This window comes from Ahaetulla prasina, chromosome 1, assembly GCF_028640845.1.
Source record: "Ahaetulla prasina isolate Xishuangbanna chromosome 1, ASM2864084v1, whole genome shotgun sequence".
NCBI classification, from domain to species: domain Eukaryota; kingdom Metazoa; phylum Chordata; class Lepidosauria; order Squamata; family Colubridae; genus Ahaetulla; species Ahaetulla prasina.
Genome location: NC_080539.1, coordinates 322,339,464 through 322,479,341, shown reverse-complemented (window position 1 = coordinate 322,479,341; position 139,878 = coordinate 322,339,464). Strand labels below are relative to the sequence as shown.

Genomic DNA, 139,878 nt, shown 5'->3' with positions numbered 1-139,878 from the left:
CCTTGGCCATGGCACAATATTCGCCAAACTGGATATGGCACAAGCATACCAGTAGCTCCTGGTGGATAATGCCATAGCTGAGGCACCAACCATCATCATCCACCAGGGAGCTTTTAAATGCTGTCGTCTCCAATTTGGTGTAAGTGTAGCTCCCGGCATTTTTCAGGGGCTGATGGAACAACTGCTGCATGGTTTGCCCAGCGTTGTTCCATACTTTGATAATGTGCTAATCTCAGCCAGCACCCAGGCAGAATTTATATAAAGGCTGAGGGCCGTTTTACTCCTTTTCAAACGGGCCGGCCTCAAATTAAAAAAACAAAAATGTAGAATAGGGGTGCCTAAAGTAGAATTTCTAAGCTACTTCATTGACTCCACAGGCATCCACCCAATGCTAGCCAAAGTGGCTGCAAAAAAAATGCACCAACTCCGACCAATAAGACCGAGCTACAGGCTTTTTTAGGTCTATTAAACCTCTACAGCGATTTCTTGCCTCACAAAGCCTCAGTGGCAGAGCCACTTCACAGGCTCTTGGACAAGAAGACCCCCTGGGTCTGGGGCAAACATGAAGCTGCAGTATTTTCCGCTGTTAAGCACCTCCTGACATCTGAGGCTGTCCTGGTACAATACAATGACAGCCTTCCCCTCACTCTAGTGGCAGACACCTCGCCTTTTGGCATAGGAGCAGTCCTCAGTCATAATCTGCCCAACGGGATTGAAGCTCCCATAGTCCTCTATTCAAGAACTCTCTCTTCCACTGAACACAATTATAGCCAAATCGACAAGGAGGCCCTGTCAGCTGTCGCTGCCATTAAACGTTTCCACAATTGCCTCTATGGCTGTTTCCCCCCCCTTGTAACAGACCATAAGCCTCTGCTGGGGCTTTTGGTGGGTAACAAACAAACACCCCAAATTTTGTCCCCATGCATGTCCAGGTGGACTGAATTCCTGGCAGCCTATTCCTACCAACTCATTTACCGCCCAGATAAACTATCCAACACCGATGCCCTTAGCTGTTGCCCGCTGCCAGCCACAGTACTAAATCCCTCCCCACCCCTGCAGTCCTCCTCATTGAATCTCTTAAACTCCTTCTAACAGGGGCTGAAATAGCAGCTTATTCTGCTAAGGATTGCCTTCTCCTTAAAGTTTTGGACTGGGTGCGAAGGGGGTGGGCGTAAGGCAAATAACCTCGGAATTTAAGCCATACCAGGTCAGACAGCACGAGCTGTCCATGCAGCGAGGATGCCTGCTATGGGGCAATAGGGTAATGGTACCACCTAAACTACAAAGGCAAATCATGGAAAGCCTTCATGAGCTCACCCTGGCAGGATGAAGGCTTTAGAACGCAGCTGCGTATGGTGGCCAAAGTTTTACCAGACAGTCACAGAATGGGTTGCTGGGTGCCAGTCATGCCAACTGTCCCGTCTAGCTGCCCCAGTCGCTCCTGTCAGAGAGTGGGAGATTCCCAAAGCTCCATGGTCCCGGATCCATGTGGACTTTGCAGGACCTTTCCTTGGGCATCCACCACCACTTTCATGGTGGTGGTGGATGCCTACTCAAAATGGGTAGAGATAATGCTAATGGCATCCACCATGTCTAGTGCTGTCATTCGAGTCCTACAGAAATTATTTGCCACACACAGATTGCCAGACATGCTGGTCTCTGACAATGGACAGCAGTTAACATCGGCACCATTCCAAATGTATCTGGCAGAGCATAGGATATGCCATGCCCAGGTAGCTACCTTTTGTCCAGCTAGCAATGGTCTGGCCGAATGAGCGGTAAGGTCAGCCAAGGAGATCCTGGCAAGGTTTGGGCTGGGAGACTGGCAGGAGAAAGTGGCACGATACCTCATGGCCCAACATGTAATGCCATGCCCTTCCACCAACACGACCTCGACCCTCTCCAGACTCAAACAGCCGCCAGAACTTTAACATGGGGGATCAGGTCTATGTCCAGAACTATGGGAGTGAACCAAGGTGGCTTCCAGGACTTATAATTCAAATTACAGGGCCCTGTTCCTACAGGATCGAACTTCACGACAGGAGAGTCTGGTGACACCCCATCAACCAACTACGCAGCCTGCCTACCGTCACCCAAAGAGAAACAGCCAACAATAAAGAATTAAACACTGACCCAAACCCAAACATTGAACTGTTTATCCCTTCCATCGACGCGCCATCAGCACCCAACTTAGCTGAAGAACCAGGCCTTCAGTCGAAATTGGTCTCCGATGCTGAAGTTCCAGAAAAGTCACCGGGAGTTCCACAGGCTGAGCAAACACCTCCCACTCCATCAGAAGCTGCCCCTGGACTGTGTACGTCTGTGCGAAAGCACCGGTGCCCTGCATATCTGGACGACTAACCAAATAACTAACCAAATAGGAACCATCAAATAACTAATTAGAACAATTTCCCAACAATATTAGGGTATGATGGGATACAATACAATATGATACCAAGACATGATAAATGATCTTTAGCTTCTGCTGCACACTTGAAAAAGTCAGTTCATTGTTGGATCATTATCACTCTGGGTGCTTTATCTGAACTGCAAAAATTCAGATGTCCAGTAGGAGACAACAGAAACCTGCACAACCTTTTGCTTCCATCCAGAAAAATGCAGCCCAGATTCTGTAGTCCTACTGTTGCTATTGAGATCTGTCTGATCATTTAAACTTAGCTTGTGTCTAGAGCCATTTTTAGTTGGTAAATGAGTTACCAAATGAATGGTTAATTGCTCCAATTCAGAACTGGGGCAAATTGAAAGAGACCAATGTTGTCTATTCCTGAAGTTCCTGAAATGAAAACTGTTTTAAAGCTAACAGCGGTTATATAATTTTTAAAAAAAGGCTTTTTATCATTTCTCTTTAGTCAGAAATTGTGAAGTTGCAACAGATGCCAACATCATTTATTGCTGTTTTCTGAGACTGGACACTAATAACAAATGTACTTTCAGTTCTTAAATAATCCCTAATGCTCTTTGCAAGGCACAAGTGACGTGCTCCTTCCAAAGATTTAGTTTAGTTTAGTTTAGTTTTATTATATTTTTATACTGCCCTTCTCCCGAAGGACTCAGGGCGGTTCACAGCCAGAATAAAATAATAACAATATACAGATAAAAAGAAATTTAAAAACTTATTATATAGTTGGCCAATTCTAAAACAATTATAACAGTTAAAACCCCTTAAAATTTGTATCAAAAATTAAAATTCAAACCCTTAAAATATCAAGATATAAAATTCCTAAGCCAGTTCCGCGCAAGTAAATAAATACGTCTTCAGCTCGCGGCGAAGGTCAGGCAGTTGTCGCAAACTAGGGGGAAGTTCGTTCCAGAGGGTAGGGCCCCCCACAGAGAAGGACCTTCCCCTGGGGGCCGCCAGCCGACATTGCTTGGCGGACGGCACCCTGAGAAGTCCCTCTCTGTGTGAGCGTACTGGTCGGTGGGAGGTGTGTGATGGCAGGAGGCGGTCCCGTAAGTACCCTGGCCCTAAACCATGGAGTGCTTTAAAGGTAATAACCAGAACCTTAAAGTGCACCCGAAAGACCACAGGCAGCCAGTGCAGCCTGCGCAGGAGTGCAGGAGGAGTGTTACATGGGAGCCACGTGCGGCTCCCTTTATCACCCGCGCAGCTGCATTCTGAGCTAACTGGAGTCTCCGGGTGCACTTCAAGGGGAGCCCCATGTAGAGAGCATTGCAATAATCCAAGCGAGAGGTAACAAGAGTGTGAGTGACCGTGCACAGGGCATCCTGGTCAAGGAAGTGGCGCAACTGGCGAACCAGGAGAACCTGGTAAAAAGCTCTCCTGGAGATGGCCGTCACATGGTCTTCAAACGACAGCTGTCCATCCAGGAGAACACCCAAGTTGCGCACCCTCTCCATTGGGGCCAATGATTCGCCCCCAACAGTCAGCTGCGGCTGCAGCTGACTGTACCGGGGTGCCGGCATCCACAGCCACTCCGTCTTGGAGGGGTTGAGCTTGAGCCTGTTTCTCCCCATCCAGACCCGTACGGCTTCCAGGCACCGGGACAGCACTTCGATAGCTTCATTGGGGTGGCCTGGGGTGGAAAAGTACAGCTGCGTATCATCAGTGTACAGTTGGTATCTCACCCCAAAGCCACTGATGATCTCACCCAGCGACTTCATATAGATGTTGAACAGGAGAGGCGAAAGAATCGACCCCTGCGGCACCCCACAAGTGAGGTGCCTCGCGGTCAATCTCTGCCCCCCTGTCAACACCGTCTGCAACCGGTCAGAGAGATAGGAGGAGAACCACCGATAAACGGTGCCTCCCACACCCAAACTCCCTAACCGGTGCAGCAAGATACCATGGTCGATGGTATCAAAAGCCGCTGAGAGGTCTAATAGGGCCAGGGCAGAGGAACAACCCCTGTCTCTGGGCCTCCAGAGATCATCCACCAATGCGACCAAAGCCGTCTCCGTACTGTAACCGGGCCGGAAGCTGGACTGGCTTATTTAATTTTTGTAATAGCTTACACGCAAAGATAAAAAGAAAAAAGCAATATCTAAAGAATTCTGAACTTTTCTTGCTCATTGGAGGGCTGATTCAAATTGCAGGGGTTGGCAATTGGCTGGTAATCTTGAATAAAAACAGCCTCCTTTATATGGTAATATTCATTCCTAACCCCATCATTTGCAAGAAGACATGATAATTACAAGGATTTAATTTCCAACAGTGAATAGGATTCTGATTCTGATCCAGATCACAAAATAAATAGATATTGAACTTAACTAGAAAGAGGCTTTATTTTACCTTTCCTGATTAATTGTTCTACTGTTGTACTGAAATGGAGAGCATTTCAACATATGAATTCCTCATAATTGCATTTAATACTTAAAACATTAATAGAGTCTCTGAGATAATTCCTGAAACTCTGAATCTGTTAAAATATATATGCTAAAGCTTCATTTGAACACAAAAATGAATTTGTTTTCATTAAGATCGCTGAACTTTCATTCTAAGTGCTTTTTTAAAATTGATTCTCTTTTACTCTTGTCATTACTGTAGCCTCTTTAATTGTTGTTGTGGAAAGACGAGACACAAGCCAGCTCCAGGGTTTGCGGCCTGTTATGTGTACCTTTGTTCTGAATAGGGTTTTGTAAGCCACCTTATTGTCACAAAATATTTGGAGTAGAAATTGTCGTAAGTAAACAGGTAAACAACAGCATGTTTTGAAGTCTTATTCTGGATCTGTTGACTTTCTTGGTTCTCAGGATTGAGAAGATTCTTAGAAGTTGTCAAACTCTATTGGTTAACTGGTCCTTCAGTCACATTAGTTTGATTTCTTATGAAATCTCTAAATGCATCTTGGTATCTTCCATATGGGCAAGCTGAAGGATACAAAAACTTTCTGATTTTGATCCACTGAGAAGCAAACATTTTAAAATGAAAAGAGTTATAACAAATTCTTATCTGAAGTTACAACAGAAATAATGGAAAACCAAACCATTTGCTGGTACACACGCAAAATTTTTAAATAATATTCATAGTTATATTTATTTCAGACTTTCCAGCCTGATTTTTGTCTGCTGGTTTCCTTTTGTTAAAGCTGCCCCACTAGTGCCTGAAGCAACATAACATTTTAAAGGATCAGCTTTCACTTAATGATAGAAACTGAGGGCTCTGACTAGATGCATTGTAGTTTAAAAGCCATTATTAAATACTTGCTTTGCCCTGCTCAGTGCTTTAAATTAAAAGAGTGGCATTGTTCCCATTTATGTTTCCAGGAAGTTGGAATCTGCACAATGACTGCAGTAATGTTTTTATTTAATTATTGATTTATTGATTTATTTATATTTTGCCAACTTTTTAGAGCTCTGAAATAATAAAAATGCAAAACAGAATTTATATATACCAGAGTACTATATGACAGTATATCTATACTCAGACTTTTAATTAAAAGCCTTAATAAAAAGAGATAAAGGAAGCAGGAGGAAAAGTAATTAAATATTTTTTCAGTGGATTGTTTATGGGAAGTTTCTCCACAATCTGGATTGTGAACTCCCCTTTCCATTTCCCTGTTTCTAGGCTTACCAAACTCTTTTCAATTCGAAAAGGAGCTGCTTATTGGTATAGGAAGGACTTCACAGCTCTTGTCTTGAAGTATGAAGAACAGTCTGTCCTCTCTCCCAGCCGAGATATCATTGGAATGCATTCCTTGATATGCTACTTAGTGCTGTATCTAGTCTCTGAAACTGTAAAGGTTATATACTATTGCTACAATTACTTGGAAGTAAGAGAATTCAACCACCCCACTTATTTTTAAATAGCTGAATCTAGGATTCCATTATTATTATCCAATTAATCTGAAAGAGCTTCAAGGTGCTTAAGGTTTCTCTGAGATCCCAGCCTAATTTCTTAAACAAACAAATAAACCAAGAAATGGCATGTCCCAATTATGTGCCACAATTGTGACAATATGATGAGTCCCACAATGGACTTTGTCAGAAATGGCAGCTTCTACAGTTCTTGAACCAAACTGTTCTCCAGATAGCACTTCTATAAATTCAGAGGCATGCTTTGCTAATTGGTATGACATATATATTATTACACATTTAAGCCTAGTCCGTCTGTCCCCCTCCCCCTCCCCCCATTTCTACACTCCACATTTTCCACATTAAAACATAGTCTTTCCTTGCAGGAAGGTTTTTGAGCACCTTGATGATGTTGAATGCCCTTGCTTGCACTTTTAATGGCTCTTATATCCTTTTTGAACTGCAGCAAAGAGAACAATATAGAGAATTGCAGATACAGGTATTTTCTAGATCCTTTCCTTTCTCCCCTTCCAAAATATCTGCCCAAGATAAAAGATCCATGTACGGGCTGAATTCAAACATTGCATCAATCGTAATAGGCAAGCTATTCTGTTTTGTAAATAATGGATTGTGACTCTGCATATTAACAAGCTCAGCCAATTATGGTTTGCTCAATATCCATAATTTATTAGCCAACGTTTTAAAGTTTGTGTTTGAATTCATGTACAAGAATTCACGTTTTCTGTGAGCTTTGGAGAGGAGGAAAAGAAAGTCCAAAAACATGTCTCAACTTCTACAAGGAATTTTATCAACTTAGCATTTAAGAAAAAGTATTCAGCTTTAAAGGTTAACCCAGAGTCATAAGCTAAGAAACACACTGCCATAGGTAATTATGAGTCAGCAATGTATATTTTAGTTGATGGCGGTTGATCAAAAATATCTAATTTCATGACCACAACAACCATTACTGTTCGGTGATCCCTACCACAAATCTTTCCACAACTTCACACGAAATGAAGAATTCTACTGTTGTGTAACTCAAACTCATATTCTCCCAGTTCTATGATCCATAGGTGAGTACAGGTTTACTAGGTAACTTATTCAACTCCTTGTAATTTACAGCTTCAAACTCTAGAATGGCTTAACTGCAATAAGAATATTTAGAAACCTGATGTAATAGTTGTCCATCTTACTGTTAACAGCAGAACCTGCCTAAAGTACTAGGAAGATGTTCAAATCCTTTTAGTGTGATCTCTACTGACAATTATCCAGAATGTTTTACTTTTATTATTATTCAAATAAATGGATGTCGGAGTGAATGTGATGAATTCTAGTCTTTTGACCCTCTTTGCCATTCAGTTAATCCTTTCCACTTCTTCCAACTATCACCTCTCAGCCATATTTCCTTGTTCCCATCTATCCATCATTCCACAAACTTTACCATCCCATATACAAACAATTACTGGTAACTCTTCTCACCACTCCACATCTGACCTTAAACCAAATCTGTGGCCATGTTATTTTTCATTAATGGAATAAACTGATTGACAATGTAATTGACAATGACAAGAAAACAACTGAGAATTCTTAACCAGTTGAATCTATTTAATATTGCAGTCATATCTAAAAAAGTCCAGAAATGCTTTCAGATTAGACACCAAATGTTTGTTTCTCTTCATTCTCACACCTACAAAAACAACAACCTTGCAATGGTAATTCTAATTAATATTAGAAAATCAAGAAAGTCAAGAAATACAGGGACATAATAAATAGTGGCTTGAACAGCACTATATTTATAATCACTTAAATATTTGTACACATGATCACTCAACTTTCTTGATCATCTTTCAATAGTTCATTGATTGACTGTAGCAAGATGAGACCTGAATCTGATGCCTTCTCACCCTCCGATAACTATGCTTGAATTCACACAAGTCCACAAGTATCTACAGCATTAACATTCTGGTAATCCCGAGTTTCAATGCCGAGCTAATTTATTCACTTGAAATAGTGAATTTCACAGCTTCTGCCTATTGCTCAAGAGATTCGGAGCAGTGAGGCAGAACGGTAGCTCTAAAAAAGATTAGGTTCTTAACATTCACAACCACGGGAGAAATACAGCATAGCAACCAAAATCCAGATTAAATTCTGGTCCCATTCATGGTCATAAATCAAGAACTATCTGTACTAGTTTCATTAAGTAGTTATATTGTTTGAAGCGTATGAGAGCCAGTATATTATAGTTAAATGGGATTAGACATTTGATGTGATGGACTAGGACCCAGAAGATCACAGATTCGACTCGGTCACAGTGAGTGATTGGGGCTTATTCTGGGGAAAGATTTGGGCATGGAGGATGGGGTTTAAATATGGGAATGAAAGACAATTGTCTCTTTTTAGGTCTATTATGGGTCTTTTCAGGGGCTGGAAGGAATTTTAGAGGTCTGCATACAAATTTATCTCTTATTGAATTCCTGTTTCCATTTCTATTCTTGGCCCCTCCCCCAAAATAAAAGAAAGAGATGAAAGCAACACACAGATAAACAACTATATTGGATTGTTGAGGACATAAGACTCAACTCTTTGCACCCATTATGTAATAAGCATTTGCCATTGAAAGTGGGTTTCCCCCCCCCAGTGGGATTTTCCCATGGATTTTGCCTGGGAACATAGATAAGTCAGGATCAAAAAGTCAACGTTCTCCTAAGCCTGCCTTATCTATGTTTCATGGTAAAATATTTGGAAAAATCCCATTGGGGGCAAATAAACCATGCATTCAGAGAGCAAAACAGACATTGCCAATGGATACAGAGTGCATGGGCATGCTTAGGAGGGCCCTGACTTTTGGAGCCTCCCTTATCTAAATTTCCTAGTAAAATACATGGGAAAGTTCCATAGGGGAAACTCCACTTAGGGTTAGGGTTAGCTCACCATGAATTTGGATACAAAAATGGACATCGTCAATGGGATTCACGGTGCAGGGGTAGGCTTAGGAGGCCGCTGACTTTTTGAGTCTGCCTTATCTATGTTTCCTTTTAAAATACATGAGAAAATACCATTGGGGGAAATCAAGCTCGGTATAGCAGTAGGTCACTATGAATTCAGAGAGGAAAATGGACATCGCCAATGGATTTGGAGCACATGGATGTGCTTAGGGGCTCCCTGACTTTTTGAGCCCGCCTTATCTACACCAAAACAATCTGGAACTGAACACACTCAAAACCGTAGAAATGGTGGTAGACTTTAGGAGAAACCCTTCCATAATTCCACCTCTCACAATACTAGACAACACAGTATCAACAGTAGAAACCTTTAAATTTCTGGGTTCTATCATATCGCAAGATCTAAAATGGACAGCTAACATCAAAAACATCATCAAAAAAGGACAACAAAGAATGTTCTTTCTGTGCCAACTCAGTAAGCTCAAACTGCCCAAGGAGCTGCTGATTCAGTTCTACAGAGGAATTACTGAGTCTGTCATTTGCACCTCTATAACTGTCTGGTTCGGTTCTGCAACTCAACAAGAAAGACACAGACTTCAGAGGATAATTAGAACTGCAGAAAAAATAATTGCTACCAACCTGCCTTCCATTGAGGACCTGTATACTGCACGAATCAAGAAGAGAGCCGTGAAAATATTTACAGATCCCTCACATCCAGGACATAAACTGTTTCAACTCCTACCCTCAAAACGACGCTATAGAGCACTGCACACCAGAACAACTAGACACAAGAACAGTTTTTCCCCGAAGGCCATCACTCTGCTAAACAAATAATTCCTTCAACACTGTCAAACTATTTACTAAATCTGCACTACTATTAATCTTCTCATCGTTCCCATCACCAATCTCCTTCCACTTATGACTGTATGACTGTAACTTTGTTGCTGGCAATCCTTATGATTTATATTGATATATTGACCATCATTTGTGTTGTAAATGTTATACCTTGATGAACGTATCTTTTCTTTTATGCACACTGAGAGCATATGCACCAAGACAAATTCCTTGTGTGTCCAATCACACTTGGCCAATAAAAAATTCTATTCTATTCTATTCTATTCTATTCTATTCTATTCTATTCTATTCTATTCTATTCTATTCTATTTCCTGGTAAAATACATAGATTAATCCCACTGGGGGAAAAGCCACTGAGGGTTAGTGTTAGGTCACCACACATTCAGAGAGCAAAATGGGCTTCACCCTAACCGTAAGTGTATTTCCCCCTCAATGGGATTTTCTGAATACATTGGTGATGCCCATTCCGCTCTACAAATTCATGGTGACCTAACCCTAAGTGGAGTTTCCCCCCCCAATTGGATTTTCTCATATATTTTCTCAGGAAATTTAAATAAGGCATACTGGAAACATCACTGCCCTCCCAAGTATTTCTATACTTGCCCAATCCATTGGCAATGTCCATTTTGCTACCTGAATGAATGGTGACCATACCCTAACCCTGAGTGTATTTTCTTCCTGTGGGATGTTCCAAAGTATTTTAAAAGGAAACGTAGATGAGGAGGCTCGAATAGTCAGCTCCCCCCCTCAAACATATCCATGCACTCTGAAAAATGTGCATTGCAAATGGATGCAAACTGCAGGGTATGCTTAGGAGGGCACTGACTTTTTGAGCCTGCCTTATCTATGTTTCCTGGTAAAAGTCATGGGAAAATTCCATTGGGGGAAAAATCCATTAGTATTAGGGTTTGGTCACCATGAAATTGGACAGCAAAATAGACATCACCAATGGATTCGGAATGCATGCATATGCTTAGGGGACATGGAATTTTCAAGCCTGCCTTATATAAATGTGGAACAAGAACTACCTGTACTTCCTGCACTGTGAACTCTAATCTTGTTAATCTAGCACTCCAAGATACTTTTTGCATGTTTGAAGCTGTCGCGTATTGTTGGTTTCTGTTGAATTTGTGGCCTATGAAGATACTGAGGTCCCTTTCACATCTACACTGCCAAGCCAGTTTTCTTTCATCTTATGCTTTGTGCCATACATTTTCTTGCTCTGATACAGTTCTTTATATGAGAAATTCCTCTTCATCCTCTTCATTTTGACTCACTGTTCAGTCCTGTTTAATTTTCAATTTTTTCTTTCACCTAAAATATGAGCTACCCTTCCCAGCTTTGTGTTCTAATTTCCCTTTACTCCCTCATCCAAGTCGTTGATGAAAATGCTGAAAAGCAGAGGACTCGGGGGAAAAACCCTCTGGTGCTACACTCCATGTTTCTTTCCAACATGGAGTGGAAAGAAATGGTGCCATTGATCTTTCAGTGTGTTCATTCAGCCATCAGTAAACTCATCTAAGTTCATTTAGCTAACACTTCTATTAAGGAGAATAGGCAATTAAGCTTGCCTTCAGAAGCTGCGGGTGCTTCATCACTGGAGGTTTTTTTAAATTTTTATCGTATATAAAAAGATAATTTTATTTGGATTAATGACTAGCTTAAAGCAAGATATGTTAAAATGTAGCTGTGCAGATATAAAATGCTTAAGTAGAAATAAAATAGGGCAGCATTAACAGACTGGACAGTCACTTGTCTGAAATGGTATAGGACAGTGATGGCTAACCTTTTTGCCGTCGCGAGCCAAAAGTGGGGGAGTGTGTGTGGTTGCGCTTGTGTCCACACCTATAATTCAATGCGCTTTGCCCCCATGACCCCCCCTCCCACACTCCCTCACTTTTGGCATGCAATGGCACAATGGGCCCGGTAGGCCTGTGTTTTGCCCTCCTCAGGATCCAGAGGCTTTTTTGGAGCCTGGGGAGCGCGAAAACTGCCTTCCCCACCCCCAAAGGCCCCCAGAGGCCCATTTCATGACTGTGTGGAAGGCCCAAAAATCAGGTTCGACACGCACATGCATGCCGGAGCTGATTTAGGGCCAATGGTTGCATGCCCACAGATATGGCTCCGCGTGCCACCTGTAGCACACATGCCATAGGTTCACCATCATAGGTATAGAATCTCCTACTTGAGCAGGGGGCTGGACTCCAAGGTTCTTACCAGCGCTATTCTGGATTCTGATTCCGACAAGAATATAATGAAGCATTTTGGACAAGACTTTGCTGACATTTAGATACACTGTGTCAGCATTCCTCTGATATACTAAATTGGTAACTGCATCAAATAAATTGCCGAGGTTAGCTTGACACAATTTGATGGGCACAAACCAGTAGTGGCTTTCAATTTTTTTTTACTACCGGTTCTGTGGGCATGGCTTGGTGGGTGTGGCATGGCTTGGTGGGCATGGCTTGGGAAGGATACTGTAAAATCTCCATTCCCTCCCCAATCCAGGGGAAGGTTACTGCAAAAATCCCCATTTCCTCCCAATCAGCTGGGACTTGGGAGGCAGAGAATAGATGGGGGCACGGCCAGTCAGAATTTTTACTACTGGTTCTCCGAACCACTCAAAATTTCCACTACCGGTTCTCCAGAACTGGTTAGAACTTGCTGAAACCCACCTCTGGCACAAACTTATGTTGGCTCCTGGGTTCATTGTAGCCTGCCTATCCATGTTGTCACAAACTTGTTCTGTAATAACCAGAGATCTTGCCCAATACAGGTACAACCTTCCCTCTTTTCTCCTTCTTTGAAAATGTCTGGGGGATGAGAGGACCTGATTGGAACAAAACCGTTAATGGTCTCATTTAATTCTTTCTTCTCTCTCTAATTGTCAGCACTATGTGAAATGTTACCCAAATTCTGAATAGTTTGTTCCATAATTAAGATACCTGGAAGCAGGCAAATAGAAAAATATATATAAAGAACAGATTCTTAAGCAAAGGAAAAGGGTAATTTAGCTTATTGCCATCCCTCTGCTTAACAACTAATTCCCACAACACTGTCAAATAATTTACTAAGACTGTATTACTATTACTCTTCTCTTCCTTACTAGTATTTATCTCTTTCCACTTATTACTATAACCATGTTGCTTGTATCTTTCAAGCAACATGTTTTTATTTGTTTCCTAGTATGATTTGATAGCTTCTTAGTAACCCTGACTATCACTAATGGTTGTATCTTTTTATTCTTGATGAATGCAATTTATTCTCCTTTTGTACACTGAGAGCATATGCACCAAGACAAATTCCTTGTGTGTCCAATCACACTTGGCCAATAAAGAATTCTATTCTATTCTATTCTATTCTATTCTATTCTATTCTATTCTATTCTATTCTATTCTATTCTATTCTATTCTAGATGTAGACTGGACGTTTATGGCCATAATTGGAGGGGGGAATAAACAGCTAAAGACCTGAAAGAGGAAGTATCTGAGCAAAATCTATAGAGCAGATTGACTGGTGGAAAAGTCTGCTGCATTTTGAAATGTATTCACTTAAATTAGCTAAATTCTCTCTTACCTGCTTCCTGAACACCCATTTAGAGGACAAGGTTACCAGAGATTTGCTACTGTAATTGGATAGGTAACAAGAGAACTCCAAAGCTAAAGTTTCAACAAATTGAAAACCATACAGTAGGAGGAGTGGACAACACTGAATTAATTTTATTTAATACTCAGAAAGGCAGTCTAGATACTGGGAAAACTGGTTTCCAGTTTTTGTTTTGTTGCTAAGCACCTCTCTCTAGGCTGTATTTTTCTCCTGCAAGAGTGACATAGCTTTAAAAAAAAACCTTAATCAATAACAAATTGTAGTCCTAACTACACATGAAAGCTCTTTTGAGTTGCTATTTATTTTGTATCATGCACTCCCGTTAACAAACAACTCGAGAGCAAATAATACATTCCATACAATGTGCTGAATTCCTGACACTAGTCAAAATTTCAGGGAAATTTTATGAAGTTCTCTTTGGTAGAAAGAATACTGAAGATCTTCACAAAACTTTATAATATGTATTAATTTATAAAAGGCAGGCCATCCTAGCCCAAAGCATGGCAACAGGAAGGGTATCCGGCCATTAAAACACTCTGCTGGCTCCATTCAGTTGGCCAGACTCCACCCTGCAAGGGATTATGGGGTCATTAAATGAAGATGATGATGCTAGCCCAAAGCAGCAATGTTCTCCCAATTCCCCAGTGATGCAGTTTCCTTAAATTGATAAACAGGGTGTGACCATTAGAAAGCACAACCAGTTTCCCTAGAAACGTCCTACTTCACCTACCCCAGAACTGCCTCTAATAAAATTTAACATCCATAAATTGATCCTTTTATGACACTTTTATCTATCAGGTATTGTAATCTTTTTCTCCATCTAGACTTCATTTTCACTTATTTAGTATAATAGAAGAATTTGTCTGCGGTGCTCTGTTTTAGGCAGTCTATAATAAATAAACTATATAAATCATAGTTGGTACAAATAGAAATATAAGAAATTAAATCAAGTTAATAACAGTCATATAATACAGCAAAGTGAGTAATATTAATTAATCTCAGGTTCGAGAATTAGCACAAAATAAATCCCAAATTTGAATTAAAAAGATCTTCAATGTAACTGTTGCTGTGAAAATATTTTAATTTCTTAGTGGGCAGTTCACAATCTGTAAAATAAACACAAGATTGTGATCCAGATTAAAGGATATATTTGGAACAATTCTAGGGAATTAGGCTATATACCGTAAACTTATTTCTTTACTAAAATATTTTATGAAGTTCTGCTCTGTGTCAAACATGCATTGGGAAAAATTAGCATTATTTACACATTGCATTAAGGTCATGACAAGTTTGTTTTTATCTAAATAAGGCATATTTCATGTGTTGATATTTGTTCACAAAACGGCTTTTATATGTAGAAAAATCAAGAGGAAAAAACAAATTCAAAAAATTAAAGCATTCTATAGAAGAAATTTAGAAATGGGTATAACATGTTAGTTGCTTGAGAGCAGCTTAAATCTAACACCTTGGACTGGGTTGAATTTCTTGGGAGTTTTCTGAGACTATGAAGAAGAGGCTGCTGAATTATATTGGCTCACCAAAGCTTTCATTCACTAACTGTATATTTAACTTTTGGACCTAAAAAATTCAGAATCTGAAATAACTTTTATTTAAAAAATTATAACTGCAAGTTTGCATATTTTCAAGATTTTGAACTGGAAATCATATTTAAATGGGGTCAATGCTCAAATATTGTGATGATAGTTCTAATTTAGAGTTCCATGTCAGATCTCTGTTTATGTACTGAAATAATTATGCAATCCTGTATTGAGCTATATCATTTGCAGCAGCATTGTTGCTTCTTGTTATAATATACTCCGTGCTTTGCAATGATGCTTATGTGCAGGCTTTCTTTGTCCAGGTTCAGAAGCTAAGCAGAATCATGTCTACCATTTACCTATTAATACTTGTTAGTATTGGATAAAAGACCTCTATGGTGTATCAGGGATAGAGGCTGGATTCAGAGGTCAAAAAACATCTCAGAGGAAGACAATGGTAAACCTCTTATGTACAGTTGCCAAGAAAACTGCAGGAAGGTATCTGTAAAATTCACTGGGATTTAGGTTTAGCTCAAAGGAAACTTTTTGTAACAACACCATGTTATATATTAATGTGTCAATTTTAGTTAAAATACATAGATACATAAATGCTGATTGCATTATTCCCTATTGGGGTAAGCAACGTTATGGAAAGAGAGTAAAAAAATAATAATAGAAAGTCCCAAAATGTAAAGCCATAAGATAGAAAAAGAAAACATAATTAAATCCAGTTTACACTAATTCAGCATCTCTCTCTCCAAACCTTCTATTCTTGCAAATCATTTTTACCTTGATCATGTCCAGACCCTCTTTCATCATGTGCCTTTGATAGCTTTATAATTTATTTTTATTTATTTTATTTATTTATTTTGTCACAACAGTATATATAAGCATAAGCATGAAAGTAACTATATAATATATAAGCATATATATATATAAGCATAAGTATGTAATAACTATATTAATTGGATATAACAAAAGGAAACAACAGGACAGGAATGGTAGGCATGTTTGTGCTCTTATGCACGCCCCTTACAGACCTCTTAGGAATGGGCTAGGTCAATAGTAGACAGTTTTTGGTTAAAGCTTTGGGGCTTTTGAGAAGAGACCACAGAATCAGGTAGTGTGTTCCAAGCATTAACAACTTTGTTACAGAAGTCATATTTTCTGCAATCAAGATTGAAGCGATTAACATTAAGTTTAAATCTATTGTTTGCTCTTGTATTGTTGTGATTGAAGCTGAAGTAGCCTTTAACAGGAAGGACATTGCAATAGATGATTCTATGAGTTAAACACAGGTCCTGTCGAAGGCGGCGGAGTTCTAAGTTTTCTAAACCCAAGATTTCAAGTCTGGTGGCATAAGGTATTTTGTTGTATTCAGAGGAGTGGAGAACTCTTCTTGTAAAATATTTCTGGACACGTTCAATTGTATTAATGTCTGAAATGTGGTATGGGTTCCAGACAGGCGAGCTGTATTCAAGAATTGGTCTAGCAAATGTTTTATAAGCTCTGGTAAGTAGTGTAGTGTTTCTGGAGAAGAAGCTACATAAGATTAGGTTTACAACTCTTAAAGCCTTTTTTGCGATGTAGTTGCTGAATCCCAGTGATTCTGTGCTGTTTACAAATTGTTAAATCATTAAAAACAAGAAAACAACAACAACAAAGAAAGATAGAAAAATGACAAAACCAAAGGGAAACAAAGAATACAACCTAAGGGGGCTCCACTTTATATCACCAAAAGGCTGGATAAGGAGCCAGGTCTCTGGGGCTCTTTAAAATAGGGGGTCTCCAACCTTGGCAGCTTTAAGCCTGGAGGACTTCAACTCCCAGAATTCTGGGAGTTGAAATCCGCCAGGCTTAAAGTTGCCAAAGTTGGAGACCCCTGCTTTAAAACCCCAGAGGGTTATTTGAATTTGGGGAGAAATTTCATTCCAGGTGGAGGGCATTGCTGGAGAAAGTGGGTTTCTGGGAGCTAGAGAGATGTCATCGTTTAATCAAAGGAATATAGAACACATAACCCTGCAGTGTCAAATTGGTCAGGCAGATATTGTGGCAGATACTCCCTCAAGTACCTTCATGGGTAACAGCCAGCACTTTGAATTGCACCCAGAAGCAAAATGTCAACCAGGGCAGCTTGTATAGCAGAAGTGTTACACAGGGATTCTGAGGCATGCCCATCACTGCCTGTGCCAGTTAAAGCATTTGAATGGCCTTCAAGGGCAGTCCAGATAGAGCACCTTGCAGTAGTCAAGCCATGAGATGATTACTTCTCTTTCTTTTTGAGGCTCTCATCAAACCACCTTCATTCAGATCTATTGTCATTTTCACAGAGACGTAACACACCCACACCACACTATGACCAGCCAGCTCATCCTTGGGCATCAAATACACTCAAACTTTCTGCTGTTGCAAAGATGGGGCCAGGACAGGTGATGCTTGTCTCCCAGCTCTGGCTGGCCACCTGCCTTCTAACTGCAGAGTCCTTAAAGAGCTTTTGCAGGCTCTCCTTTCTGACAGTTCAGCAAAGAGACAGAAGGAAGGGTAGAGAAAAGGAGAACGTGGCCTGCTCCCTTATCTTTATTTGTCCTTATTTTGAGCTTATTTCCCAGGAAGAAAGGTGCTACCTCTTTACTTGCCCTCTCCTCTTTCTTCCTTTTTTGGGGCTGTGATGAAAGCACAGACGGATGAGAAAATTCAGGGGCTGCTCCTTTACTGCCCTCCCAGAGAAAGCACCAAAGGAGTAGTGCTTTCTCTGGGAGGTACCAAGAGCAAGGAGTAGCAAAGCAGGGCTGGGGTCCCCCTCTGCCCTGGGGCCAAGAAGGGAAAGCAAGCGGGCTCATTGAATAAGCTCCTGCCTTCCCTTGGCTGCACCCACCTTGGAGTAAAGATGTGACTTCAGGATGAGGTGATTGGCAAGTCCCTGGTTTTTCTTTTCCAACCCCAGCAGGAGATCAAGAGATGGCTTGTTGCAACTTCTGTCTGACTACTTCTCCTTAGCCCAATTCATTCCTTTTCTTTCAAAATCATCAGAATAGAGCCGGAAGGGACCTTGGAGGTCTTCTAGTCCAGGGGTCACCAACCTTTCGGACCTCAGGGACCATTAAATTCATAATTTTAAATCGTGCGGACCTCTAATACGATCTGCCTGGGTGACTGGCTGGGTGATCATGTGACTGGGTAGGCATGGCCAACTCAATGTCACTCATATGGAGGGGTGCCTCACTGGCCTCTACTTGCCCCTCCCTCCCAGCCACTCCTCGCCTCCCCACCCGGGCTCCTTAGGGCCCCAATAGGAAGTAGTTGTTGGAGCTAAGCAGCCACCGCAAGAGGGTTGGCAAAACAGCTGACTCAGTTCAAATTGGATCTGACCGAGGAGGTTCAGCAGAAGCACCTCACTTAGGACTACGAGCATAGGCTTTCCAAGCAGAGGGAAGACCTGCGGGAGTGCAAGGCCAGGTACTAGCGCCTGGAGGCTCAGCTGGCTGAGATGGTCAGCCAGTTCCAGGCCATGATGCAGACCCACTGGAACAAGGCTCTCCGGCTCCTTGCCGCCATCGGAATTTCCCTGCAGCCTTCGCTCAAATCCCTGCACCAGGAGGCTGAAGCAGACCCCAAGTTGGAATTTCTGCCCCTCTCCAGCCCCCACAAAAAGACCCCACAGGGGGAGACGCCCTGCAGCAACACAAACGTTCATTGCATATATCCAGCCCAGGGGCCATAGTTTGAGAACCCCTAAGTTAGTGCAATATTAAAAAATGCAAATAATTTTTCTGCGGACCACCAAAATTTTCTCACGGACCACCAGTTGGTGACTGCTGTTCTAGTCCCAGCCCCCTGCTCAAGCAGGAGGTCCTGTACCATTTCAGAAAAAGCCACCGCCTAGTGTCTTCTTAAAAGCCTCCAGTGATGAAGCACCAGTGGTGGGATTCAGCCAGTTTGCACCACTTCGGGAGAACCTGTTGTTAACTTTCTGAGCAATTTGGCAAACTGGTTGTTGGAAGAAATCATTAGGGTAGAGAACCGGTTGTTAAATTACTTGAATCCCACCACTGTGAAGCACCCACAACTCCTGAAGGCAAAGGTATTCCACTGGTTAATTATCCTCACCGTTGGGAAGTTTCTCCTCAATTCCAAGTTGCTTCTCTCCTTGATTAGTTTCCATCCATTGTTTCTTGTCCTGCCCTCAGGTGCTTTGGAGACTAGCTGGACTCCCTCTTCTTTGTGGCAGCCTCTCAAATACTGGATAAATAAAATAAAGTAAAAGTAGTCAAGCCACGTCCCCTAATCCGGGACCAGGGCAACATCAGAGAAACACACCACCACCACCACCACACACACAGAGAAATCGGGCGTATCTCGTGGGCTGTTGTTTTCGACGGGGACTGAAAGAGGGCACTGTGCCTTTAAGAGCGCCCGTGGCCAGGTTGTGACCACCAGAGGCTGGGAAGGTGCTGCCGTCGGGGAGAGGCGCTCGCGTCCTTGCGCCCGTTCGGGCGAAACGGGGGCAGGGCAGGGCCGCGTTCCCGATCGGAAATCAGGAAGAGCCGGGCGAGGAGGCGCGGGATCGGGGATCCTTCTCTCCCCTTGGTGGCTCCGAGAAGCAACATGGCGTTTCCCCGGAGCGCTCGGGCTCCTTCTCTGGGCAGGGTTGGAGACGCTTCTCCTCCTCCCAACCGAGTGGCGCCCTAAGAAAAAAAAAAAAATAGAAAAAAGGGAAAAAAAGAAAGAAAGAAAGAAGCCAAGCCGTTCCAGAGATGTGAAGAAAAGCTCCGGGCGAGAAAACGGCTTTCAAAGCTCCGTCGAGCCCAGCAAGTGGATTTTTTGTGTTTTGTTTTGCTCGGGGATTCGGATTCGGATCCGGGCCACCTGTTACTCCGAGAGCCTTTTTGGAGGCGAGCGGAGCTTCTTCCCGAAACGGCGCTGCTCCCGGTCTCGGAGAAAATGGAGCGCGACGGACTTTCCAGCGCGGATCAGAAGCTGATCCGGGAGAGCTGGCAGAAAGTGGGTGACAGCCCCCTGGAGCACGGCGTCGTCCTGTTCACCAGGTAGGGCAAGATAGGTCGCCAGATCGGAGGACGCAGGTGAGAGGCTCTGGTACGAGAGGATGGGGGGGGGGGGAGAGAATTGTGGTCGCCGCTTCAGGTTTGAGGCTGAGCATTTTAAACCTCGGGAGTAGCCCATCATCCTCAGCGAACTTCATTCAAAGCTCCCTCCGGCCAGAAAAGTACCCTTGTGGGTTGACCAACCGCTGACTTGGTGTTTCCTGATTGTTTATTTGTACCCTATGACTATCATTAAGTGTTGTATCATTAAGTGTTAAATTTGTACCCTATGATTATCATTAAGTGTTGTAAGTGTTGCACCTTGATGAAGGTATCTTTTCTTTTATGTACGCTGAGAGCATAGGCACCAAGACAAATTCCTTGTGTGTCCAATCACACTTGGCCAATAAAAAAATCCTATTCTACTCTATTCTGACTTGGGGTTAATCCTGCTTGCGACCTTGCTTCCCTTCCCATTTCCCTTCTTTAAGGTAAGCCTTCCCTCCTCCGCCTCTTAATGCTTTTTCAAGCAACATCTACTCCCTGTTCAGTGCCCTCCAGATGTTAACAGCTCCTATCATCATCAGTTCTAATAAATTACTGTGCTGGCAGGAGAGGATGAGAATCGAGAGGTAGTGCTCTGAATAAAGGCTGTTTGGGAGCATCTCATGGGGCTTTGGTTGCTGGACAAAGGTTAGAAACCCGGCTGCTGTTCTCATCCCTTAGCTAGTTGGGAGCAGGCTCCCTTTTCTGCTTTCCCCATGTCTTGATTCTTAAGTGTCTTATGTCTTCATTCCAATAACTCGCTATTGCTCTATGGGAAGGTAGCAAAACAAAACAAAAAGTCTGAGGAAAAACAGAAACTGTTCTTCACATCTCCTATGCATTTGTGCGTTTGCTCCATCGTTTGATTTTAGAGCAAGAATGCACAGTGGAGAGGACTCTGCCTGGTTAAATTCATATAAATGACATTGAATCTTCAAGAACAAGGATTAAGAGAAAGGAGGTAGCTGGTTTTAACCACTTTAGAGCTTTAAGATAGAAGAGATTCCATTTCCATGCTGTGTTCTTAAACTGAGGAATGTACAAGCACAAGATGTAGGGACTCATCAATTTGTCCCAGGTTTAAAAATGCCAGTGGTAAATTTATGGAGGATGTGAGGCTCCAGGAGTATTTCCAGCAGGAGAGGTGGACTAAATTTCAATTGCGGTGTCTGGAAACTTAGGTAGGAGGAGAAAAGGGGGGGTTGCATAAAAGATGCGGATGACTTGTGAACTTCTGCTGGCATCTGTGATGAAAATGGAACCCCTCACCAGATAGGCCTTTGGGATCATCCAGCAGAGCATTTTTTAAAAAATCTTGCTATGTCAATTGAAGAGATTCTAATACTATAGTCCTTGCATCCTTTCTAAAGAATAGTATTTTTGTTCTGGGACTGATTAAGTGTAATAACTAAAAGCACTTTAAGCCCTCCTTTTTCCTTGAATAAATAGCTTTACCAGAGACCTAAAAAGTAATGGAGCTCAGATATTTATTGGAAAAGGTGTTGGTCTCCGATAAGAAATTTCAGGGATTAAATTTGCTCTCTGCCATGGAAGTGAATTCTGTGACTTTGAGCCAGTTGCTGTTCAGCAGGATTGTTTTTGCAATGATGGGAATAAGGGAGGATGGGGTGATAGTTGTACCACTTTTATTCCTAGAGGAAAGGCAGGAAAAAAATTAACAAGTGAATTGTGCAAAACATCAGATTTAGATTTTCTTTTTTTGTGGATCAATATAAAGATATGTTAAAAAAAAACACCATGGGTTTTGTTTATGAAAACCGATGTGTCACTGTATGTGTAAGATTGTGGAGTATTTCTATTGATTATTTAATGGATTATTACTGGCATAGAGATCAGAGGTGGGTTTCAGCAAGTTCTGACCAGTTCGGGAGAACCGGTAGTGGAAATTTTGAGTAGTTTGGAGAACCGGTAGTAAAAAATTCTGATTGGCCCTACCCCCATCTATTCTCTGCCTCCCAAGTCCCAGCTGATCGGGAGAAAATGGGGATTTTGCAGTATCCTTCCCATGGATTGGGGAGGGAATGGAGATTTTACAGTATCCTTCCCCTGCCACGCCCACCAAGCCACACCCACAGAATCGGTAGTAAAATTTTTTGAAACCCACCACTGGTAGAGATCCTTGGAATGTTCCCTAAAAAGAATAGAAGCTTCAGAATACAACATTACCTACCACTGAAAAAATAAAAACTCACACCCACTACAGGGTTATCCTGTCCAAACAGTTCCTTTAATTAAGCAAGCAGAAGAGAAAGAACTGCTGAAATGTGAAATTCATACTGAAGGTGAAGAAGCAGTTCTGTAACTGTGCGATGGTTTGCACTGGAGACTAAATTTGAGAAGTTGGATATACTCACGAGGCATTGCTCAATGTCAAATCCTAAGAAATAGGGGAGGGAATTAGCATATAAAAATGCAGCAGTACTAATGAACAACCCAGGAAGGCTTTCTGTAATTCACTCTTCTTCCTGAAACTCTAATTGCATTTTGCAATTTTAGGAGGGACACTGTTGCCAGAACAGATAACTACCTATAATCAAAATAACCAACTTAATCACAAGAAATAGAATTCTTCTGGACTTCAGAAACGAGTTCTGAAAACCATTTCCTGGCCTTGCTCATAGAAATGCATTCAAATCCAAAGATTTGCAACATACCTTTTTAGGTGGCAGTCACATGATTGTTATGTACAGAATTGTTATCAACTATTTTTAAGTTTTTCTGTGTTTTTTGAATACTGGGGGAGGGATTGTGCAAACAGCAGTACAACATGTTTTGATAGTATTAGGAATCTTGGAAGTATTAACTGAATCTCATTATCATAAGAAAAATGTATGTGAAAAAAGGATTTAAAATTCTACAATTTGTAGGGTTAGCTACTTTGATAAGAAATCTGTTTTGGCTGAGTAGGCTCTACAGAAGAACTGGCAGTGTCCAGTTTGATTTTAAGTAATTATAATTGTATCATTGTATCTCTCAATAGCATAATAATTCTCTGTACTGGAGTTTTATTGTCAGTTTTCCTTAGGACATATAAATCGTATGATATGAGACATTAGTTCAGTTTTGTTATTTTGTTATGAATTTGCTAATTTACTATAGAAAACATTGGAAAAATGTAAAAATATATTTATTTAGCTAAATGATTCTTAAAACCTAGAGCCGTGATGGCGAGCCTATGGCACTGTGTGCCACCGCTGATGGCATGCACACCATCGCTTCAGTTCAGTTCTGCTGCACATGTGTGCGCCCCTCCTACTGGCCAGCTGGTTTTTGGGTCTCTTCCATGTATGTGCGGGGGTGGGGCAGGTGCAGGGGGGCGTGTATATATGTGCAGGGGGGAGTGCATGTATGCGTGGGAGTGAGATGCATGTAGGGGGCCATACATGCATGCGTAGGTGAGTGGGGCACATGTGTGGGGGCTGGACACGCATTGCATTTTGTGGGTTTGGGCGCATGTGTGCTTTGAGCAATAAGTCGGAAAAGTTTAGCCATCACTGATCTAGAGAAATAGCATAGGATAAAAACAGCAAAGAGTCTTAAAGAAACTTTTAATTTAATTTTAGTTTATATTTTTGTTATATCAGGGAAGTAATTTGTAATAAATTAACCTCTCGGAAAAAATCAAGCACATTTTTGATCGAAATATTGGATAGAAATGTGTTAATGTTTTGTGTCATTGCTCAGGTATTATGATCTTTAAATGATAAGGGCTTTTTTGTGCTTTTGTGTGACCTGTTTTTTAATCCTTTTGTTTCCTTTGCTTTCACATTTGTTATTGCTGTTACATTTGGTTTTTTTTTAAGGCAAAATATATCAGGAACTAACCAAAAGAACTGCATCAAAAGGCAATCAATATAAAAAGGAATCAATTATTCCCAAGGCATGGAAGGAGGAGGGTTGTTGCTTCAATATTGTGTGTGTGTGTGTGTGTGTGTGTGTGTGTGTATTACCCAAGCCAGAACTTGATTTCTTATAATCTAAAAATGGGCAAAATGTGTGCACATTACATGTAAATGGTAATGTTGATGAATTATGAAGTCTCTAAAAGAATGAAACTAGCCTACTTATTAGTGATATAAAAGCTGATGGAAATTATTTTAAATTATAAATTATTTAAAAAACACGATTAATTTAAACTACACTGAGAATATATTATAAAGCTTGAAATATTCAAAATAATTAAGTGACTCCACTTATTAGTGCTGTAAGAGCTGATGGAGACAACTATGAAAAATACAAGTGAATTCTTTCAAGCCTGAACATGATAAAGCTATTAAAAAGTTTCTTTTAAAAGGCAAAACTGGAGTTGCAGTGATACACATTCTAGTATAGATGGTACAATATACAGTTGATCTTATAGTTCTTAAAGCTTTAACTTGCAAATAAGATTAAAAGTGACAAATATAATCTGGTGATTATGAAATTATATATTTGGGAGATTGAAAACCAATCGTTGCATTCCAAGATAGTTATTTTCTAGTTTAAAAAAATTCCTTACAAAAAAGCTCAATCTGGAAAAGAAATCCAAATTAAACCAATTTCTATTATCTCCTGCCACCTTGATCCCTGAAGCAGTTTAGCAGACTTTCTTCTCTATCATGATTTGTTACGTTTCACATTTGTACCATCTGAATGGTTAGAATTCGGTTTAGTTCATCAGCACTGTAAGGAAATTCTTTAAAGGGTGAAATTTGTCTGCTTCATAGCCAACGTTTTTAACTGGCAATACATCTGGATTAATGGAAATATATTTTTCCACTTAATGTTTCAAATGTGCATCAAATGCATATAATCAGCCCACACATCCTGGAAACCATGGGGGAAAAATCATGAATATCAAAATAAATAGCACATTTACATATGGATTTCATATTGGTGGAAGCATTTTTCTAACAAGGCATTTATAATATATATAATTGAGTGACTTTTTCAGTTTCTAATCTCAAAGGATTAGAAGGGGACTGATTAGAATAGAATAGAATAGAATAGAATAGATTTTTTTTATTGGCCAAGTGTGATTGGACACCAAGAAATTTGTCTTGGTGCATATGCTCTTGGTGTACATAAAAGAAAAGATATATTCATCAAGAATCATAAGGTACAACACTTAATGATCGTCATAGGGTACAAATAAGCAATCAGGAAACAATATCAATATAAATCGTACGGATACAAGCAACAAAGTTATAGTCATACAGTCATAAGTGGAAGAAGATGGGTAATGGGAACAATGAGAAGATTAATAGTAATTCTATTCTATTCTATTCTAAAAAATTAAGTGACTTTTTCAGTTTCTAATCTCAAAGGATGAAGACTGATTTTTGCTAGAAACGTCTGTTGTCTTAAATATTAATAAAAGTATATTTTATACTTTTTAAATTACTACTGTAATTTATGGAAAAAAGTGAAAGACAAAAACATTTTAAAATAAGGGTACAGAAATTTAGGATTAATATAAATTGATCAGGGTCATACCGAAAAGCCATTTTATTTCTCTCAGATGCTCTAAGGTTTAGTTTAAGTTAGGTTTTAGAAGATGAGCTTGTTTTTAATTTCCCAGAGTATTTATGGAGCCTATAAAATATCAAAATGGTCTTGGTCATATTCAGAATGTCTCTTTTGTAGCACTAAATATTACAATTAACTCATAGAAAGCTTAGGTGTTAAGGCATCTGGGGCAGAGAAGGGGGAATTTTAAACAGTATTTTATGTTTTAAGTGATAACAGCATGTGCTTTTGAGTAAACATCCATAAAAAACAAACTTTATAGAGTTGATGAAATTCAACATCAACAGCCAGCAAGACAAATATGCATGGAATTATATGTTTTTATAGCCACTATTTTGGATTTTGGATTTTTCTTCCTACCAAGTATGGCTTCTGTAATTCGAGGGAGCAGTCCCAAGCCCCTCCACATTTGCATAGCACTGCAAAGTGTATTGGAGATGTTTCTAATTGTTTGTGACATGTCAATCATCCGAACTGATGCCAGGCCTGAGCCTTGCGGGCAAGCACAATTAATTCCAGAATCAGTTCTCCAGCAGAGGAAATGGTGCGTACAAGGGAGCAGCCGAACAACGCCTGTCACATTTTGTGATCCGAAGTTTAAGAAGTAGAAAACAGGAAGAAGCAAGTGGGATGTGACCTCTAGAAATGTAAAACAGTTGAAGTTGATTTCAACATTCAGTAAAATGATTTTAAATGAGCAGAAGTGGTTTACTGACTTTGATTTAATCTATTATCCTTTAATAAATGCGTTACCCCATCTTTTGATGTGGTAAAATGAAAAAGGGATTGCGGGGTGGTCTAAGGGCATTGCATCAAGAGGGGTACAGACCCCTCACATCCTGGACATAAACTGTTTCAACTCCTACCCTCAAAATGATGCTATAGAGCACTGCATATCAGAACAACTAGACACAAGAAGTTTCTTCCCGAATGCCATCACTCTGCTAAACAAATAATGCCCTCAACACTGTCAAACTATTTACTAAATCTGCACTACTATTAATCTCATCATTCCCATCACCTATCTCCTTCCACTTATGACTTTATGACTGCAACTTTGTTGCTTGTATCCTTATGATTTATATTGATATTGTTTCTTGATTGCTTATGACTATCATTAAGTGTTGTACCTTAGAATTCTTGATGATCTTTTCTTCTATGTACACTGAGAGCATATGCACCAAGACAAATTCCTTGTGTGTCCAATCATACTTGGCCAATAAAAAATTCTATTCTATTCTATTCTATTCTATTCTATTCTATTCTATTCTATTCTATTCTATTCTATATAAGTCTCAAAACATAAATCAAGCTAAGGGTAAATAAGTATAGAGAGATATGTGTTAGCTTCTAAGAATAAATTTCATTTATTTATCAAAATGACCTGAATTGACACTGAATGCACAAAAAAAGACCTCGGGAGTTTTCAGGCCTTCCAGATGCAGTGAAGACAGCTCCAGCTTCCATGATTAGTGATAAAAGACACTGAAATACTGAAAGTAAGATTGCAATATAATCTAGAGCAGGGGTCTCCAACCTTGGTCCCTTTAAGACTTGTGGACTTCAACTCCCAGAGTCCCTCAGCCAGCTTTGGGAGTTGAAATTCACAAGTCTTAAAGGGACCAAAGTTGGAGACCCCTGATCTAGAGCACAGGAAGAAACTTTCTTGTGGTGGAGCTCATGGTTTGTAACAACATGGTATGTTCTGTAGCCCTGGGTCCAAATTTTTGTTTTGGTGATATCAAAGATATTAGCTGAATATCTTAAGAAGCTTAATGCTGAATGCTTTAAGCTTCTTAAAAACCCCAAAGTTCAGAAAAGATCAGACCAATTTTGGGTGATAAATAATTTTTAAGGGATAAAGTGGGAGCTTTAAAATTTAAAACACCTTTAAATTACCAAAATCCTTTGCAAAGACTGTTCCCAGACACTGTGTGAGTCCAGTGGGTGCCACAGAAGAGGACTATGAGTTATAAGTTGGCCACCTGATTTAACAGAATAACAGAGTTGAAAGGGACTTTGGAGGTCTTTTAATCCAACTCCCTCTTCAAGCAGGAGACCCTATACCATTTTAGACAAGTGGTTGTCCAATCTCATCTTAAAAACTTCCAAACATGAAGCATCCACAACTTCTGAAACCCACAACATGGAGCAAAAACACTATCTATGTTAAACTTGAAAAACCATCAGTCAACAGAAGGGGAGGGATATGACACCACCTATTCTATCTACAACACAATCCTTTCAGGAGTCGCAAGAAGGTTCCACACCTTTTTGCACTCTGATTCAGGTGACTGAGGATACACATAAACCCCCAAGTGGCCTCAATGACTTTCAGAGAACTAATATTGATCCTCAGAGCAGAGTGCTAACGACCAGATGACTGTAAAGAATATAAATCCTTCCATTCCCCACCATTCAGTCAGAACTTCTTTGATGAGAAGCAAAACATTTTCAAGCAAAAAACCAAAAAGTCCAGTTGCCTTTTGGAAAAGCATCATTGGGATATTTTCTTGCTTATTTTGACTTGCATTCCTAATCTGCATTTTATGCTATTTTTGATAAGTTGGACTGGTTATTTTTTCTCTTTTTGTATAAAGATGCAAAAAAAAAAAAAAAGAGTTAATCAGTTCCACTTTCTTCCTGCTACTCATCACCTTCTTGCCATTTTTGCTCATTAATGATTTCCAGTTTAACATATTAGTAACTTGAAGAGAGAAGAACATATAGTGGTTAAGGCACCAGTTTCAAATAGTGGTTAAGGCACCAAGCTAAAACTGGGAGACTGTAAGTTCTAATCTTGCCTTAGGCACAAAGCCAACTGGGTGACCTTGGTCTACTCCTTCCCTCTCAGCCCTAGAAAGGAGGCAATGGGACTTCTGAAATCTTTCCAAAACACCTATAGGGACTGTTCCAGGAAGTTGCCAAGAGTCAACACTGACACACTCCCCCAATTAATAGCTATAGCACTTGGCCTTATATACCACTTTACAGTGCTTTTACAGCCCTCTCTAAGCAGTTTACAGAATCAGCATTTTGCCTCCAACAATCTGGGTCCTCATTTTACCCACCTCGGAAGGATGGAAGGCTGAGTCATCCTTGAGCCTGGTGAGATTGGAACAGCCAAATTGCAGTCAGCTGGCAGTCAGCAGAAGTAGCCTGCAGTACTGCACTCTAACCATTGCACCACTGCGGCTTAAGATGAATAGAATAAAACTGCCAGAAAAATTATTGGGATGGGCTGAGGTAATGGATTCCATAGACAGTTCCATAGGTAATACCTTGTAGGGCTTTAAAGGCTAGAACCAACACCTTGAATTGGACCCAGAAGTAAACTGGTATCTAATGCAGCTCACACATCAAAGGTGTTAATTTCTTTGTGCCACTTTATTTGACTATGTGCCAATTTATTTGACTATGTGTATATAATAACTGTATACTGATCTTGTAGTTTCTTATACACCCTCAATAACGAGGAAGGATGCCTGCAATGTAAACAGGAAGAATGTTCTTGGGAGATTAGTTAATTTATCTATTTAGAGGCTGAATAGCTGGAGAGAGAGACAGGATTAGAAGGCCACTATGGATGACATGCATGTATAAAATCCAACCTAACAATAAAAAGCTAATGAGAATCTGAGGCTATTTCATGGAATGAAAAAAGAAACATTATCCTCCACACATTTGAAAGACTGTTACAAAGAAGAAGGGATTGATTTATTTTTTAGAACACCAAAGGGCAGGACAAGAAGTGAAGAGATCTTTTCAAAGAGAAATAAGGAGAAATGTTTTGACAGTAAGAACAATTAATCAATGCAATAGCTTGACTCCTGGATTGTAGATGCTCCATCACTGGAGGTTTTCAAAAATAGACTGGACAACCATTTGGCTGGGATCAGTGGTGAAATCCAAATTTTTTTACTACCAGTTCTGTGGGCGTGGCTTGGTGGGTGCGGTGTTGCTTGGTGGACGTGGCAGGGGAAGGATACTGCAAAATCTCCATTCCCACCCCACTCTGGGACCAGCCAGAGATGGTATTTGCCAGTTCTCCAAACTACTCAAAATTTCCACTACCGGTTCTCCAGAACCTGCTGAATTTCACCCCTGGCTGGAATGGTATAAGACTTTTGCCTTGAGCAGAGGGTTGGACTAGAAGTCCCTTCCAACCCTATGATTCTATGAAATGTAAGAATTCATTTCCATTTGGGGAAAGACAGAATTAAATAGAGCTCTTTGAATGAATAAATATTATGATTTTCAGGGATTTTTGCCTCTAGATCTTTATCATTTGATGATATGATATCTCTATATGAAATATACTTTACATTTAACATCCTTTTCCTGATATGCCCAAGCATGTAACACTACAAATTAAGTCTTGATTTGGTAACAAGAGAGGTGAATTAGGAATTCATTCCCTTCTCGGTTTTCTAATATACTGCATATTGTTTACATATATTGTTTTTTGTTGTAAACTAGCTTGTCTGTGAGATGTGTAACTATATAAATATTTCTGAATAAGTAAATAGCAAACAGGAGGCAGGGCAAGGATAGGGAAGAATGCAAGTGGTGCACTGTCTTCTTCAAGTTTAGGTCAACTTGAGGAAGGAGAAAGGAATGCACCTAAAGTCATTTTGCCTTAAAGGTAAAGGTCAAGGTTCCCCTCGCACATAAGTGCTAGTCGTTGCCGACTCTAGGGGGCAGTGCTCATCTCCATTTCAAAGCCGAAGAGCCAGCGCTGTCTGAAGACGTCTCCGTGGTCATGTGGCCGGCATGACTCAATGCCAAAGGCACACGGAACGCTGTTACCTTCCCACCAAAGGTGGTCCCTATTTTTTCTACTTGCATTTTTACGTGCTTTTGAAACTGCTAGGTTGGCAGAAGCTGGGACAAGTAACGGGAGCTTACTCAGTTACACAGCAGCACTAGGGATTCGAACCGCTGAGCTGTCGACCTTTCGATCAACAAGCTCAACGTCCTAGCCCCTGAGCCAATGCGTCCCGCTTCATTTTTTTTTTTTTTTGCCTTAGCATAAAGGAAATGTATTGCCCAAAAATCCAGCCCAGCTTGACATACTTTCAGGGAATGAAGACCGTTATGATGGCACAGATTAAAGTTATACTGAAAGTTGAAGGGGAAGCTTTACCTTCTTTTGAGTTGGTTTGCTTCCCTGAACAAACTAGTGGGTCAGGAAGAGAGATGAGTGGTGGGCCCCTGTTCTTATTTTCTTTTGAGGTTGAATTTCTGGTTTTCTTGTCTTTTGTGAGGCTGAAGTTTTTTTTCCAGAAGTCGTCCATGGATAGCCTATGAGATGGAAAAGAGCAATTGTTGAGCTGAGTTCAAACAGTGAGACTGAAGTCTTACCACCTTATTTGCATTTATTATTTGATTTTAAAGATTCTTAATTGTTAGCCAAAATTTAGATTTTTATATTGTTTTTTAATTTATTTATGACTATTGTGAATTCTGTTTTTATGTTGGCTGTGAACCGCCCTTTATTTATTTATTTATTTATTTATCGTATTTGTATACCGCCCTATCTCCCTAGGGACTCAGGGCGGTTCACAGGCAAATAAAAAGGTACATATAAATACAGAATAAAATATCAATTAAAAAACTTATTCTACACAGCCAAATAATTAAAAAAGAACAATATAAATAATAAAACCCATTAAAACCCGTATAAATTTAAAATCTAATCCAGTCCTGCGCAGATGAATAGATATGTTTTAAGCTCGCGGCGGAAGGTTCGGAGGTCCGGAAGTTGACGAAGTCCTGGGGGGAGTTCGTTCCAGAGGGTGGGAGCCCCCACAGAGAAGGGCCTTCCCCTGGGTGTCGCCAAATGACACTGTCTAGCAGATGGCACCCTGAGAGTGAGAGCGCACGGGTCGGTGAGAGGTATTCGGTAGCAGCAGGCGGTCCCGTAAATAGCCCGGCCCTATGCCATGGAGCGCTTTAAAGATAATTACCAGAACCTTGAAGTGCACCCGGAAGGCCACAGGTAGCCAGTGCAGTCTGCGCAGGAGAGGTGTCACATGGGAGCCACGAGGGGCTCCCTCTATCACCCGCGCAGCCGCATTCTGAACTAACTGAAGCCTCCGGGTGCCCTTCAAGGGGAGTCCCATGTAGAGAGCATTGCAGTAATCCAGAGGAGATGTCACGAGGGCGTGAGTGACCATGCATAGGGCATCCCGGTCTAGAAAGGGGCGCAACTGGCGAACCAGGCGAACCTGGTAAAAAGCTCTCCTGGAGACGGCTGTCAAATGATCTTCAAAAGACAGCCGTTCATCCAGGAGGATGCCCAAGTTGCGCACCCTCTCCATCGGGGCCAATGACTCGCCCCCAACAGTCAGCCGCGGACTCAGCTGACTGTACCGGGATGCCGGCATCCACAGCCACTCTGTCTTGGAGGGATTGAGCTTGAGCCTGTTTCTCCCCATCCAGACCCGTACGGCTTCCAGACACCGGGACAGCACTTCGATAGCTTCGTTGGGGTGGCCCGGTGTGGAAAAGTACAGCTGAGTGTCATCAGTGTACAGCTGGTACCTCACACCGAAGCCACTGATGATCTCACCCAACGGCTTCATATAGATGTTGAACAGAAGGGGCGAGAGAAGCCCTGAGTCCTTCGGGAGAAGGGCGGTATAGAAATCTAATAAACCTAAACCTAACCTAAACCAAATAATTAACAGGTGAATGTCCTTCCTTGTATTTTAGGCTTTTTGATTTGGATCCAGACCTTTTGCCCCTTTTCAAGTACAATTGCAAGACGTTCTCTACTCCTCAAGAGTGCCTCTCATCACCTGAGTTCCTGGAACACATTAGAAAGGTGAGGGTTTATTAAAATAAATTGTCCCAACTGGTAAAGTTTGTGTTGGCAGGTATACAGCTAGTGTAAAGGAGGATTGGGTAAATGTAATAGTTATTTATAGTGGATCAGAATAAATTCATAGCTCCAAACTGTAGAACCCAGGAGCATAAAATCTGTGTATTCTTGTCATCCATTTAGCTTCTCATTTTCTAAAAAAAGATGGGGATTTTAAACATGTGACAAATAAGTATTTCAATATAAATCTTTTTATCATGCCCATGGTGACTTTATGAAGACATTTCACTAATCCTTTGTAAACTATAATAATTTATTGAAGTTATTTGTTTAAATAATTTATATGGCTGCCCATATTACAGCATTAAACCCAAAGGTTATGACCTGTAATGCTCAAGATAAACAATGTACAGTATCCCATTCATAAAATCACATCTACAGCAGAGCTAGCCTAACTTCCTAACCAAAGTCTGGGGCAAGAATCATGTCTTCAGAAAGTCTGACAGGATTAGGGCTACCCAGATGTTCAGGAGATGCTGTTCTACTAGGCAGGTCTGCTGGACAGAATACACAACTCCTGGATTAAACAAGATGACATTGTTTTTGGAAGAGAGCCAGAGGATGTCCATCCTGGTAGAAAAAGCAAGTGAGCAGAAACCATGGGAAAAAGGCAGTAACCCTACCGGCCCTATGCCATATGCATGACTTTATAGATGAGTTGCATCCGAAAGTCTGGTGGGAGTTAGGACAACTCATGGAGCAGCTATGTAACATGGAGGCATTATTTAGTTGGCTTAGGGTGGAGATGTACAACTGGGTATGACCAGTATACTGATCATACCACATCTTATGATGACAGATGGTCTTGCTTAGTGGCTTCATGTAGATATTAAAGAGGAATGGCACGAAGGTGCAGTCTAGAGAAAACCCACAAACAGGAGCCTCAGCCTCAATATTTTCTGCTCCAACACAAATGGGAATTGGCCTTGAAGAAAGGAGGAGAATCACTGTTACACAGTGCTTCCTACTCCCATTTCCTTGAGCCAGAAGGATATCATGATGGAAGATCAGCCTCCGTGCACTTTTCTGTTTCATTCCCATTTCTCAGAGTGTTAGGCACCTGGAGCCTTTCCTCTTGGCCTGACTGCATAAGTGGGCAGACTCTACCTAGATAAGATGGTCCTCCTGAAGGGAGCTATTATCACTGCAGCCATTTTGGCCTTTTCCTTTTGAAATTGCCTACAAAGTGCTCCAATTGAGGTATTTCTTCATGGATACATAGGAAAAACCCTTCTCTTTTTTGTATAGTTTTTGTTTTGAGAAAGAAAACCACTCAAGAAGAATGGCAAGAAAGTAAAATTATAATAAATTAATTTGATAGTGTCTCTATGAGATAACTCATGGTTATCCATGAGTCAGAATTGCTTGTATAATAACTGGAATATGCGTGGATAACTTAAATATGAGACAGCAGTGTGCTGTAACTGCCAAAAAAGCCAACGCAATCCTAGGTTGCATTAACAGAGGGATAGAATCAAGATTATGTGAAGTGTTAATACCACTTTATAATGCCTTGATAAGATCACATTTGGAATCTTGCATCCAGTTTGGTCACCGTGATACAAGAAAGATGGTGAGACTCTAGAAAGAGTGCAGAGAAGAGCAACAAAGATGATTAGGGGACTGGAGGCTAAAACATATGAAGAACGGTCGCAGGAACTGGGTATGTCTAGTTTAATGAAACAAAGGACATAATAGCAGTGTTCCAATTTCTAAGGGGCTGCCACAAAGAAGAAGGGGGATGTCTGTTTATTCTCCAAAGCACCTGAAGGTAGGGCGAGAAGCAATGGATGGAAATTAATCAAGGAGAGAAACAATATAGAACTGAGGATAAATTTCCTGACAGTTAGAACAATTAATCAGTTGAATGGCTTGCCTTCAGAAATTGTGGGTGCTTCAACACTGGAAATTTATAAGAAGAAATTGGACACCCATAAAGTGGTATAGGATTTCCTGCTTGAGCAAGGGGTTGGACTAGAAGACCTCCAAGGTCCCTCCCAACTCTGTTATTATTATTATAACCTCCAAGGTCTATTATTCTGTTATTTTGCTGTTATTCTGTTATTCTGGCATACTGTTAAGATACCATCAGTGTAGTTTTTTTGAATATGTACAGATAGAGGGTATTTGTATGTTCTGTTAACAGCCTATATTAGTGATCTGTATGCAATTTCAATTATTATTCCAATATAAAAACATTTTCTACATCTACAGATAGACTTGGTAATAATCTTTTGGCTAGAACTCCTAGTTTGGAATAAGTGTCTTCTGTCACATGTATTTTGGACTGCTGTTCATTCTGGCTATTGTGAGGAATGGCCAGAGAAGTAACATTTATTGTTCTGCTGTATTTTGGTCATTAAATTCTTGATTTGAATATTTTTTAAAAAATCAAATCCCAGATGTTTTAAAAATTTTTTAATCCACCAAGAATTGTGAAATGGTGGCAGGATATAAATTCAACAAATATTATAATAAATAAATAATTGAAGGAGAAAGGAGACATCAGTAGGAAGATACAGATTTCTTTCAAATAAGCTTTTGTCCCTGTGGTGGTGGTCCTTGCACTATGGTGAATTGTAGCAGAAACCTTTGCTTGTAATGTTCGCAGAAAGCTTTTTAGAAAAGGACACAGTCATCCAAAATAGAATTCCAGATTTGGTTTTTTTATTGTATTATCTTTTCTCCTTGGTAGGTAATGCTGGTAATTGATGCAGCTGTAACTCATTTGGAGAATTTACACTGCCTAGAGGAGTACCTCGCTAATCTTGGCAGGAAACACCAAGCAGTTGGGGTAAAGATTGAGTCCTTTGAGGTAAGCACTTACAGCAGGTATGCTGTGCCTTGCTTTTTGCCGCAGCAAACTCACTGCAGGACAACTTCCCAGGATCTACTTGCTGCAGACAATTCCACACAACTAGACACAAGAACAGTTTTTTCCCGAATGCCATCACTCTGCTAAACAAAATAATTCCCTCAACACTGTCAAACTATTTACTAAATCTGCACTACTATTAATCTTCTCATTGTTCCGATCACCCATCTCCTTTCACTTATGACTGTATGACTGTAACTTTGTTGGTTGTATCCTGATGATTTATACTGATATTGATTGTTTCCTGATTGCTTATTCATACCATATGACTATCATTAAGTGTTGTACCTTATGATTCGTGATGAATGTATCTTTTCTTTTATGTACACCAAGAGCATATGCACCAAGACAAATTCCTTGTGTGTCCAATCACACTTGGCCAATAAAAAATTCTATTCTATTCTATTCTATTCTATTCTATTCTATTCTATTCTATTCTATTCTATTCTATTCTTTATAAAATTCATATATCATTCATCTCATCACAGAGCAACTCTGGTGGCTTACAACTTTATAAAACAGGAGTATAAAACAACTAGAACATTAATACATTTAAAACATTGACAAAAAAATAGCTAAGAAAGGAACCAATACATAAATGGGGTGTAGATGGGATCTTCTATCCATAAGTTACAGCTAAAAGATAAACGCGGGGATTCAGTGGCTCAGTGGCTAAGAAGCTGAGCTTATCGATTGAAAGGTCAGCAGTTCAGTGGCTCGAATCCCTAGTGCCGTGTAATGGGATGAGTTCCCCTTACTTATCCCAGCTTCTGCCAACCTAGCAGTTTGAAAGCATGTAAAAAATGTAGGTAGAAAAATAAGGACCACCTTTGGTGGGAAGGGTAACAGCGTTCCATGCACCTTTGGCGTTTAGTCATGCTTGCCGCATGACCACGGAGATGTCTTCGGACGGTGCTGGCTCTTCAGCTTTGAAACAGAGATGAGCACCTAGGGTCGGGAACAACCAGCACATATGTGCGAGGGGAGCCTTTAACTATACCTATATAACAGATAGAATCTGAGAATGTGCCTTTTATTTCATATTTGGAGATAAAGAGTGGATTTGCTTTTCAATGATTGTTATGTTTGCAGTTGTAGTTTAGTAAATACATCTCTGTTTAGATGCTAAAAGTTTTCAGGTTGTGCAGGGCAGTGGGATAACCTCCCTAATGTAGTTCTCCCTGTTCAAAATACAATCACTGATGCATTTGGCAACAAAAAGCCATTTATTTGAATGAGTATAGTTAGTGAAGTTGTCTTTTATATTTATAGATTGGGCATTACTTTTCAGTGATGGGTAGCAGCAAGAAAAGTCAAATTAGTAGCAGGTGGAAGGAAGGTGACATTCCTTTTTAAGTACCATGTTTCTACCATTTGGTAGATCATCATCTCTTTATAATATTAATAAATTATATTTGTCTTGAGAAGTCTGCTGTTTGAATACTAACTCTGTAATCTTCTTTATGATTTGTAGGCTGTAGGGGACTCCTTGCTCTATATGCTGGAGAAATGCCATGGTCCTGCCTTCAAGATGAATGTGCGTGAAGCCTGGATAAAGCTCTATAGCACTGTGGTCAAAGCCATGAGCTGCGGCTGGAATGTTCCCAGAAAGGTGGAATAATCTCTGATCAAGATGCTTGGAGCGCTTTGCTGTTCTCTGTCAGAAACAGCTTTGATGAAAGAGCATGTTCACTTTTCCAGCTTGATGTATTTCAGAGTAATCTCGACAGCTTTCTTTCTGTCTGTTGCTTACTTTTGCATTCCCTGTCTCTGTGTGTGGCAGTGTGCTCTAGAATTCAGCATAGCAGGTCCATGTGTAGTGGTGTGTAAAACATTTCATTCCAAACTGTTTTAAGTACCAAATTCTCCTCACCACGTGTGAAATAGGCCGTTTTGAGTAATTTGGAACTGATTCGAGCTCTAAACAGTTCTTTTGATCTTAAAATATTTTCAGAATTCTCAAAACAACCAGGTTTGTATTTTAAAAAAAAAGAACAGATTAACGTTCAAATTGGGAAGTTTTGTGAAGATGAAATGATTCAGAATGAAATTTTGCATAATTCTAGACTGTTTGCAGGTAACAAAAGTGAAGAAAACTGGAGTTCCAATTATATGTTGATTGCAGTGGTTTTCTTGCCTTAAAGCACTTTTTTAAATCATTTTTTAAACAAGACAATGGACAAATAGAAAAAAGTATACAATGTTATAATAACAGTAAGTGAACAGAGATGCAAACATTGTACAGTTAGTGCTAAGTATAGTATTGATAAAAGATTAGCCATAAAAACCAAAATACATTGTCATTTTTAATAAAAGAAAGATTTTAAAGATTTTTTAAATCTCTGAGCTGGATGCATGATTTTCAAAAGCTCTTTATTTTCTCTGTTTATAAAGATCAACTTAAAGATTTTTTAAGCATACAAAGGCTAGCCAGGTTTTGGTTTTTTTTATTAAGGAAAGTTTGGTATTCTTTCTGTAAATTGTGGGCATTTCTTTGGGATTGTATAAGCATTACAGTCCCCCCCCCCCAAAAAAAAGTGGAATTATTTCCATACATTAATAATTCTTCTATACACTATCAAATGGGGCTGGAAAAAAGTTGGGCTTTTCAAATGCTTAGTCTCAAGTTACAATTTAAAAACCAGTAAGTTCAGTCAGTTCCTTCTGGTCAAAAATAAAATCTTGAAGTGGAATTATAACTGATGCAAGTAAATGCTTTGGAGAATGTTTGGACTTTGTCCTGATTTCTAGCTGAAGAGAACCATCCCATAACATCAACTTTTGTCAATTGCTAGGTTCTCATATCTTCTCTTCTTCCCAAGGTACTGTTTGACAACTCTATGGGTGCCTACGGAAGGGAAGAGAAGACAAGAATGATCAACAGTCAGGTGGATGGATTCAGTTACAGTAACAATGGAAGGCCTAAATGATCAGAATAGGGACAGATTATCATGGAGAAAATCAATCTATGTGGTGCTAAGAGTTGACAGTGTCTTGATGGCATACAACCAAGCATGGGTACCTGATAAGACAGCCTACCTTTCTGAGTTTTAATTAAAACTACCTTTCTAGTTCTTGATCTAGTCTAGTGCCTGCTTTGAAAGTAAGTAACAATTTCTTAATTTTTGGAGTAGGGAGGGAGCATTTAAAATAGTTCAGTATTCTTCCCTTTTTTTCTGTTCTTTCTCCTGAGGTAAATTGACCCATAGAAAAAAAAATCCATGGAGGTCAACTCTGGGCTTACTGTATAAAGCGACAATGTGCCTTTCTTCACAGTAGGAGAAGAGTATTACATGGCAATTGAATGATAGATTGACTTGAGATCCTTTTACCAAACTATTGGGCTAAGCATATAAACTTGGAAATATAGTTCTAAAATGAATTATCCCATAAACACCATTAGAATCATTCTAGGATTAAGAAAGATCTGCTTCTCTTTTGCAGATCATGAAAAGATAACTCTTATAAAACCTTCTTGCCAAATAAATAAGTTAGGATTTAAGGTGCCCAAAGTCTTTTGGTTCCTTTTGCTGGAAAACACTAACGTAACCATTCTTTTGAAAAGTATTAATAGAAATATTTTCAGCTAATATAGAATTATATCTTGAGATATTACTTAATATTTGAAACTATATAGTTTTGATGATAACACACGGCTAATTTTCTCAATAAAATGGAAACAGTTGTTTGCCTATTATCTTGCTTTATCTTCATGCCTGAAATTTTGCCTATAAAAATCAGTTTACAGTCAGTGCTTGGCACTTATTTAGTTACTGCAGTATCATTGTAAGATATATATATATATTCTTTTGTGTAACACACACATGCACACACGTATATTTCCCTCCAAACAAGCCAGGACAATTACTTTGAAGGATGTCAGAAATTATCAGAGGATGTCATGGATTCTAGAATGTAATGATGGTGTCAGAATCTTCAGTGGAGTTTATTTCATCTGTGAAGCAGGGGTGATATTTTTTTCGAAGACAAGAAATGTAACATAACATTCATAATATTTGTGAGAATATGGATGCGTAATACTGGAATGACAGGAAATATGCTTTTTATTGGTTTATTTGTCTTCTTATTATTTTGTCAGCTTGTGATTCTGAGGTCCACAGATGCTCAGGAATTGACATGCGTGGAATACACTTTCTATGAAATGACAAACGTTAACTGTATTTGAAAGCCCATTTGCTGCTTTAGCTGGTGTGTGTATTTCATTTCTGTGGTAGAAGTGCTATTCATTTCCTGATGTACCATCCTATTTACCCTAACTCTTCTTTTCTAATTATTTCCCCATAACTGTCTATTCATCTCATCATCTTGAATGTTTTCTGAGCAATCGCAGTGAACGAAGTCTCCTTTTATCTCCTTTATTTCAAGATACTCCAATGGGGGATTCCTGGAATATTGAATCACATTTTATTTGACAGTGTGGGGAAACTGCAGGCACCAGCAGGAATGATCAGATAAGCTCTCTGGGGAGAAAAAATAGAATAATGAAGGAAAGTAACATAAAGGAGGAATATGCATCATATGTCTCCTGACTGATCAGATTTTATATTGATATAATAAAATATCTGTCTAGGTTCTTCAAATGGCTTCACTGTTAATACAGATGTTGATGTTATTTTTGGATTGAAGCCTTAGATCAAATAGCAGATTTCTGTTGGCTATTTGTCAGTGTGTTCCTCTAAAGCAGGGGTGTCAAACTCGATTTCATTGAGGGCCACATCAGGGTTGTGTTTGACCTGGGGGTGGAGGTGCTCGTGGCCAGGGTGGGTGTGGGTATGGCCAGCTTCACGTCACTCATGTCAGGGATGCCTGTGGCCTGAGCACTCTGCCAGCAAAAACAGACCTCGGGAGGTGGGCTGCGTGTGGCCCTTGTGAGTTCTCTTTTTGGCCGGGATGCCTCCTGCAGCCATCTGCCAGCAAAAAAGGAGCCCCCTTGAGCTCCGTTTTTGCTGGCACAGGGCTGCAGGAGGCCGTCCTGGCCAAAAACGGAGCTCTCCCGAGCTCTGTTTTCTCTGGCAGAGACACTGCAGGCTGGACTTTCACTGTTTCAAGGGCAGCCCAGTGGGCCAAATTTAAGCACCCAGTGAGCCAGATCCGGCCCCCAAGCCTTGAGTTTGACACCCCTGCTCAGTGGTGGGATTCAAATAATTTAACAACCGGTTCTCTGCCCTAATGATTTCTCCCAAAACCAGTTCACCAAACTGCTCAGAAAGCGGTTTGACAACCGATTCTCCCGAAGTGGTGTGAATTGGCTGAATCCCACCACTGCCCCTGCTCTAAAGGTAATAGAATTATAGATTTTCAGCACTGGGCTCATGTAACATATTGAGCACATTTACAGATCCAGTCTGATGGGATACAAAAGCTCAAAAACAATTCCTTGGCCTGCATGATAACTACTCTGTTTCCTTTCTTTTTTCTAATAGTTTTCTTGTGTTCTGCTCTATTTTTCCTTCCCCTCAATCCATCATCATTAAACAGAGATATACCAGTATCTGAATATGACTGCAGATAGCTGTGGAAAATGGCTGCTAGCAATAGTACAAAATATGATCAGATTCTCTGTTAGCCATCACAGAGTCTTATATTTTCCTTTTCCCAGCTGTGCATAAATATAGTTTTGTTTAAAAAAAAAAGAATTCCCCACTGAATCTTCATACAGTTCCTCAGGGCTTGAGTCTTTCTTCTGCCTATTCAATTAGTATCCCATCATATTAGATAATTGAAACAAGTGGCTCATAATTATGATTGAATTTTATTTCCTTGAAGAAACAGGAGATGAGAGAGACACATCTGGATCTGGAATGCACTGTTTCTAATTTCAATGGCAGTTCAAATTATGGACTGCAAATATCACCCGAAATGCCAGAGCTATTTTATGCCTCTCCTAGTTGCTGAATGCTTTTTTTTCTCTCTGCACGCAAGGACACACATGTACACCATATTTTGTTAAATTCTCTAAAGAGATAAAAATCAATATTTGGGGAATGTCAGTCCTCCACTGACTTATTGTAGCTGTATATTTAATCATTAGGACAGGGCTCCCCAACCCCCGGTCCATGGATCTGCACCAGGCCACGGCATGCCAGAAATTGGTTGCTCAACCAAGCGAAGCCCCATCCGGGGGATGCAGGAAGTAGACAAAACCACGCCCCCTCGGGTCCGTGGAAAAACTTTCTCCATAGAACCAGTTCCTGGCGCCCAAAAGGTTGGGGGCCACTGCACTAGGATTTTAGCACTGTGTCATCAGCCCTTTACAAAAATGTTGTTTACTTTGGTCCTTGAATATGCCTGCTTTTTCCAATAGATTTAGGTCCAAGTACGTCTTGTCTCAGCCCATACAGAATGCTGCCATTCTTGCTTCCTTGACTGCTATCACAGAAGAGAAGGAAGATAAATCATGGCCATATAACAGGATTATTCTGTCTTCTGCTTTGGAATTATAAGAAACCAACATGTATCTGGCTAGTAGTATCAATTTGGACTGCTATAATTTTTGCAGGGAAAGGCCCTTTGTGCGCTTGAGTTCAGTAACATGCTTAGTGAAGGAATTCAAATTCTAGCATCACTGGCTGTTCATCCACTGGTTGACTGTATTCCATAAAGACAGCCCACCCATTTTTTTGTGGGATAACTGGTTCTGTTATACAATTGCTCTTACTGTTAGCAAGGGTTTTTTTCCCCTTACCTTCAGGAGACTTTTTTTAAAACTTTCCTTTAACATTGTTCTGTGTCTTGCACTCTAGAACAATAGAAAATAGGTCTTCAACATCTGTTGCATGGCAACCTTTCATATATATATATATAAAGAGTACCTCATACTCTTCCTCCTTAGTCTCTAGACTGGATATTCTTTATTCCTTCAAACTTTGTATGGCTTGATTTCTAATCTCCCAATCTTCCTTGCTACACTTCTTCCTTGCTACAAACTGAGCCTTACAATTTGTCTGAATCCTTCCTAGAGTGGAGTGCTTAGAAAACGACAAAATATTTAAACTGGATTCTGACCAATTGAAAAAAAAAATTACATTTGTCTCTATTAAAAACTGCGTGTTGTTATTTACAGCTTTCTCTTACTCAAGTGATTCTTTTGAGTTTTGTCTTCCAGAATATTAACTACTCCATCCAATTTTATCTAAATGTGAAATTATATAATTATAATTTGAAAAGTATTCCTTTGGTTTTTCAGGCATTCATTCAAAATTCAATTACTGCCTTTCCATTAAATGCCAAAGACAGTCCCTAGAATCGCCATTTTATGTGCAAATTATATATTCTCCCACTGAATTGTTACCTTTCTCCCAGAGTGTCACACGTTTTACAGTTCAAGTTAAGATGGAAGAGTTGCAAAAGCAGTTGAAGAAAAATAGCATCTCCAGAAGGGATACTTATTGGGCTGTGCTATCTGTCTTACATTACTCTACATTCATCTCCATTTTGAATAAGTGATATTGATATTGGCAGATGAAAGCTTAGGAGCATAAACCTTTTAAAACATTTCATGTTATTTCTAGTTTGCAGGCTGGTGCTTAACACTAAGGAAAACAGCTTTTTGATTCGCCCGATGTTCAACTTGATCTCAAAAGTATGTGCTACCATTGTTTCACACTTCTTCTGGGATGTGCTGTGTGTGGACATAGATGGAGCGGGATTTGTTGAGGATTCAAAATCTGCCTTTTGAAACCCACATTTTAGGTTAATGCTTCCCTAAAACAAAATCAAAAGGAACCACTAGTATCCCTCCACAGCGTTTGCTTGATCTTGATCTTTTCTGCGGTCTTATAGTGCAGCAACAATTTTGGCAAGAGCAAGCTGGCTTTCTGGGAACTCTGATTTCCATAGAAACAGGAGGAGGAATTTGCCAAGGCAGATGGTTGCAGGCAACAGCAGCAGCAGGTAGCCCTTCCTCATTGCCTGAGAGTCATGGGGATTGGACTTCTAGGTGTGAGTAAGCTAATAGTACAGAACAGATGATTGCATATTATTATTTAAATTAGAGTGGCATTGGCCTGATCTGATGGTGAGAGATTTAAGAATATAGGGCAGGGACTTTTAGTGTCCCTATAAATGAAAGGCATTTCCCTATATTGTGTTCCTTCCCTTTTGTCTATAATTGATTCGTGTGTGAATGCTGTGCTAAATGGATGCTGGATCTGACCTCATAAGATGCTGTTAATGTTCTCTACTGCTTACCTCAAGAGTTTATACAAACCATGTTCGTTATGTAACAACTTTGTTATGTGAAATTGCCACTACGTACCAATTTTAATAAAAGCTATACTCAGCGGTGGAGTTAAGGTTCGTGGAGTAATTGCATTTATTGTTTGATTAATTGTGACCTTGTGTCAACTGTCCAACTCAGTCCTCTAGCAAAGAAAAACTCCTGGCCATTTATTTTGCCAAAAGTATACTTTACTGAAGCTTCAATGGTTACAGAAGTAGGAAAAGCTGAATCTGAGGTTTTCCCCTGCAAGCAACACAAAAGAAAGTTCCTTCTCCCCTCCAGGCCATCCCCCGATTATCTGCAAATATTCATCAAATGCTTACATATTGTTCAAGAAACAGGTGCTTGGTTTCCAGCTCTGCATTTCGTTACTTGACCTTGGCTGGCTCAGTTGGGCTTCCATCCTCTTTCCTTACATTCTAATTTTTCCCTCTCTCCTCCCTCCCCCCATGCTAATGTCAGGCTGTCAACTCATGAAGCTTGGATAGGTGACACACTGAGAATCAACATTGCAATAAAAGAAATTATTTGGCATTAAGGTGGTTTCAAATTGCATTCTAAACAAAATAACGCAGTCCACTTTTGAGAGCAATGGGTAAATCAGCTTTGTAATGTATGCTTTCTTGGTAATGAGACTTTCAAGCGTGTTCCTCCTACTAGTATATTCCTATTCCCTTACAACTCTCTTGCCCACCTGGTGTTCTGTAAATATATTGGAATTCAACTCATGGAAGATTAGGAAAATTAGTTCAACTGTACATTTGATAAGTAGGATAACATTTGATAACTGGGAAAGACCGCCATGAATTTTTTTTCCAGAACAGATTTATATCACATCTTTTATATATCAGCTATGACAACAATTACTTCATAAATCAAACCTATCCCAGAAAATACTTTTATTTGGGCTTCTGATAGTCTTGCCAATAGTAATAAAATGCGTAAGTATGTATATACGTAAATTTGTGTTTAAACGTTTATTCCAAGAAGGTCAAGGAGTACTATATCCTTCTGGAAAATATTGATGCCAAAAGGATTTTATCTTCTGTTGTGTTAGATCAGCCTTTTATAATATTATGGACACTTGCACAGCTATTGCTACCACTTCTTATTCTTTATGGATACCGGAATAATTCCATGTTTTGTTTTTTTGTATTCTGTGGATAAAGGGAATGGGAAGAAATGAAGGCTGATAGTATCACAGAAAAATCCTAGGCATTATTTTCAGTCAAATAATTAGAGGAACATCTGTAGCATTAGGCCTTCTCTTTCTTTACTTCTCCCTTTTCTGGTTCAATAATGTCAAATGGATAATGGTTCAGAGTTGGCCATCTATACTTTTTTTCTACTCAATGGCCAGAATAATTGATGAATGCATTTATTCAGATATTACCATTTTTTTGTCAATGTTTTGCTCTAATTTTAATTCAAATTTTGATTGGCTCGATTGTCAGCATTCACCGAGTAGGCTTTTTGCAGCATGCATTGTGCAGGTAGTCCTCAATGTACAACCACAACTGAGCCCAGAATTGATGTTGCTAAGTGAAAAATTTGTTAAGTGAGTTATGCCCCATTTTATGACTTTTCTTGCCACATTCGTTAAGTAAATCACAGCAGTTGTTAAATTAGTAACATGGTTGTTAAGTGAATCTGGCTTCTCTATAGACTTTTCTTGTTGGAAAGTTGCAAAAGATGATCACATGACCCCAGGACACTGTAAGCGTCATAAAAATGAAACAGTTGTCAAGCATCTTATTTGTGAATCACGTGATCATGGGGATGCTGCACAGGTCATAAGTGTGAAAAATGGTCATAAGTCATTTTTTCAGTGCCGTTGTAACTTTGAATGGTCACTAAATGAACTGTTGTAAGTCGAGGACTACCTGTACTTGTTTAGCTATATAGATAGTGATTGCCAGTGAATTAAATCCCCTTATTTACCCTGAGTCTTAAGGTATAGGCTGCTTTGATTGGATTACAGAAACTCCAGAACCTTCACATCCTTCATGGTCACATATTCGACAATATGAATTACAACAGATTCAAGCAAGCAAAGGATTGTTTTAATGGCGATTCCGGTTTTATAGTACAGCAATTTAAATATTCAGAAGAGCATTTTACTAAATTGAGAAGATAGTCTAATATCCATCAGGCTTTATCCTAGACCTTTGTTGCAAAGGTAAGGACTTCTAAATGGGAATACACTTTTGCAGGCACATCTCCGAGTTACCATCTGAGGTAGAGAACTCCTTGAATTGTGCTTGAGCTTCTCCCAGGCATTATGTGTAGTTGTTGAGAGAGTGGAAATCTTGTTTGATGCATTAATTATGCTTGTTTCATGGGTCCACAAGGGTCTATTGTCTGATTTTTCCCATTTGTTTTGGTAGAATTACTGTACCGCCCACCTCATTTTTTACAGCCTTTTGTTTCTTTCTTTAGAGATCTCCCTTCTAGTGTAATTGGATTCTGATTGTTCCTTTGTTAAGTAATTGGGTGTTATAATCACCGCATTATTAGGTTAGCATAAGTTGTACTTAATAATTTAAGCTTCACTAAGTTTAGAGGACTTAAGGAGTCTTAAAATCAGAACAATATAGATTAATGATGTTGCTACTTCCATCCCTTCTGCAGCTGGGTTAACTTCTAGGAAGCATTTGAATGAACCCACGATCTCCAGCTCTTGGCTTTTCAGAGAAAAAAGTTAAATTGTCCACTTCCCTTGGAATAGTGACAGAATACCTTTTCCAATAGGGAATGTCTCTGCTCTTATTGGAGTCAAGCAACTTTAGAATTTATATACAGTATATGTTTACCCAAGGTTCCATATTGCTTGGGGAATTCAAATAAGATTTAAAGCAGTAGATATTTGACCTCAATCTCATAAAGGTTAATGGGGATGGCAATATATTCCTACTGCTTATTTCAATTATGTACTGGTGTTAGAATAGCAAAACAGTCTAGGAAAGAATACTGTATGGGAGAATTGGGGACTGTTATGTGAAGTAGGTAACCCCTTGTAGCTCTTCCTTGTTTTTTAGTTTTAGTTTTATTTAGATTTTTATACCGCCCTTCTCCCGAAGGACTCAGGGCGGTGTACAGCCAAGTAATAAAACCATACAATATACACCTTAAAACAAAAAACAAAAAATTGTAAATTTTATTCTAAGGTTACATGTCTTTCTGGGCACATTTTGGCTAAAGGCAGAATTGTGTAAGATTGCTAGGGTGGGGTTACAGTTGCATGCAAGAATTACTCAAGACTTACTCTATCCCCTCCTCCCTTTGTACAATTTCTCTGTGCAATTTTCCTCCTACCTCTGCTTTCTGAGAAATACAGAACTTCCTAATTCCTAACCCTTTGCCTTATTTAGCAGAACCATTTCAGGAAATTTCAGACTCTCTTGACAGCCCTGAAATTTTAATAAAGCTGTTCATTGTAGAAGTATTTCTAGCTTGATTCATTAATTGAATGAGGAAAAATGGTTGTATAAAGGCTTTCTCCTCTTTAGTATGCATGTGAGAAAGGAGATTGCGCCTACAATGAAGTTTAAGTGGGAAAGGATGGGGCTGAAATGATGCCATCAAAGTTGGTGCTAGAAATTTACTGTGAAATCAATAAATGAGAAATGTTTATGATCAGATATCATGGGTTCATGATAGGCTTGAAAGCAGGGGTGAAATCTAAAAATTTTCCCTACCGGTTCTGTGGGCATGGCATAATTGGTGGGCATGGCTTGGTGGTCAGGTGATTGAGTGGGCATGGCCAATAACAATAAATAATAAAAATAATAAACAAAGTATAAAAAACAATAAGAGGTATCAAAAACCAACTTTCACACTTTACACACACACAACACAACTGACTCACACACAATGTAAAAGCAGCTGCACTTCACACTTCACACTTCACACAGCCACAAAAAGCTCAAAAACCAACTTTCACACTTTATACACACACAACTCACACACACACACACACACACACATTCACAAAATGCCATATACAGCTTTCTGAGATTTTGTATGTTTGTGTAGTTAGAGTGAAACACTACAGAAACACCCCAAATCTCAGAAAGCTGCACAAATATTTTATTTTATTATTTTATTTTATTTTATTGTGGACTTCAAATCCCAGAGTTCCTCAGCCAGCAAAGCAGGAAGTCAAAGCAAGCTTTTTTTTTCCTTCAGTAGCTGAAGAAAACATGCAGTTGCCAGCCCAAAAGAGCAGTAATTATAGGTAAGTGAGGAGGGAGAATTGGCTGGGCTTGGGTGGGGGCTCTTGTAAGTGGGAGCTGTTAAAAAGTGAGTTTAAAAACCTGTGAGAATCAGGAAACTCCTCTGGGATCGCCAGAGGAGGCTTTTAAAACCTCCGGTTTTTTTCTTTTTTTCCCCCCCCTTTGGCTGAAGGGTTTTTAAAAAAAAAAACTTTTAAAGTGTTCTGATGATCTCTGCTCAGCCCCGTGATCATCAGAGGGTTGTTTTTTTTTTTTACTTTTCAAGGCATGTTTCAGCTGAAGAAAAACTTTTAAAAGTTAAAAAAAACCCGTCTGCTGATGGTGCGGCTCAGCAGAGGCAGGGGGGCGGGGCCAGGGATTTTTGCTACCGGTCCTCCGAACCAGCAGCTGCCATCGCTACCTAATCGGGGGAGCCGGTGCGAACTGGGAGCATTTCACCCCTGCTTGAAAGATACTGTTCAATTTTTTGTATGATGGGTATTGTACCTGACCCAACTTTGACCTATTCTAGCTTGGCACTCTACATGGTGCCTATCAAATCATACACAGGAAGATTAATAGAAAGTGAGGAAAAAAAGGAGATAGAATGTAATAGCTTGATAGACATCATCACTGGCTAGAATTCAGCAACAGTGCAACATCAACAATATCTACACCGCAAGATTATGATGATTCCCCCACCCCCAGGTTCTATTGGTTATGCAAAACCTTTAACAAAGCCAGGTACCATAGAGAACTGATGTACCGGTAGATTGTTCTACTACTGCTTTTATGTGTCTTCTACCACAGTTCATTTATGGATTAGACTGTGATTTTCCAATAATTTCCATTGAAGCAGAAGTTTGATTTTTAAAGAGTTAACTAAGCAGAACTATTGGAGCTCTTATACTTGATACATTGATGTTTCAGTATCCTACCGAATAAAGCAAAATAAGATTCTCCAAAGAAAACAGCTTCAGAAGGGTTTCTGTTCATGTATTACTCCATGATAAAATGTACTGCTCAACTCATATTAAAAGATGTAGTTCAAGGGCCATGGGTGACGTAATTTAAGGCACAGTCATACCAGTAAATATAAACAGCATCCAGAACTCTTGCTATATTCCAATGGAAGTCGGTCCAGGAAATGACAAGAGATCTCTTTCCTGAAGACACCATTTTTTTTAATCCACAGACATTTGTGAAATAAGAGCAACTAAGAAAGGAGATGACTGGATGTTTGCTACTTTAGCATGTGAACAGGCAAAGTTCATTTCATGGGAAATGAAAGTGACCATGCTGGAAGGCCTCTCTGGAAGCAGGAGTAAATGGCACAGTAGTGGATCAAAGAAAAGCAGGGCCTGTGTGTGGATGGATTTCTGAGATACATTGGGTCACTTTATGCTACTCTTAACCTGTCATGGTCAAATAGAAGCACAAACAACTTTCTTCTCCATCCTGGAAAATGTCATTATGAAAGTACTATCTTAGTTTGCAGACCTGGTAAGTTCTCCAGTGCATCTCTGCAAGGGAGTGAAGGCTAATATTTCTATATGTGGAAAATGTAGAAGTCAAACAAGAGCAGCAACATAGGCATACCTACGTAATGGCTCTACACATAAGAACGGTCTGATGCAGGGAGCCTTACTTTAGAATTCAGTTTTAGGCCATTTACCCATGTAGATTTTTAGGCTACCCCAAAGAAGACAAGCTATTCTCCAAAGCATTTGAGGGCAGGACAAGTGGCAATGGGTGGAAAATAATCAAGTACAGAAGCAATTTAGAACTAAGGAGAAATTTCCTGACAGAACAACTGATCAGTGGAACAACTTGCCTCCAGAAGTTGTGAATGCTCCAACACTGGAAGTTTTTAAGAGATTGGATAACCATGTCTGAAGTGCTGTAGGATTTCCTGCTTAAACCGGGAGTTGGACTAAAAGACCTCCAAGGTCCCTTCCAACTCTGTTCTGTTCTGTTCTGTTCTGTTCTGTTCTGTTCTATTCTATTCTATTCTATTCTATTCTATTCTATTCTATTCTATTCTATTCTATTCTATTCTTTCCATTCCCATTCCATTCCATTCCATTTCATTCCATTCCATTATCAACAATATCTATTTGAAGTCCCGGGGCATAATAATGCTGGGCCTATTAAAGACTCCAGCATAAGGAAGATTAATGTATACCAATAGTTGTATACACAGGTCTTTGAGCTTTCTGCTAAGGCAATCTGGAGTTCTGTAGCAATTGTATCTGGAATAGCAGTATTAGTGGTTCCTGAAACACTTAATTTGATGGTCTTGCTTGTAATGCCCTCAGCGATTGGGGCAAACTAATCAGTATGGCATAATTCCTTACTGTGGTGTGTGAAATTGTACCAGAGTTAAGAGAATTCATCTCCACATGTTCTCTGCTCTGTCTTAAGTTTGTTGCCCCCACCTCATCTTGCCATTATAAACCTTTCTTCTTCTTTTGCTTCAAGACACACTTTGAACTCCTTAATAATCTGGACATTTTAAAAATATACAGCCACTTATGCTGCTTCTAAAAATGGGCAGTAATGTCTCCATTTCCTTGCATGTCTAAATGAGAGATATGGGATTATTCATGGGCCTTCTACAATGAGCTCAAATTTCTATGCACTCACTTGATACAAGAGATTGCTGCATGGATTGTATTTTGGAGGGTTCAGAAGCAGCAGGTTGAACTGATGTCTTCTGCTTCTTTGAGGTTTAGTCCAGTACACTTGAGGGTCCGCAAAGGAGGAGACTGAAAATGGGGGCTGTTTTTAGTCCCAGTCTTTATGACTAGTTTATAGTTCAGTGAGCCCTACAAATGCAGAACATTGGTAAAATTCAGCAAGCCAAGAAGAGACATGAACACTGCATGCATAAGGATTGAGATTCAGACTTGGGGGTTGATGGATACTCTACAAAATACTCACATCTGTATTTTTTATTGTAGATTTTCCCCACTGAGTTATATTCCAAATACGAATGGGCTGAACTCCCAGGTAACGTGTTACAATGCCAAGTCAAGGAAGGCTGATTTTAATGTACTTGTGCCCAAGCTACGTAGGGCATATAAGTAAAATTCAAGTAACACGTCCTTATGATAGATCTATAGGAAGCTGCCAATTCCTTGCAAATAAGGTTTCTTAGTTTATGAGAAGCAGTCTTCTTCCTCTCAGCCTACAGCAATTATGGTATTATGCCTATCATATTTAAATGGGGAAAAGGGCCGAAAGGGAAAAATTAAATCTTCCTTCTTTAAATCTTCAGTTCTCTTCAGGTCCAATTTCCCTCCCTCTAAATGTAGCATAATTATTTATAAGTGAAAATACACTTACCATACAATATAGCCTTTGCCAATTTAACAGCACACCCAATGGTGTTTTTTTTAAATGTTTATCTCAAGTTAAATGTGTAAAGTAGGGACAACTAATGTGTGCTTTTGGATGGTGCTGAATTCCACTTCCCAACTAGTCTAGACAGCATGACCCATTTGGAAAACTTATGACCATTATAGACCAATAGCCTCTGGAATGTCAAAAGTTACAGGCAATTCTGAAGTGTAGGATTGTACCATAATGGAATCAATCACTGAAGATACTCAACAGCAATTCTCAGTGCTTTCAAAATTACTCTTGTTTAAGAGTATTTTTAGGTGAAAGTTTAATTTATAAGGTTTATGTTTAGGATGCTTTTTTCCCTCCCTGCCCTAAACCAGCCTTGGATTATGCAAATCAGGCATTCTTTTGAATTCTTGAATTGATCCAGCCTGAGTAAAGCAACTAGACATAGTGGAGATCCAAGATCCCAAAACTATGTCTTCTATTTGTCACTGTATAATCCCTGTTTCCTTAAAGGTAAAGAAAGCAATGAGTTATGAATTTCTTCCAAACACGGTAATGTTAAATGATCCTGGAAATTCTGCTCCATTGCACTGATATTTACTGAGACAAAGAATATCCTTGGTGAAGCTCAAGAGAAAGGAACATTTTGGTTTGTGGTGAATTGCTGTTCTATACACAAACCAGCCACCTTTTAGTCCAGCGTTAGCACATTACATTTTTCTGCTAATGTTTTACACATGTGGAGGCAGTAGGAACATTACGTGGCAGATACTATGTCCTTGTTCTGATTTTTTTCCCCTTTCTGAACTTCTACTGAGCTCACTAGTCTACTGAGCTCTCTTTCTCAGTGACAATATTTCTTCAGTTTTTGAATTCTGCTATCTCAGAAATGGCTGAAGAACATAAAATCCAGGTGGCTCTTCCATTGGAGAGAAATGGACTTGTCTGCTTATTCCAACTGAAAATTTCATCCTGACCTGAGGACTGCTTTCTATTAAACTTGAAAGAGAAATCCACATTTAGTCAAATTTCTGTGTTCTGTCTTTTTGTTTCATTTACTATTATAGAACAGGAAAACATTTATCAGGGAAAACCTGTTCAGCAGAGCAATTTAGTACTATGCAGTGTGTTTTCTCCATTTATAACATCCATTAAGTTAGGAACATTTCACTTGCTTATTACTTACAGGATTGATAATTATTCAAAGCATAAGAATCCTGTGAAAAAAAAGAGGGTGATGATTTTCTGCAAATCACCTATGAACTCTCCCTCTTATTCCTCAATAGCATTACTCATCTCTCAGAAATTTGTGGACTGCTCCATTGTAGATCTTACAACACAGTTCAAGAGGAAAGTGCAAATGCATTAGACCCAGGAACTAGCGGAAGATGCTGTGAGAAACAGTTGCCTAATGCAGTTTGAAGGACCTGTGTGTCTCCAGCTTCCAGTGTCCCTCACCTTCGATGATACTTTCTGGGATTACAGTACAGCTCTGCTGGAGGAAAGGTACACAAATTCCTGACCACGATCTAACTGGTTAACGTTGGGAGGCAGTTTAACTAGAAGAAGAGTTGTATTATAGTGGTGGCTTTGAAACAAAACTGAATCATTCCCATGCACATGTCTTAAACAGAAAGCAAGTCTGAAAAGCATATGTGTTATTTGGTTGTCTTCTTTGGGACTTGCCAAATTTAGGCATGTGACAGCTGGCGACTGGCAACCTCAAAAATGTTGGTGCAAAAAAGGACAATGTGTTATTTAAGGACAGAGATTTCACCTCTGCCTGCCATTTCACTCCAGTGTCTACTATCAACTTAATGCCACCCTAGATGTGATTAGGAAACAATTGTGTTTAAATCTGGTTCTTCTTCAACTGTACAAATAAATCCACTATTAAAGAAAAAGTATGTGGTTGACATAAGCTAAACCTTTCACCTTGCCTTAAGTTGTCTGATAAATCTTTTCCTATCCCTGGTTTATAGGAAACTGGGCCAGATTTTTATACACTTAGCTCTACCTCTTAGCACTAGAAACCCTTTTTCCCCTTCTCCCATATTGAAATCTGTTGTCGAGCCAGGAATGGGGAAGTTTCCACCTCATCTGATCCAAAATAATACAAAATTGGAACATCGCATTCTTCTGCTTGCCAAGCCAGCAACCAGCCAAATGCAGGCCTAAAAAAACAAAGACAAGTTAGGCTCGTCACTTCAACCAAATTAGCATGGGAAGTCTTTCTTAGAGGCAATGGATTTGGACAAAAGCAGGAACTGCAGCAGAAGCATTATCAGGAAATATAGGCCGTTGGTTCTGCAGCTGGCAATATACTGAGACTTGCAGTGATCGTGAATGTATAAACAAGGATGCACAACATTCCATGTGTCTTTATCCCTTTCACTAATGGTTTATAGTAAGGACCGCAGGTATTATGGACATTGCACTGATCAAATCAAAATAGTCCTTTCTTTCTTTTTGCTGCTGTGAGAAAATTGCTCAAGCTAGAGAAATATTTTCATATGGCCAAAATATTTCTTTTTAAAAAGCAAAATACTGGCAGAGGGGGGAAGAGCATATGGAACCACTGTGAATTCAGATTATTTACCCAGAAGATGCAGAAAGAGCCAAGCAATGGCAGTCTGTCAACCTGGAGCAGAACAGAGGTAACATATAGAACATGCTGCCAAGCAGCTGGTGTATAGGATAGAAAGAACACTACCTCTTCAGAACATCTCAATCGTCTGTATCTGTGCTCAACATCTCAATGTTTTATATCCACCATTCTAACAGCATGACCAGAGATGTCAGGACTTAAAAAGGCCCATCATCCATCTGCCTGACTGGTTCTGGTCCAAATTACAACTTCAGATCTTTCCCCAAACTATCTGATATAGCAGCTCGGGGAAATTTAGATTTTGGGTTATGATGCTTCTTTCCAGCATTCTGAAGATTCAACACTTCTGTCCATCTGTCTTTGGTTTGGCAGGACAAAATCAATGATAGTGAGTTTGGGTGTCCAGCAAGGGTCCGGTTCTATATTTGCCTTCTGTGTTTTCCAGTTCTGCTTCAAAACTTGGCAGGTCACCCTCCTCTATATTCTCTGCTTGGTCCAGGTGGCTGCCCATTGTGCCATAAGACTGATGAGCTGGGGAAGCTGCTGGCGTAAGGCTTAATTCTGGCTCTTGAAGCACAGTGGCCACAAACATCTGTAATGCAAAAGCAAGAGAGTTAAATTCTGGGGCTTTTGGCTAACAAGGTAGGTCACTCTTTTAATATAGACTCCCCTCCCTCCTTTCCACATTTGGCAACTTTTATCGCAGCAATTATTGTTTGTGGCTTGTGAAGTATCTTTGGAATGTTAAAAACTTCTGGGGCACATACCTTGATAGGAATCTGTATAACTGCAATTTAATAAATGCAACTGTCTGGAATCTGTTTAATTGCAATTGTCATAGGTGTGTATGACAATTTATAAATGTACTTACATTTGAATTTGGTGTGGAAGAGATGCTACTTGTTTCTGTATCATTGAAAGCTCCATCAGATTGCTCTGACATCTGTTTGCAGATGGAGAATAATGTAAGTTGGATGTAAGATAAAAAGGCAAGAATGTTTGTTCTGTTTGGAAATCCCTCCCCAAATATAAACAATCTTAGAATTAAAATTGAGAGCGATTAAATAATGAAATTCAGTCCCAGAATGCTTTTCTATTTATATAGCGAAGTATTTCCAGCTGATTTATCTAATTCCTGTTTTTTCCTCCTATTTTCAGTGGCTCCTGCCTTGTACTTCTATGGATTCACTGGAGGAGTGGATAGAGCGCACACACAAAAACCCAAAATAAGGAAGCAACCCATAGTCCCTTTCCTCATCATACCAATGATTGAAAATGAGTAAATCAATAAATTGAAGATTACTGTCCTAAAACAAGCTATGATATATTCATTTGTTTTATTTGCGCATTACCCTAAGCAACAAATGAAGCAATAGTGAATTTAGCCAACAGAAAGTAAATTGTATAGGAACATTTGTGAAGCAATTTATAGTTAATTATCAGCATGTAGCCAGAGGGAGGTAGCCCAAAACAGCATAGTAACTAAGTGCTATACTGGAGTGAGCGAGTAAAATATAATAGGGATGAACTTCAGTTATTTTCACTCAAATAGTAGAAAATAATCCAAAATTTTGCACAAAGGCATCTTATTGGGAGAATTGTTTAAAAAGAGAACATTAAAAATTATTAAATAAACATCCTTTTGTGGAGGGTGTTTAACATCTAAAATCTGTTAAACACTCCAATAACTGCTTTCCTACAACATACGATGGAACATCTATTAGCAATAGCAATAGCATTTAGATTTATATACCATCTCACAGTAAGCGGTTTACAGAATCAGCCTATTACCCCCAACAATTTGGATCCTCATTTTACCCACCTCGGAAGGATGGAAGGCTTGAGTCAACCATGAGCCTGGTGACATTCGAACTGCCAAATTGCAGTCAGTCAGCAGAAGTAGCCTACAGTACTACATTCTAACCACCGAGCCTAACCTCGGCTCATACTTAGTCAGAAGATGCAGGATAATTTCTGAAACCGACGGTAACATTTTCTTCTGAGATGCTGCTGCTTTTGCATTAATTTAGCATCCCCTTACATGAGACAGTCCAAATGTGTTCAGACTACCAGATGTCCAGTCACCATGGCTGTTGGTGAGGAACTTGGAAAATTGTTCCAACTTTTCTATTGAAATACTACAGGATGGATGCTACTCAATGGTGGGTTTCAAATTTTTTTACTACCGGTTCTGTGGGTGTGGCTTGGTGGGCGTGGCAGGGGAAGGATACTGTAAAATCTCCAATCCCTCACCAATCCAGGGGAAGGTTACTGCAAAATCCCCATTTCCTCCTGATCAACTGGGATTTGGGAGGCAGAGAATAGATGAGGACAGGGCCAGTCAGAATTTTTACTACTGGTTCTCCAAACTACTCAAAATTTCTGCTACTGGTTCTCCAGAACTGGTCAGAACCTGCTGAAACCCACCTCTGATGTTACTACACTAGAATGCTGATCAAACTTAAGGAGCATCACCTTTAACAATAACTTATAAATGCAGCCCGTTCACAGTCCCTGTGAGAGAGCATGATAATCTTAGATTTGTGTTCTTTTGTCCTTTGGACAAAAAATTGCATGTCAGGGGTAGGCAATTTCTGAAGGTTTGTATGACCACAGTAGACCATATGTTGTCACTAGAAGGAACATGACTAATTTCTTTGGTGGTGGGGATGTGAAATAGAATAAGATAGAATAATAATAGAGTTGGAAGGGACCTAAGAGGCCTTCTAGTCCAACCATTTGAGTTCTTAAGAATTTCTGCCCCAGAGCACTCATTTGAAAAAGAGTTAAAAACTGCTCATTTTTCCATTGAATTTGGCCAGCACATCTCAGGTGTTGGGGACTATGTGTGATCCATGGGTCATCCACCAGGATAAACTAGCACATAGTATATATATTGCATTAATTCACAATGTCATTCATTTTATTTTGGATTAGTATGTTATAGGAGTTCAGCTACTTGTGGTTTAATCAAATAACCATGGTTAATGTGTGAACTCACTTAGATTCCAATTTCTATTAATTCATGACACTTACTAGTTTTAATTGCCTCACAAAAATAATTGTGAGGAAGAAATGGGACTGGACTATCATTGGCATGTTGTTTTCTAAGCCCCTGATAAAGCAGATAAACAGAATGAAAGAAGAAAGTGAATGTTAACTTTTTTGGGGGAAAGTATCTATTTTAGGAATATTATACTGACTTGAAATTTAAAAAGAAAGGAAAACTTGTGCATGATTCAATCTATGCTTTATGCAGTATGACAAAAATAATGTACAGAAAACTAATATAGCTAAAAAGGAATGATAGAAAGTAAACAATAATAAATCTCCCACAGAAACAGTAATGCCTATCGACTTATAGACAAGTCTGATACTTTATATCATACTTTTTATAATTAGCTGGAACTCCATTAAGTTTCTGTAATGTTTGGGAACCACAAAGATACAAGAAAAACACATAATTGTTTGAAATTTGACTATTTTACTGAGAACATCAAAAATTGCTTCTTAGAATGGAAATAGTAGGAGTTCTGGACCTGTAGGCGCTTTTCTGTCTTTAAAGATTTGTATCATCAATGTGTTATTTGGCATACTCAGTGCATACATCTGTTAATACTGGATTTCTAACTTTTTAGGAATAGATGGAACATTAAAGGAAAACGGAGGGGAAAAAGCAGGGGGGAGAATAGTTATAAAATAATGGTTAGCTATGTGATATTTCATCCAGAAATTAAAATTAGAACCATGTCTTCATGCTTTGACTCTCTAGTGGCAACTTGTCACAATGATAAGAAACAGCCTAAAAGATCCAATGTCGTGTCAGCTGATTTTCACTTGCACAATAAAAGTTTCCTTTGTTTTTCTCCTTTTTTCATGTCTCACTAAATTGGCTCCAGAGATTCTCTCAAGGTCTGGAATAGATTTGGGAACTGTGGTAGGAAAGAAAGACTGATCCATGAAGGTGTCCCATGGGGTACAAGCCAAGAAATGAGTGCACTGTTACCTGATAGCTGGAAGGTTTCCTTGGATGAAACTTCTTCAGGCACAGACCAAAGAAGGAAAAGGGAATGCAGGATAGAAGAACCACACAGGTGAAAATGGTAATGGGACGAACAGAACCTATAGCAGTGGGGAAGAGAGAAACAGATTGGCACAATGCACCCATTCTCACTGCCGCCTCTGCCTACAGTTCATGGTAGACTTGCAGCTGGGAGCCAAGAGGCCTTTTGTGTTAGGAAGAAAGCTCATCCCATCTGCAAGAGGGCTCTCTACATCAGTGGTGAAATCCATTTATTTTACTAGCGGTTCTGTGGGCGTGGCTTGGTGAGTGTGGTGTGGCTTGGTGGGCGTAGCTGGTGGGTGTGGCAGGAGAATGATACTACAAAATCTCCATTCCCTCCCCACTCCAGGAGAAGGATATCGCAAAATCTCCATTCCCACCCCACTCTGGGTCCAGCCAGGAGTGGTATTTGCCGGTTCTCTGAACTACTCAAAATTTCCGCTACCGGTTCTCCAGAACCTGCTGGATTTCACCCTTGCTCTACATAGTAGTGATTACTGCTTCTAAAACTAAACTTCAAGGAATGATTGTTACTTCCCTATTCTGTGCAAACCTGCCCACTAACAAATTCATGTACCACTTTAAATACGCTGTTCATATGCCCAGGTACGACTATTATATCATTTAAGAACTAATGCTTTCTTCTGCACCACAGTATCATTTTAGCTGCTCACTAAAATGAACTGCAAATGGACAGATCAGTTGTGTTCCCATTTTCCCCAATTCCTAATAAACCATTTGAAATGCAGACTTGCAGACCTCACTTAAAAAGGTGCCTTTGTATGCTGTGGACTTACTAGGAATTTCTATATCTAAACATTTGGCGGTAGTTCTCATTTAGCGACCACACTTGGGAAACGTCAATTCAGTCATTAACCAAAGTGGTCGCTAGTGAAACTACAATTTTGCTAATAATCCACCTTGGCTTTCCTTTGCTTTTCAGACCTGCAATGGCTGTAAATGTTGGATTGGATATAAAATTACTTTTTCATCATTGTTGTAATTGCAAATGGTCTCTAAATGAGGCAGTCATTAAAGAAGGACTGCCAGTATATTAGTAGTGGAAATATGAGCCTGTATGCTTCTGACAATCTTGATTTTTTCCCAATACTTACACTGGCTTCCCTTCTGCGTCTTCTGCGTGAATGCTAAATGTCATTGCTATGAGCCCTCAGCCCAATCCAAGTCAACAGGATGCTTAATTTTGGACCATCTCGGATGCTGCTGACTGTGCTCTCCTTTTTGTGCTTCAAAGAGTTGCTTTTGGTCCAAGGTTATGCTAGTCACTCTGGCTCTTTAAAAGCCAAGTTGTATGTAACAGTCTTAATGAGAACCAGAGAGTGTCATGTCTGAGATGCTTACTTAAATTACATTTCTGGCCCAGGTTCAGATTTCTTTTATCTGGTCACTGACTTGGCTGTGGCTCTTTCTCCTCTACCTCAAGGTTATTCCTAGTGCCCATTACAGCATGCCATGAAGAACACAAGAAATGAGCATAGCAACTCTGCTCCAAATTATACGCATGAATTTCCCTTTAACTAATCTAATTCTATCTAATTCTCAATTGCCTTAATTCGTTTTGGGATCAGTTGTACTACGTATGTGCAGTTCCCTGTAATAGTAGAAGAACATCTTTTCCACCACCAAGTCCATAGAGACTAATCAGTTTATGGCATATGCGTAAGGATGTATCTGGCATGAACTTCATACATTTTCAACGTGCGTGAAATGATAGCTGGTAAATTTGCCACCTTAGTTCTAAACCATTCACATAGAAAAACTGAAGCGTTTTCACTCTCAGAAGTACAATAAACTCTGGATTCAGAGTTTCAAGAAGTCCAGGAGCTTAGCTGTAATAGTCCTGCTTAAATAACAGAAGAAACTCATAGCTCTCTCCCAGCTTCAGCTTTTCTCCAGCTGAATTGACTCCAATTCCCCTAAACTGGAAGGTACAAGATTGGAGACAGTTGGTGTAGGCTAACTAACCCAAGTATAGCTCAATGAAGGCTCAATGAAACTTCACTTGCCTAGACGTAGAATGGAGAAGAAGAGCAGCCAAAACATGCAGAGAATGGGCGCTGTCACCACCTGGTTTACTGCTGCCAAATGGATGCGGTGGTTCAGCCTGGTCGGGATGTAGACGTAGTAAATATTGTAGCGGTCAACCATGTGTTTCAGTAGCATGTACAGCAAACCTGTGTGAAAAGAGATGGAAGAATTGGGGCATGGAGAATGCCCACTCGAAGGAGACAGCAGTAACTGGGAGGATGACAGGGAGATCGGCCTAGATATTTTTACAGGGAAAAAAAAAGGTTGGGAAGGACCATAGCTCAGCAGTAGTACAACCTCTGCTTGCATGCAAAAGATTTATTCATTAGTGACATCTGAAAGATTATCAAGGAATTGTGCTGGAAAAAAAATCTTGAGTAAAGGACTCCAACAGTTGTATTATACCCTACCAATACAACAACATCCTCATCTTGTATTTATGTTCTGTAGCTCTTCTCTTGCATAAGAACTCATTTCCTGGGGTCAATTATATCAATAAACAGGGACAACCTACAGGAGGGGTCTCCAACCTTGGTCCCTTTAAGACTTGTGGACTTCAACTCCCAGAGTCCCTCAGCCAGAAAAGCAAAGGGACCAAGGTTGGAGACCCCGACCTAGAAAATATGATAAATTTTGTGGTTTCATGTACTTTTATTTTGTACTTTTATTTATTTTCTATTAGGGCTTTTGTTTTAGGAGGAAGGATTTACCTGTTTCTTGCTATACCATCTTCTTGGCAAAAATAACAATCCTTTCCATGATATTTGTGATATAAATATCTGGAGTAGGATATCAGAAAAATGGCACAGAGAGAAATGGTAGCAGAAAAATCCCTGTTCCAATCATATCTCTTGTGGCTTAAAAAAGAAGGCATAAAAGGTATAAATGTCAGCAGACTGAAATCCAGCAATGTGTTTGTTAATAACATATTTTAAAATTATTGTAATGTATTAAACTCCCACTTTTTGCCCCAAATAATTCTTATTTGGAGAAATTACTGCTACCCAGCTACCATTTCTATATTCTTTTGTATATCATGTCACAAGGCTACTGTCCATTAGAAACAAACAGAATAATGTACATTTCACTGCATTTCCATTTTATAGGCCAACAGGTCTCTACATCAATAGCTATTTGATTCCATTAAAAGATATCATCCCAAAGGCTGACAAGAGCCATGGCTTGTATTTGTTTGTTTTATTGGGGTTTGTTTTATTGCTTTAAATTGCAATCAGCCAGGGTCCAGACCTAAAAGATGTTATTGGCAACGTCAGGAATTTTGGAGAAATTGTAATCTACTTACCAAAGGGGACAATAATGGGGCAGGTGATACTATACGTCATCACTACAGCAAATATGCAGCAAGTCCAGGCATACTCCAGTCCAAACTGGAACTCATAGGCTTGATTCTGGGGGGGAAAACACAGTAGTGCACCTTACCTTTAATTTTATTATGCATGAAGATAAGTGGTGATGGGATGGGAGAGCGGTCTCACAGGTCCTGGGGTCTATGACCATTCACCGTGGCCAACTCGCCACAGCCAAATTGCCACGGCCAACTTACTGCAGCCAACTCGCCACAGGACAGCTCGCCACGGCCAACTGGCCTTGGGACAATTCACTGCAGGACAGGAGTTACACTAATATCAAAGAAATGGTGGAATGGAAGCATTAAAGAAAGGATGCAAAAGGAGGGACAGAACGAAATGTGAAGGACAAAAATTAGAATATTTTTTATTTATTTTAAATGATTAAATTGAAATTGTCAGATTGTCCTGTGGCGAGTTGGCCTGTGCCAAGTTGGCAGTGGTGAGATATTCTGCAGCAAGTTAGCCATGGTGAGTTGGCTGCAGCGAGCTGTCCCATTCCTGGGGACCTGTGCACAACTAACGGTAGTTTGTTTTCTTTATGCAGAGTTTACCCTTTTTTCAGGTGACAACTCTCACACAACTTAAAAAATATATTTGGTTTTTAGTAATTTCACAAGATTTCAATAATTTAACTAAAAATTTTAAATTATTTAATTTTAGGGGATGCAGACATACTATCTAGGATAGAGGGAGGGATTTGTGGATATTGATGGGCACATATTACCAACTCTTGATAACAACTCTGTTATTAAACCATTTCAAAATCATGGCTCTTAGTGGTTTACAATGAAAAACAATTAAGCCTAACTGCTTCACTGAACGAACTATGGCTCCATGCCTTCCCTAAACCAAACTCGTTGAAAAGTAGTTCCTGTAAATTGTATCATTATGTCATTGCTACAATCATGCCCAAAACTAAAGTTGGATGTTTCTGTTCATGGTTTGTGACACCATGCTACAAAGACTGAGTTGCAATAATAATAATCCATGATGGGAGAGATCAGGTAAATCTTGCTAAGACATAAACAATGCACTAATGTCTTAGCATTATGTTTGAATGAGGGGGATTTTACTGGGCTAAAGAAAACAAGTCATGACTAAACAATGTCTGTTTTCAAACATTTCATGAGGTTCTTGCTCCATAAAAACTCTCATTGTCTCACAAGGGGAAATCTCCTAGAGATTTATGGCACCACTTTAAGAGTATTGCTGGATATAATCTATTCCAAGGGTCTCTAACCTTGGCAACTTTAAGTCTTGTGGAGTTCAACACCCAGAATTCCTCAGCCAGCTTTGCTGGCTGAGGAACTCTGGGAGTTGAAGTCCACAAGTCTTAAAATTGCCAAGGTTGGAGACTCCTGATCTATTCATACTTAATCCTAGTCTTCAGGAGGTTATTTAGCCTTCTAATCCTACAAGCAAGGTTTCAAATGTCCACAATGAAAAACCCAACAGACCCGCTTGATGTGGAGCCGCTCAGGTTCAGATTTGGCAAAGCAGAGCCGCGTGGCGTAGACAATGAGCCCAGGGATTCGCAACAGTTCCATGGCTGTCCCAATCAGGCTGGAAGTGACGACGTAGTTGACAAAGAAAGCTCCATTATCGGGGAGAAAAACACACCTGCATTTAAAAAGGAATCCAGGAAAGTGTGCATGAGAGGGAGAGAGAAAGAAAGAGAGAGCATAATATAACAGAAGTATATCCTGAGAAAGGTCATATGCAGCCTTCATATGTTATGTGCAAACAAGACACAACCATCCCACAAATTAAAATTGGTGACCCATCTGGCAACACACTCAAAATGTTCAGTTAATACTTACTGAAATTTTATCTCTGCTTGATCCACAAAGTGAGTGTCAAATAGCCAGCGAAAGAAAAGATCCAAACTGGGAAGAGGAAACAGAGCAGAACAAAAGAGATCATAAGCTTGTTACATTTTTTAAAAACAAACACCCACACCTGAACCCTGCTGATTCAATAAAAATGGGGCATATTTCAGTGTATGCAGTTTGAGGATGGGAACAATTTCTTCAGAGAGGTACAACCAAGCTAATTTAACCCTTTTCGATTAGCAAGAGCAGACATGATGTTGTGGACAAATGGAAGGTAGCAATTAATATTTCAGTGCAGGAAGATACAGCTCTCACACATTTGAAAGAACAGGTGGGACACCTGGGGAATGAGTGAGTTTGTGGAGATGGTGTGAAGGTAGCAAGCAACCTCTCTTCTCATTTTAATGTCATCTCTAACATAGCACACATAGTCCCTCTGAATATAATGGAATCAGGTTCCAAAGACTGAAGACACGGATCAGGAAATTATGCCTGTGTTGTGGTGATGATATCAACTTGGCAGCAGATCAGCTACTCTGCATGGAATAGCCTGGAGTAGGTGAAATATTTATGTGGGACATTGTTCATAGCCTTTGAGAAGCTGGTGATTTTTAAAAAAAATTTTAGGAAAGCATTTAGTGCATCATTTTAGCTGTTTAATTTAATAATCTATTACTTGCTGGCACATTGTTATTTATGTTACAATTCCCATTTTTAAAAGTGCTTGTGTTCCTTTTTTTCCCAAAGATTGGTTGAGCACAATTACTGTACAGCATTTTTAATATAGGCCATGACTGTAATGCCAGCAGTCAGACATACATTTAAACATTGTGGGAGGAGAGCCATGATATCCAAAAATCTGAGGGAACCTGACAGTGCTTTTCCAGACTACAAAATTTATTAAAAGGCATAAGCTTTCATGATTTTGAACAGAGGTTACAAGTTAAAATAATATCAATGGCTAATTTGGAAACTTATACAAACCCATCGAATAATACAGTTTTATTTCCATTAAGCCCATTTTCTGATTTTTAACGGTAACAGAGTTGGAAGGGACCGTGGAGATCATCTAGTCAAACCCTTGCTCACGCAGGAGACCTGTACTAGGGATTTAAACCGCCCAACTGCCGACCTTTCTGATCGGCAAGCTCAGTGTCTTGGGGACGATTATCAGTAGGAGGGGCTGCATCCAGGACCAACCAACACATTACACTTAACACCACACTCAGCTTCGTGCTTAAAAAAACCCACAATTCCGTTGTATTATCATGAGCTATTCATAATGAAAACCAGCTCGATATGGAGTATTTGCAATTTTGCTCTTTACCTGGTCAGTCCAAGTGAAGGCAAGATGATAACCATAAATACCAGAAAGAAATAACACTTGTGCATTGTGATCTGATTTTCACTTGACCTAAAGGAAACAAAAATGCAGTTATTTGAGATCAGCAATGAAAAGAAACTTCAAAAATTCCTGAGGAGAGGATTTAAAATGTTACATGATCAAGAAAATGTTCCAAAATGTTTTCGGTACAAAATTGTCACTAATATGCATTGTGAACCTGTGTGCCTCAATTGCTTTGCAGAGTTAATTTTTGTTAAACAATTTTGTTTTGCTTACTTTTTGTTCTAGAACAGGGGTGTCAAACTCAAGGCCTGTGAGCTGGATTCAGCCCGTAGGGTGCACAGATCTGGCCTGTGGGGCTCAGAAGTGGTATTCAGCCAGTTTGTACCAGCTTGTGTGAACTGGTAGTGGAAATCGCGGGAGGGCCCGCCCACCTGGCCCAGCTCTATGCTGTCCTATTTAGGCACATTTTCAAGGTCGGGCACATGTGTGGAAGGCACGCAAGTGAGCGAAGTACATGTCTGAAAGGCTGGGCGCATGTGCAGAAAGTGCGCGCATGGGGCAAACAGGTGGTAAGAATATTGGACACTCACCACTGGTGGGGCCATCCTGGAAACAGCGAAGGACTGGGACAAGGTGTCTCTGCCAGCAAAAATGAGCTCCCAATCTCCTGCAACCCTCTGCCAGTGAAAACAAGAGCTTGGGAGGGCTACACGTAGGTTTGCAGGAAGCCATCTCAGCCGAAAACAGAGATTGGGAGCCCGTTTTCACTGGCAGAGTACACACCGACCCTGGCTTCAAATACAATCCTGATGCGGCCCTCAGTGAAATTGAGTTTGACACCCCTGTTCTAGAAGGAGGACACAATTCTCAGAAAGGAAGACTCAGTCACAGAAATAAAGTAAATGCCTCAATGCTGAGTAAGAAAGAGTTTATCCAGAATGTTTCCAAATATATGTAGGTGCAATGGAAAGATGACAAAATTAAATCAAAGCAATAAATATCTGGATCCTCTATGTCCCCTGAATATTTATCAGTTTTTTTTTATTCATTGCCATGGCAAGATAGATTCCCAGAGAAACTCTGAAAATGTAGCAATGTGATAAATGGAAACTGGAATTACCTTGTCCAATGTGACTCGAAGAAAGCTGAGTAGTACACAATGAAAGGCAGAAACACGGAAAAAGCCCACAGCAGTAGAGTGGGGAAGAACTGAGTCACAATAGGATTCTGGAAGGTGAGAGAAAAAGGGGATAAGTCGAGTGTTTTTCAAAAACAGGAACTTTTTCTCCATACAACCTCCAAGAAAGCTTGTTTATTTATTTATTTATTTGTCAAGCATGAGCATAACATATAAACATGTAAGTATAAATAGGTATAAGTATATACATAAGAAATGAGTACAAGTAAATGGGTACAGTAGGACAGATATAGGAGGCACGCTGGTGCGCTTATTATCCCCTTTATGGACCTCTTAGGAATGGGGTGAGGTCCATGGTAGACAGTTTAAGGTTAAAGTTTTGGGGGTTTGAGGATGTAACAACAGAGTCAGGTAGTGCATTCCAGGCATTGACCACTCTGTTGCTGAAGTCGTATTTTCTGCAATTGAGTTTGGAGCAGTTTACCTTGAGTTTGTATCTATTGTTTGCCCGTGTATTATTGCGGTTGAAGCTGAAGTAGTCATTGACAGGTAGGACCTTGTAGCAGACAATTTTGTGTACTAAGCTTAGGTCAGACTATAGGCAGCGTAGTTCTAGGTTGTCCAAATCCAAAATTTCAAGCCTGGTGGCATAAGGTATTCTATTGCGAGACCCGTTCTTCCTTTTGCTTGGTAACTTACCCTGGGCTTCTTTTCTTCCTCTGTTTTTGGTTTGGGGATTACAATTAATGAGGTTTGGAATATATTTATTGAAATATTTTGAAGTGGAAAATGTTCTGATGAAATTAAACTACTTGTCACAGACCCTAACAAGTCTAGAGAAAAATGTCAGCTTGTACCATGACGTTTTGTTTGCACTGGAAAAATTTCTGATCAGTAACATCTGTCTTTATGTTATTTGCTATGGGTTACATGAAAAAAAATATTCTGAATAAATAAAGTTGCCTAACAGTATAGTGGTACCTTGGTACTCATCATAGAATAGAATAGAATTTTTTATTGGCCAAGTGTGATTGGACACACAAGGAATTTGTCTTGGTGCATATGCTCTCAGTGTACATAAAAGAAAAGATACGTTCATCAAGGTATAACATTTACAACACAAATGATGGTCAATATATCAATATAAATCATAAGGATTGCCAGCAACAAAGTTACAGTCATACAGTCATAAGTGGAAAGAGATGGGTGATGGGAACGATGAGAAGATTAATAGTAGTGCAGAATTAGTAAATAGTTTGACAGTGTTGAGGGAATTATTTGTTTAGCAGAGTGATGGCCTTCGGGAAAAAACTGTTCTTGTGTCTTGTTGTTCTGGTGTGCAGTGCTCTATAATGTCATTTTGAGGGTAGGAGTTGAAACAGGAGTTGAAATTGGTTCTGGGAAGTGTGATGAGTACCAAAAATGATGAGTACCAAATAATTTTTTTCCCCATAAAGAATAATGTAGTGAACCAAAAGGTAGCCAACACTAATAAGTTCCAGCTTGTGTGCCGAGTATCTGACAAACAATGAGTACCAGGACAAATTTTTTATATCCAAATGTGTTAAACACCAAATTTGATGAGTTTCAAAGCAGTTGAGTACCAAGATATCACTGTATTTGCAATTGATATCCATTTCTTATTAAAGAACTTTCAAAATGAAATTCCTTTTAAAAAAAACCCCTAACCACTGGAAAATTCCCTTGTTTCTATTTTAAAACTTGACTATTGATGACTATTTTTACCACAGTCATTAAGCAAATCCAGCTTCCCCAATTGACTTTGCTTGTCGGAAGCCAGCAGGGAAGGTCATAAATCATGATCATATGACTGCAAGACACGGCAACCATCATAAATATATGCAGATTGTCATGTGACTAAATTACATGCTGTAATGATCATAAGTGTGAGGACCAGTCATGCATCCCTGATTTTAGCATTGTCATAATTTTGAACAAATGGCTGTAAGTCAAGGACCACCTAGAACTGTGATGCAAAAAAAGGCAAATTCAGGGAGAAAGGATGAGAATTAGATTCATGCTGAATGGCTTCGGTCACAGCTCTTTCTCTTTCTTTCTATACAGGAGAAGATCACATATACAATTCCAACAATAAATTCATTATTAAGTCATTCTGCTACTCCAAACTAAAGCTATAGCCTGCGTTGAAGAGGCAGAATCAAGCAGGGAGTTTCTAAATCAGCATGAATAATCTTTCCGGTTCTTTGGTGCTCATCTGCTCAGATGGAAACCTAAGGTGAGCATCTGTGTACACACATACTGTATTTTTCACAGTATAAGACATGCTCTCCCCCCAAAAAGAGAGCAAAAATTTGGGTGCGTCTTATAAACCGAATGTAGCCAAAAACGTGAGGCTCAGAGGCAGTGATCCCTGCAGCCTAGAACAGCTTATTGGGGGTATTCTGGGAGGCTAATCCATCCACCAATCAGCTGCTTGTGCTGAATCAGACTGCATTAATGTGCTGAAGCTGACCTGGTTGTTTCCTATTTGCTGCAAGGACTCAGAGTTTGCAGCAGAAATCACATCCAGAAAGCATGCACAGGTAACTAATTCAGCAGGATTCTTTATATATAATATAACACATGAAGTAAAATATACAATACCAAAAGCAGGTTTTCCAAGCAAAACACAAGCAGAGGAAAGGAGTTTCAGTTTTGAGCAGCAGACTAGTTTGCAGCTTTAGCACAGACTCAGAACTGCAGAGCTAAGGCACGCCCAGGCTTCTTGCTATCTCCTTCCTTGTTGCTCACACAGCGAATACTGTTTCAGTTTCCAAATAGCCCTCAACTCTCTCACACACTGACAGGACGCTAGCCAGATGAATACTGATGGATGCTGGTAGGCAGAGGCAGATTTTTTCCCCCCTTATTTTCCTCCCCCCAAAACTAACGTGCGTCTTATACTCCAGAGCGTCTTATACTCTGAAAAATATGGTACTTCTTTTGCACTATACTACGCACACCCCTGCAGGGCGTGGTTGGGGGGGAGAGAGAAAGCAAATTTTCCTCCTTTGTAGCAGTCTTGAGCAGAGTTGTAGTGAGGGACAAGTCACGAGATCTGTCTTCATCCTAGCCATCTCATTTGTAGATCGCAGGTTTTCTGCTCTAACTGTATGGGGGGAGGAAGAATTCTAGTTCTTGAGAAAGTAATCAGAAAGAAAAGGGACGCTATGCAACTTTCTCCTCCCTTCCACTGAACCTAGTGGTAATTGCCATTTTCCTATCCCTACAAGCAGCACAGATTAGTGGCAACACTAATTTGTTCCTCACCTGTGAACTGATCAGGATGTTCAGCTGATCCTGGGAGAAGGAGAAGCTACTCTATAGACTACATGTTTTGTACCTAAGGGTTCCTTGGTTCCCATTTGGAGATTAGATTATTTCCAATTCTATACATTTTTGACCTCCTGCAATGTCTTGTATGCTGAGTTGTCCACCCAAGCAGAATTTCATTATTAAAAAATCTGGCTAGAGCAATTATCACTGTCTACCTAGCAGATAACCAAGTACAATGATATGGAGTGTGGAATGAGAATAAGCATGGAATAAGAAGAGCCAAAGGACTGAGCGTGAGATGTTATCCTGCCTGAAATAAAGCTTCGGGTCAACAAGGAACTGCTATGCACCTTGAGGCTCTCCACAGGCCGTGTAACGTTGAACATGTCCATGGTGTTCACGATGATGGCTGGAGTAGTGAGGAAGAAGAGGAGGATGAAAAGGCAGATGTTGAGCAGGATAAATTTCACCCACCACAAAGCACCACCAATGGATAAATTCTCCCTGTGAGAAAGGAAAAAGAGGTTGTAGGTTGTGTGCAACTAAGGCAAGGAAACATTGACCAATATCAATATGTTAGTTGAGTTGCTTGACTCAAGATAAAGGTTCCACCACCTATCCTTTGGGACTTGTACCTAGATCACAACACACATTTAAAAAGTACAAAATGTGCACTTAAAAATTTATAATCTTTCACAACAAATTGGGATTAGATGACTTCTGCTGAATTAAGTACTCATTGGTTCTCTTTTTAAACTAGTCTGAGGGCAAAATTTGTTTATGTAATTCCTTTACTGTGCATTGCCCACTAGTGGACAATTTGTAGACTTTAGCAATATAAGAAAATAACAATCAAAGACACATGAACATCCACACACACACAAATCATGACCATCATAATAATGCCTAAAATCTAAAATTGTAACTCCTGTACTAAACAGTGTATTCGCCAATATTTACAACTAGCACAGAATATTTGTTCAATATTTCTTTTGTACTTGGTGCCACTCCTAGGCATGCTTTCAACAATGTATTTCTCCTGAAATATGCTAGACTATTTTATAACAATCACCCTCCCCCTTCCGTGGCTAATAAGGAAACCTATAACACTCGTAATGGGAGAACTTAACATTTCAATGTTTTTACAGATTTTTACACTACAGATATCCAAGCTGGGAGGAAGAACAAAGAGAATTTACCAGATGATGTCATTGGGCGCAGGGGCATAGCTGACACTCCAGCAATGGGATTTCACCACTGTAGTAACAGATGACTGTTGTGGATGCTTGCGGCAGCGGCTGCGGCTGTAATCCTTCAAAATACTAGGAAACCAAGGAAGAATCAAGAGCTGGAATTAGCCAGGTTCCTCTTGTTTGTGTTGGAATAAGAAAAAAATCATGTTGCTTGCCTTATCCAGCCCAACAGCTTTATTTAGGTGATTAGCTACCAAATCTTCTTCTTTTTTGTTTAACACACATCATTTCTATCTTTTGCAAATGTCACTCAACAGACTTACACATTTATAGAGATTCAGGCATAATATGAAATATATTATGCTCTTTAATGTATGACACTAAAAAATTTAAGAAGCAGTTTAATGTCCCCAAATCACAATGCTTCTCTTTGGAAAAAAAAACTAAATTATTCACCTGCTGTCTTTTGGTAGATACAATAGGAATGGGGATACCCATTCCAAAGAAAATGTCTTGTTTTTGTCTTGAATATATAATAACTGGCAGTGTGGAGGGAGAAAACTCCAAAGAAATATAACTTGTACACAAGACTGCCCAATGTTATATGTGGATTACAAAACATTACTGATGGCAAGAAACAGATGGTGGATATTAAAATAAGAACCAGCAGAATAAAAATAAAACCCATAAAGAATAGAATAGAATAGAATAGAATAGAATAGAATAGAATAGAATAGAATTTTTTATTGGCCAAATGTGATTGGACACACAAGGAATTTGTCTTGGTGCATATGCTCTCAGTGTACATAAAAGAAAAGATACGTTCATCAAGGTATCATCAAAGCACCCTCTTGTCAACAAATCTTAAGAGCAGGGATGGCCACCTAATTATAAGGCCCCTTTCCCACTGCAGCTAGTGTTCAGAATGAATTTGGTGCCATACCTGGCAGCCTTTGAGTGAAGGAGAAATAGGAGAAAAAAGCAGGACCATCTGAAATACAGCAGCCTGCAAACCAGGGGTGAAATCCAGCAGGTTCTGACAGGTTCTGGAGAAACGGTAGCGGAAATTTTGAGCAGTTCGGAGAACCGGTAGTAGAAATTTTGAGTAGTTGGAGAACCGGTAAATACCACTTCTGGTTGGCCCCAGAGTGGGGTGGGAATGGAGATTTTGTGATATCCCTCCCCTGGAGTGGGGTGGGAATGGAGATTTTGCAATATCCTTCCCCTGCCATGCCCACCAAGCCACACCATGCCCACCAAGCCATGCCTACAGAACCGGTAGTAAAAAAAATGGATTTCACCACTGCTGCAAACTCTGAATAATTTTTTGCTGGGAGAATGAGGCCTTTCATAGCAATTTAATTATCTACTTCTGCCTTTGGAAATGATTTTTAAACAGGGCTGGACCTACTACTGGAAAAAACAAAACAACAATTAAACAGAATAGGCTGGAGAGCAGTAGTGTTCATTTGAGTTACCTCTCAGTAACCCAGCTATTTCTTTCCCTTCAAGGAGAGAATTGTGTGTGCCACAAAGTTTTCAGTGGAACCCTTGAATCAGTGTTTTTTTCAAATCTGGCAACTTTAAGATGCCAGCTGGGAATTCTGGCAGTTGAAGTCCTAAAGTTGTCAAATTTGAAAAAATTAAATTATCTTTCGGTCTCAACTGTGGCAGAAGCCTATTGCTAGTTTTGAAGTACTGTAAATATCCCACTGCCCATCCGTTGGCTTCTTAGCCTCAGATAACAAAGGCTTGTAGTAGGAAGACTCACGTGGCTGTCATTCTTTCATCCTGGAATGTGACGAAGGCCATGTCAAGACGCTTGAGAGCAATCCGGCTGCGTTCAGCATTAAACTCATCTGTCAATTTCTCCTCTAGCTCCCCATAGTACTGCTCAGCATCCACCTAATAAAAAAAAAAATTTACTTTCTTTTTGTCACTGATTTTAAAGTGTTAGCTAGAATAAATGCTAGATGTGGTCAACAAACTTCCTATATTCTCCCAGAGGCAGCTTTCATTGATTGTCTCTCCAAATTGGGAAAGAATGTGAAATGATATTTGATGGGTTAATCCAGAGGTGGTATTCAGCCAGTTCTGACGAAACAGTAGCAGAAATTTTGAATAGTTCAGAGAACCGGCAAATACCAACTCTGGCTGGCCCCACCCCTGATTTATTCTCTGCCTCCTGAGTCTCAGCTGATCACTTGGGTCTTCTTTTGTTGCTCTGCACTGGAGAACAGAGCTGGAAACCAGGTTAGGGGGGTGGGGAGGGAATGAGGATTTTGCAGTAACCTTCCCCAGGAGTGGGGAGGGAATGGAGATTTTGCAGTATCCTTCCCCTGCCAGGCCCACCAAGCGACCCCCACCAAACCACGCCCACAGAACCGGTAGTAAAAAAATTTGAATCCCACCACTGGTTTAATCCAAGCATTTCCACCAAGAGGGTAAACAAATTATGCTTCTTCTGATAAGAGAATCTATGACCAGACTCATAACAATATTAGCAACCCGAAAAAACTCTTGGCTGTTCCAGGAAGGTATGTCAATGCAAGGGGGAGAGAGGAATTGCAAACCTTTCTGACGAGACACTACATGAAAAAAGCAGCAACAACCGTATCAAGTATGTGACGGTTTAGTAACAGGAAGAGATGCCAGATTATAAGGTTCTCATAATGGTTCTAAGGGGAGCAGACTTTCAGAAAAGGCACAGAGCTGTACTACCATCTATAAAGTTTTTACTGAGCTGTAAATTGCTTTGGGAGCCCTACAATAAGGTAGAGAGGAAAATGTTATTTTAATAACCATAATTTATTCCTGACTTTAGTGTGTAAGTCTGAAACTTAGGGCCAGTTTTAAGTACCAAATGCACCTGAACTGATCAGACCATTTTCTCTTTTTGTTTTTTATTGGGTTTTTTTCCTATCAGGATATTCAAATAATTCCCTTTATATATTTGCTAAACAGATGAATTGTACTGGCATTCAGGTCCCCATTTTGGTCATCAGTCCATTCCTTTCAGCTAACTCTCCAGACAAGTTGACTGTTATGGGGATAAAAAGCAGGGGAGACCCTTTTCTCTGTAACTATCTCCAGAAAACCTGACCCATCATGGTTTCTTTTCAGACAGAAAAGAGATGTGTGTTTACTTTTATGGTCCCTTGATAACATTCTCAGGAGACAATCACTGAGCAACTCCCATAATTGAAGTCCCCTCCATTGTCAGGTTTTCTGTTTGTATGAACATGGCCCAGATTGAGAAACGCTGATGTAGGTGATGAGAATGTGGCATGGCTACAATCTTCCTTTTTAAAACAAGAACAAACATTCATTCAGAGCTTAACTGATCCCAGCTACCCACTAAAAAGAATGCTCTCAAAGTCCAAAGCTGAAATCTTGTCTTTGGTATGAGCTCAGCCTAGGTGAATGGGATGGCAGAACTGGGCATTAGCTATCTTTTTGACCTGGGCTATTATTTCTTTTATGATCAATATGTGATATTAAAGGAAGCTGTCTCTTGCCCAGGCCAATGACTGGCAACATATACATAGCAACGGGGTGGGTGGGTGGGTGTGGGGACAACATGAGACCCAAAGTTCCTAGTGCTGATTTTTTACGATCAGTTCATATCTTCATATTCTTTGTACCTCTTCAAAACCACAAATACGGCAGCAGAAAATTCGAGCACAAGGATGGATTTTGATCATAATCTTCCCCTCCTTTTGAGCCTTGGTTGTGAAGTAAAGCCTCCCTTTCATTGCCTTGCGCCTGGAAAGTATAAAATTAGGGGGGGAAAGGTTAATGCAACCATCCATTTCTTTACAACACCTTTATGACATTTTTCCAAATCTCATATTTAATGTTCTTACAAAGGAAAATTTCTGGCACTTTTGACTTGGAATGAATAGCAATAGCACTTGGACTTATATACCACTTCACGGTGCTTTCCAGCCCTCTCTAAGTGGTTCACAGAGTCAGTTTATTACCCCCAACGATCTGGGTCCTCATTTTACTGACCTCAGAAGGATGGAAGGCTGAGTCAACCTTGAGCCAATGAGACTCAAACCGCCAAAATGGTGGCAGCTGGTGATCAGCAGAAGTAACCTACAGTACTGCATTCTAATCACTGCGCCACCGTGGCTCTTGAAACGGTAGGAACATTTTCTAGGAACAATGGTGAAGACCATAATGTACCAAAACAAGTTGAATGAGGCTTCCATTATTCCTAGGTTGGATCTCGTGAGTCCTCTCTTTTGCTGATGGGTAATTATACTACAAATAATGTTTGGAGATCTTTCAGAAAATGGTGTATTTGATGATGGCATGAAAGCTGATGCATAATGCCAACTGGTAGGAAGAGCCCCTTTGATTAGAGCATCCTTGTGATGATTTCCAATATGGTTGACTGTAAAAAGCAAGTAAGATAAATTCATTGACCCGCTCGTTGGTTGTTGATTTTGATGGTATTATTGGAAGACACTCTTGTTCTCAGTTTAGATGGCTGCCATTTCATATGCATATGATTAGCCACTGTGAGAGCCAAATGCTGGGGCAAGCAAATTTTGATCTGATTCATTGTGTTTATTATGCGTTTAAAGATGTTGCTTCTTTCCTTCTTTTGTCATACAAGGACAATATATGCCTATGAATATTTGAGCCATAGTTGCATTCCTTTCCGAATATTGTAAAAGACCTCAGCTAGTCCCTTGGTGCTCAGGGTATATGTAAGCAAGACAAGTAGATTATTTGGGGGAGGGGGGGAGTTTCAAACCAAAAATGCTTAGAGAATTCAGTATTTTCACATTCCAATAAGAAAATAGTACCTTATTTAATTATCGACTGGATTTTTTATTTTCCTGAGTATTGAAAAACCTTTCACAGCATTAAAACACATAGTTATAAATGCATTTCAAAATATAACAACATTTAATTACATATGAAACTGTCATATTTTGTTACTTCAGAAATGAGAAACATGAGAAATAAAGGGAAGTGTACATTTCTGATTTATTTTAGTGGAGATTTTATATTTAATGTGAATTCACCTCATTTTCTACTACTAACTGGTATTAATATTGAAAAACTTAAAAAGCCTATACGAAATTGGGAATAGCTTTTTGTACTGCAACCTTCCTTTCGTGGCGGCAGCTTCAAAATTGGAAACTGCCTTTATTCACAGAACAAAAGACTGACTGGGCCCTGAACAGGGCTTCAACTTGGTTTTGAAACAAGTGTCTAAAATGATGACATTCTCTCCCTGTTTCAGAATTCAGGTTTGATGCCAAGGTTTTTAATTTTCCAAAATGAGCTTGACACATCTTTCCAACGACCAGTACTTCTGATTGCTTCTGTAGCCCTGTTTTCAGAAAACTATAAAAGATTTATGGCTTTAAATGCATTTTCAGATACATTACCATTTTTTTGTTCCTTTTAATCTCTGCAATTTCTTTGGCAAGATTTTTCAGAAACTGTTTGTCCTTTCCTAGTTCCTCAGGTTGACAGCCAAAGTCTTGCCCAAAGTCAACCAAGCTGGCTTTGTGCCTAAGGCAAGACTAGCATCTCACTCTCTGTTTTTAGCTTGGTGCGTTCAACCACTACACCAAGCTGGCTCTTTTTATGAAATTGGTATTCTTTAATTACAAAGTATTCAATCTAGTGAAGTGTAATCTAAAATGCAGGGTTTTTTTTTTAAAAAAAAGAACAATAAATAAAATAAACTGAACCAATATGTTAAATACATATTTTGATAAAGGTTTTTTAAAATAGCAGATTAATATAGAAACTGAAGTGAATTACTTGGGTTAAAAACAATGCAAAAATGACAGGCAGCGGAAACAGAATTAATGGATTCTGTTGTGACATTTGTATTATAAGGGAGTAAATAAATGGATAAAGCATATCAGGTTAAAAAAAATTGTTTCTTGAACAAAGGACAAGAAACTACTTTCTTTTTTGTCTCTTCACCAGATGTAGAAAGGCAATGGTGGTGCTTATTATTATCTAGTCATATATATTTTAAACCAAAATTCCCTCTAGCATGATCCTGATGCACAGAGGACATTTCCCTCCATATGTATTCAGGGGCTCAGAATAACTCCGCTCTAAGCAAGACTTTTGAAAGCCTACCTCTCTGAATCCAGCTTCATCAATCTGCGAACATCAGAGCAAAACTGGACACCGGTCACTGTGCAGCTTGGGTAAGCCTCACTATCAGAAGAGATAATCAAAATCTTCAATTGAACAAAAATCTAACATTCCTTGTAGAATGTGCTTGGAAAAATGGGGATCCCAGAACATTGTTCTCACACAAAAGCCACATACCAGTTAAGAAGTCACCACACGAACAGAATATGGCAAAATAGCCTGGCTCCAGAAGGATAATTGAGACAAGGCTGTGTATTTGCCACTTATTTATTCAACCTATATCACGGGTCCCTAACCTCTGGTCTGTGAATTAGTACCGATACATGGCTCACTGGGAACTGGGTTGTGCAAGAGGTGGGCAAACACGCAAAGCTCCATTTGCACAAGTGGTGGGTGTATGTGCAAAACCATCCTCTCTTCCCCCATATCACTGCTGCCCTGCTGCTGCTGCTGGTCCACCGAGCCAGAAGGATTGGGGACTGCTGACCTACATGATGAATACACAGCATAGTATAACACTATATATAGCCGTGATGGCAAACCTATGGCATGTGTGCCACAGGTGGCACGCAGAGCCATATTGGTGGACAAGCAAGCATTGCCCAGCCAGCTGATTTTCAGGCCTTCCAGGCCCACCAGAAGTCAGCAAATGGGCCGTTTCCAGCCTCTGGAGGGTCTCTTAAGGCCATTTTCGCCCTCCCCAGGCTCCTAGAAAGCCTCTGGAGCCTGGGGAGGGCAAAAAACAGGCCTACCGGGTTTAGTGCCACCACGTGCCAAAAGTGGGGGGAGCGCAGGGGGTCCCACGCGGATGTGTGGGGCACATTGAATTATATGTGGGCATGCACGCACAGCCCCACCGCGGTCCCACCGCTTTTGGCACGCGACGCTAAAAAGGTTCCCCATCACTGGTATATAGTATATTAAGATTGGAAGAAGATGAGCGTTGCTTTAAAATTGGAGGTAGAAATGTTAATAGCTTTGCTATGCTGATGATGCTAATTTGAATCTGCAAAGAATACTTGATGGATCATAATTAATCAAAATGTCCAAATCAGCTTTCAGAAATCAACTCTCACAAGGGAAAATGCTTCATGAAAAGAGAAAATAATGGTTGGTTATTGTAACTGATGTTATTTGAGTTGGAATACTTTTAGAATTAAAAAAAAATAGCACTCCACCTAGGAAAGAAAGGTAGATGGGGTAACAAGATCTCAGTTGCTCATTTGATTAATAACAGATCCAACCTCCCCTCTCATCCTGCCCACACCCTTCCCATCTTTAATTGGATTATAGCATTAGGCTGGTTTTTAATTTATTTATGTTATATTTATACTTATGTTCATGATTGTAAGCTACCCAGATGGTAACCAATACATTTTATAAACAAACAAATAATGCCCTAATTATAATTTTACTATCGATTATTCACTCTGGTTCCTATGAATCACATATATGGGTAAATAACAAACTAAATTATTTTCAGGCAGGTTTTGATAGTCAGAAACAAGGAAGCCATTCTCCCCAAAGCTTCATCCCTATGAATCAAGTGTTCAGCCTGTAATACTTCACAGACATTAATAGTTATGCCTGCATTGTCTGGCAATTGGATGTTTGTGATAGTCTGACATAATTCAGGTGAACTGATCTCTAATGATATCTGGCACAATCCATATGACGGCAGTGAGTCACTCTTCAAAATGAAGCATAATGGAAATGGGCTCTTTGCAAAAGGCTGACGTCTCATTCAAGCTAATGTGAATGTTCTATATAGATCTCTCTCCAATTGGTTAGAGAGAAAGAAAATAAAGAGGATAATATCCTGGTTGAAATGGAATTCTAATACTGTGTGGAGCATTATATGGTTGAAGTAAATTCTAGATATGACGGCAAAGCATATAGATTACGATTCTATGTTGCACAGAAATGAGACTGCAATTGACAAGTGGTTCAAACAGCTTCCAGATGAGCTTGAAGAATATGAGAAGTTCTAAGCAGGAAGGAATGCTACATGAGTTTACTAATCCTGCTTTATGAATGTATGCCAACAGCTTCATGTCAAGATGGAAAAAAGTATAAAGTGGCATACTTCAGGACTCCATGCTAGGCTGTCTACAGATAGTCTTTGACTTACAATAATTCATTTAGTGACTTACAACAAGCACTGAAAAAAGTGACTTATGAATGTTTTTCACAGATACAACCTTTGCAGCATCCCCATGATCATGTGATCAAAATTAAGATGCTTGGCAACTGGTTCATACTTACGACTGTTGCTGAGTCCCAAGATCATGGGATCACTTTTTCGCGACTTTCTGCCAAGCAAAGTCAATAGGGAAGCCAGGTTCATTTAATCACCGGGTTACTAATTTATCAACCGCAGTGATTCACTTAACAACTGTGGCAAGAAAGGTGATAAAATGGGGCAAAACTCACTTGACAAATGTCTCACAGAACAACAGAAATGTGGGGCTCAATTGTGGTTGTACACTGAGGACTACTTGTACTGTTGAATGTATTTATTAGTGACTCTTCAGTATTCACCCATGGTTATCATTAGCTAAAAGAGGAAGAGCATGTTTATGAAAAATAATAATAATACTGAGCATATAGTTGTACTTACTGGAAGTGTTTAATAACAAGAGATGTATCTGTGATCTCTTTGGGAATCTTGGTAACCATCAATGTCCGGGCCAGCTAAAAGACAAGAAAGGAAGAGGTCAGAAATGGAGACACTTTAATAGTTGTAACATTTGTCAGTTTCCAGTATTTTGGCACTTAAACTCTAGTATTATTTGCACTCATTATTTTCTTCTAGGTAGGACTGCAGACTTATATTACAAGAGGATATATTTGGCTTAAACATTGCGAGAAAATATTCTAGTGGTAAGAACAGTTTAATAACAGAAATGGCTAATTAAAATATTGCTGACGCTCATCCTGCATCACGCAGGGCTTTGCATATCTACTCCTGAGGTAGCAAATTGCTTACGCGGTGAAAGCTTACTCCTCTCAGAATAAAATTTGTATGGTCAAACTGAATCGCAGCATTTAAACAATCTCAAACCAATATTTGGACAAATTTCTTCCCTGGCCTGATACAACCAATGATGAATGTCTAGATCGGTATTTTTAAGTCTTGACAAGTTTAAGATGTGTGGACTTCAGCTCCCAGAATTCCCCAGTCAGTATGCAGTCCACACATCTTAAACTTTCCATCTCTGAAAGGTGAGAAAGGTAGGTGTCAATGAGGCCATTGCAATTATTACCTTTTCATTTTCCTTATACTCTAATTGGATGGAATGATGAGTCATGCAGAGAACAGTGATGATGAAATAGAGGAGAGCAAAGATACTATGCAGCCACAAGAGACGGTCACTGCAATAGAGCAAAAAGGAGAGACATTTTCAGAAGGGAAAAATAGATATCTTTATCAGAAAACAAGATAACTACTATTTCCTAGAAGATGCCAGCCATTCCTTGTTTTCAGCCATTGATTCAAAGCCATTTTATGTTGACTCTGCAAACCGTTTGGAGAGGGGCTGTAAAGCACTTTGAAGCAGTATATTAAGTCTAAGTGCTATTGCTATTGGTCTGTCTGTAATAGAGAAAGTCGTCTTCACCATTGCCTATTGTCATAGAATCATGATTAATGCATGGAAGAAGCCTTAGTCAAACAACGTCTTGAAGGAAAACAAATCATTTTAATGCTTGCAAGCTGGAGCATCAAAATAAAAATTCCACCTGGCATTAATTCAAAATGACAAAGCTACATTATAGAAATCAGTGGTGCAGAATTTGTCAAAGACAGTAGTTCTTTTTGAGGGGAAGCACAGTTGGACATAAATTTATATTTATTATTTGTAGCATTGTTCAACTGTAAGCTACGAACATCGCAAGCCACTTGTGCACATATATACTGGACTCAGAAAGTTAGACAAAATAAATAAGGATTTATTGAACACTTATTTTTGTATTTGCAGAAAATGCTCCACAACGTCATCATTATAAACAGTGCGTAATTCAACTCTGAAGAAATTGAATCACTTACTCTTTGGGAACATTTGCAATTGTGGTTCGGCCAAAATTAGCTGGATTTTTTCCTGAAAAAGAGAAAGGAGACAGAAGTTAGTGCATTTTTAACAAAAGGGATTTTATTCTTCTAAGCACAGCATTGTACTCACAATGCCTCCAAAGTTGTAGAGTGGTATTTTTAAGCTTTTAGAATACTGGTGTTCTCAACAATTAATTGTCCAGTGAATTTGAAGGGCTACATACCAAGGAGATCACCAGAGAAGTTGACGGGAAGGATGACAGCCACAGAGAGCACACAGACAATCAAGAGCAGCACCAGCAGATGCCGCTGGAAAGAGAGGTAGGTTGTGGCATCAATTCCACACTTGCTTTGAATTTCTTCATCTCTGAGAAAGAAAGAAAGAAAGAAAGAAAGAAAGAAAGAAAGAAAGAAAGAAAGAAAGAAAGAAAGACATATCAACTCAATAAGATCCCCTTCTGCAATTTTCCTTTCATCCAGCAATGGATGGCGGGGGGGGGGGGGAAAGAACAGCATTGACTATGTAGTTTTCTTGCCAGTATACAATAGATGACTGTTCAACAGAGGGATTTTATTTCGATGCTTTATACTTTATAAAATTAGGCCTATGTGACAAAAAAAGAAGTATTAGCAGGGCTCTTAAGTCCACAAGTGTGCATACCCAAAGAGGAATTCCATTCCTTACTATCTTGAGTATCCTCAAATCAAAGAAGGCAATAAAGCAAACAAAATCCAGATATCCTGCCTAAAACCTTAAAAGTTTTTTAAGTGGAATCTTTTTAGCCTAAAAGGATGGAAAAGGGCTTGAGAGGAGTTCCCCTTAAATAAAACAATAATAAAGTGAAATAGCAATATATAATAGTAATTCAAGGTAAAATTGCTTTTCTCAGCCACCACATATGACACCTCAAACACCACCTTACCTAACCTGGTGCTCTCTAGATGTGATGGATTGCAACCCTCCTTATCTCCAGTCAGCAGGAAACCTGCAGTTCAACACATCTAGAGGGCACAAGGTTGGGGAAGGATGGGTCAGGGTGATAAGAAAACAGCATTAATTAATTTGCTTTCAAAAAATTATTCTGTTTACTTTCCCATACACCCCTTTTTTTCTAGGTTTTCATACATAAATTATTCTCTTCCTCTTATACATCATCCATCTGCATTCTTTTTAAAAAAAAATACAGATGAGGAACATATTTCTTAAAAAAAACATGTACAGGTTTTCCTCAAGTCTGGCATTTCCAAATATGTTTTAGAACATGAATTTTCATATGCCTTTGGCTTTTTTTTTTTTAAAAAAAATGAACATTATGTTATAAAATCCAGTTCTATGAGAAGTCCAAAAGATCACAATGTTCCAATTTGCATGTTAAACACTGAGGTATTGATTAGGAAGAAGCAGGAACTAAATTATTTTCTCAACACTTATTATTATTATTATTGTTGTTGTTGTTGTTGTTATTATCATTATTATCATTATCATTATCATTAAATTCTATCTTAGTGAAAGCCTTTAAAAAAATATTATCAAATTTAGAGACCACTCATCTCACTCTCACTCTGGCAGTGTGAAATTAAAAACATAAAAACTATATAAACATACTAGATTTCAGTAAAGGCATCTTTTTGTAACAAATGAACCCTTCCTTTTCCCTTGAAAATAATATCTTTATGACACAGCAAAAGCTAAATGAGTGGGAAGATTTCTTCTGTTTGAAGAGGCAATTGAGTGGGAGGAAAAATTAATTCCTTATTGAATATCCAATTTCTCTCTCTTTTTTTTTAAAACAACCAGCATGGAAAGGAAACACAATTTTCATCATAGCTCAGTTGGCTAATTGGGGAATTAGGCTTCAGATCGTAAAGGATAAATTTTTCATCATAAAACGCCACGTGCATCTTTGATTTTGTATGTGCAAAATGAAAAAGGGGTTTTCTGCTACCTAAAGATAACCAAGTAATAATAATATCCTTCATTTATTTGTTATTCCGTTGATAACTTAGTAGGTTTTTTTTTTGATAAAAACATGGCAACTCAGGGGCTGGTTTCAGTTCAAAACATTCAAGAGAAGAGACAGCTCAGGCTACCGGTATCAGCCAGTCATCTCCAGCTAAAACAAATCAGTGATCTTTAGTCGTGCTGTTGCTACATTATGTCAATTTCACTATACGGGGTCTCTTTGAAGAACAGTAGGTCCAGCCCCATCAAAGTCATGTTAAACCCCCATCATAATGACCCCTGTGGTGATTATATGCAGGGCATATCTATTCAAAGTAATCCTCTGTGAATTAAATGTTGTTGATTCTCAGCAAGACTAGAAAAAAACCCCCCATCAGTTTACATAGAAAAGTTTAAAGAGGGTGAAAGTATAAATGGCTGAAAATATAATCACAGTAATCACTCTATCACATAAAAGATGGACCAGATTATGAACTTTCGTCAATATCGCCATAGTGATATGTACTCACTTCATCTGGTAAATTGAAAGAAGCCAGGAGCAGAATCCCTAGGAAGGAAATTGGAGAATTTCAATGAGCTAGCTAAAATCAATTATAGAAGAAACTACTATCTATGTCTTTTTGTTCCCCCTAGGTATGGTGTAAGAGTAAAGTAACTGAGCATATTATTGAACTTGTCTTAAACAAGGCTAAAATCTTTGTTGTTGTTAGTCACGAAATCGTTTCCGACCTATCACGACCCCATGGACAATGTTCCTCCAGGCCCCTTTAATGCAAAGTAACATTGGTCACAGGGACACAGGAGTTGAAATTTAACATCATCTGGAAGGACTTAGATTTCTCACTCTTGGCTTGGAATAAGGAAGATACAGTAAGGGACTTGGCCATGAGATCAGCAATCCTTTAAAAAGGATTTTAAAACTGATTACTGTGTTGGAAATAAACCATTATGAAGACAGGTTGTCTAAATGTCTTTTATCTTTTCCAGACATTTTTGAGGAAAAAATATTGTAGAAATTATCAAAAGCAGGAGTTTCAGGCAGGCGGACCATTTACCTCATTGAACTTGGCATTTCTTTTGATCTAACAACATTATCAAATTAATATCAGAAAACAGCAGCTTGACAAGAGCAGCAATGACAATCACATTTGCCTTATTGGGAAATTCACATGTCCATAAAGCTGATGGATATCATTCACTCTCAAGTCATCAGCAACCCTGTTTTTGCTTTCCTATATCAAGTTGATAGAAATGGGCAAATAGGGGTAGGAATTCTCTTTGTCATACAGTTTTTTTCTAACACACACACCCCGTCCCCCACAGACCCTCTCAAACTTACCACATCTTTGTTGTCAGCATCCAAGGGGCTGCTCTCAGAAGGGGACTTCTCTTTTTCACTTTGTTCTCCATAGAAGAGGGATGTCAGGCTTCCCATATATAGGAAGTAAATGGCAGGGAAAAGAAAAAGGGGGAATATGGAGAAAGATAAGCGGAAGACAGTGTAAATTAGACATAGAGGAGGAAAAGAAAAAGAATGGAGAGAGGAATATTATTCCAACCAAGCCACTTTTAAATATCTACAGTTCCACAACCTCAGGATACCAAGAAGCCTAAAAGAAGAAGAGTGACAATATTCCAAGAAGATATTGATGCTCAAGAAAGTTTAAGAAAACACATGTTTGCCCTTCTCCAATAAATGTTACAGCTTTAGTGGTCTTGGAAGAAGTGTGTAGGTGCCATTGTAGAGAGTATGGAATTGGAAACCAGAACAACATATGCAGCCAAAATGAACTTTTAATGAACTGAGGACTTGTACACAAGCACATATATTCTTGTTCTTGCCTGAACCACTTGAATTAGCCACATCTTGTTTGCTTCAAGTAAGAATTTACTAATCTTAGATGGGGAGGGATGGAGAACTTAATAGGGAAACAAAATCTTAGGTGCATGATTGATTTCTAGAAAATTCAGTCATATGAATTCTTTAAACTATCTTGGATAATATTCTGTGGCATTTTACTGGAGCTGAGGATTATTGGGATTCTGATACATGCTCTGGTTTCTCTATCTTTATTGCTTTATTATTTCATCCTGCAAGAGAATAAACAGTTTGCTTCAAGCTTTTTGCACCATTTGAGATCATAGTGTCAATAATTATATTGCCCAATTATATTAAAGGCACTAATAATTTAAGATGAAATACAAGATTAACGGCAAAGATGTTTTCCACAGTTTGCTTATGCAGCTCTTATCACTGGAATAAAATAAATAAAAATAAGAAGAATTTGCCCAACAAGTGTGTTTACTATCTAAAGTGGCTACAGCAAATTATCCAAGGAAGAGAGTACATATCAGTGGTGAAATCCTCTGCGGATTGCCACCGGTTTGCTGCCTGCGTATGTGTGGTGTATGCTAAATGTACACTGTGCGTGGGCATGCACAATGTGCACCAAAAGCATGTTGTGCATATGCATGCACAGTGCATGCCAAATGCATGCTGCGCATGCATGCGCAGTGTGCGCCAAACACACACTGTGCATGCACACATATGCAGTGTGCACCAGACGCATGTTTCATGCGGAAAAAGGAGGCTTAACAAGGTAAATAGAACAGCGAGGGGGCGGGGAACAGCTGTGCTGCACAATTTAGATTCACTAGAAAGCAGGATTGCTTTCTAATTTTCCTGCTCTTAGGAAGCAGAAGCAGCCTTATACTAATTTAGCATCTTTGTGTATATAATAGCCAGGATGATGAACCTATGATGTTGCTGAACTGTAATTCCCAATAGTCCTTTGAAAGTACTTTTTATCTAGTACAATATCATCTAAAATGAATTTCTGGTTTAAAAACAAAAACTGAAGATGCTGGGAGTTACATTTGGAAACTTCTGTGGGTGAAGCATAGTTCCCCCCTCCCAACAAGGGTTGACCCTATTCATATATACCAAGGTATAGCAAACCCCAGCATGGAAACCATGATTTGACAATTTTGAAGCTCATGGACTGAATGATGGGAATTTTTTCCCCCTCCTCCGCTATTCCTCTCTGCTGTACTAGACATTTGGTCCATTAGTTAAGGGGGAAAAAAAAGTACACCAAACATTTTTACAGCATTGCTATTGTGCAGTGATACCCCCTGCGTAGCAATATGGCTGAGGTAATGCAAGATACCTATGGAAGAACTCATAATCTAAACATCCCTTTGCTCATAGGTAGCATTTCACGATTGGACTAAGACCAGAATTTAAAGCCCTCGTTCTAGACTCCATTTCGATATCTACAATCTTTGGCACTTACTTGAGAATTATATCTGGAAAAGGTGTACCATAAATAGGAGAAGGAACAATGCCCAGAAACCAAATCAAATCACCAGTGGAAAAATAAGAGACTATTTATATAAACCAAGAATTAATAAGTCTTACACAATACATTAAGAATGGCCAGATCAGAATTTCAGTAAGAGTAGTTACAAAACTGTAGCATTCATGAAAAGGACACCGACTACATATTACAAAAATATGATCCTCTAGAATGGAATAAAAGCATGGATATTTGAAAATTCTACTTTAAGATAATGGTGAAGAAACAGTATTTTAAGTATTAGATGCTGATTCTAACCTTCCCATTCATCCAACATTAAACAATCAAATCAAACCCATCATTATCAGACAGACAATATATTATAGATTAACAACCAAGAGAATATTTTAAAGTTTACCCATATTACCAGAAGACATTCAAATGCCCTGTGAAAGGAAGAAAAGCCACTGCAAAATGGGAAGGAAGTGAATTAAAAGAATTCACATAGAGCAGAACGTCTATCGAGATTCTCAGTTATCCAGGTCATGGTTGTCCCAAAGGTGTTTTTTCAAAAGGCAACTGGACGTTCTTATTTTTTTTTTCCCTTGAAGACATTTTGCTACTCATCCAAGAAGCTTCTTGAATGAGAAGCGAAACATCTTCAAGAAAAAAAACCCTCGAAATCCAGTTGCCTTTTGAAAAATCACCTTTGGGACAATTAGGAGCAGATTCACCCTACTTGACATCTCTAACAAAATTAATCCAATCTGCCTCCACCACTCAACCCACCTTCTTTTCTGCCGTCTCTGGAGGAGAGAAAGTATCACTGATATAATTTTATTTTGTTTTGACCCTGGGTCTTTTTAGTTTCAAGGCCAAGAACTCCTTGAAACACAGATGGAGAAACCTTTTCCATCTTGACAAACAGTTGATTTGGGGAAAGCTAATTGATCCTGGGTGGTACTGATAGACTCTCAAATGCTCCTTTAAAAGCAGTGGCGATTCTTTTTCTTTCACAAGAATTTTCAATTCCCCAAGCCTTCGATTCCCTTATCACCACTGTATCATTTACTCGTAGGAGTTCCATGTGCTTGGAGGCAAACGGCTGATTAAAAGAAGAACAACAGAAGTCAGTGGGAGGGAAACCTTCAGAGAGTAATAACAAGCAATATTACTAAGTAAGATGTATAGGATGAAGACAAACATCTCAAAACGGATCAGAATTAGAGAACTGCATTGGTGTTTTTCCTTCTTCCAAGAAAGCTGTTTTGATTATTTCTACATTACAGGGAATAGAAGAAAGCCTATTAAGGCTAACATACAGCTACCACTTAGGGAAACCATTCCTGAGGCAAATTATCAACCAGAGATTTCTTGGCTCATGGTTCACTGATTTATTTTACCAATTAACTATCATGTGATCTTCTGCCCCAAAGTATCTTACATCTTGCTCTTCTAAGTTCTTATTTACTAAAAGATGCCTGTTAAGTCCACAATCTTCCTCCAGACATCTTAATTTTCAAACCCTTGGCCGATAGCAATCTCAGTTGAACTTTTCACTACCACATATCAATGGATAAGGTAAGAGGTTAAATCCATATCAATGGATAAGGTAAGAGGAATATACCACATATTCCATCAGTGGTATAATTTCAGCCAGTTCTTTGGTATTGTCACCATTTGATTTTGTTGCTGTTCCTGTCTTTCCAATTGTGCAGTTTTACTATATTGATCGAATATAGAAACATTTTGGGTGGCAAGGTCTATACAACAGTGGAACAATCTATTTTTAGAAGTACTGGGTTCTCCATCTCTGGAGGCTACAAAGAAAAGGCAAGACAGCTACTTCTTAATGATGGTTCAACTGGTTTTCATGCATATTAGAAAGAGATGGTCTGGATTATTTCAATTCCACAATTCTGGGATTTCATTTTATATTACGAATGTTATGGAGGTGCTTTGGATTGTTCCTCTTAAAAGGAAAATTTAAGGGAATTTATTTTTTATTCTATTAAGGGACATTGCAAACATTTTTCACTGTCTACTAGTCATGTAGAGTTAATGACATTTTTTCTATTATTATGTCAGTTTTGAAGCTTTAATAATACTGCCTTGTGCTTTATATTCTCAACAGAGCACCCATCAGTACTGATAATTTTAGACTATGTACAGCAGCCATCTCCAATCAGATGCCCTCCAAAATGCTTGGACTACTAGTGGCATATAATACTTAAGAGTTGCAGTCACAACACATCTGTGGGCATTAAACTGGAAAAGTCTGGTAAACAGCAAATTATTTCACTATTTTCTGTGCCTTTCAGCTTTTGCATCGTTTTAGAAAGGTTAGATTTTACCTGTCATTATCCATCAGCAAGGCGAGGCGCCCATAATCCCAAGCTGCTTTCCGAAGGCAGGAAAAGATGAAGAGAAGTACCTGTAGTTGGAGAGAAGCATTATCGGTTTAATGATCTTCTTCACTAACTACTCCATTCCTTTCCCCCTGCCTGTGACAGAAATTGCAGTAAATGATAAACAACAATAATAGCTGCAGAATGGGATTTCTGCTTCCATAGATTTTCAGACCTACTTAAATACTAAAACTTGGTTTTTGAATCATTTTCTGGGTTTGCACAACTGACTGAATTGTAACCAGGCTGCATTCACATGACCACATCACCACCAAAGAAACTAATTAAGTTTAACATTAATGAAGCTTAACATGTGGTACAAATGCATCCATTTAGTTTTTAACAGATCTAGTTAGATATGTTGTATGTACCCTGCCAATATAAATTAAAGATGGAAAAATAAACAGACAGGAATTCTTATATGCTAATTCTATCTTGAATAGCATGAATATATGTGGAACTCACACTAAGATACAAATGCGCCTCTCAGTTGAATTCTGAACTTCTGTTAAACTGGAGAAAAAAATGTAAAGCAGTACAAAATAAAGGTGAACAAGAAATTATGAATTTTCCTGCTTGTATGTTGAGGTGGTCTCTAGATCAGGAGTCTCCAACCCACGGGCCCAGCCCACTACCAGCCCATGGCCTGTTTCACACTGGGCCACGCAAGCAATGAGAAAGCACTTGCACGAATGGAGCTCTGCACGTGAGCACTCTCCACTCCTATGAGTGAAGCTTTGCATGCCAGAACAAGTGCCCTCCACTTGTGCTTCCTCTGCTTGCAAGTGCAAGAACTTGCTGCTCACACAAATGGAGCTTCATGTGACAGTGCAAGCACTACCTCCTCAAGTGTGAAGCTCCATTCACGCGAGTGGAGGACGTGAACAATCACTGCTTACAGTAACGGAGTTGTGTGCACTTGTGCACATGCCACTCACATGCCCCCTCTGTCTCCGGGCCAGGCCTCAAGGTGGAAAGGTTGGGGACCGACCGCTGCTCTAGATGAAATATATATATACTGGTATGTCTAGTTGTAGATCTGCCTGGCCTGTGTAGAACATTGGCTGGAGTGAATGTAAGAAGTAACATTGCAGAGAAAAGTTTGTTGTCACCTGACTGACTGAATGGGTTTACTCCTATTCACTACCAATGTGAAGTCTCACACCCCCTTTTTTCTCAAGAGTTCGAGAAACATCTAAGGAAGAAACCAGTGAGAATTACATCAGGGCATGAAGGAGAAAACTGCCACATCTCTTGCACAGTGTTTGATGTAAAGATATCCAATTGTCCAAATGTTACTGCTTGTCTATCATTCCCACCTGTTATGGGTGATGATTTATGAACGGATAATAAAGGAAGATAATTTTTCTCTATCTCACTCACCATCCAAAGGAGGAAGTTGAGAGCAAGTACTGTGGGCACACCACCAAACGGCAGCCCTTGCAAGACAGTGCTGCGGGAACGGGCGCTGAAGCATTGCTCCTCTGTAATGTTGGTCAGACTATCCAGGTACGTGAGAACATTCAGAGAGACGGAATTCGTATCTTCTGATGAAGGTGTGGTCATGATCATGTTGTCCATCTGTAAATCAGTGGTTTCTTAGGGAGTTCTGCTGTGTAAAATACCTAAGAGTGGGTTAGGGAAAAAGAGAGAAACTAGGTTGCTGAGACTGAAAAGGGCCTCTCAAAGGAGACTTTCCTATCTGAGGATACATTAATCCATCTATAAGCTTGCTCTCTGCTGGGTCATACAGAGATATAGCGATTGAGGGCAGAGGACAGCCAGATCCTTGCTAAAACAGCCTACAGAATTGTCAGGAAGTATTTTAACATTATCTTTTGAATGCTAAAGCCAAGATATATACTATTCTAAGAAGATTAGATGTTAGATGCCGGGGGAACAGATGAAAGTAAATATACCCAAGAACAGTTCATGGTCCCTAATCCCAACTGTGAGAGTGGAAGGCAAATTAAAAAGAATGCTGCTTTCAGCAAATATATCAGCCTCTGATATTCCCTTATATACCATATTTTTCAGAGTATAAGATGCACTCCTCTCCAAAAAAGTGGGTGGAAATGTCTGTGCGTCTTAAACAGCGAATGTTGCTGAAGACCCACCCATCCACCCACCCGCCGGCCCCCACCCTTCTGCCTCTGCCTCCCAGCAATTTGCCTCCTTGCAGCAAACAGCAAATAGTGTGGTCAGTTTCAACAGAGCCTGATTTAGCATGAGCATCCGATTGGTGGTTGGATCTGCCTCCCGGAATACCTCCTATCAGCTGTTGCAGGCTGCAGGGATCGCTGCTGCCCATTGGCGCCGTCGCCTCCCATCGCCACTGCCACCTATTGCCATTTTCTCATGCCCCATTTTCAGCCTCCGCACACCCCATTTTCGGCCTCCGCATGTCCCATTTTCGGCCCATTCTAGGCGGCGGAGATCACTGCCACCTATCCCCGCTATTTGCTCTTTGCTGCAAGGAGGCAAATTGCTGGGAGGCAGAGGCAGATTTTTTTTCTTGTTTTCCTTCCCAAAAGCTAGGTGCGTCTTATACTTCGGAGCGTGTTATACTTTGAAAAATACAGTAGTATCCTGGCTCATCCCAGGTTCAGCTATAAGTCACTGTGATTTTGATTCCCAAAGTGTCTGCTTTTCCCAGGAGAGCCTGACCTTGCAGTCTGGCACTCTTTTTTCCCATTAACCTTTTCTCCATGGAATAGCAGCAGTATTTAGAGCTCAAAAGCTGTGATCAGAGAGCCTGCAGGACTCCCTACTCCCTACTTAGGACTTCAGATCTATGTCTAAAGAGACACCAGATATACCTGATTCTGCTTCAGCCTCCACCCCCTGCAACGAGGGCTTCTCATCTTCATCCTGACATCTCATTCTCCTCCAGGGAAGAACCCAGGGCAATGATAACAGCCACTTATTAAGTAGACCTACCCCATCAATATCTGAAGCATTGAAGGTGGAGATTAGGAGAGATTCTCTTTACTAGCAGTACTTCAGGCCTTGGAATCAGCATCCCCAGAAACTTTTGTGCTCGCTTTAATGGCATTTCATCCTACAAAATTAAGAAAAAGGGAAGTTATAAGGGGAAAGCACTTTGAACCACAGGGCTGTTTAGCTTGTCTCTCTATTTGAATTTTCAAAGTGACTAATATTAATTTTGGTTTTGGGTTTTTTTTGTTTTTGGCTTCTAATTAAGACTGCACTTTTGTGATGCTCTTTCTGCTAAACTCCCCCACCCGCATCTTTTGTCTTTGCTATTTTTGATAAGTTGCCTTTTGAGTTCACTTTTTAGAAAAGGTTGGATTTCTAAAATTAATAATAAAAACACTGTATTCATATTGCAGAGCGTAACAGAAAAATTGTTATGTTAGGGAAACTGAAAAACAAGTGACGCACCCAAAAGATAATGTTGTGTTTATTAATTATATAAACCAATTTATCCAGAGAGGCAGTGACTGACTTTCATTAGACAGCCATCTATTGGGGATACTTTAATCTGGACTGTTGCACTGAACATTGATGGTCTAAATGGCCCGTTGCAGCTCTATTATTTTAATTGCTTCTATTATGTAGATTGGCTTAAAAGGATTTGTATACTATTAAGAAATGATCAAAGAAACGTGAAGAAAAATATTACATTGTGATATATTAATGGGTCAGTCAGCTAGTGGCACGTTAGTAAAGTGGATGAATGGGCACTAAGCCTTGTGGAAATGGAGCCCCAGTGGATTTACCAATATTGGACAGGAATTTGAGAATTGTGGTCCAAAGCCTACTGGAAGGTGTTAAGTTAGGTACAGTAAATCTAGTCCAGGGAATTGCAAATATTAGTTTGGGAAAGCATGGGATCAAAATGTGGGACTCCAGAGAAATCTTTAAAAAGAAATAAGTATTATGTACACTACTATCCTGTGAGATGAGAAATTGTAAGGGCAGCTTCAATGGGCTTGGGCTACCTTTGTAAAGGGAATATATTGGAAACATAATCCTCCTATTGCAATGATCTTTTATTTGCCAACATGCCAATAATAGCCCGTAAGTGGAAGCAAGCAACAATACTCTGACTTGTTTCTTAAGACATCTGGTATTTCAAAATGATTTTAGCTTCCGGCTAATGGAATGCCATCCTCTCCATTCCTGTTTTTAGTCTAGTACGCCCCAACTCTCTCAAATAGGATGGCCTAAAAGGCAATTGTAAGAAATTTAGCTGACTCTCTGCCAACCTTCCAATGATTAGAAAACCTTTTAATGGCAGAAAGCACCAGAAACACAATCCCTCAATTGATCAGATAGTCCTGTATCTCTAAACAGAAACAATTCAAAACAATGGAGTGCGTAATCCATCTCTTCCTCCATTCTTCCTTTTTTCCCCTCGTCAAATATTTATCCTATCACTAGGCCCAAAGGGGCATAACATAGGCACTAGGTACACTTTCTCTGCTCTGGGCAGCCTCAGAATACGGAATAACAGAATTGGAAGGGACCTTGGAGGTCTTCTAGTCCATACCCCTGCTCAAGCAGGAGACCCTATCCCATCTCAGAGAAGTGGCTATCCACTCTTCTCTTAAAAGCCTCCAGTGATGGAGTACCCACAACTTCTGAAGGCAAGCCATTCATTCTTTCTTGTCTTGCCTTATGGTGCTTTGGAAAATAGGTTGACCCCCTCATCTTTGTGGTAGCCACTCAAATATTGGAACACTGCTATCATGTCACCCATAGTTCTTTTCACTAGAGTAGCCATACCCAATTCCTGCAACCATTCTTCATGTTTTAGCCCTAAGGCCCCTAATCATTTTTTTTTTGCTCTTTCTCTGCACTCTTTCCAGAGTCTCAACATCTTTTTTATAATGTGGTAGCCAAAACTGGATGTAGAATTCTACATGTGGTCTTATACGTTTAGTCTAATTTTTCCCTTTCTTCCATGTTGAGAAAGTTGTCTTCTAGTTATGCTAAAAGCAAATACAAATCCCATCTAAGCAGGAACTCTGCTCAAAACACGAAGTTGGAGACACTAGGGATGGAGCTAGCATGCATGGCCACATCCTGTATCCTATCAGGCAAAATGCCAGTCTGGCGGCACTCAGATTTGGGCATTCACACACACAACATATGTTACCTGAGAGTAACATATGTTGGCTTATGTTCCAAGATCATTCCAAAGAGATATCCTTACTTATCAGGATTTTTTTTCTAAATGACACTTGTAGTATTTTAACGCCATTGACACAGACAGACACAAGCCTGTTTGGTTTCGTTCTGATGCTTCCTAGAACTGAACCTACAGTAGTTTCAAAAAGATGGAAGTGTCCACCTTCAGTTCATTCAAAGCCATTATTACAAACTCAGCAAAGCCATTCATTCATTGTTCCATCCATTCCTAAATTAAACACCCCCATACAGATATATCTGGTACTTTTCAAATGCATTGGATGATATTGCACACATCTGCCCTTCTGACTGGTTGAGAATGGCAGCAAGTGTAATAATCACCCTTCTAGAAAACATCACACCTGGGACAGCTATTCTTGAGAATGAAGGTTTTCCCAGCGGCAGAGATCACTTCCTCCTTATGTTCTGACAAGTTTTACAAAGCACCTCTTGAACAGCATACATACCAACAAAGGGTCATCCCACGATTCAGGCTTGGTTCCAGACACCAGGGTCGACGCTTGCCATTGTATAGTAGTCAGTCTGTGCCATTATAAAAAAGAAACACAAAACTAAACCAGCAATTCTAGCAGACCAAAGGTGAACAGACTCTGTGTCTCCAGCTTTATTCCTTGTAAGAATCCAGTGTAACTTGTCTTGCCACACCTCACCATCCCTTACAAAGTAAACATTTGTGGGTAGAGGTGGAAATCTCTTGTTCCTTGTGACACTGCTGGAACACCCCAATTACACTGTGTATTTAGTATTATTATTCTGCAGCGGGGCAACAGCCAGTCAGAGTTTACTTTCAGTACTGGCCCTTTTTTTGTTTCTAAGCCTCTAAACCTATCTAGAAAGACAATGGCTGGGAGTAAGATAAAGACGTTATGGGTTTCCTCCTGTGTTTGGGGAAGCAGAGGAAGGTGAAGCCAGATGGCTGCCCAGCTGAGCTATACTCCTACCTCCAGGTTGTCTGAGAGTGCAGTTCCTTGCTTCCTCCTCCCTTTGCTTCCCTTCCCTATGTAAACAATTGCCAGTCTCACATTGCCAGTTGCTTTTAATAATTCATCTCCCTTTGGTTACCAAGGAAAATGGCTCTGGACCATCAGCAAATAATTAGAGGGGCTCTTAGCAACCAGCAGCTCTGTTACCTTTCCAAGAGCTAACGACAGGACCATTTTTAGGGTCAGCCAGCATTTTGTCTATGTTTTCCCTTTACAAAAAGCATATATATATATTTGTAAGCCATGAAGTGGAACATGCACGCAAGTGTTTTTAGTCATGTGCAGGGTTATCTGACTGATCTTGTTTCTATTTCAAACAGATCAAAGCAGCAAATGTGGTGCCTCACTGTTCACCTTACAACAAATCTGTGAGATTTGTTTAAGATCTCAGAGAGAGTTTAAAGTGATTGGGGCATTGAAATCTTCCCATTTTAGTTGAATTAGGAGTTTCTCAATTGCCAGGTTGTGCAAGCCCACAATACGTTCCCCACTGTCAGCTTCAGTCTGCCTGATTTCTGGGTTCATGTGACATATTAAATCATGCATGAAAAAATATGTCCTGCAATTAAAAAAACACGAGCTAAAGTATAGTTGCCTGGTTTATGGTGTAGTGTGTCATGTGAAGGCAGTAGTAGGCAAGTGTACATATGTACAACGTTACTATTAATTCATATGGACAGTGAGATGGGTGGCATACCAATTTAATAAATAAACGCTCTGTGTAAACAAGCATGTGAAAGCACCTGAATTGGAACTTACTTAGAATTCCACTGATTGCTTAGACAGAAATATCTGACATGGGAAGGAAGTATGTGGAGGTGTATGCACTAAGAATGGCACAGACATAAAATTGCCTTTATTTTATATGCTAGGTTCACCCTATAGCCCTTATTCAAGGTCTGACTAAACAAACACTCTTCAAAGTGTCTGATTCTTTCATTTTTGTACTGTAAATTCTCTCTCATCCTAGACCTTGGAGAAACAGGGCTTGTAGAAAACAATCAGAACTAGAGACTTTGTTATTAGCAAGTCAGGAACAGGAATACAAATGGGAGAGAGAGAAAAGGCCTTACCTCCTCACAATAGCAATAGCAATAGCAATAGCACTTAGACTTATATATCACTTCACAGTCCTCTCTAAGCGGATTACAGAGTCAGCATATTGCCCCCAACAATCATTTTTCTGATCTCATTTTACAAACAACAAATTCCAGAAGCTAAAAGAGGTCAAGCGAACAATTTTCAAACTCTACTGACAAAGATAGGTCACTCCTGAAGTGCACTCGGAGGCTTCAGTTAGTCCAGAATGCAGCTGCGCGGGTGATTGAGGGAGCCACACTTTGCTCCCGGGTAACACCGCTCCTGCGCAGTCTGCACTGGCTACCTGTGGTCTTTCGGGTGCGCTTCAAGGTGTTGGTTACCACCTTTAAAGCGCTTCATGGCTTAGGGCTCGGGTACTTACGGGACCGCCTGCTGTTACCTTATGCCTCCCACCGACCCGTACGCTCACACAGAGAGGGTCTTCTCAGGGTGCCGTCCGCCAAGCAATGTCGGCTGGCGGCCCCCAGGGAAAGGGCCTTCTCTGTTGGAGCACCTACCCTCTAGAACGAACTTCCCCCTGGTTTGCATCAATTACCTGACCTTCGGACCTTTCGCCGTGAATTGAAAACGTATTTGTTTATCCAAGCGGGACTGGCTTGATTTTTAAATTTTTAAATTTCTGAATTTTAATCATTTTAACTGGGGTATTTTATTATGGGTCTAATTCAACGGTTTTAATTTTTGGCCATTTATAAAATATGTATTTTAATTGTTGTTTTAATTTGTACACTGTACTGTTTTAATTTGGCTGTACACCGCCCTGAGTCCTTCGGGAGAAGGGCGGTATAAAAATCTAAATAATAAATAAGAATAAATAAATAATAAATAAATAAATAATCTATATAACCAAGCAGAATATGGCTATTTGGTGCACCCTGATTTACATAACTTTGACAGATAAAAGGTGTTAAAAAGAAGTTTGTTCTATTTTGAGGATAGGCAAATATCCTTTAAAATATTGCTGCCACCATCTCAAAATGACAAAATTAAGAGCTTTAATTGCCTCTTACGAGTTTTTTCTTTAAGGTCTTAGAGATGGAGACATGGTTTGTATAAGGTTTTTTTTTATTTGAATTTATATCCCGCCCTTCTCTAAAGACTCAGGGCGGCTTACACTGTGTTAAGCAATAGTCTTCATCCATTTTGTATATTATATACAAAGTCAACTGTATTACCCCCAACAATCTGGGTCCTCATTTTACCTACCTTATAAAGGATGGAAGGCTGAGTCAACCTTGGGCCTGGTGGGACTTGAACTTGCAGTAATTGCAAGTAGCTGTGTTAATAACAGACAGACTTAGTCCACTGAGCCACCAGAGGTTAGCATTGTTTTTTATTATTTATTCTTGTTAGTGATGTATGTACTGCACACTTCCTTATTCTTCCTCTATATCGGTTTTGTGAGCTGTTTTTTTGAACTCAGTGCCAAAAAAATCACTTGAAAAAAAAAATTCTGTTTCTTATTTATTCACAGGACTAAGTGACTCATGATCAATTACAATTTTGCATTACAATAATGCATCAATAAATTGTATAGAGTAGGATAGATTGTTTCTCTTGAAGGTCCTGGCACTGCTTGGCTTTTTTGAGATCAATCAAGGTCAGTTAGGTGCTGCTCACTCCTATTCTCAGGTCTTGTAGACCGGCTAGCAGGAAATCACAGTTCTGCCAACTGTGACTTCTTGCATTTTAACAGAACATGTTAATATTTCATCATGCTGTCAAACAATCACAGTTTTCTTAATTTCAAGACAAATTCCTTGTGTGTCCAATCACACTTGGCCAATAAAAAATTCTGTTCTGTTCTGTTCTGTTCTATTCTGTTCTAATGCAATCAACCTGTTTCATTCACAAGCAACAAAAGAATCCAGATGATGATAATTTGCCATTCCCTCCTCTGATTTCCATCACTTAGTTCCTTTTTCTCTCTCATTACAAAAATCTATTAAGAGGGGAAACACAGAAAGGAATCTAGATACTATGATCTAATATCTAAACTAAAGCTTGGAAGACTAAAACTCTGGTTCCTGTGACTGATCCAAACTGGATCCTGTAAGAAGTGTAAGGAACCAAAATAAGTATGTTTAGCACTGTCCCATTTTTTGAAATCTACAAGTTTTGAAAACAAATTTATTTTCTTGCTTTTAGAGGTACAGTAAAACTTTAGTTTGCTGGTCCTTTATGCTACAGAATTCTGTGCAACTTATATCATTTGGACAATAAAAGCAGAAATCTTGCTTACTATCCTTACACAGTAGTGGGTTTCACTTATCTTCGCTACCGGTTCAGAACTATGAACGCGTGTGTGCGCTTGCTTCGCTTGTGCATGCCGCTTCTGCGCATGCATAGAGCACCCATGATGATGTCCGGGGGTGGGTGGGCAGAGCCTCCTGCTGCCACTAATAGTTCACCTGAGCTGGGGTGAACCTGCAGAAACCCACCACTGCTTACACAAAGAAAGCCTCTGATTATGTAGTTGAGCATTGACTACTCTGAGCAGGTCCATCTCATTCTTCTTCAAAATAGCTGGTTGTTGTGACTTCCAAAGATTAATAAGATATTCTTTTTCATAAATTAGCTGGCTCTGGACTAACATATGAACATATGAATGGATGTAAATTTATATTTTATTCCCAACTGGCATGATTATAAATATGTACATGAAGACTCCGAAGGGGATTATTTACATTCTTTAAAAGCCATTCCCATCTTGTTTTGCATAGGTATCGTTTTATTTACTTAGATCAATATGAAAAGATGTAGTCTAAACCAATGACAGATCAAGTAGGATTTAATGGAGAGGCAGTTTAAAATGAAGATTGTTTAGGAATCCTAAATATTAAATATTCAACAAGGCTGTCTCTTCTGTTACACCCTTTTCCACTGCTCTTGCAGCTCCTGAATCCTGAAAGGTCTGCCTCTGTTTTTGCAGAAGCAGAGCATGCGACTTAAGATTTGCCTCCAATTAGCTGTTACTTGCTAGACAAATGTTTATCCTTATATGTGACTTCAGCTGCTGAGAGTGCAAGGTCATGGGAGAGCTCCCAGGAAAGAGAAGCGGAAACTGCAGGCAGATGCACTGAGTCAGCTTACCAGACGAATCAATACGTAGCATCAACTAGGAAAGATCCATCAGTAAATGCTTCTGTACATAAACATCAGTTCATGGCTTGTGGGTCAATTGGGAAGAAAAAATATGGATGATCTCCAATGTCATGGGGCCAGTACCCTTTTATCTTTCAAATGACAGGAAGGGGATGTGAGGCTAAACTCCTTTCAGAAGTAAAACTGGTTTGCATTATGTGAACTGCACAGCTAAGCCTTGGGCTCCCCCTCCCCCTCCTCTTAGTAAATTTAGTAAATTTTCATGTTTTATTTTTCTGTTTCAGATTAACATTTTCTTTCAAGCTAGGCAGTTTATTGCCAAATTAACGGGACAATTGGGTCCCGTTTATTTAATTTAAAATAGGGACAGCCAGCTGAATCTGTCCAAATGCTCTGAACTATAAAACCTTATTCTTATTTTGTGCCAGGAAGTACAGAAGGAAAACACCAAAATAATTATCTAATTTGTGAACCGCAGTTAAGAATAACCCATTCTGTAATTCCATCTGCTGCAGCTGAAGTTGAAAAAAGACACACAACTTCTCTGAAAAAGAAAGACTATGTGCAGATTATGTGGAAAAAGGAAATCCTTAAGGTTGTTTTTTTTTCTGGAAAGCAATATATCATTTCTGAAGTCCTTTGATCCTGCTGTTTGTTTCTCACCATTAACAATTAATGCATGAATATGTTTGTATTTAATATGTACAAAATATAAAAATTCCCACAAAGTTATGTTTGTTTTCATCCTTTCTCATTTAGTTTCTAGTTTCCATGTCTCCTTCTGATTTGTTTATTTTCCATATCTATTCTATAATCTTCTATTGTTAAACAGATCAGGACAACAAAAAAATAATAATTAACGTCAGACAGTATTTAATAATAACTAATAATTATAATTTATATAATGAGCTGTGATAGTGCAGTGGCTAGAATGTAGTATTGCAGGCTAATTCTGCTGACAGCCAGCAGTTCAGCAGTTCAAGTCTCTCTAGCTCAAGGTTGACTCAACCTTCCAAGGTTGGTAAAATGAGGACTCAGATTGTTGGGGGCAATATGCTGACTCTGTAAACCGCTTAGAGAGGTCTGTAAAGCAGTAGGTAAGTCTAAGTGCAATTGCTATTGAGCATTTTATGAAAGAACATGCAGATGGAAATCTGAAATGATGAACAAAAAAGAGCACTAAATCTATCCAGAAAGAAAGATTAATATGTTTTCACTTGAGCTTTCCCAGCCTGGTGAACTCTGTGTGTGTGTGTGTGTGTGTGTGTGTGTGTGTGTGAGAGAGAGAGAGAGAGAGAGAGAGAGAGAGAGGGGTGGGGTGGGGGGTGGGGGATCCAAAGTTGTTTACCAATATACTTCTGCTTGCCAATATAAGGCCCAATGCTTATTGAAGCATTCCAAACTGAGTATAGTAATCAAAGGCTGAAGTGCTTCAAACAGGGGACTATGTAAAAGGAGATAGGTAGATAAGAAGTATGAAATATAAATAAATAAAATTATCCCACATGCAAATCCCCAATTTTACGGGAAGATAATGTAGAAGAATTTGAATAAAAAACTACAATATTCAGGATAATAGAAAGGAACTGGCACATGCCTAAGCCAGCAGACACTCATCAAATGTGTTAAAAAAGGGGCTTTGAGTAAAACCTTCAAGATGTGCAAGAAACAAGAAGAGTATTACCCATTTTAGATCCCAAAATATACTATTTTGGGTTCAATAGGGACTGAAACGCTGTTAGAACTACACAACTCCCATTTCAGAATGGTAATTCTCAAAATTCAGTCCTCCTCTGTATTCTTCTAGAAAAAAGGTTAAACAAAGAGTATTTCAACAGAAAAAATGAAGTCTGTGTAACTTAAGGCGCTCTGAGAAGAAACAGCGTTCTGCTTAATTATGTTAAACGTTTCCTTTTTGTAATGACCAAAAAATTGGTTGCAGCATTTAAATCTCACCTCCTCATTTCTCTCTGTCAGCCTCTACATAGGTCTGCTTCTCTTAAGAAGATGTTACCTAGTTTTGACCCTCAGGTAGAAAATATTCTTTGTTACTGATCTAAGGCTCGTATCTTGCATGCATGAAAAGAAGCAAAGGTGTGAGAGAAGGCAGCTTCCTTTAAAAGCTGGTAACAGTAAATGGTAATCAGAAAATGAATGTGTTTTCATTTCCATGCATTTAGAACAGGGGTCTGCAAACAAGTCTTAAAAGAGCCAAGTTTGCAGACCTCTGATTTAGAAGAAAGCAGTCCCCTTTTATGGAAGCTTCTGCTTATTACTACTGACATAACATATCTGTGCGCTTGACTAAGCTACAAAAAACATATTTTTAGATGGTTTCTAGACTATCCACTCACTCTTATCGGGGAATATTTCTTTTTATCTTGCTTCTTGTTCTCTAAAGAAGAATATGCACCAATAGAAGCGAATATGTGTGATTCAGGATTGAACTGTGCAGTTCTTGGTGCTTTCTGAGCTTAATTGTTTGTTGCAGATGCTTCATTACCCAATTAGGTAACATCATCACTGTGAGTGAGTATGTGGTTTATATACTTCTTCCATGTACTGTATTCATGCATAACAGTAGAAAATAAATAATGCAATTGCACGTAGTGTTTTTACAAAGAATCCAAGTCTGTTGGCCAAGATTTTTGGTACACATATCATAAGTAAAATTTGAGACACAGTACGTGCCAAGGTACATATAAACTCTCTTGTGTTTTGCTGTGCATTGGCCTCTATCCAACTGAACATGCAAAACTTCAGCACGGGGAGATGGCAAGCTAGTACTATACCACAGCCAGCTACATGGGTGTCGTGTCCCACTCCTCCGCTGACGGCCGGGTCCGGGAAATCCGAATCAGGCTTGCCTCTGCAGCTCTGCCCAAAGTCCTAGCAAAGTCCTCAGAGCAGGCAGGAGACCAGTAAGTGACTTCAGCAAGATAAGTTCGACTTTGCCTGACTCAGAGACTGCCAGAAAGCAGATCCTTTATATAGGCCATGGGGTGTGGCTCCATGACTCAGCACTCATTAAGGCCTGCCCCTCCCTTCCTTCTGTTGCCTCCGCCTATCCAATCTTCTGATGCGAGGGTCACTCCAATCAGCTGTTGGAAGTAAACTTTCCTCAGGCTCACATGCTGTGGAGGAGGGGGAGGGGTCTAGCTGCTCCGTTTGCCTGGCATGGAGCCAGGGCTGGGGCCGGGGGATGCTCCCTCCTCTGCAGCTTGTCTGGGCATGGAGCCAGGACTGGGGCCGGGAGGCATACATTCCTCCGTGTTCGGGAGCAGATAAGCAGACCCCGGCTGCGGTGAGAGCGGACAAGACACAACAATGGGCTTTGTCAGAACGCTACAACCATTTCAGTATCCATAAGTTAACTCAATTTTCTCCAGTGACATTTCTCTAAATATGTTCAATTAGAATTCCAATCAATGCCCTCCCCTCAGCTGAAACAAACTTGCTTACTTAAATAATTTCTCCTTTACTATCCAACAAACCTCAGCTTTTCACCTGCAATATTCTAGCAAAGTTCCTGGGTCTTTATTTCATTCATCTTTCCAATTCCAAAAATGCAAGATCTTTCTAGATTAAACAGCACTAGAGTACCAACTGAGAATCCAGTTACCAATTGACACAGATTTTGACACTAATCTCTCCATTGAATAAAATCTTTCTGTCTTCTGTAAAACAACTTTGCAGTAACAGGTACTGGCATCTCCACTGCAACCGAAGCAGCAAAGAATTACTGTAGAATAAAATATATCTTCCGCTTTGTTGTAAGGATTGTTGTAAAATAAGGGAGATGGAATGGTAGAAGAGCAACCCCGAGTATACACAAATTTTTTAGGATGAAGAATGAACTAATATGAAAGTTAAAAGAGATTATGTATGATTGACAATGGATAAGAGACTGTACATTTAAGACATGTTTATGAGAAATAAAAATAATTTTTTAAAAAATGTCTTCCCCTGACTGCAGATATTACATTGCTGGCCTCAACACAATGCTTTTCACATATGCTGATCTTTAATTTACAGGATTTGAGTGAAATGAAACCCAATATCTCCGGAGAGAAGAAAATTATGGAAAACCGCATCATGTTCTTTCAGCAACATAAATGTCACTTGAGCACATGCTGAGACTAGGAAAAGGCCAGCTATCCTATTTTCAAATGGAGAGATTTTTGAAGATAGAATTTCTTGACAGATCAATACTGCTTGAGTTTCCCGTACTCTTATACTAGACCTTTACTGCAAATGGCAAAAACAGTAGGAGGAGTGTGTAGCCCTACCATCTTCCTTATGAGTTCAACATTATCTACCTAGTCATGCTTGTCAGAACTGGCATTTCAATATTCCTTTTATACTGATGTACCTCTGAACTTAGGGGTACATTTCTTGGCTATCTTGACTGACTAGTGGAATGTACCTAACTATCTGTAATTCATATTGTTTTGTATTACAAAGGTGATCTCAGTAATTTCAGTACTTTGTTTCTTGTTTGTTACTGAAATGCGTCACTTCAATAATAAAAGGCAGGCTTGCCAGGAAGACTTACAGTATCTGATCTTGCCTGTATTTGAAAAAAATAACATAATGTTCACAAGACAAAGCAGTTCCTTGGCCATCAGATAAGAAGACCCAGAGTTTATCCATCTGCACTTGTCTGAAAATCATGCTCTCCATGTGCTTGTCAAATATATCACTGCTGAGCATGCTTGTTTTAATGCTGTCTCATCTTTTGGAAAAAGCCAGAGCTCATTATAGAAATGTAAGTACAGATTGTTTTCACATCATTATGCTTTCATCTTTGCAGGCATAGATCATTTCGTTGCAGTTTTGTTACACAGAAAGAACAACAAGGATAACAATACCCTCCACACTACTGGGAAAATAAGGGGTTTTAGATCCAGGGTGGTTCCCCCTACAGAATTATGGTGTCTACTGAACAGAAAGCTGTTAATGAATGCTTCGAGTCAAACTGACACCTCTACAAATGGAGGGCTGCTCCACAAGGGATATTTATGCCAATTTAGTATGGTACGAGGCAGCCCATTTCTTGCATTGTCCTCTTCCTCCTTGTGCAATCAAAGTGATTCCCCCCCCCGCCCCCCAATGTGTCTGAGTTGCAGATTAAATTTCCATTTTGCAATCTGTAATGCTGCAGTTCTGCAGAGCTTAGGGGTAAATCGTTATCCCATTGATGAAAAACTCCATCTGAACATGAAGTTCTCCGGTGGATTTCAAAGCAACCTTAGTGAATGATTCTTCCAGTCACTTCCTAGTCAATTTCACAATCCCTTCCGGTAAAAAAAAATGCTGGGCTTGATTGTCTCTGTTTATATGAACACAATGTGCTAAACGCTTGCTTTATCTTGCCTCCCAGCTCAAGTGGGCCATTGTATCTCACAGATATTCCACCCTGCAACCTACAACCATTATTATGGCTTTCATGAAAAGCCTCTGCTTGCAAAACTACAGGGACATGACACCAACAGAGCTCCCAATAAGGGCTGAGGTCCATACAACTTATCACCCCAGGGTTTTTATTACAACCTATGTCTATACACATACTGCATTTACTGAAAATACCCAAAATTGATAAAATGAAGACCAATAGTTTAATTTTCCCTCTTTGGTATAGAATAGGGGCATTTTAATTTTTTTCCCCTCAGAAGCTGTTATATTTGAAGGGTGGAGCAATGACCTAAGGTAACCACCTTTTCCTAGTCTGGTGGCAGCCTTGACTGTTTAATGCAGGGGTGTCCAAACTTGGCAACTTTAAGACTTGTGGACTTCAACTCCCAGAATTCCTCAGCCAGCAAAGAGTTGTGGGAGTTGAAGTCCACAAATCTTAAAGTTGCCTGGCTTAATGGTTTACTCTGCCTGTTCTCAGCATTCTGAGCTCAGCAAGAGCAGACTTCAAAATACTTTGAGAGGGTGAGACTGGAAACAGGGCCATCTGAAAATGGCAGAATATTAATGTCTAACGACTTTAGCTCTCTTGGGAACTTTCTTTAAAGCAAAGATGTTGGAATGGGAGATCTGGATGTTCTCTGGTTAGAGGAGGTGAGATCCTCATATTATGTCCTTCTCCCTACAAATAAATAACTCCATTTGGTTTTAGGGAAGATTATAGTACACAAAATAGGAGGCCATTCTGACTGTCAGCAATAATGGCTTCTCTGAAATGTTTATCCTATAGGTACCTTTGGGTGCTATGGCACCTGTAGGATAAATGAAATAGAATGATAAATGAAATAAAAAGATAATATGAAACATTTATATGGGTGAAATCCTGTTTATTATTGCCAAATCTCACCAGAATTCACTCTTTTTTTAATAGTATCTCAGGAGAAAGGTATCCAAAATTGACCATCTTATTAGAATGGTTTAAAACAACCCCACATTAACTAAAAGATCAATAAGCACTTTAAAGTACTGTCAACACCTACAAACCAACTCTCATGTGTCCAGATAAAGAAAGGAAGGTTTCTACAAGGATCTGGATTATTCGAACAACTCATCAGTGACAAACTCATCATTCTGGAAGATTTCAGTGCCAGAGTGGGGACAAACAGGGACAACCGAGATGGAGTTCTTGGGAAACACAGGGTAGGTAAATAGTACGGCTTGCTGCTTCCGAGCAAAAATGTTGACCACAACCTGTGCATTGTTAACATGATGTTCAAAAAGTACAAAACTACCTGAGTGGATTCCAGGTCCAAATACTGGCACCTGCTTGACTAGTTAGATATCATAGCAAGATATTAAAGATGGCAACATTACCTGAACCATGCGAGGTGCTGAGTGTTGGACTGACCACAGTTTCTGAACATGTTCTGAAAAGTGGACATAGTTTAAAGGTATCATATAGACCAACATTTCCTGGTTGGTGGCCCAGTGTGGGGGCAGGGAGGAAGGAGGGATGGTTTTGTGCAAGGGGCAGATATGTACATGCATGTACACAGCGTCATTTGTTTGAGTGGCAGGCATCTGCACCCGCTGCTTGCATGAGTGGGAGTGCGCGCATGCGCCAGCCCAACACTCATGCAACCCAGTTGCGAATAGGCCACAGCCCACAGCTTGGGGACCCCAGACACAGACCGCAACAACTGAAACCACAGGCACATGAAGACTAGTTTGATGAAAAACACGAGATCATTTCAGCAGCCCTTCAGGCCAAGAACAAGGCTTATGCAGACTGGCAGAACAATCCATCATCTGTTTCAAAGAAAGACAACTTTAAACATTTGCAGTCCAAAGTACAGATAAAACTGTAAGAAATGCAGGACAAGTGATGGCAAAGACCGCCTGCTGTTACCTCATGCCTCCCACCGACCCGTACGCTCTCACAGAGAGGGACTTCTCAGGTTGCCGTCCGCCAAGCAATGCCGGCTGGCGGCCCCCAGGGGAAGGTCCTTCTCTGTGGGGGCTCCCACACTCTGGAACGAGCTTCCCCCGGGTTTACGCCAAATACCTGACCTTCGGACCTTCCGCCGCGAACTGAAGACACATCTTTTCATTCGCGCGGGGCTGGCTTGAATTTTATCGGTCTTTTAAATTTCTTAAATTTTTAATATCAATTTTAAATGGGATTTTAGTTTTTTATATATTTTAAAGTTTCGGGCTAATTATAATAAGTTTTTTAATTTACATTTTAAATTGTATATTGTATTGTCTTTTTTACTTCTGCCTGTACACCGCCCTGAGTCCTTCGGGAGAAGGGCGGTATAAAAATCAAATCAAATAAATAAATAAAAGAAAGAAAGAAAGCTGAGCAGGTCGAACTTTATGCAGGCATGCATGCCACTTCATGTATCATGAAGTCAGTTTATGGTCTTTCTAAATCACAACACTCCCCCTTGCTGTCATGATCCAACATTAGGAAGGGCTAAAAAACCACTGGGCTGGACATTTTTCCAAGCTAGTCAATTGGCTGTCCAGAGTTGATTCTGATGTTTTACAGCAGATTCCTCGGCTGCCAATCTTAGATGCCCTAGACTTGCCTCCTCCTATTGATGAGATCAAGAAAGTGACCTCATAGGTGACGTCAAAGCAACAGGGCAGGATGCTGTTCCGGCTGAGAGCTACAAAGCATCAGACCAAAATGCCTTACAGGCGTTCCAAGACATCCAAGAGATATTTCCCCCCATTCATGATTTACAAGATGACCCCTGAGCCATTGTCACATGAAATACTCTTGCAGAAAACTTCCTCCCATCTTCCTAACCTTCCATACATTCAGAGAGCCAGAAGGTATTCTTTTTATGGAAAAATACATTTATGCATCTCTAGGTAGGTCTTAGAGGGTTCTTGTCTAAATCGCTGAGCCATAGTCACAGCCTCAGCAGAAGATACTAAACTTAGATAATTCTGAGGTTTACTTGGTATAAGTAAAGATACAAGCCCTTGTATCTAAGCTCTTAACTGTGGTGTAAATTAGCATTTTTTTGAAGAAAGTCACTGCCTCAATTTTAGACTGAAAAGAAATTCTTCACCTTCAGCTCTGAAAAGTTCATAAATTTTAAGCAAGAATTTATAAAAGACTGCTATACTGTATATTCAGGATAAAAGAGAGCGGACGAATCAACAAGAGCTGAATTCCTGATTCAATTCAAATCTGCAAGAGCAGAAGCCAGAATAAATTCTTCAGGTTGTCTGGTTACAGGTTGCTGAAGGAAATCCTCACACTAAACAGCACAGCAGATTTCTCCTTCTCAACTTAACTCCCTCCCTCCCTTCCAAAACCCAAGTCTTATGGAATTTGCCACGTACCTGACAAGGATTAGTGGGTCAGTCCTGAACACGTGCTATTGAGAATAACAGGGGATGAAGGAGGGATGCCTGGGTCTTGATTAGCAAAAGGTTTCCTTGATATCTCTAGCTCAATGGGCTTCAGTAAAGTTCCCACAATCGGTGTTGGAGCAGACTCTTGCCTTTAAACAGCAGTAATGTCTTGAGGTCCCTGGAGACAGAAGAGGAATGATGTGTCAGTATCGCTGAGACTGCTACACTACAGACGCAGCTTATGATGCATGAAGAATTGGCTGCTTTGTTTTCCCTCCCTCTTGCTTATCTGGAAATAGGGAGCTCCTTTGTGTTGGCAGGCAGCAGAGAGTTGGATTGGCCAATTGTCCAGAAAGGCCTGTTTCCTTTTCTAACCACAATCTGTAACTCCAGTCAAGGAAACGGCGAGAGACCTCATCCTGGAAAAACATCCCTGAGAAACAGTCAGTCTGCTCTGTCACTTTAGCTGGCTTTTTGCCAAAGGCAACGGCTATTTGTTCTCTCTTTGCATTTTACACATCATGCTCAGCTGAAATGCGTAGGTCAGAGTAAGTCAAAATGCAAGTTAAACCAAATGCATGGATGTAAACACTCAACTGCCCAATCCTCTTCCTGCTGCAGTAAATCTATCCAGTTTGATTCAGTTTTTTAGTTATTTTTTGCAGAAGGAAGATTGTTGCTTATGGCAAGCAAGTATGGAAGAATGGATGTAGATGAGACTTGATACCCAGAGTCACGGGGCCTGGGGATGATGAAATATCACAGTTACACATCCATCATTATGCCAAAAAACTAGAAGATACTATTTTTGATCGGCATGATTCTGAATCATCAGAGAAAAAAGATAATAGAGATACCCCATCTCAACCCTAGAAATAAGATCCACCTGGGTTTCTGATCTCTGTTTTGCAGGAAATATGATTCATTACTTTAAAACCAAGATGGAAAGGAAGGGACTGACCACACATGGTAATGATTCAGTCTGCTGCCTCTTAGAAAATGCAGGACCCTTCCCTAGTGTAGACCAGATGTAATTTCATGGTTGTTTCTTTTCAATTAAGTATCTCTTGACTACTGAAGAAGGGCATGTTTAAATCTAATATTTGTGCCAAATAATTCCAGTCATAAAGAATCAGACATTTTATGGAAATTGTGACCTCAACCCATCAGTGAACACACTGCAGCTTGGTCTTGAAGCCAATTAGCCTAACAAAAATGAGAGGAAGGCTGTAAGCCCTCATGATCTAAAAGAGCCCAAATTCACACATCCCACTGGCAGACACACTTGCTAAGTATACATCAATGTCAACCACGCTTGTCCAGCCCTTTATGTTCCTGAATATTTGCAAATTTATTTTTCACCTTCCTGCTCTGAATGTGAATGAATGGGAGTGCAGATATACTACCACCATCAAAAGTCCAACCTTCTGAGCATCACAAAGACCTTCAATAGACGGCAATAAAGCAAAATCAGACTAAGGGCCATATTCAGTAGTAGAATGATGGTTTACATCTACAAGTCTCAATCTCAAGCTTTTTTAGGGAGGATTGAAAAACACTGAATAGCTATTGCTGGCCTGGGTAGGAACCAAATGAGAAAACAGTGCTCATTATTTTATTCCAAATGAAGCAACTGTCTGGGTAAAATACTATTTTGGTAATGTTTTATATATATATATATATAAAAATTAGCAAAAGAGCATTTTACCCAGACAGTTGCTTCATCTGGAATATTCTTTATAATTTTCTTCTTAGCATAAAATTTAAACTTACTCTGATTTTTCTTAGTGGTCATCAGCAAAAATGATGAAAAAGAGAAACAAGAACAAGGAACAGTAAAACCCAAGAGCACATCCGTTGTTTCTCTTTTACAATATTCTGAAGGACATTAATTAAAGCAAATGTTTCTAGGGGATTAGGGGCAGGTAGCTCCCAGATAAATACCATTGCAATGGCTGCTTTTGAAAAGTTTTGGCCCCCTTGGCCTATGGAGAGGGGGCAGACAATCTCTAGGACCTTTTGGTTCAGGGATGGGCAACTATGGCCCTTTTAACAATCTATGGATTTCAACTCGCAGAATTCCTGAGCTAGCAAGTCCATAGGTCATAAAGGGGCCATAGTTGTCCTCTGTTTTAGTTGATAATCCCCTGCTTATTCCGTGCTTTACCCATACGCAAGACTAGAACCGCAGAAAAAACAATTGCTACCACCCTGCCTTCCATTGAGGACCTGTATACTGCACGAGTCAAAAAGAGGGCTGTAAAAATATTTAGACTCCTCGCATCCTGGACATAAACTGTTTCAACTCCTACCCTCAAAATAAGGCTATACAGCACTGCACACCAGAACAACTAGACACAAGAACAGTTTTTTCCAGAACGCCATAACTCTGCTAAACAAATAATTCCCTCAACACTGTCAAACTATTTACTAAGTCTGCACTACTATTAACCTTCTCATTGTTCCAATCACCCATCTTCTTCCACTTATGACTGTAACTTTGTTGCTTGTATCCTTATGATTTATACTGATATTGTTTCCTGATTACTTATTTGTCCCCTATGACTATCATTAAGTGTTGTACCTTAGAATTCTTGATGAATTGAATGTATCTTTTATTTTATGTACACTGGGAGCATATACACCAAGACAAATTCCTTGTGTGTCCAATCACACTTGGCCAATAAAAGATTCTATTCTATTCTATTCTATTCTATTCTATTCTATTCTATTCTATTCTATTCTATTCTATTCTATTCTATTCTATTCTATTCTATATTCCTAGTTCAGTTTACAGTGCATGATGTATCTGCAAAGCACTAAGCAAACGTTAATTAGACTACAGCATTAGTGTGTACACACCCTTCCCAGAATTGCAGCAACTTGATATTTGCTTGGCACTGCCCTCTCTATGCGTACACAGCTAAGCATTAGCTAATTTTTCTTCTGCATCATCACAAAGAGTAGCAAATAATATTGGCATTGTCAGAAAGCGTTGCCCAGCTCAGGGGAGGTTTTGGCATGCAATGTAAAATGTTATGTTGCCAGCTAATTAGGCTGAAAAATTTAAAGGCACTGTCAAGCCATTGTTCTATTGCTGTTAATAAACCTACATAGTTGTGTCCAGGAGATAAGGTCAACTTTTGGGTGCCGTTCTCTTTATACGGCTGGCTTACCATTTTTCACAACTTGTCAGTTGTGATACGGCTGGCTTACCATTTTTCACAACTTGTCAGTAATCTTAATTTAAAGATAACACTTAAACCATGGTTCATTTAACTATGTTTTATTGGGTAAGTCAAAATCTATAAACAATAAGTTAAAAGCTATAAACTATGATTTGAAATCCAAAATAGCTGGGTCCAAAGAACGTGTTGAATCCAAAACAAAGAAACCAATTATACTGTGGTTGGTTTATTATATGTATATAATATATACATATATAATATATGTATTATATGTGGTTGGATCACCATACTGTACAACTTTAATTTTTCCTTCTTAAGTATCCATTTTATACTTGCTCTAAATCAGGGGTCTCCAACCTTGGCAACTTTAAGATTTGTGGATTTCAACTCCCAAAGCTGGCTGAGGAATTCTGGGAGTTGAAGTCCACAAGTCTTAAAGTTGCCAAGGTTGGAGACCCCTGCTCTAAATTCTAAAGAGCAGGTTATACCATTAAGATGAAGCAGAAATTGATTTATAGTTTGAATTCTATTCATTTGGTACTTGGTCTAGCATCAATCTTGGAGTCTTTTGCATACATAACAAAAACAGAGCAATATTACATGTACATTTTCCAAAGAAATACTGTTGCACCATCCCCATGGTCATGTGATCAAGATTTGGGCGCTTGGCAACTGGCACAGTCCTTGGGGTTATGCGATCACTATTTGTAACTTTGCTAGCTGGCTTCCTACCAGCAAATCACTGGAGGAAACCAGACTCGCTTAATGATCGCATGATTCATTTAACAAGCACAATTATCCACTTAACAACTTTGGCAAAAAAAGGTCATAAAATGGCACAAAACTCACTTAACAACTGCCTTGAAAATTTTGGGCTCTCGAAAATTTTGGCTCAAAATTAAAGATTGGCTACAGGAAATCACTAACAAACAATTAGACTTAGAACCGGAACTCTTCCTATTGGGGATCTTCAAAAAAAAAAAATGTGAAGAGCATAAAATATTTAGTACTTCACATATTAACTGCTGCCAGGATGGCCTTCACTCAATGTTGGAAACAGCCATGTATACCTGCAGAGAAACTTGTTATACAAAAGGTCATGAATTGCGCAGAAATGGACAAATTAATGCTGAGCTTAAGAGATAGAGGCATCGATATTTTACAGTGTATGGGAACAGTGGTATAACTGGATAGAATGGAGATAGATTAAGGATAGTTATTAAGTATAAGTAATAGATAAAATAAGAATGTAAATACACACAATTTAATTTTTGTAAATAATGCATGGATTATTGTCATAAGAAAAACACCACAAATAGTTGTTAAATGATATTTTTTTTATGTTTTTAATGTAATAAAAGTTTAATGGTAATCCTTATGATTTATATTGATATTGTTCCTGATTGCTTATTTGTACCCTATGCTTAACATTAAGTGTTGTATCATTAAGTGTTAAATTGTACCCTGTGACCATCATTTGTGTTGTAAATGTTGTACCTTGATGAAGGTATCTTTTCTTTTATGTGCACTGAGAGCATATGCACCAAGACAAATTCCTTGTGTGTCCAATCACACTTGGCCAATAAAAATTCTATTCTATTCTATTCTATTCTATTCTATTCTATTCTATTCTATTCTATTCTATTCTATTCTAATAAAGTGTATTTTTTAAAAAAGAAAATTTTGGGCTCTTTTGTTATCATAATTTGAGGACTACCTGTATATGCAAAAGGGATGTGTCATGAAAAAATGTTCAGATGATTGTGAGCTAGCCATTATTAAGCCTTATTATTAGTATGGAACTTCCTGTATCTATTTTATTTGTCCAGTTCTTCAAGTGACAAGGAAAATTGGTTGTTCAGTTTAACTGGACTGGAAAGAAGTGACAAGCTTTCTTCATGTGGGTGCATTGGACCTAGTCTAAATTGGGTCATTCTGTACTTACAATTCATCACAAAAACAATCACAAGTACAGGAATCTCTGCTGCTTCCTCGGGTCACTCAACCCCTGCTATGTTGAAGGTGGTGTGGTTTTTTCTAGTTGTTGCCAGAGACCGAAAGTTGCAATTTGACTGATCATCTGCACCATGTCCCAGAGTTTGCTTTCTTTCCCTCATGATTAGCATTAAGTAAAACGACTGTTAGTTGTAAAAAGAGCTACCAGACTTATAAGGTATATAAACTTAGTACCAGAAGCTCCTTTTCCAACTAACACGTTTTATTAAACAAAATAAGCTTTCACGAGATCACTTCATCAGGTGCATAGAGTAGCTAAGCTGAAGTAGGATTTAAACTGGAAAGGTGGGAGGAAGGGAAGAGAAGACAGGCTGGTTAAACAGATGAAAGTTACAGTGAGAGACAGAGTACAGGTACAGTGGTGGGTTTCAAATTTTTTTTACTACCGGTTCTGTGGATGTGGCTTGGTGGGCGTGGCAGAGGAGGGATACCGCAAAATCCCCATTTCCTCCTGAGCAGTTGGGACTCAGAAGGCAGAGAATAGATGGGGGCGGGGCCAGTCAGAGGTGGTGTTTACTGGTTGTCCGAACTACTCAAAATTTCCGCTACCAGTTCTCTAGAACCGGTCAAAACCTGCTGAATCCCACCTCTGTACAGGCAGTCCGTGACTTACAACAGTTCATTTAATGACTGTTCAAAGTAACAGCAACATGGATAAAAGTGACTAATGACCATTTCCCACACAACCATTGCCACATTCCCCACAAATGTCCCAATGACATAGATTTGGGGCTCAATTGTGGTCGTAAGTTGAGGACTACCCTGTTTCCCCTAAAATAAGACATCCTCATAAGCCCAGTCGGGCTTTTGAGCACATGTGCTAAAATAAGCCCTCCCCAAAAATATTTAAATACATGCGCAACCGGTCCCTGCCATTTCCTCTGGTTAGGGTTAGGGATACAGAACTGAAAATCAGGTAAGATAGCAAGAGGAGCCCCGTCATAATAAGACATCCCCCAAAATAATAAGACATCCCCCAAAATAAGGCCAAGCGCTTATTTCTGGGTTCAAAAAAGTATAAGGCAGGGTCTTATTTTCAGGGAAACATGGTATCAATGTAAGTACCTTATCAATTAACAACTATAATCTCTTAAAAACTCACTGCATTTGTTGCAGCCTACTAAGATAATTTGAAACCATTTGATACATTCTGTTTCCCAAAGTAATCACTTTGAGGCCTTCCATAGGGTACTCTAAAAGTTGAAATGCCTTGATATTACTTTGCTGGCTGTTGTCCTAAAGACAAAACTCAATTTAACAGGAAAGAAGATTCAGGAACAGAGGCTACTTTCACTTCACTTTAACCCAGGGGTGAAATGTTCCCAGTTCGGACCGGATCAGCCGATCCCGTAGCGATGGCGGGTGGTTCAGAAAACCGGTAACAAAAATCCCTGCCCCCATCCCCATGCCCACCCAATCGCCCAGTCACCTACTTGCCCGCTTGCCTCTTCTTTTCGGCTTGCTCGCTTTTTCTGCCCGAATGTTAGGAATAGGTTGTAAAAAATGCTTTTAAAAGGTAAAAAAAAAAGCTCTGATGATCACAGCTGAGCCGCACAATTGTTGAAGCCTTTTTTTTTACTTTTAAAAGCACTTTTTTATAACCTATTAGGCTGAATAAGTAGTAAAAAATGCTTTTAAAAAAGTTTTTAAAAAAGGCTCCGACGATTGTGGGCCACAGCTGATCACCCTCCCGTGCGCTGTTCTACTTACTGTCAGCCTCCACTCCAATCCTCACATATTTTTTGTACAATTTTATATTCAGTAGTTAGAATGTAATGGGATCTTTCTGTAATGTAAAATAGTTTAAGGATGTAAGATGTATCACTGCCCTATACAGGGTAAGGGAAGAGGGCCCTTTAAGAGTGTCATCTGACATAACAGAAGGGGAGGGGTGATTAACGTTAGAATGTTAGAGCACGGGCTTTTTCAACAGAAACTGCATTCCTGAGGTGATTAACAGCTAGAGACCGGTGGAAGATTACCACGGGGGCCGAGAAGGAGCTGGCATTGGACCAGACCAGCCTGACCTCCTGAGGAGAGGAGGGACAAATGGGGGGATATGGAATGTTAGCCATATTTTGTCTCAGATCCAACTTTATACTGCTGCAGTCATGATGTATTTAGTAAAAGTACTTTTCTTTATTTGCAAATGAAGTCAAGGTGTATTCTTTCCTAAATATAATCAGAGGCAGCCTGACACTTACCTTCCTTCCCATGCTTCCTTTTGGTGTGCACTACGCATGCACACCTTGCATTTGGTGCGCAGTGCATGCTGCGCATGCTGCGCATGATTTGGCGCGCAGAGCGCATGAGCAGCCACCGGACCGGTAGTAAACCAGTTCAGATTTTACCATTGCTTTAATCTACAATGTTTCAAAAGCTATTTGAAACCAATTTGCTGTCCTCTTCCACCAGCTCTGAAATGATACCGTGAAGGGGAGCTATTAAGCTTCAAAGCATCATTCTTCTAAGATACTGAGAAGGCATTATGAAATAAGTCTGAGTGATGGAATGCGTGGGAGTTCTTCTGCCCAAGCTCTGCAGAAATCTTCACTGTTTACTTTGATTTTTCCCATCTTGGTAAGTGCTGGTTATAAAGTTACAATGAATTTGGGAACTGAAGGCTTTTCCCTCAGTCCTCCCTTTGAATATTGATTTGGCACTTCTTTATTAAGCTACAGATCACCACGGCAACTGAAGTAATAAACTGTGGCTTAATCAGTTAAAACAATGGTTCTGGCAGATTATCCATCCATCTAGCCCAGGGGTCTCCACCTTAGCAACTTTAAGACTTGTGGACTTCAACTCCCAGAGTTCCTCAGCCAGCTTTGCTGGCTGAGGAACTCTGGGAGTTGAAGTCCACAAGTCTTAAAGTTGCCAAGGTTGGAGACCCCTGATCTAGCCATCCACTGAACTGAATCTTTTATGGAAGTGGAGCTTAAGTTTTTTTTAAAAAGAAAGATTTAATAGTAATTAGTTATGAATTTGAAAACAACTCAAAGCCATGTAAAAAGCACTCAGTACCCCAAATACTAATTAGCAAGAGAAAAAAAATATCCCTCAAGCTCTTCTTAAATATAAGGCCAATCAAACCACACATACGTCAAGCAGAGAATTCCAGAAATTCAGCCAAAAAGATATTCTGGCCAATGTGTCACCCGAGACATTTCTTACTGCTTCATTTTATTTGTGCATAGCAAAGTCTATGAATACTTTCATCTCTTAAAACTTTTTTAAGCTAAACACAATTAACAGATGACAATTTTGAGGTGTACCAGAACCAGGCAGAACAAACAAAAGGAGGTGGGAATAGAGCACAGATCTAAACTTACTCTTTGACGTGAGGTATGAAAGAGGGGGGAATTTGCTGAGAGCCATAACAAAGCATGAAGCAGAAAGCATGGCATTTCCACATAAAGGATAGAAACGACAATTCTGTGTTGCTTATTGGAGACACATGGAGGCCTACTGTCTGCTGGCACATGGAGGCCTACTATCTGCCTTTCTATGTGAATGACTTAATGTGTGGGTTGATTGACATGCATCCATCAATCTATCTTGTGATTCCTAGCTTTACCCTTTAAATTCTAGGGCAGGCAGACCTTAAAACAATCTAATACCTTGCCTGGACAGGATTGTTGCTGCTGTTATCAGAATGAGAAGCAAAATCTTCAGATTTCACATCTAAAAATGGAAGAAGAGGGAAATTAAAACATGAGCATAAGTAAGTCAATGACATAACATCTTTCATAAGCCATCAGCCACCATTTTAAGTACATTATTTAAAAATACATTATTTATTATTTTAAAAATTGTTTAAAAGTATTATCATTATTAAGTATAATTATTAAAATGCTAAAAGCTTACAGTAAAAAATAAACTCTATAAATAAGATGGGAAAGATGATATAGAGATGAATTCTACTTTAACTATATGTATAACCTTAGGAAAGACCAAGTTTTTTCTAATAAAACAGATTTCATCATTACAACTAACCATAAAAATAGCATGTAGAATCCAAGGTGTGATCCAAGGTGGGTCAAGCATTCTACAATGGAACATGAATAAGTAATTCCAATAACTTATTTCAGTGGAAAAAATGTCTTGGAGTTGAGAAAATATTCAACAACTATGTTCCTAACAAATGTTAGGATTCTGTACAGCTTCTCTGGGCTGAAGAACTGTCTAGACAGATATTTTCCTGTGAAATTATAGGAAATTATTTTAAGCTCTGGACTGCATAAATTTAAAGCTTTAAATTTATGCCTTTAAATGTTATTCAAAGATAAGAGTTTTCTATATCCTGTACCAGCATGTTCTTCCTGGCAAAGAGTTTTAATATAGCAGCTGCATCAATTTATCACACAACACCACTAAACCATCTACATGTTCTGTCCCCCCCAACCACAATCAATTAGAAATGCAAACTGACTAGATGTGCCAGCAATTTATTCTTGCCAAGTCCTCTTATCTATCAGAGCGACTGCAGTCTGAGCTGGAACAATCCCAAAGTTCAGAAGGAAATGAAACAGAATCCAGGAGCCAAAGTACAGCCAACGTTTTCAACAGTCAATTGTTTGTTTGTAACAAGAACTATAGGGCAGCCCCTCCTAATATTATATCCTGTGGGGTGTGGCTCCGTGACTCAGCACTCTCTAGGTCTGCCCCACCCTTTTATTTGATGTTGCTTTTGATGTTGCTTTCTTTTGATCTCTCCTGTCTGTGATACCGGGTCCACGACTGATTGTCAGCAGCTGGGTCTTGAGGCGTGGCCTGAGAGGGAGGAGATACAGGAGACAGAGGCCTGCCTCTGGGATTTGGAGCGGAGCCAGAGAAGGAAGCTCCGCAGAGGGAAGCCCTGTCAGCTCTTCACCCTCGCTCTCTGAGTCACTTTCCGCCAGGAGGCCAGGTTCAGAGGGGGGCAGGTTTGGGGGGGGGGCGAAGACACAACATTACTGTAGGTACTTAGCCAACCCCTTGACATTCAAATTGCTGTTCAGGATCTAGCAGACTCAAGGCAGAAATCAGAATCCAGTCAATATCTGCAGAAGAAAACTTTCTCTCAAAGTGGAGGGATGCCTAACCAGTTATTTTTTTTTACTGATTATGGGATTATCATTTCAGCATTGAATATACTGATAAGGAATATGCTGTATAGGCAGAGTCTGGAAGGCAGAGTTAGCCCAGTTATAAAGATTTTCTTAATTAACTACAACAGTTTGCTATTCAAAAGTACAATTTTGTGCATTTATATCTCATATTTCCCCTCAAAATAGAAATTGGCATGCATGATGCTTCTAGTCAAATTTATCCCCACAATAGTCTCGTGATGTAGGCTAAAATGAAAAGCAGAATTGGCTGAAAGACAACAAGTAAGCCTTAAGATTACATAGACCTTTCAGTGTGGGTCCTAATCTAATAGTTACTCTGACACTTATTTCAGTTAATAAACTGAAAAGAAATAATTGAAAGCTATAAAACTATCAAAATTCCAAAATAATGAAAAATCTCTTGATTTTAATGTAATTCATTTGTAAGCAAATATATATGGAATAACTGTCTTGGTTCTCAAAAAAAAAAGCTACTGAGGGCAGGAGACAAATCTTTGGGGAAAAGCATTCCCAAGACCAAAGCATTGTTTTTAGTCATGATGACCTCAATACTGATTCTAAGCACATTTTAAACATTTCTGTTTGTAAGAATGGGAAAAAGCGACTAGAATAAAAAAAAATATCCTGTTAATTTTGAAGAAAATATTCACAGCCAAGTTCTTTTGTTCACGATGTTTGTTCTTGCAAAAGCTAGCAGAAATACATCTGTTACAATAATATTTTTCATATGCTTCCCCACAGCCCAGTTCTTATGTTCTTAATATTATACCTGAAGCTTTGCAGTTTCTTCCTCAGAGACCAATACCTAGAGCCCAAATTTAGTAGGACATCAACAATTTCCCTAAACAATTTTTTAAAAGGGACTGGCTCAGTGGCTAAGACGCTGAGTTTGTTGATCGAAAGGTCAGCAGTTCAGTGGTTCGAATCCCTAGCGCTGTGTAACGGGGTGAGCTCTCATTACTTGTCCCAGCTTCTGCCAACCTAGCAGCTTGAAAGCATGTAAAAAATGTAAGTAGAAAAATAGGGACCACCTTTGGTGGGAAGGTAATAGTGTTCCATGTGCCTTTGGCATTGAGTCATGCCGGTCACATGACCACAGAGACATCTTTGGACAGCGCTGGCTCTTTGGCTTTGAAATGAAGATGAGCACTGCCCCCTAGACTCGGGAATGACTAACACACATATGCGAGGGGAACCTTTACCTTTACAACAATTTCCCAGAAATATTAATGGGACTGTGAACAATAGAAACTGAGAGAACAGAGAGGCTTGAGACACTACAAGCAATCTGATTCATTACTCAAACAAGGTAGGAATCTTGCTGAAAAGCATCTCAAGGCCTTCCTGAGGCCTTCTTTTTTATATCATTAAAACCCTCTGCTAATGTTAATTGCTGTACAGAATCCAGGCAATGTTCTCTTAAATCTGCACAATTGTAGTTATTTCTATTAGTTGGTACTTTTGGTGCAGGAAAATAGTACTGAAACAAATTATTTATGGATAAATCCTGGGTTGTTGGGTTGTTGTTGTTGTTTTTGCTTTACTATGTTTTATTTCAGTTGTGAGGACCATAAAGACTAAAGAATAGACATGCAATTTCCTTTTCTTTTTTAGAAATTAGTTTACATTAATCTTAATGTATTTGGAATATATGTTGAACTACAGATATCCCTTTCAGTTAGACAGATTGGAAATGGGTTGTGTATAAAATAAATAAGTATGATAGAAAGTAAGTTGTACTCAAAACCCATCCGAAGAACTTGATGCAAGGGAAGCTGCTTTCAAAGATGACAGAAAGTGGGGTGTGTGTGACAAAGACCTGTCGCAACACAAGCACAAAAGGGAAAAGCTTGCATTGTAGTGTGAAAATGTACATATTGTTTTTTTGGCAACTTGATTAGGAACCAAGGAACAGATGTCTATGGATGCTTCTTTTGTTCTACATTTTTAAACTGCAAAGTAGTTTGAAAAACAATAAAATGATAAAGCTGATAAAAATGAGTTAAAATGAATAATTTAAACTGAGAGGTTAAATCTATCTAGGAATGATAGCTTTATAACTAGGATGCTACTTTGAGTCTCAACAGAAATATTTAGACAAAATTTAGAAAAAGACCACAGAGTTCAGTAGATACATTTGGTACCTATTCTCAAACAGTAGAGTCCATTATAAGATTACATAAGCACTGCAGGCTATCATTTTGATATAGTAAATGGTTTCCACTTTATTAAATAAACAAGTGAAACTATCAGTATGGAGATGGACAGGAACAGATTCAAAATCTGGAAGGAAGAATGGAAGGAAAGGAAGGAAGGAAGGAAGGAAGGAAGGAAGGAAGGAAGGAAGGAAGGAAGGAAGGAAATGAAGGAAGGAAGGAAATTAAATTTTTGCAGTTCCCATATTATTTCTCTAAAATGATTACCCTTCATTTGCTTTCATTTTTAACAATCCCAAAGGAGGAATACAATTCATCTGAACATTTTTTAAAAGCTTGATTTAGTCGGTAGTCAGAGGACGATGCCATATACAAAATTAGATCATAGTGCAAGTTAATCAAAGTCAAGATTGAATAAATAGGTTTAAGTTACAAGCTTGCTAACCCTGGAATCCCTCCTCCCAAATAGAGAGAGTGGGATTTCAAAATAGGGGTGCTTGAATCAAGAATGCCCTTCAATAGGGAAATAATAAGCCATGAATATTTTGTCTCTTCTACATTCCCCATCAATAACTCTCTTGCATTGGGAACCTTCTTTGGATGCTCATGTTTCAGAATTATTTTGCTTTTAAATTATACTTTGACAATGGCTATTAAACCTTCTTTAGACCTACTCAGAATGACCATCTTTAGAAGCAAAGTAGATGGACTTTCTCTCTATTCTATTATTCTATTCTATTATTCGACCAATTATAATAAGTTTTTTAATGGATGTTTTATTTGTATTTATATGTATGTTTTTATCTGGTTGTGAACCGCCCTGAGTCCCTAGGGAGATAGGGCGGTATAAAAATATGAAAAATAAAATAAAAATAAATAAATAAATAAATAAATAAATAAATAAATAAATAAATAAATAAATAAATATTCTGTGTCAGGTTGACATTGAAATCTCTCGCACTGTTCATTTGTTTTGCTCTTTTCTTGATGGCCTTCAGATGTCCCTTAAAAGAGGCTGAGCAACCAGATTTCCTGTGGATTGCAGGAACCTTTATAGGATTGGATCCATTTTAATCTTTGATGCATAGTTCTGGTCTTTTATACTTACGCAATGTTAGTTTTCCTGGTTTTGATTTTGGATTAATATTCATTGGATTTATACCCTATCTTTTCTCCAACAGTACAAGAGGATATACATATCTCTATCTCTTCTAATATTTCTTAATAACAATCACTTTATGAAGCAACTTTGGTAGAAAGACGATGACTGGTTCAAACTCACCCAGCCAGTTTTCATGGCTAAATGTTGCTTTATGCACAGGTCATCTTGAACCTAATTTAGTGAAGTAGGGCTCAGCATATTGGCATTTTTAATCATTATCACTATAGCATGAAATAATGATCCCTATTAGCATTTTCTATTAAATATTCTGTCCCGGCACCATTTTTAACTCATTCATGGTTCTGTCATGTACCAAATACCACCCCGCTTTTTATTTATTTATTTAGGTAATAAGTTTAAGTCACATAGTGCATTCCAATTGCTTTTAGTGGTAGGAGGATGTACAGTAATCTGCATCAAAATCTCTTATTGAAATCAGCAGGAACATAAAGTGTCCACTTGTCAGAGATTGCAACTCCATGACTGTAGCTCACAAACAGGGCTGGTCCAGCCGCTAAGCATTCAAGAGACAGGACATACACATCAGCAATGTATCGCATTTGCCTGTGGATCTGCTTTCTCATTTATAGCTTGAAATGCATTTTCTTTCCTGCTTTTTCTCCAGTCCCCCCTCCCTGTCATGGCCTTGAGTGATGGTGACATTGCAGCTTTCAACCTGTTCAAGAGATGGTCTCTTGGCTGCTTTTGCTAACTCATGAAAGGATTACTTATAATTTGTGGCTTAGTTCCAGGGAGACTGGCACTGCCTCAGGTATCCTCACATCATTCTTCCTAATGTAACAGCAGCAATATTGAGCCAGCATTCAGTTTCAGGCTTAAAGTGTTGCATTTTTTAAGCACTACATCATTTTTAATGGTTATTTTAATATATGGCAACTAAACCTTGCTTTAACTTTGGTAATGGGAAAGCAGCTTCTGGGTTCAGGGCAGGTGCGATGAACAAGAACATGCAACTATAACATTGCTGCGATAAATGACTCAGTAGAATGGCAACATCCAGGGACTTTAGAAGGTGATGAGGTTAATTCCATTTTCTTCTATCCTTCCTATCTCCCCGTTAAAATATTGAGAATTAGAATATCTTTTGGTACACGAGCCTGCTAATTTATTTCTTCATGCTTTCTTGTTCTGTTATACACATAACTCCAACTTAATAATCTTTTGCACTCAGCTAATTCCTTCCTGTTGCATAGAAGCTGGATATAGTGCACTACTCATATAGTTACCCTTTAACTGTGAAACAATATCTTGACTACTGGAAGGCTACTTTTTAAAAGCCTCACTTTGACCACAGCAGCTGTGTCCTGTTCTCCAGCAACCCAGCCATCTTCTCTGAAGCCCTGTCATGCTTCCAGGTACTTTTGGCTTCTCTGGACAAAGCGCTAAATGTATTCAGAATAACATTTGGTGCCTTTCCTGTTTTTATAGCCTGCCAAGAAGCAACCCAGCTGAGTTGTCATCTCTGCTTGCCTGCTTGATTCAATCATATGTAGGTTCCAGCAAAAGAGAAAAAAAGCTTGGTTTTTTTTTCAAAAATGGAAAAACAGAGCAACAAGCTCAGCTCAGTAAGCAGAACGTGCAACTCCAAAGAGCACGCTCTGTTCCAGACCCCTTAGCAAGCACGGAGAACACAGTCAGTCCTTATCACTTCATTAAATGCTCAGTGGTGCAAAATCCTGCTGCTCCACTGGCAGCTGTGCAAATTCATAAACCTGTACTCCTGCCAAGGATCAAAGTAAGGTTTACATATTTCCTCCTAAGTCATAAGCAACTTCCCTCCCCAGGCCCCTTGGAATTGGTAGTCACGAAGATCTCAAGGAAATGATATTAGGCCACATTAGAAATGTATGGCTGCAATGAACCTCCATTCATTTGGAATGCCTCTCCTGCCCTTTTAACTCTTTGAAATGCTGAAGGAAACTTTGTGTGGAGAGCAGGAGCTTTAATATTGGATGCAAATAAGGTAGTGAAGTTAGGACCACCAACTCTCGTTTCTGCCTACATCAAGCAAAAGGACATTGAGTAGATAGATCAGAGGTGGGTTTCAGCAGGTTCTGACCAGTTCTGGAGAACCAGTAACAGAAATTTTGAGTAGTTCGGAGAACCGGTAGTAAAAATTCTGACTGGCCTTGCCCCCATCTATTCTCTGCCTCCCAAGTCCCAACTGATCAGGAGGAAATTTTGGATTTTGCAGTAACCTTCCCCTGGAGTGGGGTGGGAATGGAGATTTTACACTATCCTTCCCCTGGAATGGGGTGGGAATGGAGATTTTATAGTATCCTTTACCTGGAGTGGGGTGGGAATGGTGATTTCACAGTATCTTTCCCCTGGAGTGGGGAGGGAATGGTGATTTTGCAGTAACCTTCCCCTGGAGTGGGGAGGGAATGGGGATTTTGCAGTATCCTTCCCCTGGAGTGGGGAGGGAATGAGATTTTACAGTATCCTTCCCCTGCCATACCCACCAAGCCACGCCCACAGAATTGGTAGTAAACATTTTTGAAACCCACCACTGGGATAGATTATAGGATTCAGTCTATGTCAGGTGTCTGAAACCTGTAGGGCCCACTGAGTTCTTCTGTACAGCCCACCAGAGCAAAGAAAAAAAAGAAAGAAAAAGTTAACAGTGCTGCCGGAGCCCAAAGCCTGCTGGGGCACTGTCTTGCCTTGTGCACAGGTGCTGTACCAGTATGTGGTGGCCATGCAGACATGCAGGAGGAGCACACCATTTGTCCCTACTTCCTGGTGTCAGGGGGGTACACAGGACCTGTTGAGGAACAGGACTATAGGCAAATCAGAAATTTCAGCCACAGCATTTCAGTATCATACTGTGATACAGAAGAAAACATACAGTATTTTTGCTTTTATCAATCATCAATAATGTCACGTTAATTTAATTGTGGATTATTATTTAAAATTATTTAATGAACATTTTTACAGCTGTATGAACAAAGCCAACCAAACAGACATTATCTCTCTCTATCCATCTGTCTGCCTGTCTATCTATCTATCTTCATTGGTATTTGATACTCCTGCTCTATATACCATTCCATCCCTTAGTCTTCTCATGGCCACATTAAATTTGGCCCAGAAGTCACATGCAAATCTCTGGTCACAGGTTCTGTAGGAAACTAAAAGCAAAGGGTAGTCTTGCTGCCAATGAGAAAGGACTGGAATTGGGCACAAAATTCTTCATTTACGTTGTAAGGAAGTTTAGGTAACCAGCCTCATTGCGCTCAATCACTCAGAGTTTTTCTGTAGTTAAGATGCTGCTAGTGATAAAAGTAAAGACAAAGGCAACATGTGTCTTGCTATCAGTCTCTGACTGATGGATCAGGAGAGCCTTTAATCTGATCCAGAAAAGCAGGTTTCATGGATACATGCGAGTGTTGGCTGAGGAACTCTGGGAGCTGAAGTCCACAAATCTTAAAAGAGCCAGACCCCTGCTGTAGGCTACCCTGAGTCAGGGGGGCAGGAAAGCCCGAACCTATAAGCTCAAAGAGGATCTTGGCATTTGTTAAGTTTTTATAATGTAAAATTATTCAAATACACTCTTAGATGTCCTCATTGCTTTAGTGAGTCAAGATTACTGCTCTGTATAGCTAAGTTCTTTGTAAAGCAACTGGCAAGGGTTTCCAAGATTTCAGTCTTTGATCTTTCTCAGCCTTAGCAACAGAGATTGGGAGGTGAAATTGATACCTTTTGTTATACAGGTAGTCCTCGATTTACAACAGTTCATTTAGTGACAGTTCAAAGTTACAACGGCACTGAAAAAAGTGATTATGACCATTTTTCACACTTATGACCGTTGCAGCATCCCCATAGTGACGTGATTTACCTTCGGATGCTTGCCAATTGGTTCACACTTTTTTTTATTATTATTTGCATTTATATCCTGTCCTTCTCCGAAGACTCAGGCCGGTTTACACTATGTTAGCAATAGTCTTCATCCTATTTGTATATTTATATACAAAGCCAACAATCTGGGTCCTCATTTTACCTACCTTATAAAGGATGGAAGGCTGAGTCAACCTTGGGCCTGGTGGGACTAGAACCTGCAGTAACTGCAGGCAGCTGTGTTTTAATAACAGACTGTCTTAGCAGTCTGAGCCACAGAGGCCCCTCTGTGACGGTTGCAGAATCCTGGAGTCATGTGATCTCCTTTTGAAACCTTCTGACAAGCAAAGTCAATGAGAAACAGATTCACTTAACAACCATGTTACTAATTTAAGAACTCCAGTGATTCACTTAACAAATGTGACAAGGGAAGTCGTAAAATGGAGGCAAAACTCACTTAACAAATGTCTCACTTAACAACATAAACTTTGGGTTCAGTTGTGATTGTAAGTTGAGGACTATATAAAGGATGTGCTTCATTCTGAGCTGTGGCTGTTTCCCTAGATTCTAATGTAAACTTTGTGGCCCACCCATTCAGCCAGTAAGAAGCAGGACGTTGGATTAAAAAGTGACATTTGGCCTAGTTACCAAACGCTGGTTGCAATGAACCACAGTGTAATGAATCACAGTGCCTACAGTAACATTAAAACAAGATTAAAAGATCAAAACAGGTTCCAAACTCTAGCCCATCACTGTTCAGTCAATGGAGGCTTAGACTGAAGAGTCAGCATTTGGCATCTGATATCAGCTACAAGGGCTGAGCACATCCAGACTTGGCTTCCTTTTTCCTTTCTTTTGTTTATAGCCCAAACATATCTGGAGATGTCAGACTTTCAAGGTGGGCTTGGTCAGGAGACAACACAGCAAGGAATGCTGGCACTCTATTGTAGTAGAATATAACAAAATCTTGAAAACCAGAGTTTTCTCTGACCCCTTTTATATCAGAAAGTATACAAGCAGAGTTATCTTGAGTTATTTCTCACCCTTTCTTCTTTTCCTTATCTAATGTCTCCTTATCTGCACTTGCAAGTTCCTTCTCCAAGGTTATCTTTGTATTCCTTTGCAGGATGGTGTCAAGTTTCTGAACATTCTAGAATCTGCTTTCTTTCTATTTAACATTACTACTTGGAGATAGCACTTGGATGGTTCCACTTTAAGTACCTGAAATATTTGGCTATTACATCCCTTCCCAAGCCTTCTGTTTTTATAGCTTTCCTGAAACGTATCCCTGGTCTTTCCCTGTAGAGGATAATTTCCATTCCAATTAATCATCCTTGATTAATTAATTAAGCCCATTCCAAATTCACTTGAACCCTGTTTGAACAAGATACTCAGGCACACAATACAGCACCAGACACAATAGACCTAGAATGTTCCCTGATGTCAAAGTATACTCCGAATGATACAGTCTAAAACCATACTTATCTTTTTTTTCTGCAAATCACACTGTAAATGCCTGTTCAGACTGTCAGAAGTTGAGCACTTATTCCTGGCATAACCACTTGTTATGCATCTGATGATTATGGCAAAGAGGGAGAAATTCTGGAATCTTTGCGCAGGGGAGGGAGGAAAAGAGTCAACTATATTTGAAGTGACAGCCCTGTTAAAGGACTACAGGGGCTGACCTACTCCCACAAGCCTGAAAAATATGTCAGCAAAGAAAGAAAAGAAAAACAGTCAAAGAATTAGAATTAGGTTGACCACCACTCCAGTCAACAGCAGAATCCTCTACCACTCTTTCCGTGAGACCTCACACCCCACCCAATTTGTCTGTCATCAGGCCAGAAATGCCATGTACTGTATGTTACCCATCAGTGAAGTTGCCATGGTATCATTTAGAAGCAGAGCAATGCTGCTGCTGGGTAACCGTGCACTCCCTATCCCACAATACATAGCTTGCCAGGCACTTAAGAGTTTCCTTTCACTTCTTCTGCAGCTAACAGCCACTCTCCTTTCATTCCAAGGCATCACACAAAAGACCCTCGCAGCCGTGTCATGCAGCTTCTGGCTGCATAAAAGGAAAGATCACTGGGTTGCAGCGCTGGAGAAATTTCTTTTTTATCTGAGGCCAGGAGTTAAAAGTATAGACTGACATCTTAGGGCAACTGTGAGTACACTGGCATCTCTTTCTTTTTCCCTTCCTGGGAACCCCTGAACAATAGGAACTGGTGTGTTTTAAATGTTTCTGGTACTTATGACTGAGGAGAAAAGCTTAAAAGCTGTACAGGTGGTATTTCTGAATCAGCAAAGCCACGGTGGCTGGTAGAAAGGGCCTACAATTTTGTAAGACGCACTGTATTCCCACAGGGAGGCTTATCAAATGCTGAATTTTGGGCTTTCGTGTTATTATCCCCTCCAAATACTTTTTTAAAAACAAAACAAAGAATAAAACCAGTGCTCTCCAGATTTGTTGGGACTTTAACTCCTATAATTCCCTGGGAAGTTTGGCCAAATAATATGAGGCCGAGAAAGGATACTATTACGATAGGGCCAGTTTGTCCTTTCTTCAGACTGAGAGGGATATATGGAAATATTGTATGGCTTTGGGACTTGCTGATGTGTACTTCCATCTAGGTCCATGAATCTGAAACCGATCCGTCTGGTTCTAGTTGAAAGAGTAATGATAAGTGTCCCCTAGTTCTTTTTATTGTACTCCCAAAAAGAAACAAGCATGGCAAACAAATAGAAAGGGTCACAGGAAATCAGGAGAAAAAATTACCCTGACAGTAATGATCAACCTTAACCCACTGATTCTTAAAAAGCTGTTGAGCACTAAGGTGGAATCTTTATTTCGAACATGTTCCTCACCCACAGCCCAGATGCTGCCCCACTGTTAGCAGGCAGAGAATCTCTTTGACTCATGCTCTTATGCGGAATTCCTAAAGCAATGAAAATCATGGAGATAAAAGGCAGACTGCCTTTGTACAATACACAAGCCCCTGTTTTCCAAGCAATGTTTAATTCTTTACCTAAAAGGAGCAAGTGTGAGAAAATTCCTGCCGGCAGACATGAAATGCATTCCCCCTTCCCACCTCCCCCCCCAAAAAAAATCAGTGCACAAGAAATCTCACCACGTGCTTCAACATCCACCAACACACAAATTTATTCCATGTTTTTCAGAATCACAGGATTATGTTCTTGTGGTTTAATGACCTTAACTTCTGTGTGGTGGATCAGTGCACTATAAAGACATCGAATATCTGTGAATGAAGGGTTTCATGTTTGAAACGGGGAGGGAGGGTTGGAGTTGATCCTTGCCCCAAACCTGCCTGTTTGGAGTATTTGGGTCTGTTTTGTTCTATGCAGAAGTGGGGAGGGGAAAGCAGGGGAAATCTGAGGATACTAGCCCATGGGGAGAAAGGGAGACAAGAAGGGGAAGACTATGAGAAGATGACAGAGCAGGTAGACTGATGGAGTATACTGTGCCACAATATCAATGGTAGAAGAGAGGAAATGAAGCTGCTGGGAAGACTGGAAGGGCAGGTAGGGTGATGGGAAAGAGCCACTGGGAGACCGGCAGTGACAGCAGCTGAGGAGAGGGGGAGGATGGAAAGGCTGTGATGAAAACAGTCTGGTGGGCCTATGCTACACTGAGAGCTCTGGTGTTGTGATCAAGGCCCAAGTAGTGATTACTAAACACAATTCAGTCCTCAACAAACTTATTTTATTAAAACAGCTGAGAATTCATTCATTCTCAGCTTCGTCCAAAACAAAATTCTTAATAACCAGTCAATCAGCTTTATCACCAACCTTTGATGTCCTTTGGCAACCTGTCAAAGGCTTTTCTTGGCAAAACCCCCACAAAGTTCAAGAGACGCTGACAAGAAGCACGGAAATCAATGTTGCTTTTCTACAAAGAACCCAACGGCTCCTTGCTGCTCTTTTAAGCCTTATGGGAGTGGCCAATCATCTTCTGGCCTTACTCCCGAGTTATCCTTTTTTCTTCAGCTACTCTTGCCTTCTGGCAGCTCTTTGCATACGTGCACTAGGAACAGGCTCCTCCTGTTCCTCTGCCTCTCTGCTGTCCGCCTCTGGAGGTTCTGGAATCCGCACATTGCTCCCAGATGGCCCTGGCCCCATCTCTGTCTTCTATGCAGAGTCCTTGTCTGGGCCTTCCCCTGACTCCAGGACTGGCCCATTATCCTCCCCAGCCTCCTCACTGTCTGACTCCATTGCCAGGTCCGCAGGCTGCTGGCGGACCACAACATCTGGAGGGGAAAGAAGGGCAAATGTGCACCTCCGTTGCTCCACTTTGGATTTTGTTCCATCCATACCCCCAAATAACCCAAAATGCTGATGAACTACGGCTGACTTGAAACAGTTCAGCAGAAACTTCAGAGCATGCTGCTTTATTCTGAGGTACAAAACCATATTTTGGGCATGTTCCTTGTGCAGTGGTAAAGAGTAGTGAAGCCCCTTTAATTATTTGGTAATATACTTCCTCACTTCCCTTTGAGCATGGCAACATCTTTTCTCCGCCATGTCCTCATGACTGCCTTAATTTTGCCTCCAGCCCACGAGTGAGATTGCCTTAAATCATCCTCAACCATTTTGAACTTGAAATATCCAAGGAAAGCCTCAAGGTGCATATACTCTATTACATGGGTCTCCAACCTTGACAACTTTAAACCTGGAGCTTTGATAGCTGGGGAATTCTGGGATTTGCAGTCCACCAGTGGTAGTCAACTTGGTCCCTACCATCCACTAGTGGGTGTTCCAGCTTTCATGGTGGGCGGTAGGGATTTTGTGATACTGAAGCATTTTCTTTTTCTTTAATTTAATTGACTTTTTAAAAAAATTTCATAGCATTATTTAAAAACATTTTCATTAGGTTTTCATAAAATTCCCCATGACAATTTAAATTTCTGAAAATATACTATTTGTATCGCCCACGCATAAGTTTAGTTCACATTACGTAAGTGAAAATAAATGGCGCTATAGTGCGACCGCAAACAAAAGAGCCTCATCCCAGAATAGCTCACGCATCTCCCCCCACATCACCCAGCTGTAACAGACAAGCAGAGTGGTAGCCGGCGCCCCCCCACCCCAATCCACGATGCGCGAGAGGCATGCGCAGATGACGATACACGGTGCATTACTGTGGAAGTAACAGAGATACAAAAGTGGGCGGTAGATATAAAAAGGTTGACTACCCCTGCTCTATTAGGTTTCTTTACCTTTAACTGGGAGGGAAGTGGTCTGAAATAGCAGTAATAGAAGCAGGGCAGAAAGAAGCAATAGGGACAAGAGATGGGTTTTCTGCGGATAACTAACATGGGTGGAAAACAAGCAGTGGGGAAAAGGCCCATGATGCCTGAATTATAAGTGGTTCATAGAGACCTCAGGTGACATATGATGTGTGACTTATAAATTCAAACAGTCAATCTCTGTGCTGTGAAAACAAGTTGAAAAGATGAACCTTTCTGCTGTGTATCATCTCTCCCTCCATCATGGCACTGATTTTCTTGACATGAAAAATTCAGTATCACCACCCATAGACTGAAATACTATACTTTAGCCAGGCCTCTTTGCTAGCACTTTTTCTTTCTCCAGGAGAAAGAGTCCAGATATAGCAATAGCACTTAGACTTACATACCACTTCATAGGGCTTTATAGCCCTCTCTAAGTGGTTTACAGAGTCAGCCTATTGCCCCCAACAATCTGGGCCCTCATTTTACCCACCTCGGAAGAATGGAAGGCTGAGTCAACCTTGAGCCTGGTGAGGATTGAACCCCTGGCAGTCAGCAGAATTAGCCTGCAATACTGCATTCTAACCACTATGCCACCATAGCTCCTATATCTCGTCTGGCTGCCAATAATGATAAAAATACATTCAGAGCTTACTCAAAGGTACCATTTTTATCATCACTTTGCTAAACAAATAATTCCCTCAACACTGTCAAACTATTTACTAAATCTTCACCACTATTAATCTTCTCATCGTTCCCATCATCCATGTCCTTCCACTTATGACTGTAACTTTGTTGCTTGTATCCTTACAATTTATACTGATATTGTTTCCTGATTATTTGTAACCTATGACTATCATTAAGTGTTGTATCATTAAGTGTTAAATTTGTACCCTATTACTATCATTAAGTGTTGTAAGTGTTGTACCTTGATGAAGGTATCTTTTCTTTTATGAGAGCATATGCACCAAGACAAATTCCTTGTGTGTCCAATCACACTTGGCCAATAAAAAATAATTCTAAATTCTATTCTTAAATGTATCCTAACACGGAGTCCCGGTATACCATACGGAAGGCGTAACAAAGTTTCAAGATTTAGCAATTGTGGTACATACCATGCATACAAATAATTAGCCGCAAAAAAGGACTGTATTGTCATTTGGAAAGTGTCATTTTATACAGCTCCCGACCTAAACTGCATAAAAAATCTGCCTTTTGTCAGAAGTACCTCAGGGACCAATGGATGTTAGGCACCTTGCAAATTTTTTTTTTAAAAAAAACCCACCACAATACATTGCTCCCACTTTTGTGTTGGAGTTATTTTCACCTGGAGGATACAGCAGTGGACCCACCCAAGGGCCCAGCATCCTGTTTCCAACTCTGCCCAGACATGTGCCTTCCAAGAACCAAAGTAGGGCATAAACAAGCAAGGGCCCTTCTGTTCAATTGGGGGTGTTGGGGGGGTGTTGTGTGTTTATTAATTTAGGGCAGGCTAGGCAAAGGGACCTCCCTGCTTGCTCTCTGCGACTTAGCTGTGCCAGACTAATTGACTGAGTAATGACTGAGGCCTCCTCCCCACCTCCACCTAACCTTACCGGATTCTTGCTTTTCGGATACTCAGAGAGGAGTGGGAAGGAAGGCGAAAATATATCTTTTCTGACTAAGGAGGGGGAAATCCAGCCGACCCCAAGCCATCTATCCTTCCACCCTCACCCAGAAACGTAGTTCGTGGGCAAGGCATTCTCTTCCCCTTCTCCAACCCTCCATCCCACTCCAGCCCGGGGATCTCAAGCGCTGCTTCTCATTCTCAAGAGGGGCAGAGAATGTGCAAGGGATTTACTCCTTTCCCGCACGCGGCCAGGGGTGGAAAAAGACTGGCTGGCTTCCCTACCTGACCTGCAGGTGCACAGCTCAGATCTCGGGGCTTCGCTCCATCATCCAACCACGGCTACCGAGGGAACCGTCTTGCAAAATGCTGCCTGCGCGATGGGATACTTTTAAGCGGGCCCTTTTTTTTCTTTTTTTCTGTTTTTTGCGGGCAGCGCCCTTTCCAGGCCAACTGCACCTCCGCCGGCTACGCCTCTCGCGAGGAGCTCGGTCTGCTTCGCCGGGCTGGAAAAGCACACCGTGGCACCACAACAAACCAACTCGGTCAAGCCAAGGGATCGTCTGCGAATTACCAGCCCCGCGCAAAGGGCCGCACCGGTTAGAAAAGGGAGGGGAAGCCCTTTCGTCCTCCTGCCCCACCCACCTCGGCTGCTCGGGTTTATTCGGCGTGCCGGGACCGCCCATATGCCCGCTGGCCGGGGATGCGCGATGCCCTCTTTGCCCGCCCCTGCCGAGGGCTTCTTCGGAGTCGCCTCAGCTCTATGTCACAAAGAGGTCGAACTTTCCATCGACGAAGGAAACATTCGCTAAGCGAGCCGTCAAATAGGGACCTTTCCGTTCCGCCTCCGCCCCTCCCTTCCGCAACACTGCAGCAGAAAACGGGAGCCCCTTGAGTTCCCTCGCCTCTTCAGAATGCCCGAGGAAGGGACCATCCCCAAATTATCAACTCAGTCAGAGGGAGAAAGAGAGAGGGAAGGAAGGAAGGAAGGAAGGTTTCCCTTTGCCGGTACGACCGTATAGCGGAGGATCGCTCTCTTGGGGAATGGCGAGCAGCTTGTTCTCCCTCGCAAACCTGTTTACAATAGAAGTTCAAACAAGCTGCTGAGAAAAGGAAGCGTCGCCGTCTAAACGTGCCTACAGTTTAGCTAGGCGACAACAAGCCAGACAACTAGACGGCCAACAAGTTAGCCAGCATCTTAAATTGTGGGATTCCTTCTGATGGGATTAGTTTATGGGCTAGTGGGTCACGTGATCCTGGAAAAAAATGGACTGAGCAAGCCATGACTCAGAGAAACGTGGTTACTGATGGGAATCGCATCGTCTATTTGCTCCTGAACTTTTTTTTGGCAGCTAGGACAAATGGGGAATATAGAGGAGGAGGAGGAAATTTTTCTATGCCTGTCTCTGCTCTGGATTTCTAGTTCAATAAAAAAAATTGTGTTCAGGAGGCTCAGCAGACCATTTTGGTCTCATTCATTCTCCCTTTTCAAGTTGTAGTTAAAAGAAAAACGAGGCTTTTCTTATATTTCTTTACTGATTGTTGGGCTGAGTCCAGAGTCTGCATCCAAAGCATCACATATATTTATCACTGATTGCAATGGGACATCCTGCTTCTTAATTGATCCCTTTCTTCCAGCACTTGCCTATGTTCAGAAGCACATTCGCTAAAATGTCATTTGCTAAGTTGAAGTTGCCTACAGTTAGCTGGTAATATTCTTGCTTATCATCAAGGATTTGAACAGACATGAAGGAGAAGAAGGAAGTAATATGGACATATTGCTATGGAGATCTGGAGAAGATTGCAGGGTGGAATGTGCTACCTCTTCTGAGGAACCAGGCATCCAAAGGCCATCTTCAGACCATGTCTGCAGGGGTTTTACACATGCATGGGACTCCAGGCACAGGATCCAATACTTACAGAGAAACCCCATTCTATTGTAGGATGTTAGCACCCCACCCCTCTCCTAGAAAAATGAAATATTCTAGGAAATATTAAAAAGGCAGAATATTATACCTCCTTGGATGAGAAATGGAGAAACATGCTTTTAGGAAGGAAGCAGACTCATTCTTAATAGCCCCCATCCTCCTCAATAGCCCACAACAGATGTCAGCACTTAAGAGATAAAGAGATAGCTAGGTCTATTCATAAGCAAACGCCCTCACCCAAGATCCAACAGGGATGGGATTAGCCCTCTACCCATCTAGCAACAGAACTCACCACTTGGCACCTGGGAGACTGCATCACCCAGCAAGGCTCAACCAAGCTTGAGACTCAAAAGAAAAACAAAGTTATCCCTGCATGGCCCCATGGGAGTCTGACAACTAATCAGAATACAAGCTCAAATTTGAAGTCCAACAGGGTATAAATCTCTCTCTCACCCATGTGCTTTTCTGCCCATGTAATACTATCAAAACCATGTAATCCTATCCACCATTAAACCATCTTTTCAAGCAGTCTCCATGTTTCTTGTGTCTTTCTCCCCACTTGGAACTGAACCCAGATGGACATTTCTTCCAACACTATGTAGAAGTTCAGCAATTAACTTCCTCATACTCCTACTGAGTGTGTTGATGCAAAGATATGATGTATGGGTGGAGGAAGAGGCTGCTGTCTAGAGCAGGGTTCTCCAACCTTTGCTTTGCTGGCTGGGGAGTTCTGGGAGTTGAAGTCCTCCAGACTTAAAGTTGCCAAGGTTGGAGATCCCTGCTCTAGAGCAGTGTTTCTCAACTTCTGCAGCTTTAAGCTGCGTGGGCATTAACTTCCAGAATTCCTCAGTTTGTGCAAATACCATTCAAACCCTAGAGGCAGAATATAATCTATTTGTCTCGAACATGATATAATCCTTGGTATGACTATCAAATTTCTAATACTTTAACACAAAAATAGGTAAATATTGACTGTACAGCCACATGCACTTTGTGCTTAATGACATATGGTGATCCAGCTGATTTTAGAAGTTATCTGCAACCATCTGCCAAGAGATCTGTCAGAAGCCCTCTTCATATCTTGCCTTGCAGATGCCTGTTGAAAAGGGAGGAAGGAGAATCAAAGAGGGCATGAAGAGGAAAGAAAAATGAAGAAAGAGAAAAATGAGAAAGAGAAAAAGACATGGCAAGAAGAAGGGAGAGGTATCCTGGATTTAAAATCTCCATTCTGTCTTTTGGGTTTGGCAGAAAAGAAAAAGGACACTCAGAAACCTGGAACCTGCTGATGTGTACCTTCTAAGAACATGATAACAGATAATGATGTATTGCTAGGGTAGTCTGATGCACATGTCTGGAGTTCTGTTCAAAAACCTATGATATGAGAATATATCTTTCTTTTCAAATTTGCGTGAGGTATTTACAGTAAAGTAATGTGGATTTTTTTCCCAGAAGAAAGGTAGTTTCATAAAAATAAGGGGAATTTACAAAATATTTTGCCAACTGTCTATCATAGTTGTTAGGTTTTCCTTCCATTCTCTGCTGGGCTTCTAGTGACATTCCTGAATCTTGTGGATTGGATTTCCTTTGGAAATATAGATACATTCTAATTGTAAAGTTGATCTATTAGCTTTGAATGGATTGATTTGGAGTGATCTGTAAAAACTGTACTTGTGTAAGAAGGAGACTGAAGAAGCTATGCTTGTTCCAAATTTTGGAAACTTCTTATAAAATCATTTGCATTAGGCCCATCTATGTCAAAGAAATAAAATGAAATATCTGGGACTTCTAGTTTATCACCTCTAGAATTTCTGGATACCCTGAGCCAAGAGAAAGACAATACTGTTGAAACAAAGGGGGGGAAAATGAAATTTGTAACTTTAAGTCAGTTTTGACTCTTGCTTGGGACATACAAACCTGTTCAGTAAGGAGACACATCTCATTTTTATATAGAAAGAGCTTGCTCCTCATGGTATGAATCTCTAAGGTTTATCATATCAAGAAGGTTTCAGAGCATGTGATGTAATAAATGTAATCTAACTGATACCCATATTCACTAAGGCTGCTCTCCTAAAAATTTATTGGGGTTGGATGGAAACCTCATTTGCTTCAAAAGAAGTTTCTTCTGAATAATACTGCCAAAGAAGATATAATGTATCTCCACAAAAAAATCATGTCAGGGTTATTTAGAGTCACAGTTAAATAAACTATTGGTTTTCCACATTGTACATAATGAAAAGAATAGTAATAACATTGAGATCAAATGACTTTTACAACTTTTTTTTCAAAAAGAGGGTGTTAAAAGCAGGGATGAAATCCAGCAGGTTCTGATAGGCTCTAGAGAATCATTAGTGGAAATTTTGAGTAGTTAGGAGAACCGGCAAATACCACCTCTGGCTGTCCCCAGAGTGGGGTGGGAATGGAGATTTTGCAATGTCCTTCCCCCATGAATGGGGAGGGAATGGGGATTTTGCAGTATCCTTCCTCTGGAGTGGGAGGGAATGGGGATTTTGCAGTATCCTTCCTCTGGAGTAGGGTGGGAATAGAGATTTTGCAGTATCCTTCCCCTGCCATGCCTACCGAGCCACGCACACCAAGCCATACCACACCCACCAAGCCACGCCCGTAGAACCAGTAGTAAAAAAATTTGGATTTCACCACTGGTTAAAAGCTCTCTAGAAAATAGGAAAAAACAGAGAAAACTAAGCTTATCATGAAGTGAACAGCAACTAATAACAGTCTGGACACAAAGTATCCTAAATTTGATATCCCTAGCATGTGTGTGTATGTACATAAAATTTATATGGTGATTAGCATTTTTTAATAACAATAGATACATCTTAATCTCATCCTGAAGTCTTGAGTTGATGCCATACATAAGCCAGGTACATCTTGGAGAAAGGAATCACCTCTCTACTTCCAGCCAAGTTTTGTTAATGCATACAAGGCTGACCCTTTTAGTCCCTATTAAATTATGGATAAAGAGAGTTTTTTGCAGGTCATCTATACATTAGGTATAGTCAGTCAGAAACTGCAGTCATCAAAACTCTACTCTGCAGGGGTTTTGGGCTGTGCTTCCCCCACAGGGGGCTGGAACAAAGCTTTAGAGCTAAACCACAAGATGCTTTTCTCACAAGCAACTTGCTCCTGTACTCCTACTATGTTGCCCTGTGCCCATGAAATCTCCTAATATGCAACTTACCCTGAATCTAACCAAGCCTCCCCTAACTCAAAGAATCTCAGCAGATATTACAATCCATTCAATCAACTAGCTGATCCCAACAAGGGGCATGTTTTGTCTTTGCATGCAGAACCTCCTAGACTGGATTGCCAGTTCACACTCCCCCCTTTTATACAACAACCAAGCATATATCATACCATGCCACAGACCACATCAGCCCTTACTTTCTACTTTCATGTGGGCATCTGGGGGAAGCTCCAAAATTAATGTTGCATATTTTAGGTTTTATTTTCTTTTAGGTCAGGGGTGTCAAGCTGGCGGCCCGTGGGTCAGATGTGTTATATGCAGGCCATGCCCATCCCAGCTCTGCGAAGGAGAAAAACGTCACGATACATCACGCAATGGCAAAGTGATGCAGTGAGTTTGACACCCGTGTTTTAGATGAATGGAATATGATGGAATGAAATTAAGTAGAGCATTTTCTATTGTACGTTCTATAGTCTATTCTTTAACAGTAGTTAAAGTGCAGTACTGCAGGCAAACTCTGCCCACAGCCTGGAATTCAATCCTGATGGGCTCAAGATTGACTCAGCCTTTCATCCTTCTGAGGTTGATAAAATGAGGACCCAGATTGTTGGGGGCAATTTGCAAATTATGCTGACATTGTAAACTACCCAGAGAGTGCTGTAAACCACTATAGGGCAGTATATAAGTTTAAATGCTGTAGCTATTCTATTTTCTTTTAGGTAAAGCTGTAAGACTTTTGTTTTCAACCTCCTTTAGGTTAGAAAGTGAGGTTGATTTCTGCTAGCTTGTCCTTACTTGTCACTATTCACTGTTCATTGTCGAGGGCCAATGGGAGCTGTAGTTACATATCTGAAAGACAGCAATAGTAGGCAAGTATAAATTAGGGGATGTCAAATTGCTTAAGTAATATTAGATATTTTGTTGAATGTTATATTGCTGATATATGGAATTTTTAAAAAAGACTTGGGGGGTATTTTTGGATTAAAGAACATAGTAACTAGGGTTTGAGGTTAGGTGATATGATGTTGTTTTATACTATTTTTATTTTAAAATAGTTAAAAGTGTGTATTTAAAATATTTATACAGCTGCCCTTCTGACATAACTGTGAATCTAGTATATGTCAAATTAACACCCTCCTCCAATAAGCCAATATTTTATTTTTATTTTATTTATTTTATTTTATTTACTTGTCACAATAGTATGTATAAGCATAAGCAAGAAATAACTATACGAATTGGATACAATCAAAGGGAACATTAGGACAGGAACGGTACACACGCTGGTGCTCTTATGCACGCCCCTTACAGACCTCATAGGAATGGGGTGAGGTCAATAGTAGATAGTCTTTGGTTAAAGCTTTGGGGATTTTGGGAAGAGACCACAGAGTCAGGTAGTGCATTCCAGGCATTAACAACTCTGTTACTGAAGTTGTATTTTCTGCAGTCAAGATTGGAGCGGTTCACATTAAGCTTAAATCTATTGTGTGCTCGTGTATTGTTGCAATTGAAGCTGAAGTAGTCTTCAACAGGAAGGACATTGTAACAGATGATTCTATGAGTTAAACTCAGGTCATGTCGAAGGCGGTGGAGTTCTAAATTTTCTAAACCCAGGATTTCAAGTTTGGTGGCATAAGGTATTTTGTTGTAAACAGAGGAATGGAGAACTCTTCTTATAAAATATTTCTGGACACGCTCAATTGTATTAATGTCCGAAATGAGGTATGGGCTGCAGATAGGTGAGCTGTATTCAAGAATTGGTCTAGCAAATGTTTTATATGCTCTGGTTAGTAGTGTAATCTTTCTGGAGAAGATGCTACGCAAGATTAAGTTTACAACTCTTAAAGCCTTTTTTGCGATGTAGTTGCAGTGGGCTTTGGCACTTAGATCATTTGATATGAAAACTCCAAGGTCTTTAACAGGGTGAGGGTCATCTACAAGGTAATGTCCATCGAGCTTATTGATTACAGTGCCAACAGAAAACAAATTCATAAACCAATGTATCAACAACATATATCCAAGGCTGACCATCATACATCTCTCAGAAGATGGGCTCATTTATTGCCCAACAGCCCTGGAGAAGAAGCCAAGTTTTTACAGTTTTCCAAATACTAACAGGCTGGGAGCCTTTCTGATCCTAAAAGGGCTGGGGAGAGAGGAAACGGTGCCAAAAGGCAGTTGTCGCAACAGAAAGGACATGCCTTCTAGATCCCATCAGATATCATAGCCTCAAGGAGGGGACCAGGAGTATGTCTATCTTGTGAGATCATGAGGGATGGGCATAAAATAACTGAAAACAGCCAGTTGCGCAAACAGCCTTGTCAATGTCGGGCTTTGTAGTGGTAAACAGAATGTTGAATTGTTCCAGAAGTCTATTGGAAGGCAGTGAGTGCATCACTAAAAATAGTGATGCTGCTATCTGAATGAATGTCCTGTGGTGCAGCCATAATCAACTTGCTGCATCTTGAGTCAACTGCAGCTTTCAATGATCTCAAGCACATCCCTATTGGTTGCACTAGTATCAATGGGAATGACCAATGTATGAGTCAGTGGAGGGTTTCAATTTTTTTTTACTACCGGTTCTGTGGGTGTGGCTTGGTGGGTTTGGCTTGGTGGGTGTGGCAGGGGAAGGATACTGCAAAATCCCCATTTCCTCCCAATCAGCTTGGATTTAGAAGGCAGAGAATAGATGGGGGTGGAGGCAGTCAGAATTTTTAGTACCGGTTCTCCAAACTACTCAAAATTTTTGCTACCGGTTCTCCAGAACTGGTCAGAACCTGCTGAAACCCACCTCTGGTATGAGTGACTATTAGGGCATGTCAAATTTTTCAGCTTTCAATTTCCAAACATTAGGGTTGCTCAAAAGTTGTGACATGCCCTGAGGATTGTAAATATGTTTTGGTTCCTTTAATAGAATGTAGATGTGCTTGACCAGCAATTCCCCAGTACCATTCCATGTGCAGTGAGCCGGGTGGAAGGTATGTTTATCATTTCACTCCAGAGAAAGGCTCAAAAACAGGAAAACCTGCTCAAGTGATTACAGATAATCTGGTGTATTTCATGAAGAAGAAAGGCATTGACAAAAGCTTG

At 39.8% G+C, this 139,878-nt stretch overlaps 2 protein-coding genes across 10 annotated transcripts; one reads left to right on the top strand and one right to left on the bottom strand.

The window, feature by feature from the left end:
- Positions 1 to 19,696: 19,696 nt before the first annotated feature.
- Positions 19,697 to 52,744, top strand: NGB (neuroglobin). Of its 2 annotated transcripts, none has more exons than XM_058162433.1 (5): positions 19,697 to 20,259; positions 32,548 to 32,659; positions 35,412 to 35,531; positions 37,066 to 37,203; positions 52,688 to 52,744. In XM_058162433.1, the coding sequence occupies exons 1-5, from the start codon at positions 20,156 to 20,158 to the stop codon at positions 52,727 to 52,729; spliced, it is 516 nt and encodes a 171-aa protein (XP_058018416.1). In that variant the 5' UTR covers positions 19,697 to 20,155; the 3' UTR covers positions 52,730 to 52,744. The 2 variants fall into 2 exon arrangements, with proteins under 2 accessions (XP_058018416.1, XP_058018415.1); XM_058162432.1 differs by lacking the exon at positions 52,688 to 52,744 and adding an exon at positions 38,414 to 43,896.
- TMEM63C (transmembrane protein 63C) lies at positions 45,875 to 132,489 on the bottom strand. Of its 8 annotated transcripts, none has more exons than XM_058162426.1 (27): positions 132,304 to 132,489; positions 116,140 to 116,203; positions 107,304 to 107,493; positions 93,786 to 93,861; positions 91,102 to 91,222; positions 89,545 to 89,786; positions 88,108 to 88,187; positions 83,794 to 83,881; positions 82,964 to 83,001; positions 80,716 to 80,858; positions 80,489 to 80,540; positions 79,707 to 79,815; positions 79,061 to 79,134; positions 76,423 to 76,503; positions 73,944 to 74,064; positions 72,071 to 72,204; positions 70,306 to 70,428; positions 69,457 to 69,610; positions 65,792 to 65,898; positions 64,651 to 64,737; positions 63,312 to 63,377; positions 62,949 to 63,111; positions 61,425 to 61,530; positions 60,100 to 60,267; positions 58,016 to 58,131; positions 54,881 to 54,952; positions 45,875 to 54,601 (listed from the first exon to the last, which is right to left on the bottom strand). In XM_058162426.1, exons 6-27 carry the CDS (start codon positions 89,740 to 89,742, stop codon positions 54,389 to 54,391), a joined length of 2,493 nt encoding a protein of 830 aa, XP_058018409.1. In that variant the 5' UTR covers positions 89,743 to 89,786; positions 91,102 to 91,222; positions 93,786 to 93,861; positions 107,304 to 107,493; positions 116,140 to 116,203; positions 132,304 to 132,489; the 3' UTR covers positions 45,875 to 54,388. The 8 variants fall into 8 exon arrangements, with proteins under 8 accessions (XP_058018409.1, XP_058018407.1, XP_058018408.1 ...); XM_058162424.1 differs by lacking the exon at positions 132,304 to 132,489 and adding an exon at positions 131,944 to 132,271; XM_058162425.1 differs by lacking the exon at positions 132,304 to 132,489 and adding an exon at positions 131,949 to 132,271.
- Positions 132,490 to 139,878: the final 7,389 nt, after the last annotated feature.

Coding starts and splice junctions, on each gene's coding strand:
- NGB (XM_058162432.1), top strand. CDS start 20,156: ATGGAGCGCGACGGACTTTCCAGCGCGGATCAGAAGCTGATCCGGGAG. Junction 35,532..37,065: donor TAAAGATTGAGTCCTTTGAG/GTAAGCACTTAC, acceptor TATGATTTGTAG/GCTGTAGGGGACTCCTTGCT. Junction 37,204..38,413: donor GCTGGAATGTTCCCAGAAAG/GTGGAATAATCT, acceptor CTTCTTCCCAAG/GTACTGTTTGACAACTCTAT.
- TMEM63C (XM_058162426.1), bottom strand. CDS start 89,742: ATGGACAACATGATCATGACCACACCTTCATCAGAAGATACGAATTCC. Junction 79,816..80,488: donor ATTGCAAATGTTCCCAAAGA/GTAAGTGATTCA, acceptor GCTCTATTGCAG/TGACCGTCTCTTGTGGCTGC. Junction 64,738..65,791: donor TTCGAGTCACATTGGACAAG/GTAATTCCAGTT, acceptor TGTTTCCTTTAG/GTCAAGTGAAAATCAGATCA.